Source organism: Ixodes scapularis, unplaced genomic scaffold, assembly GCF_016920785.2.
Source record: "Ixodes scapularis isolate PalLabHiFi unplaced genomic scaffold, ASM1692078v2 PGA_scaffold9__187_contigs__length_104089568, whole genome shotgun sequence".
Lineage (NCBI taxonomy): Eukaryota > Metazoa > Arthropoda > Arachnida > Ixodida > Ixodidae > Ixodes > Ixodes scapularis.
This window is the reverse complement of record NW_024609884.1, coordinates 10736881-10853244: the sequence shown is the minus strand read 5'-3', so window position 1 is coordinate 10853244 and position 116364 is coordinate 10736881. Positions and strand designations below refer to the sequence as shown.

General features: G+C 46.4%; 2 protein-coding genes across 5 annotated transcripts; one reads left to right on the top strand and one right to left on the bottom strand.

Moving 5' to 3' along the window:
* Nucleotides 1-411: 411 nt before the first annotated feature.
* On the bottom strand, nt 412-59295 carry LOC8036832 (oxidative stress-induced growth inhibitor 1). 4 transcript variants are annotated; one of them, XM_029977708.3, is made up of 5 exons: nt 58972-59295; nt 5173-5227; nt 4404-4540; nt 3552-3743; nt 412-2379 (listed from the first exon to the last, which is right to left on the bottom strand). In XM_029977708.3, exons 1-5 carry the CDS (start codon nt 59002-59004, stop codon nt 1345-1347), a joined length of 1452 nt encoding a protein of 483 aa, XP_029833568.1. In that variant the 5' UTR covers nt 59005-59295; the 3' UTR covers nt 412-1344. The 4 variants fall into 4 exon arrangements, with proteins under 4 accessions (XP_029833568.1, XP_029833572.1, XP_029833579.1 ...); XM_029977712.4 differs by lacking the exon at nt 58972-59295 and adding an exon at nt 21658-21762; XM_029977719.4 differs by lacking the exon at nt 58972-59295 and adding an exon at nt 21567-21651.
* A 17358-nt stretch (nt 59296-76653) lies between these two features.
* On the top strand, nt 76654-98321 carry LOC115317996 (aquaporin AQPAe.a). The gene is made up of 4 exons (XM_029977726.4): nt 76654-77646; nt 90375-90455; nt 94468-94660; nt 97313-98321. The coding sequence occupies exons 1-3, from the start codon at nt 77068-77070 to the stop codon at nt 94633-94635; spliced, it is 828 nt and encodes a 275-aa protein (XP_029833586.1). The 5' UTR covers nt 76654-77067; the 3' UTR covers nt 94636-94660; nt 97313-98321.
* The last annotated feature ends 18043 nt before the right edge of the window (nt 98322-116364 follow it).

The window sequence follows — 116364 nt, the reverse complement described above, 5'->3', positions numbered from 1 at the left end:
TTTTTTTACGTTGTGACGACTTTGGGAGACGGATAGAAAAGCGTTGTACGAAATGTTGTTCGCAGAGTTTGAGACACTGTCCGTCGCCTTTCTTCTGTTTCTTCTCATTTATTCTTCAAGTTCTTTCCCAGGCTCAGGATTCAAACATCATGATTAATATGCATCAGCTCGCCTGGACTTCGAACATTTTTTCGCTAACGTTCTAGCTCTGATCGAAATCATTTCCTTCATTCGTTTCGTTTTATGGAAGACAGTTATCGGCTTGAACGTGCCCACAGACCCGCAAAAAGCTATTAAAGATTACCCCCCCCCCCAAAAAAAAAAAAAAAAAAAAAAAAAGAAAAAGGAAAGTACTTCACCTTGCTAGTGGACAGTAAACTGCGTGGAACATAAGAAAAAAAGACCACACAGCAGTGGGTGTAAGAATTTATTAAAACATCAAAATAAATAATGACTAAAACATATAAAATATACAAGACATTGTGTAAAGATGACTATCAATACCGTATGTACAAAGTGAGCACAATAAATACGAGACATGTGTTTGTTCCAGATGTCCTAAATAATGCCCCTCGTGGCCTCGTAAGTGCACCTGGATTAACAGCTTCTGGCTAAACAGCGTCATCCTGCCGCGGGCATCCACCAGGGCCCTCGACGTTTTGTGAACCAGAGAGCTCAAAAGAAACCAAAGGCAACCCCATCAAAGCGAGGCCGCGACGCCGACTACTGAGCTTCTCGGTGGCCTTTGTCTGTGCACGCGATCCAATGCTTCCTGCGCACAGCGCCGGCGGGCGCCAGGCCTCTTCGACGCGGCTCTTAGGGAACGAGCGAGAGCACCGGAGATCAACGGCGGACAATATGCGCTCGTTGTCGTGCGGCGTACAACGTTGCACCCAGACGGTGAGATGGAGTACTGTCAGTTGAATAGAGAGTCCTAAACTGTTTTATTACCAATTCAACCGTGAGTTTTGGTGCGCCACGTAAGTAACTGGGCCTAAATCACTTCGGTCAGCAGAGTGCTGATCGCTTTCCCAGGGCTGCTTTAAAAGTCGACGGTCATGAAACAAAAAAAAAAAAAAAAAAGGAACCGCAGCTTGCGAGAGCGTGACGCTTACAATAAAGGCCGAATCGTGAACTCTCAAAAGAGGGTCCGATTTTTGTAGATTTTTTTTTTTTTTTTTCATTGTCGAGCTGGCAGGACGTGCTCTCATTGGGAATGGTGATTCTCCGCCCGAACTAACCGAAGCGTCCTCCGTTAGTCACGGACACGCTACGGGCTGTCACGGTAGTCGCCGCTTAGCAGCAAAACAACGCACCGATCACTGGATACATTTTCGAGGACGTCTAAGCGGAGCCGGCCACGCTCCTCCAAATGTGCGCCGTGACGGCTAGGGCACCACCCTGTAGAAACCGCACGAAGTTGTCTCCGACTAGGGGCCCCAAGGCGTAGAGTCCTTTGAGCGCGAGCGTCTCGTGCGAGTAAGGGTCAATCTGCACGGGGTTCGCCCGGCAGTCGATGGGCAGTCCGGGAGCCAGGCCCAGGCGGCGACCGCCACAGGGCAGGAAATTCAGGTTCGGGTGGGCGCCGATGAGCACCAGGACGTGCGACACGTCTGTAATCTCGACGCCAGAGTCCAGCTCGATCGTTCCATCCGGGCGGATGCAGCGCACCTGGCAGTTGCCGTATACCTTGTAGCCGGGGTAGTGCTCGGCAGCCGACATCATGCGATGCACCTTGTGGTACTCGGGGTACATGGACCGCGGGAGCTGGTTGAACACCAGCTCCGGGTCGTCCACCTTCTTGCGGAACACGTGGCAGACGTCCACGCCGTGAAACCGGGCTGCGATCACTGCGTCCGCCGCCGACAGTCCGCTGCCGACCACGGCCAGCTTGGAGATGGACGTCCGCGTGTCGCGCAGCAGCACCTCCAGCTGGCCCAGGTCGTGGGACACGAAGGGCAGGTCTTCGCCCGGCACGCCCAGCAGCCTCGGCGCGTCGTAGTGGCCCGCCGCGATCACCACGTGCGGCGTCACGTACGAGAAGGACATGCCGGTCTCCACGTCCACCCCGCACACCTCCCACAGCCGCTCGTGGTCGTTGTTGCCGCTCGGGGCACTCTCGTGACCGGCCATGCCAGGGTCCAGGCCGAAGGGCCTGACGGACTGGACCTGGGCGTAGTTCCGAAAGTAGGGCCGCAGCCCCTTGAGGTCCACGTAGTCGCGGTAATACTGGGCCACCCGCTGCACGGAGACCCGGTTCTGGCAGTTGGGGCTTCCGTGTGGCGAGCGAGGCTTGGACGCGTCCCACTCTTTGAAGGTCAGGTCAGGCAGCTCCATCCACGAGCCCAAGCTGATGGTCAGGATGCCGCCGTCCATCCGCTGTCGGTGACAAGCGCTGTTCAAACACCACACTGAGCACGCGTCTTTTGACGCGGAGTCGCTTCTGGTGGCCGACATAAATGCCCTTTAAAGCAAATGGAAACGGCTCGAAGGCCTTAAGGTCCGTTCACACTTTTGCAACCGAGTACGACAGAGAGAGAGTACCAGACCGGTTTTTAAGCCTCTTGCGACGTCTTAGGACCAGCTCCGCTGCAGCGCATCCGGTCCTAACACGTCGCAAGAGGCTTAAAAACCGGTCTGGTCTCTCTCGGTCGTACTCGGTTGTAAGAGTGTGAACGGACCTTTATATACGAGATCGTAAAAATATGTGCACGCACAATGTCTGCTTTGTGAGGACAGGCAGTCAAAGGGACCATGAAATGCTTTTTCGCACTTTCTCATTCGAGAAGCGAGGAACACAAAGAATTTTTTTACACGGGAGGTCTTTTCGAATATGTATTAATTAGGCTGACGTTCCGGTTCTGCAGACTGCCCTGCCCTTAACGAAATAAAGAGGAAGGAGACAGATAATCCGTGTTGTCGGGTTTGCCGAAGGACACACAATATAAAGAAAAAAAAGCGCTGCTGTCATTAGCCGAACATTGGGACGCCAGACGAGGAACTCGGTGTGTCATGACGTCATGTTCGCACGCAGAGGGTAACTTTAATGGCACTAAAATCCCGGACAACCGGTCTGGCAGGCAACTCGTCCTTTCCCCTCCCACGCACGATATCGCGCACACGACGACCCTGAGACAAGGACACGAGCGGGACTTGAAACGCAAGGAGCGCACTCCACAAGGTCTTCTCACTGAAGACACCACATGAGCACTCCTCCTCACGTCAAAGGGCATTTATTACGCACTACCCGCTATGGCGAAGTTATCGTTAAAAGATATGTCGAAATGGCTGCCGGCAGCTTCATGTCCTCGACACTGGAGCAGCCTTTCTATTCGAGGAAGAGAATCTATACGTAAAGACAGGAAGGACGAGAATACGTTGCCGGAAAGCCACTGTACGAGCCTCAAGGCCGTAACGAATTCACGGAGTAGTTTTAATACAAACTGCTAACTGATATCATAAGAAGCAGTCGGCTTGCGATATATATGTACGGCTCCCGTTTCATAACCCCTTCTTTCGGACGTAGTACGGCAGGTTCGGAGAACACGAACCTGCCAACTTCCTCCCGGAGCCCCACTGCCGATGACGACGTGATCCAGGGCCCTGCTAGAGTCATGGGCCCAGGTGAGGGCCGACGGCTCGTCCGACCCCAGGTCTGCGTCCGGGTGGATCAGCGAGTCCAGAAGCAACGACACTGGGTTACAGGACCGCCCTTCCAAGCCAGAGCTCAGCAGCTCCAGGTCCTAGAAATCGACATGTGCATACCATCGTATCGTTTGTTAATGGGCAACATGTAGGGTGACAACAGCTACCAGTCACGGAACGGAAAAAAAAAAAAATCAGATGCGGACGCTGAGCCAGTAATGACCAGCACCATGCATTTATTCTATCCTATCGGTGGGTATTACGAGTGACCAGTCCAAAGTTGAACCTCGGAGGCGTCAAGCACGAACGTGACGTCTGGTGTCGCTTCTGGCGTACGTGCTGGGAATAAATAATCACGTACGTGCTCGAAATAAATAACCACACGTCTCCTCCGCGCCCTGAGGGGTTATGGCAGTCAGGGGCAATGTGCAGCCAACCTACCTAGTCCACTGTGTTTCCATACAGCGTCAACAACAGAAACAAATATTCGCCCCGTACTCCGCCTCCCTTTCATCCCCTGACTCCGCTCTGGGCGCGTGAGCAAGGGCGGGAGCGTCATCACGTGGTAAAAGACAGGCGTGTGACTGGTCCAGCCAGCACGTAGCTTTCACCGCGCTGTCCGCTCAGGGGCGAATGGAGTCGCACCATCCACCGGACTACACTGTCTGGGCGACGCGCAACGTACCGCCGCATACACGGCTCGCAACTCAACGGATCTATGTAATATCTCGCGTCGAATCAGGCGCGTCCGATCTCACCTGCTCGACCAGCGAGAGATCCCGGCTGTCTTGAAGCCTGGCATGCAAATAGGGGTTAGGGTGGTGACTGGAGGCTCCGTAGTAAGGCCAGTTTCCAGCCAGGAGATAGGACATGGTGATCCCCGAGGGGCCGTTGCCTGGACATTGAAAAGAGACGGCCAGAACGCGGGTGAGTCGCTCGATCACCAAAGGCAAGAATAGCCACGAGCGACATATGGCACGGCGAACCGGCATCGCGTCAAACTGACCACTACGATTCCATCCCCGACCCGGAACATGTCAACTGCTAAAGATGGAATCTCGATGGTGCATGCAAACATCGAGAAAAGGGCAATCTAAGTGGCGATCCCAAGGCTATCTCACGTGTGAGGTATATATGAGGGGCACCTGTAGAAATAGCATTCTGCAGGAAAGACGGCCACGGACGCTGCAAGACTCGCGTTACTATATAGCCCGAGATTCGTATAGTATGCGATCCTTTGAGTCTCCGAAAAATTAAGGGGTCGGGGCTAGGGTGCTGAAAACGACTTTCAATTGACATTAACGTCTACCATTGTAACAAGCTTTCTCTCGAGTCAATGCAGAATATGCACATTTGATCTAATCAAAATCAATTTCTTTTTCCGTGCGTGCGCAAGTTAGCGCGTTTCGCCGCCTTCAAATAAGCTCGTTACACAACACTGCACCACCGATACGCAAGTCGAATCCAAGCGGCGGACGATGAAGTGCGTGAGAGGGTCGAAGCCCGGTAAGTGTAGGGCATACTCACCCACAACGACGACTTCCCTGTATTCGGCCATGCTGGCAGAAGCCGGTCTGGCTTTCTGCAACGAGAACGGGACGCTCGTCACAAAGGGAGCGCGGACAAAACAGGGCCTCCGCCCTTTCGCGATTCATGAATAACTCCGATAGCGAAGGACGCGCATGGTTCTCCTTATCTCGCGGTTCACGCCAGACTTCCTTTGGACCGTCAAAGCCCCAAACCAGCTTCCAGTACCGATGGAGACAGGAGACAAGAACGGCTATAATGTATAGCGAAGCCGCTCCCCGACACACCTGTACCCAGTCTGCACTATATAAACGTATTAGTCACCAAAACAAGACCGCCGCCAGATAAACAAACCGTATACTTAGGGTTCGGAGTTTTCGGTTTAAACCGATAAAAACCGATAAAAGTACGCCGAATCCATTTTTGGAAATTCGGTTTTAACCAAAAAAGGACAGTTTTTAGGTTCAGCATTTTCGATTTAAACCGATAAAAGATCGTCGAATCCATTTTCTAAAATTCAGTTTTAACCGGAAAAGGTCAGACGCACCGCAGAGCCGTGGCGAAAAAGTGGAACTACAGTGTCTATCGAAACGTGTCCGGATGTATGGGATACAGGAATGGTATCACAACGTTTTGGTTTAATGTGCGCATCATCGATCGGAACGTGAATTCCGAAATGTCCCATGACTTCGCCACGCACGAACGTGTTTTCAAACTCGTTGTAAGGAAGACTGACTTGATGCTAGCTCTGCATGCTGTGTTGTGCCTCAAAACGTCGCACCGTGTCTCTTTTGGCGGTCACAATTGGTTGATTGTCCGATTTCGGCTCAGGCAGCGGTTCATCTCCTCAGCCTGCCAGTGTCCAGTGTTAGCGTTGAGAGGGCATTCTCGAAGCTCAGGGTCATATTAACGGGAAAGAAAGAGTGCGGATCAAGGAGGAGAACCTGGGAAAGTACATGTGCGTGTACGATAATAAGATCACATAATCCTGATGTACAGAAGGTGAAGTTTCATGTTTGTTTTTTTTTGGGCATAGGCTTCATATCTGACTTGTTTGTACTTCTTTTTTTTTTTCTTGTTTCTTTTATAATTGCACACATTTGCCAAATAAAGTGTCCATTTCTCTTTCAATGTATCTGTGCCGTTATTCTTTGAGTGATCACAAATATCAGAGCTACGTACAAGGATCATCTGATCCAGTGTCCGTTGGTGTTTATTTTATATTCGCCGAAAAAAAAAAAAGGATAATCTTTTTGGACATAGGTATACGCCGAAAAAAAAAAACGAAAATTCATTTTTAAAATAAACACCGAAAAAAGTACGCCGAATTTTGAAAAAATAGAAACCGAAAACGCGGAACCCTACGTATACTATATACATCAAATGAGTTTATTTCCACCTTGTAAAAATACAGATGGAGGGGCTGTGGAAAAAAAGCTGCGCTTAGCAGCTCGACGAGCCCACCGTCCCTGTATTAATGGCAACTAAGCAGCACTATACGGTGGGAAGAATGAACATGCATAAAAGGATAATGACCACGAAAACGCAGAGGTATACAGGCATACAAAACAAAAATCATACTCCCATGGTTACAGACAATGCACGGAGTTCACTGTATTTACAGGCGAATAAATCAGAATGCATAAGCTGATAAGCGTTTAATAATGACGGAAGTGTATAACTGTTAGCTGTGTTTGAGACGTCGTGCTATTTCTTCCACTCAGTCTCAGGTGGTCTAAAAAAAATGGTAAACCTACACGAGCTCGACTGCGCTCTAACTGTGTTTTTGTATCACGCAGGCATTCTTTTCTGTAGTTTAAACGAGGTGTGGGTACTTGTCTTGTAGTATACTTCAATTCTCTTATTTGTAGCTGTGCCAGATTGCGTATATTATTTATATTCCTCTGTGTTTCCAATTTATACCGTACACTTTACACATGTTCGCGTATGCGTGTGTATACATTTACGCGCACGCGTGGGCGAGGAGAGAGAGAGGTGCGCCAGTAACAATAATGGCCCGTAATAACTCTCCTCCGTTTGATATGCCGTATACAACGCTGTCAAAGCTACTGGCGCGAGCGCGCAGCTTGATTTAGCGCCTCATTTACACGAGAGCGCGTGCAAACGAACCGCAAAATCAAACCGCATGCTCGCGCCAACAGCTTTTTGACGGCGCTGCAAACTGAGTATCAAAACGGAGCACAGGGTTTCTGGATTTCGGTGTTTCTTTCCGATACGATTCGGCGCAATACATCGGCATTTATTTCGCTCGCATAAAATCCACTTTAATCGGTGTTTATTATAAGTTTTCGCGAATCTAGCACGTAAAATCGGTGAAAACTGACGTCAATAAGAAAACGGCGGTGCGCGAAAGCGAGGCGAAGTGCAGCATTTCTTTGGTTGTCTGAGAGCCTTTCTGATCACGCGCCTAGGAAAAGGAAGCGTTATCATGCCCCAGCGTCTGCTACATTCCAATCAAATCCGGCGTAGCAGTTAGCAAGCTATCGGAAACAATATTATTACATACGCCGATCGAACGATCAAATTGTCCGTCTCGACAGATGTTCCGCCGATCAGTCAAAAAGATTCGAGATTCATTTGCCGGTGCAATATTTTTAGGCGAACGTCTTTTCGACTCCGACCCACGAGGAAACAAAATTCCCGTTCGTGCTATCGCTAAGGCCCCTACGTATACTCTTTAGTCATCGCTGTCTAGGCACGCAACTTCCGGTGGGCAACGACACCGATTAGGGCGCTCGACGCGGCAGCTTACGCATGCCAGCTGGCTCGAACAACCTACACAGGAAAAGGCAGTGCCCCCTTTGAGAGAAAACGGATCCCAAGTTGTCTCCGGCCTGCCTGATTTCCCTCAGTGACGAAACCGCTGGGAGAGACCACCGGTTCCCTGACCTCCTCTCGTTCGCGATATCGCCCGCGCGCGCGCCCTTCTTTTCCGATCTTCGTCCGAGTCCGATCTCGCCTCAAGAACACATTGCGTCCCAGTTTTTTTTTATTTTTTATTTGTTTTTGTACGAAATAACACCAATAGGAAGTATACAATGAAGACCGTGTTCATGGTAAGTTACGAGGAAGGGAGAGAAAAAAAAAAAAGCTAGAAATATATCTGGCAGTTTTTGGCGTTTGACGCGCGCTTTTCTCGCTTGGAAGCACGCGCCGTTGAATTGTTTTTGTCACAAGCTACAGCGTTTTTTTTTTTTTTTTTTTTTCTTTTTGAGTCGGTGGAATGGTTCAGCCCCAAAGAGATGTCTAGCAGCAGCCCCTCAACAGTTGGTTTCCTTGGCGCACACTCTTTCAGCCGCTTGCCAAAGAGCCCAGCTCGCGCGCGGCCGCTAGCTGGACTCCTTTCATCCAACAAGAGAATTTTACTTTTTTTTTTCTTCCTTCTGGAAGCCAAATTTTCGCGATCGTTCGCCAAGTTCGCAAAGATAAGCGCCCACGGCGTTACTGAATCGCCTACTAATCTACTTGAATTCACAAGCTTTCCAATAACATCTACCCGACAAAATATATATATATATATATACATACATACTATGGGGGGGGGGCAGGCACGTAGCCAGGGGGGGCCCATGTAACCCGCCATTCCCCCCCCCCCCCCCCCGAAATCTTCCATTTTGCTGGGACCTTCTCACCCCCCTCCCCCTCATACAACATTTTGTCAAGGGCGCCCCCCCCCCCCCCCCCCCCCCCGAAACAAAATCCTGGCTATGTGCCTGCTAGGGGGGGGAGTGCGTATCAAATCAAGAGTACAGCCGAGGACATATATGAACAAGAGCGATGAAGCTGCAGTCAAGCAAGCCCGTATCAGGCTTTTTCTTTTTTGGTTTGCGAGAAGCAAGATGTTTTCTTTTTTCCTTCAACAATATCCCAAGTGTAATGTATTGGACTTGGACGAGAGAGACTTCAAGGAAACATCGCCGCCGCCTGACGACCTGATCAACAGCGTGAACACGGCTCTCCGGTGTCAGCATTTACCTTGCTCTCGCACGCACACCACAAACTCCATTCACGAGGCTGAAGGTCAGGTAACAAGCCGACCTCGTGAATACAGACTATGAAACCTCGTGCGGCGCAAGAATTGCGATACAGCGTCACGTGAGGTGTCAGCTAGAGTGACTGTGTAGGCTCTGTTTGCAGTTACTCTAGTTTCAGCTATCCTAAAAAAAAAAAAAAAAAAAAAAAAAAAAAAAAAACAATCGTGTCACACGAAAAAAAAAAAATTCCTCACAGCCGACACTTTTTTTTGCTATTAAAACTATAAAAAGAACGTTTGCACGTGGCAGGAAGTATACCAGACGAATGAAACAAAAAGTGTAAAAACATGTCGAGAGTGGAGCGACGATCACCTGTGTGTGTGTGTGCGTGTGTTTGTGCTATAAACGGTTATGCTCTGCTCGTAACGATTAAAAAGAAACGCTACCGCAAAAGCAAGCTCTAACCTAAGCCCCAACTGACAGCACAAGCTGCGAAGTAGAAAAAAATGTAGCAGAAAAGCTGCGTCAAAGCTCGGAGGATGAGGGAATCCGTATGCAAGCGAGCGAGTGCCCTTAGCTTCGACTATGCTGTCGCAGATGGGTGTCCACAAGTAGAGCATTCGAATGCCAATATTGATGAAAATTAAAGCGCACGCCAATTAAGTAAGATGCGCAAAGTAACGGTCGCGAGAACTGAGACGATGCCGCTCGCTCCGTCAGGTGCGGCAGTAACAAAATTACCGTTACGTGTGCATTTTCGCGCAGTTACAGAACAACTGAACTTCAGCTCTGATATAGTCACGAAGGTATACGAAACTTTAGAAACTTGCTCAAAGTTAAACAAAGCCACTTCCAATTTTTTTTTTTTTTTTTGGTGAAGGAAATATTGCGTGAAAACATGTGCTGACATAAATAGAGTTCACAAAAATTGCGCAATTCCGTTTAAAAAAATAGCTCAAAGTTTTCGCGTATTTTCTTTAAAAAACAACGATTTTAAATAAAAGTAAAAAAGGAAGGACAATATTTTTTCTTTATTATTTGATTCTGAAAACAGCGCGAATGTAGCAGAGGCTGGTAGGGTAAACTATACAGTAAAAAAAAAAAAAAAAAAAAATCCGTTCTTGAAAGGTTCTGCGACGCCCCGGAAACTTTTTTAGCTTGTGAAAAAACGGTTTCGCCTCAAGCACTACCGCCCCCCAGGCGCACTATAGAAGGCAACTGAGCGGCGAAGAACTCTTCCGCATCTCAAAAAAAAAAAAAAAAAAAAAAAAAAAAAAAAAAAAAAAGGTGACAAGAACTTCTTATAGGTTTTTTCACGAAGAGCCCTTTTAGGGGCTGCTCAAGAGAACTTTTTAGGGTGCAAAATATGGACAAGCCGAAGAACCCCTAAAAAATCCTTTACAATTTTTTTTTTTTTTTATGAGCGTAGAAAGAAAGTTTGGGCGCGACAAAAAGAGCGGACATATCCACGTCTAAGATTTAGAGACGAGTATCTAAATGGTAGGATCGAGTAGATCGCGTCGGGTATAGACGGAGAAGCGGCCCTGAAAACCGTTATTCTGCCCTCAGACGCCCAGCAGACCTTGACACACAAGTCTACATTTTAAAAGGAACGAACGCCACGCCTCTCCCGTTCGCTTTCCTTTCCAAACCCTCACAAAAATTATCAACAAGTTTCAATTGAGGTTCTAATGTATTCTTATAGAATACATTAGAAACTCAATTGAAACTTGATATTTTTTTTTTGTAAAGGAAGAAAGCGAATATGCATTTAAATAATATAATCCTAACAGCCACGTGGAAGCTTCTAGAGAGTGATCAGCCCGATGTAGATAAGCTGATAGATCACTTCACTGCTATGAAATGTCCCTGGCTTCATCTCACCCTTGGCAAATAAAATGTTATCGCTTCAATTATAACATTTCGTGTCCCTATGTCTGTCTGTCTGTCTGTCTGTCTCACTCACTCTCTCTATCATACACACACACACGCACACTATATTGCCTATGATACTATGACAAAATTGTGTAATATAATTCTGCCATTTTGTTGTGCATCATTACCAAGGCGTCAAGCTGTTCATGAGCACAAAAAATAAACAAATGAATGAATGAATGAAGGAATGAACAGTTTAAAAACAAAAAGTCGAAACAAACATGTATGTCGGAGGTGTACGAAGGCGGTGTTTAAACATAAGTTAAAGCACGATGAGCCGTAATACTCATCTAAAATACCCCCCCACCCCCACCCTCCCCCCCCCCCCAAAAAAAAAAAAAAAAATTTATATATATATATATATTACAAATTTACGCACTACGCTTATAATATATTCACTAATCAAGTTTCTAAACATATTTTTTTTTTTGTAAATATGCCGTGCGTTGAAACAAAAACATACAATATTATAAACCCAAAATTACAATGACACAACTCACTTTACCGTGAGAAAACTGGAAAACATCGTAAGATATAGGCAATCGACAAACCGCAGAGTTTCAACAAAGCACACACGAAATACCGAGGAAGCCAGAAGAAAATAGTAAAGTATATCTGTTATGTCCGGCATAACATGGAAAAAGAAGAACACGCCCCTCGTCTTCTTCAGCGACATCAGACAGTGTACGTGCCTGCGCATGCAGGCACATTCGGTCACGCCGCCATCACGATCGCAGAGTAAAGCTACTCGTTGTGCTTACCGTAAGCGACTCCTGATTACTCAGCACTTAACATTGGCGACGAAGGCGGACCAGAACCGCAAAAGGGAAGACTTGCATCGTTTGAACGATGTCAGCGCTGCAAGGCAAGGTCGAAGAGTTCGACGGTACTGCGTGGTCGGCCTGGGCGGAGCGCTTGGACTTCTACTTCCAGGCGAACGATGTGCAAGACGCCGGAAAGAAGAGGGCGCTACTGCTGACTTTATGCGGCGCAGAGACCTACAACACAGTTCGAGCGCTAGTTGCACCCCACAAGCCAGGAGAAGTTTCTTTCAACGAAATTATGTCCTTGCTAGGGGACCATTACGATCCAAGACCATCCGAACTCTTCTGTCGAAGCAAATTTCAGAGGCGTGATCAACATCCAGGGGAGTCAATTGCTTGCTACGTGGCAGCACTTAAGAAATTGGCAACTGACTGTAACTTTGGCTTGTTGACGACAGCTACATCGCCAACGACGACAGCGGGTTCGTCGAGTGCCGGCGGCACAGCGTCAGCGGGGTCGTCGAGCTCCGGAGGTATATTGGCTTCCAATCCAACGATGCTGCCGCTGGACGTGATGCTTCGGGACCGCTTCGTCTGCGGAGTTCAAGATGAGCGTATTCAACAACGTCTTTTTGCAGAACAAAAACTCACATTCAAGCAAGCTTACGATATTGCCATCAGACTTGAGAGTGCAGTGCAACAACAACAGGAGCTGAAACTCCCCAAACCAGACCTCAACAAAATGTGTAGAACTACGAACCGGGCAGCCACCACTTCCAGTGGTCAGCCGGAGACGCCGTGTTACCGCTGCAATGAGCAACACAGCGCACAAACCTGTCGATTTCGCAAAACATCGTGCCGATTTTGCAGAAAGACGGGTCACATTGAGAAGGCTTGCCGAATGAAGGCTCGATCCGGAGCTGCACAACGCTCGACCAACCTGGTGAGCGATGACCAAAACGAGACTGATCAGTCAGTAAGTGATTTTGACATGCAGGAACTTAACGCTGTTCGTGCCAGCGTCGTGGTTCCCAAGTACCTCATAACGCTTAAAGTAGAAGGAAGAGCACTAGAATTTGAAGTTGACTCTGGTGCAGCAGTCACGGTCATCAGTCAAGAGACCTACAGGCGAACATGGCCAAACAAGCCACCTCCGTTACAGAAAGAGGATATGACGCTGCAGACGTGGACCGGTGAAGGACTCCGAGTTCTCGGTTCAGCGCAGGTACACGTAAAGCATAAGTCTAAGGACTATATCCTGCCACTCCTAGTCACAACCGGAACAGGATGCAACCTGATGGGACGCAACTGGTTTTCAGCACTGCAGATTCGACTCAGTGGTATTCACCACATTGAGCAAGACCGTACTATCACAACGGTGCTCAGCGCGCACAGTGAGGTCTTCAAGCCTGAGATCACAGGGTACATCGGACCAACGGTACACTTGGAGATGAAAGAAACAGCAACACCCAAGTTCCTTAAAGCCCGACAAGTACCATTTGCACTACGGCCAGTAGTTGAATGCGAATTGCTAGCATTGCAGAAGCAAGGCATTATAGAGCCGGTTCAACACTCCGCGTGGGCAACGCCTGTCGTGGTTGTCAGGAAGAAAGATGGATCCGTGAGGCTCTGCGGGGATTACCGCAGTACCGTGAACGACGCAGCAAAGCCGGCATCCTACCCGCTCCCGACACCGACGGAGGCTCTATCAAACCTTCAAGGAGGAACTGTCTTTTCGACCCTTGATCTCGCGCAAGCGTATCAGCAGCTGCGAGTAACGGATACGACCGCCGAAATACTGACGATCAACACGATCAAGGGGCTCTACAGAGTGAAGCGACTACCTTTCGGAATCGCGGCCGCTCCGGCGATATTTCAACGAGTCATGGAAACCACACTCGCGGCCATTCCGGGAGTTAGCGTTTACCTTGACGATATAATCATCAGCGGAACAACTCCAAGTGAGCACGCGCGTCGGCTGGATGAGGTACTCTCACGACTGGAAAAGGCAGGGCTGAAGCTCAAGCAAAGCAAGTGCTTCTTCGGCGTGAAGGAGGTCAAATTCTTAGGTCACCGCATAAACGCCGAAGGAATTCATCCAACCCAGGACAAGATCCAAGCAGTAGTCGAAGCCCCGGAACCAGAGAACAAGACGCAGTTACAGTCCTTTTTAGGCCTCCTGGCGTTTTACGACAGGTTTTTAAAGGATCGCGCGACAATCGCGAAGGAACTGTACGAACTACTTGAACAGAACAAAGAGTGGAGGTGGGAAGAAACACACCGAAAGGCTTTCAAAAAGCTGAAAGATCTAGTGGCCAACTACACTGTGCTCGCACACTATGATGGAAAACGACCTCTAGTGTTGTCTTGCGACGCCTCACCATATGGAGTGGGAGCCGTACTTGCACAGCAAGATGCTGATGGGCGGGAGGCTCCGATCGCTTTTGCATCCAGAACGCTAGGCAGTGCCGAGCGGAACTATTCGCAACTGGATCGTGAAGGCCTCGCTATCGTGTACGGAGTTCACCACTTCCATCAATACATAGCTGGGAGGTCCGTGACCATATTCACAGACCATCAGCCTTTGCTAGGTATCATCGGCTCCAACAAGCCTGTTCCACAAGTATTATCACCAAGGATGACTAGATGGTGCGTGAAACTGGCAGCCTACCACTACGACCTGAAATACAGGCCAGGAAATCGTCACCAGAACGCAGACGCTCTCAGTCGGCTTCCGTTACCACACACAGAAGACGAATTGAATCCACCTGGCGACATCTTGATGTTTGAAGGATTGTCACGGCCTCCTCTGTCAGCGCAACAGGTAGCAGAAGCGACAGCAAAGGACACTGTGCTGGTTGAAGTGTTAGAAGCAATTCAAAAGGGCACTCTTCATCGACTCAAATCACCAGAGTTCGCACCTTACACAAAAAAGGCGGCAGAACTGTCGACACACCGAAATTGTGTGACATGGGGGGCACGCATTGTGATCCCCACGCGGCTGAGGACGGACGCGTTGACGTTGATTCACGCGGGGCACCGTGGAATTATAGCAATGAAGACATGCGCACGGAGCTACCTCTGGTGGCCCGGTATCGACGCAGACATAGAGTCATTCGTCGCCCCGGAAACTTTTTTAGCTTGTGAAAAAACGGTTTCGCCTCAAGCACTACCGCCCCCCAGGCGCACTATAGAAGGCAACTGAGCGGCGAAGAACTCTTCCGCATCTCAAAAAAAAAAAAAAAAAAAAAAAAAAAAAAAAAAGGTGACAAGAACTTCTTATAGGTTTTTTCACGAAGAGCCCTTTTAGGGGCTGCTCAAGAGAACTTTTTAGGGTGCAAAATATGGACAAGCCGAAGAACCCCTAAAAAAATCCTTTACAATTTTTTTTTTTTTTTATGAGCGTAGAAAGAAAGTTTGGGCGCGACAAAAAGAGCGGACATATCCACGTCTAAGATTTAGAGACGAGTATCTAAATGGTAGGATCGAGTAGATCGCGTCGGGTATAGACGGAGAAGCGGCCCTGAAAACCGTTATTCTGCCCTCAGACGCCCAGCAGACCTTGACACACAAGTCTACATTTTAAAAGGAACGAACGCCACGCCTCTCCCGTTCGCTTTCCTTTCCAAACCCTCACAAAAATTATCAACAAGTTTCAATTGAGGTTCTAATGTATTCTTATAGAATACATTAGAAACTCAATTGAAACTTGATATTTTTTTTTTGTAAAGGAAGAAAGCGAATATGCATTTAAATAATATAATCCTAACAGCCACGTGGAAGCTTCTAGAGAGTGATCAGCCCGATGTAGATAAGCTGATAGATCACTTCACTGCTATGAAATGTCCCTGGCTTCATCTCACCCTTGGCAAATAAAATGTTATCGCTTCAATTATAACATTTCGTGTCCCTATGTCTGTCTGTCTGTCTGTCTGTCTCACTCACTCTCTCTATCATACACACACACACGCACACTATATTGCCTATGATACTATGACAAAATTGTGTAATATAATTCTGCCATTTTGTTGTGCATCATTACCAAGGCGTCAAGCTGTTCATGAGCACAAAAAATAAACAAATGAATGAATGAATGAAGGAATGAACAGTTTAAAAACAAAAAGTCGAAACAAACATGTATGTCGGAGGTGTACGAAGGCGGTGTTTAAACATAAGTTAAAGCACGATGAGCCGTAATACTCATCTAAAATACCCCCCCACCCTCACCCTCCCCCCCCCCCCCCCAAAAAAAAAAAAAAATTTATATATATATATATATTACAAATTTACGCACTACGCTTATAATATATTCACTAATCAAGTTTCTAAACATATTTTTTTTTTTGTAAATATGCCGTGCGTTGAAACAAAAACATACAATATTATAAACCCAAAATTACAATGACACAACTCACTTTACCGTGAGAAAACTGGAAAACATCGTAAGATATAGGCAATCGACAAACCGCAGAGTTTCAACAAAGCACACACGAAATACCGAGGAAGCCAGAAGAAAATAGTAAAGTATATCTTAGAAAAAAAAGATAAAAAAAAAGGGGGGGGGGTGGAAACAGGAACACCACGTTATTTGAGGGAGCACGAACGTTCAAAACATACAGGAAAGAGGACTCAAAATAAGATCTTTTAGCTATAGGTTGGAACCCGAAAGAAAACTACACTTCATCGAACTCTACGTGACAAAATGGAACAATTAAAAAAAAAAGATATATATATATATATATATATATATATATATATATATATATATATATATATATATATATATATAACGGGTTTAAAGGCGACTGAAGGAGAGCAGCTGAAAATCGGGTTAAACGCGGGATGAGTCGCAGGTCCGCGGACGCACCTGACTTGAACAGCTGCAGGAAGGACGGCCGAGTCGGCGCCGTGCCGGCGTACAATGCACACCGCGTGGAGCGTGGCGCGTCTCGGAGTTCATCCGGCGTTGCGATCTCTCTCCTTTCCTCGACGCCGACGGAATGAGCCAATGAACGGGACCGAACATGTGCCGCCGAGGAAGCCCGCTGAATCGAAGTGTCGCGCCAGACCGTATCAAACTACACACGCACTCTCTCTATTTCACGAGAAACGCCGTTCTTTCGCCATCAATCGCCAGCCGTTCTCTCTCTCTCTCTCGCTCGCTCTCTTACAACCTCCCCCCATCGTTTTTATGTCTTTGTGGTTTAGGTTTCGTATAAATATGTGGTGGAGAGAGAGAGGCATTCAGGCGAGTATAGATGTAGGGAAAGAGCGACAGCAAACCGCAGTGATTACAGTCGTCGGAAGAAGAAAAAGTGACAAGTACAAAAAAGCACAGAGAGGCGAGAGAGCGAGGGAGGTACAGACTAGTGAGAAAGATAGGCGTGGAAATTGGCGAGTGAACAAAAAAGAAAAAAACGAAAGAAACAGGCCATAAACGATAAGAATTCTCAGCAAGAAGCCGTGATGAAACACCCCAACGACGACCTCGAGCCCCGTCTCCAACGTAAAGCTTCCGAGGATATATAACAAGTCCGAATTAAGAAGCAGAAAGAAAAAAAAAAATAATTCGAAACACTAAATGACACGAAAGACGTAGATGTCCACGTGCCAACGGCGTGCTCAAAAGTTGTGAGAGGTAAAAAAAAAAAAGAAAAAAAGAACAAGACATATCGCAACTTGAGAAGCTTCGCATTTCATTAAGCAACGTATTGTCTCTTCTCAACCTTGTACGCCGCTGGGTTTAGGATGGGGAAGGGGGAAGGCGGGAGCCTCGGGCCAGGTTGGCTGTAATTAAAATGCCGATAGCCAGATGCCCAGCCCCAGGCGAAAACTGCGAAAGTTTGTACTGCCCGGTGCCGCTCCTTCTATACATCATCCGTTGGCCCTACGCACACCGTGGCCTCTACGTCACAGCTGCGGCAACCTTGGCTCCCGGTGATGGGTGAACGTTCGCGGCAGGAATTGGGCTGCTCTTAGTTGTCCAGCGCGTGACGCTAATCCCGCGTGCATTGTCGAGGAAGAAGCGTCATGCCATGTGGTGTCGACGATAACGCGTTTTCCAACCCCGAGAGTCCCGCGGCAAATGAAAACTCACGGCCTCCGACAATTACACGCTAAAACAAGGAACTTTCTTTTTTTTTTTTCTTCACTTTTTTACGATTGCACACGATTACCAACGTACACTGCACCGAGACACGGAGCGATTCTCGGTGCTCTAGAGAACGCTCAGACGCCATCAACAACGCAGCATTTTATCCCAAAACGATGAGCTGTGCGCCCACCACGCACGCCCTAACGCAAAACTCTCACCACCTGTGCGAGCTCCTCAAACAGTCAGTGCCTTGATAAGTTGTGTGCATTATCCATGCGCTGCGTGAACTAGTTCTTACAATATTTAATTGTCAAAAAAAAGTTTTTTTTTTTTTTGTTTTTTGAAACATGCATCTCTTGATAAAATACGCGTAGCATAAAGCTAATCTAAAATCTAATGCTATATCCGGCCAGTCGATTTGCAGCCTTTTGGAGCGCCCTGAAAAGGTGATGCCCATTCGGCTGGTCGAAGTCAGGCGCTCTAAGTACATTCGGCGAGCTCTTTCAGAGCGCTCTCAGACTTTCGGATCGCGCCGTCCTCTGACTCGTAAGTAGCACTGTGAGGCGCTCCGACTTCGAAGTGGGAGCGCGTGCCAGAGGACCGGACGCCGCCGCGTTTAGGTACCGCATTGATCCCGCTGTGCTGAGCAGTGGGTGCAGGAGTTTCGAAGACGCTCCCGGATCTCGCAGATCCGATTAAGAGGATTGGAGCACTCGAAAACGACCAGCCGAATACACCAAAAGATGAAGCCACGCATACACATGTAATAATTTGACACTCGAAGGCGAAATCGGTAATGTTCCCCGATGAACCGGACTTTTTAGCGTGAGACGTTCTTTGGCTATATATAGGTGTTCGGCATTCCGTGAAGCCCAGATAAAAGCGTGGCCGCGAGGCTCGACACTGATTGGTTGACGGGTGGGGAGGAGTTGTGAGGTGCTCGACGCTGATGGGTTAGCGGGGAGATCATGTGACCTGAGGGGTAGGCGAAGAGGAGCTCAACCACCTGTGCACCTGTGCGCACTGACGAAGAGGGGCTCGAGAGTATTGAAGGCCCTGGAAGATCGCCAGGTTTATCAGCCCGATTAGCGGTAGTATCACTTCCTTCTATAGAACAACTATGAAATGTGCCCATAGTACGCGTTAAACTACCTGACGAAGAGAGTCGTAAACGTAGGCGTCTGAAAACTTTTCGCTAAACGTTTGTGATGAGAACGTTTCATGCACGCAACACAATTGCCTAACAATCCGCCTTCTTTTTTTAACAATAGTTTTTATACATTAGCTACGAATCCCGGACAAGCGATGTTCGAACCGAAGTCCTCATCCCCATCAAGGCCGCGTGTTCGGGCCATGCAGCACACTCCACCAAAAGGGTAACCAACGGCAGACATTGCGACTGCCTTTCGCTTTCGCGCGCGTCAGCAACGCGGCGAACGAATATCGCGCCATCTCCGCTTTGCGCGTAACCTCAATAACCCGCCGCAACGTCCAAGTGCAAAAAAAGAAAGCGTCTGCGCCGAACTCGCTTACACGCAGGCAATGCACAAATTAAATCTGGTGTTTTACTTTCTTCCTACTCTTATTATCAAACTTTTTTTTTTATTTTTTCCATGCTTCAACTGCTGCGTCTGTATACCCTCGTTCGTACCCACATATATATGTATATTTAACGAAAACTTTCACCGACAATTCATCCCGAGCTAGTCAAGCTCCAGGAGCGTCCCACGTGATCTTGCTCCCCGCGTATCGTTGTAGTCCATCTGAGATCGCGTGACTGAAAAAGTCCACGGATTGCTTTTCTTTCGAGAGATGGTACCTAAGCCCTGCACCCTGTACAGCATTAAAAAAAAAAAAAAAAAGCTTTTGGACGGTGTCCTTTGAGCGTTCCTGTGTATATCGCGCGCGCTTTGCTCGCTTTCCGTAACTCGAGCGTGCTGGGATGTGGACACCACACGCTAAGCTGTGGGCCGGTTAACATTGGAAAGGTGCATAGAAACTGGCAGGTCTTTCGAAGTCAGGCCGGGGCAAAGCCCGACCCGAAATAATTTCGCACCGGCGCCAATTGTACACCACAGCACCGTAGTCACTAACAGGATTAGAACCGGAGGGAGAACCTTCCGTTATCCTGCCCCCAGCGCGAAACTTCCATCCCTCGACAACACTTCGTCGTCTCGTGATCCCAGAGCGCACACGCGCATCCGAAGCACCGTGGAAGGCAGCGAACGCGTGCTGGAAGCACCCGAAAGAGATGCCCCGTCTTTGACATCCTCTTAGTCACTACTATACAAACGATCAGGAGAGTTAGAACATATTGCTATAGCTAGGCGAAGGACCCATCCTAAGACTGACCACACCCTACAATTTAAAAGTAGTCGGTGCCGGCCAATGTTCAGGCCAATACAGGACGAGGCAAGGCTGGACAAAGGCACGAAGCAACGTGAGCGCAAGCAAGAGCCTAGGAGAAATCGCACAAACAGAGAAGAGAAGCAAGCAGCCACGTCCCATTGCTCCAGCCCTGTCGCAGTCGTCGAGCATGGAGCGCAGGTAATAAAGAATTCCTGTATTTCGCACGCCATGCACAATGCTACACACAATAAAGGCACTCACATAGCATCAGGCTAGATATGCTCTCTCCTCGAACACTTCCTGGGCACGCTCCCAACGTTTGCACACTAACATATAGTACAATGATAATACAAAAAACGGAGAATACATAAGGCAGCTGTAATACAATTGGAACATCGGCCGGCACCGTTAATAAACGCTCACACTCGTACATCAGCATGCCTCGTCGTGGGAAACGCAGTACTAGCAGCAGCTGAATAAAACTCAAACCGTCGACAAGGAATTGAGCGCACTCGGATGCCGTCGGTGCACAGACGCGTTAGAAGCCTTGTCCTGACGATAAGGGGAACCGGTGAACCACTTGAGAGAGAGGCCGACTCGATCTGTTGCTCCGACGATAGTTTCGAAGCTCGCTATTCCAAGCAGTTTTCAATTAACTCGGTTCGTCTGTTACCACACACACACACACACACACGAGAAAAAAAAAAGGGGGGGGGTGTACCTGTACCCCTCTACAACGAGATGCTTGCGGTATGTGAAGAACCGCTGTTACAGAAATATTTCGGACTTTTGAAACGAGTTTCGTCGGTTCTGGCAATCAGAGCATCGCGTGCATAGTAAGAAATTACACCTTGAGGCGTACACAGTTGTCCCGGAGACAAAAGATACATCAAATTAAACTGTCTGAAAAAAAAAAAAAAAAAAAAAAAGTAATCGGATCAAGCAATTTCTCGCTAACATGCTGCGAAAGATTTACGACTCTAAACAGACCTTGAAGATAACTTTTTCTTTCGTATTTCATTTCCAACCGTGAATTTCTAGGAATCGCTCGCCAGAGACTTCGAGAGTATATAGAGGCTCCGTAATTTCCCCGGAGTTCAATTTTTTCCCTGCGCGTGCTGGGTGGGCAGTTGCAAGCTCAATCTCGTCCCGCTATCGGTCGAACGGTAAATAGGGGCAATACAACGGGGGCAATCCTCTAACCCCCCCAAACTCGCCGCGAGACACCTAACAGCGCGCGTGCAATAAGGCACCGACCTTTTTCTTTGCTTTCTCGTTTCTTTTTTCACATGTCCTTGATCGCCGCGCGCAATCGAGTCGGCCGAAGGTGACAAGCGCGTCCACTCACCCGGCGACACGAGTCCAAAGTGGAGACGTCGGGACAGAGGGAGCGCGCTAACCAAACTTAATCTAATCGAAGCCGGGAGCCAAACTATCAGCCCTTCCGGCCTATACGGCCTACAGGTCTCTCGATCACGCCACCGGAGACCGCGATTTCCCGCCAATGTCATCATAGTTCGCCGACGCGGGGCGGTGCCCGTTATCCCATAGTGAGATTAGACTGGGTTCCCGTGTGCCGAGCGGTCATCGAGGCTTTCCGCTCGGCGACCAACCGCGGCGAGCGCAGGCAGACAAATGACCGGAAACGAGCGGAGCGCCACCGCTGCCACGCGCCCAGCACGCGCCTTCTCCAGTTCCACGCGTGCAACAGAGCCGTGGAGGTCGCGGGCAACCGGCCAATCGAAAGCACGGACAGAACAGAGTCCAACGAACGGGACTCCATAATCGCGCAAATACTTGATTCGTCTCCAAAAATTTGCTTATCTTGTCTCGTCTCGACAGCTTCGAGCATTCATGAGGTCGAGACAGCGCCAAAAAAGGTATTTCGGTCATGGAAGACATCGTATCGGACGAACAGCGATAAACCCGAGTTAAAAGTGTCCTCCAATACGGACGTCGGACATGGGTTGGAAGTGGCCACCACCCAAGATTTTCACAAGCGTGGTTTCCAATTAAGCGCTCGTGCCAATACCCAACTCCCTTATCACCAGCTCTATAGTTTGAAGCAGGACCAACTTGGTTTGAAGAGCCCGGATATCTCGCGGTTATCCCAAGCCGATCCGGGCCGGCTTTGGGGGCACGTCGCGGGTAATGCCAGACCACTTTAAAGTTGAAACGACGTGCGGTCTCCAGCCCTAACTATGGTATCGACGACTCAAGAAACATTATGCAAACCGTTTGGTGTATAATGCTTTGCTTACTGAACCGTATTGTTTAAATTGGTTGCAGTGCGGATAATTGTGACTTGTCAATTGTCTTTTTTATTGTGCTTTATTTTTGCTTCATTTTACTTTTTGCGAAGTTATGAGCGATTATATATGTGTCGCGCTGCTGCTGCGGAATGTATGAGGCTCGAGACCTCGTGAAGCCGACTTACGGCATTTTTCTCGGTCCCCACCTGCCCCACCACCCACCTGTTTTACTCTTGATGTTTCGTTTTTGCTGTACAACCAGTACTCGAGTGTTGCCTTGGCCTCTCTATAGGCGGCCGGCAAGTCCTTAATTAAAAAAAAAAAAGTTTGCATGTCAGGTGTTAGGCTATCTTATGAAGAGCGCCGTGAGCGTAGGCGGCGGGCTCGGTGACGTTCCGAAGCGATACCGAAACGTTTCACGTATCACACAATTTTTTCTTAGTCCGGACCTGGATGGATGGATAGATGTACGAGGCGGAACTCTTTGAATCGGGCGGCGGCTTGCGCCACCTAGGCACTTTTTTTTCCCTAACATTTATTTAACATTTCCTAACATTTATTTATGAATGGATGGATGCGGCTGAACCCTTTGAATTGGAAGGTGACTTGCGCCACCTAGCCAGTGTTTTTTTTTTTTTTCCCTCTTAACATTTATTGAAAATAGACTTGTATATGCAGAGACTTATTCTTAGAAAGACGCGGGTCCGCAGTGTTCCTCCCACAAACATCGGGAGTGCGCGCGCCTCCGGAGATAAGACCGCGCGAATCCTTGATCGGAGCCGAGGTCGTGTCGCACAGCGATTGTTATCGCGACCCGGGATTGGCCCACATTTGCAGCGCGTGCAGAAAGAGACGCGAGACGCAAAACAAAACCGGAGAGGAGAGAGAAAACAGAAGTTGCAAAGCGCTCGAGATCGCTTATATGAACGGCAGAAGCGGTTGCAACGATAACGAATCCTTTATCCGAAGGAATCAATAAAAACAATGGCAGAATTAAAAAAGAAAATTATCCGTATCACGTGTATGTCACGGGCCAGCCACAGATAAAGCACATGATACTGCATTACCGAATTACGTAAAAAAAAAAAAAAAAACGAAAAAAAAAATTTTTCTTTGTGTTTGTGGTATACACCTTTTCCACAAGAACGCACCCATCTTGAATGTAGTCACTTCTGGTATGCGGTTAAACACGGTTTTGATCTCTCCACGCAGCTGGAAGGTGTTTACGAAAAATGCGGGATTGTCATCACATTCTTCTTTCGCCTCACTTATATTTTCTCGCATATTCCAGGTTGAAATGTTATATTTATTTTTCGTCCCGCATACCAGATACGGAACCCACTAGACTGAGAATGACAGGAAGCAGAAAACGTCAACACAACATAACTGGGATGGGTGAATAGAGGTGTAGCCCGAAACAACCCATTCCCGTTTGAACCCGTCCCGTTTTAACCGATTCCCGAAACGACCTTCCCGTTTGAACCCGTCCCGTTTCGACCCATTCCCGAAACAACCTTCCCGTTTGAACCTGTCCCGTTTCAACCCGTTCCCGAAACGCCCTTCATATTTGAACCCGTAGCCAAGACATATTTTAGGTTTGAATTCGTCCCGTTTGAACCCGTCAATTGGTATAAAACCCCGCGCATCTCAACCTCTTCGCAAAAAGTGTCCATCGTTCTAATCCTGGTTTGTGCAGTTTTTCTGCTTAAGAATATGTCCCGAAATCATGTTAATGCAATTAATACAAAGGTGCAGGCGAGCAATTAAGTTATGTTGTAAAATATTTTTCCTTGTAAACGTATTCCTAAATTATGCAATACTTTCAGACAAGCTTTAAGGAAATATATTTCTACTTGAACCACTTAAAATGTTTCTTTCAAGATGGTCCCCAAAATGTGTAATTACGAAATGGACTATGTACATTGCGCGACAACGTTACCACGAACACGATCTTGGCGATTTCTTTTTTAATTTTACTTCGAAATGGTATTAGAAGGTATCACATTTTACCGCTTAGGTTAGTGGCCCAGATGAGCACTTTCAAACACACTAGTAATATTGATGACAGGCTTCGTATTTTTTTGTAGACAAACAGCTAAAACCAACAATCACTTGTTCGCGCCAACGGTTTCGCGCTCTGTACAAAAAGAGGGAGGGAGCTTTTGTAGACCGTTTTCGAAGTCACGTGACGCTCCTTCGCAACCCGCTACGATGCCCAGAACTCTACAGTCAAGACCATCGGCGCGCAGGCGCAGTAGCGGCTTCTTCGTTGCGGAGGGCTTAGCGAAAGGGGAAACGCGGTCTACGAAAGCACCTAATGAAGTCTTAGAGTAACGCAGGCAAGCACTTTGAGTAAGCAAAAATTAGCGTTGCCTAAGTTTTTATATCGCGACGCTACTTTTAGGTTACCCAAAGCGCTTACGTGCGTTATTCTAAAACTTCCTCATAGTGAACGGGATACTTTTTAAAAGTGATAAATCAGACAGGCTGACGGGCATATGATTGCGACTTCATTTTTTTACAAGTTCAAACACAGAACCGTCGCCGTACACAGCCAAAAATCATAAACCACAAAATGCTGTCGCCTTGGTTGAGGAAGTCGAGAAGGAAAATCGCGCCGTCAGAAAGGCGGCACTCAAACTGTGATAGTTCGCGGCGGTCACCTGGCCCGCACGGCACCACCATTTGCAAGCTGCTGCAGCGATATCCCTCTCAAAGATCATCCCGTTTGCAGGTCGATGAAGTTGTAAATGTTCGGGTGAGCCCTCCCTGACACAGCGTTTATCTTACGGTGCCATGTCCCTGAGGTTGTTTCGGGAGATTGTGAAGTGATGTGAGCAAGGAAAACAGACACTGGACACTTCAACCTAATCAACTGTTAACGAACAATACAAACTAACCGAACGATAGCCGAAGCGGGAAGGTTGTTTCGGGAAAGGGCGAAATGGGAAAGGATGAAACGGGAAGCTCGTTTTGAGACGGGTCGAAACGGGAAAGGATGAAACGGGAAGGTCGTTTTGGGACGGGTCGAAATGGGAAGGTACAAACGGGAAGGTTGTTTTGGGAATGGGTCGAAACGAGAACCACACGTGAATAGCGGCCGGAATCCAAAAGCACTGCGTCACTCATAACCTACACAGTGAACGCCGCGCGTTTTCTTTTGAAAGGATGGTACGCGCGGTACCTGTCCATCTCCATTTCATATTCAGGCGTTTGGAAGGTCGGTCGCCTTCGCACGATCACTAAAGAGCATACGCGATTGCAAGCAGCCGCGGAGCATCAATTGCCTGTGCGAAAGTGTGCCTGGTTTGTGCAAGCACGCCCGGCTAACAAGAGCAGGCAGCCAGAGTCAAGTATTTGAACGCGCGTACAGAGGCAAAACGCAATGATTGCGTGCTCGATCTTAAACTTTCACAGGAATCACAGCCTTCCGCTCGCGGGAGTACCACAGTCTAGCTGCAGATGCAAGTTCCCCACTTCGCCGAGACAACGAAACGCGCCCCAAACGCACAGAGACCCGAAACCGCGGTGATCAGAGGTCCTTTCTTCGAACGGCGCAAAATAAGAAAACAGCCCGCGGTCGTGCAAAAACCCAGAGTCGGCGGCGCAGCACCAGAGCTCGAGATCACCCAAACGAGCCAGTGCTGCACGCGCGCTACATGGGACGTCGGCGGTCACAGGACCCCTCTTTGTCTGCCAGCTAGAACAAAGTTCGTCGGCAACATCCGCGGGATGTTTCTCATTTCAGAATCCCCCACTCGCTTCCGCCACGCACATATATACACGCGCGTTTCGCGTGCCGACGTTTCATTTTACGCATTAACGTGAATGACGGCCTCGCACGCAACCACCCCCGCACGTGGCCACATATCGTAGCGGTACTCGGCTCATGAATATTAATATAACGAGAAAAAAAAAATCCGATTTCGGGTGGTAGCCAATCCTCCTGAAGTGCCCGTTTAAACCGTTAAAACAGTTATATCCACCGGGTGTTTTTATTTTTAGACTTTACAGATTTGTTTAAAAAATAGCCGTGAAAGCTACACAAATCTAGTCTGTGCATGTGAGTTATACAGTAGAAGAACTTGTAGTTGGGCTAGTTGGTAAACGTTGGTATTCATGTTACAACTTACAAGGCGCAAAAACACGGACACAAGAGAGAAAGAGACAAACAGGCGCCACTCACAACTATATTTGAAAAGTGCAGAAAGAAAGGAATACAATCCTCGTCATCTTCATCTCGTCCACGCACGCGCTTAGCCATGTGACATACGCTTATCGCGTTATACAGCCAGGGGGACATATTAGGCGCCACAAGAAATCGAATAATTAACTAAAATTTGTTAATTAACTTCTTTTTTTTTTTATTCGTCGTATGGTTCCAATTTTGAAACTTGCAGATCGTCGTCAGAAACCCCTGGGGGCAGGCATCCGCTGTCCACTCCCCAGTGGCATCGAGGAACCAGCAGACAAAAAACGGCTGGCACTGCCATTATTCGGCACAACGACAAATTGTGCTAACTAACGCAGAGAGGAGCAAGACGGCCACGTTCAGCGCCGGAAGAGCACTTCCGCCGGATGCACCTGTGAAGGCGGACGAGAGCTGCTTTTGGCGAAGGTCGTCCATCGCAGCAGGGCCGCGCTGGATTAATGGCTCGTCGCCGCAGGACGCGGCACTGCTCGAGGTGTACACAGACGCTCTTCCTCCTTGTTTATTTGTCGAGGGCCGAATTAACCTCCGCCCGAAAGACCCAGTCGGCTGAGCGCAGACGCTTTCTTTCGTATTTCGCGCCGGAGACTTGTTGTAGAAGGAAGTTCCGCGTCGGTTTCGTTTTCATTAATTAACCAAGATTCTCTTTCAGTCTTCTTTTCCCCTCCTTTTCACCTTTTTTAGATATATTGCGGTAGGACAGCAGTCTTGGGCAGTAACACGCTACCAGTAACTAGTCACTTTCTTCGGTAACTTGTAACTATATGACGCGTTACTGTTTAATGGAAATAACTTGTAACTGAACCTGGGTGAGTATTTTTTTAAGTAACTGTAAAGAGTAACGTCGTTGAGTTACTTTTCGGATTTTGGCGTAAAACTGATCCAAACACGAAGACCAAATCGCCTCACAACTCGTGACGTGAGGGCACCGCAATGAAATCAAAAATGAAAGGGAGAGAGAGATAAACTTTTTGTAACACCGCTTGGCCAAGCTGGTCCGGCCAACTGGAGATAAGAGCGTCCCTTTACGCCGCTGCCGTGCGGTGTCCAGCGTGTTTCAGGGAGCGGTATTGACGCGACAATAATTTAAGTTTTCAAACAAAGGAACTTCCGTATTTCACGAAAAATAGTGCACACGCAGTAGAAAACGATTCGACTAGCGAGCGACTGCAAGGTAAGGCTTACATTATATTTTTACCTCACATTTGCGAGAGTTTTAATGTTTCCGTTTCACCCCGAAGAAATCCGACGTTCTGATTGACTCGCACCATGAGTTTGAGCATACCCGAGCATACAGGTCACAAGTGCACGCCTAAACGTTATGGTGGTCGTACTTATTTTCAAGTTTTGGATGAGTGAGTGATAGATAGAGAAGGACGGAGAGGTCTGCCGGCATCACCTGGCTCACCATTGGGAATAATCTAAGTCGTTTGTAAATCTGCCAAAGAAGAAAATATATAAATGCTTTATCGACGTCTAGTCAAGCAGTGAGCTTGCCCGAATACTGCTCTAAATTATGATATGATTCCGGATTCTATTTGCGGAAAATGTTTTAAATAGGAAGGACCAAACATGCAAATATTTACTATTGTGAAAACCTGTTTCTCCAAAAGCAAGATTCATTACCGTAAAGAACGCAATGTTTTGCCAAAACCTACACTATATATATATTAAAGGCATATTAAGGGAGGTACCTTCTGAATGTGCTTAATCGTTTTTGTAAAGTAACGACGTTACTTTTTTGCAGTAACTGTAACAAGTTACCCTATCATTCTAGTAACTGTAACAGGGTTACTTCTTTCTTCCCTTGTAAGTAAAAAAAGTAAAGGCCCGTTCACACTCTTGCGACTTCTTAAAACTGGTATTCCCTAATACCTCTTACAACGAGAAGACAGACTGGCGCCATCTATTGGGTAGCAGTGTAAACTTGGCGGTCCGGCATATTTAGTATTTCTCTCGCGCATTATCCTTTCTTTCTTGGCTCGAAAAACTTTTGTCAACGCCATAAACGAGCCTTTCTTATAGGTATTACGCACATTTGACCTCGGAAATCCCGTAAAACCTTCGCATCTTGTGAATTGCAGTTCCAGGGTCACCGCATACTTGGCGCCAGCGTGCCAGTGTGTTCTTTCGTCCAAAGAAATTTTAAGAGGCTTTAACAAGTCTCGGCCTCTCTCGGTCGCACTCGGTTGCAAGAGTGTGAACGGGCCTTAACTGTACTACAGTAACTTTTGAGCAGTAGCGTACCCAAAACCGTAGAAAAGCCGCCTTTTGTTTTTCGTCGCGCGCACGTTGAGCGGTAATGCAATATTAACGACGCTGTTTACAAGAAAGCGTCCAACGTAGCACGAGTCCTAATGTTGTGACGCGCAGCGCAACTTTAGGCGCCGGGTTTGGGATAAACTTCCCCGTCTGCACAAAGGAGGCAAAACCGTGAGGGACTGAGGAAGCAGTCCGACCGATGGAGCAAACTCATAATTTCCCCCGTTTTTTTTTTTTTTTTTTTTTTTTTACAATATGCAATATGAATTACATAGTTTCGTTGGAAAACGCCAAGAAAGTGCACAGCTGGCACGGACCTTGCGGGACTTGAGCGACGGCGAAACACGCCCATCACAAAACGTCATAACATCTACGAAATCTAGCTTATATGACCATATACACACACCTGTGTTCTTCGGTCAGCACAAAACGGCGAAAGTGGCACTGTCAATATTCACGCGATTAACTTAAATACCGCGAGAAACTAAAAAAACACACACACACACACACGAATCTTGAGCAACAAAATGAAATCTTCGCATTGTGTCCGATCTAAAAATGGGCGAAGCACAGATACGCGCGTGCTCTCACATACTCGGACGATAAAACGATTTGCAGCGAACTACAGGGGGGAGTTCAAAATAAGCACCGAAAACGGGCGCCCAAGCTGCTAACTCTGGACCCAAATCACCGACGCAAAAAGCAAGAGATAGTGGCGTCCACCAAATATGGACAAATATAGGTGCGCGGTGCGTGATGGAAGCTTTCCGTAAGGCCTCAAACGTAACGCCGAATTCCTTATCCATTCTCCGGGATAACGAAGCAGGGATACGAAAGAAAGAAAAGAAGCGTAGATTAACAAAAGCGCGCAAGAAAAAACTCATTGCGTCTGACACACGCAATCCCCGAACTTAACCCTGTCCACAAAGTTGCATCAGAAAGATAAGGTCTTATGATTCCTGATAACGAACCCTTTGGATCGACGACTGCTACGTCGAATTGGGTGTTTCCACTCTGTTGTGGTCAAACAAGGGGACTTGAGCTGATAACGAAACAAGTGTTTGGGAAACAATATACGCCTATCGTATACCGAACTAGAGCGATGGAAAACTTTGGTTGTAAACAAAACTAGAAAGCCTCCAACGCCCACAGGAGTCAAGATGTCATTGCGCGTTCTGCAGGACATCGGCTCACTTTAGACAGCAATATCATCCAGTTAACGGCGCCCATTAAGGTATATATATATATATATATAAACGAACATATGCAGATGAATGAACCGTACTTAATCAAATGGATCAACGTTTTTACGAACCCGCCGAAAGCCACAAAAACAATAAAAATAAGATACGAAATCGGGTTCAACCGAATACCATTCAAAATATTGTATAAATGAGTCTGAAATTCTGAAACTGCGGTGCTGTGGCAGTACGTACATTAAACGATATATATATATATATATATATATATATATATATATATATATATATATATATATATATATATTGAATGGTATTCGTGTGAACCTGATTTCCTATCCATACAACGAACTGCGTTCCCGTGTAGCAACAAAAGAGATGTCAATCGTCCCCCAGCCCCCTATTTTCCCGTGAATAAAATCTCCATATAAGATGATTCAAGACGCGATGTCCTTCATGAGCAGACTCCACAGGAATTCTAAAGTATTTAAAGTCTCGCACGTCTTACAGTTACTAAGGCCGTCCCTCAGAGATAGAGCACAGACTTTAATAAAGTGTCCGGAGCGGACTAGCGTTAGTCCACAAGACTTCCATGCCTGCAACGATGTCGGTCATTGTCCTAAAAACCCTTGTCTCAGACCGCCGCCAATGCTAAACTACCTCCACACGCCCCTTTTGCTAGGGACCACGCGATTCTTGACTAATAAAACGCCTATTTTTTTTTAGACAGTCGGATCCCATATGGCATACCCCTGTCTAGATCGGCTGCGACTAGAAAAAAACCGCAGTGTCATGTCAGTCTAATTCTTCATGCTGCCGAAGCTAGACTCTATTATTAACATCTTCCTGACTCAAAGACGTTATTTCTAGTCATCCACAAAGGCTAGTAGCATACCGTTCAAGCGACACATCCATACGTCTGTTCTTTTTTGTTTTCTTCGTGTGTATTGTTTTCTCTTTTGTTTTTCTAGAACAAAAAAGAAACGCATATTCCGGCTACTCTAGGGACATATGAAAGCTAGCGAACACATGTAATTTCGGTCTCACACCCGCGAAGGGGAGTGAGATCATTGACATTTCTTCTTGCAGCCACGCATTCTGTTCAGTTATGATCACTTTCACTGGGAACAAAAATGGCGCGACTGACAAGTAAAAGTGAAAAAAGATGGACAGGACAAGCGCTGATTGTCCCATTCACGTTTTCTACTTATTTTTGTCCGTGACGCTTTTTGAGTTCGTGATATGTTTACCCAGCTAGCCCGACAGTTTATACTGGTATACACTTCCACCGCCTTGAAGGATTTCGATACACACCGCACGGTAATGTCGAGAAGAAGGCTCATGGGATCCAGGCTGCACACGATAAGATAGTCGAAACAGGCTCGAAGAAGCATTACGCTAACCGCACGAACGTGCACGACTGCGCAAATTGCACACGATAAGATATTCGAAACAGGCTCGAAGAAGCATTACGCTAAGCGCACGAACGTGCACGACTGCGCAAGAATTCGCAACGCGCTGTCAGACTTTTTTTTTTTTTTTTTTGGTTTTCTAAGAATGCTTTTCTTGACAGCCCAGACACATTCTGTTTATGTCGAGCGAAGCACTTTCTCGCGCAAACTGACGTCAAAGAACGAGGATTGATCAACCAGGAACACCTACAAGAAAGCCCACCTGCTGACTCAGTGTCGACACTTGATGCGTCCACAAGCGAAGGCTGTGCAGCAAGTACACTTTAAGCGATGCTCCCTGGAATATGTACGGCTCCCGGGGACAGTCGTATGCAGATGAGGCAGTAGCGCGAAACCTTGGAAAACAATTACCTTACGCTTACTCTCGCGCAAACGAGGCAATTTGCAAAGCTTCGCTCGCGTGTCCGTGAGCAGCTGCACACAACGTGTGCGCGGTTCGTGTAAACACGCACGTGAATCTCTACGTTTGCGGGAAATGAAAGCATCCAGGAGGTATTCGCGCGAATGCATCGGCACGAACTGTGGCCAAAGCAACTTATCATATGCAGTGAAACGCAGTTTAGACGGTGTAAAAAAAAAAAAAAAGCTGGCGAGCTCTCTTGTTCGGCACGCGCTAAACGTCACAGCACACAGCTGTGACGTTTAGCCGCCAAGGAATACTTGGCCGCCAAGGAATACTCATTCGTATCATGATTGAGGTCATTGCTATTCGTTCTTTCCGAGAAAAAGAAAAGAAAGAAAACACGGCGGTACAAAATGTATACACTGCAGGAGGTACGCGCTCAACAGCGAGGTCACCCAACACCACCTAGACTGCTCTTCTTTTGACGTCACGCTATGGGTCTTGCCGCCCGACATATTTTTCAGTCGTTCGGCCATTGCGGCGGAGACTATGTGCGTTTCGTCGATTTCGCTTTTCAGTTTGAAGTGATTTCTGACCGAACCAGGGATGATCCGTACGTGACAGTGTGTGCTGTAATGTGTACTGTGACGTGGAAGAAACGTGCAAGAAACGTGGGCCCCTGGATCCCTGCACGGAAAGGAATCCGAGATGAGGATAAGTACGAAACGGTTTCGATTAGGCCTCGTTTTGTTGGACTTGCGAACGGCCATTTCTCTTGACAACTACGCTACTGTTCAGTTCAATGTAATCCATGTAATCCCAACTCGTAGAGAATTACTCAAAGGCACACACTTGTGCAGCGATTTGGTGGTTTTATTTGAATTCGACCAACCCTGTCGGGGTGAGTCATCAAAATTATCTGTAAAAAATGTATGTGACATCCCAAACTCCGTGATGAACGAAACTTGCTTTCAATGAAATTAGAGTTACATCTAGTTCGAGAAAAAAAAATATATATATATAAAACGCTGCCAGGTGAAATCTGTGAAATTCGCGATTCTGTTTATGCTCAAGTTTTGACGGTCTTTGCAAAATATTGACTCCTCTCTTAAACATAATACTTTTCACACTATAAGTATGCAATGGGTGCTTTTTTGAGAGGTAAATTGTTGTCTTTTACCATTTTAATTCATGTTTACATAAAATCGCAAACACGCCACCCAGAGACATTTTGACTAACATTGGGATAGCTATATCAAATGAAGGGTAGCTATGGAGGAGCTATGCCATGAGACATATATCAATACGTAGCTATTTATATAAGCTATCGATTGGTACGTGTTTCTTGTTCATCAAATTTATTGGACAAATTCGATTTCGCCCCAAATGTGTACAAAAATTAAAAATATGCAAATTTTGAGGGCAATTTTCTCAAGAAAGCATTTTTTTTACTTTCTTCTAACCTTTTCTACTTCATAGACAATAAGGTGTAGAAATAGCGTATATAAGTCTTGGGTGTAATATTTTGTTGTATTTTGGTGACAACTAGTTAAATAAGCCTATTTAAAGCCTGCCACGCAATCCTTGGTTCAAATATTCTGGCTTCACCACAATGCGACTGGCGGCCTCATTAATAACGGATGGTTTTAGAAGCCCGTTCATCGTGATCAGTTTGCCGTTATATATGTCCATGACAGCTCCTGGAACATCTGAGGCACGTGACGGGGGGCAAAAGGAACCATTCATGTCAACAGTGATGCCACCTGCAGCCTGAGAGCGGGGCGAGCTAGACATTGTATTACAAGATCTGGCGGGCGAGTGTTCTTACCGAATAAACCGCCGAAGCAGAGTGCGATTAGGTGAACTTGCACATGTATGGGCAACCTATGTTATGTACGATAGCAAGGTTCCTGAGAGAAATGAAACCCCTTACTATTATTGCAAAAGCCGTTATAGCTAGAAAGAGCAAAACTTAAAATGTTCTTATTGCTTTGTCATTTTGCCTTAAAACGTCATGATTAGAGGAAGTTTCTCGTCATCCCCTTCACTATGAAACACGAACAGGAGCGAAGCTGGTAGGAATGGACGTATACAACTTCCGAAAGCGGCAGCCGACGTTTCACCAAGAAAGTTGGATATCTGGTTGTAATTTGTTTACTTTGTTAAACAAATTACAAACAAAATATTTCTGACAGCCACGTAGAGCTTTCTTCAAAGGGAGTCGTTTTAAAAACAAAATATCAAATAGACAGGTTTTTTTCTTAGCATCAAACGTGGTATGAACGTAAGTAGCACTCTGTTGTTCATCGAACTGACTCAAACGCCGGTCCCTTTCGATCAGCGCGAGGGAGAGCAATGATGGTCTCAGACGATACGTCTAAGACAATCATCATTAATAAGCTTTGTTGACCTCGTTGACCTACGATAAGCTTTGCTGACTTCGTGCCTCCGACGGAGGCTGTATACCGGGCAGGTTCGCTGTCTCCAACTGTCCTTCTTTCACCAAAGGACCTCACTGCGAAAACTTGTCTGACTCCTTTCAGTCAAGGTTATCGAGAGGAGGAGAGGGACAGAGCCGACTTTTGACGTTATCACGCCGATCTCGTGAACGCGCAGAACCTGATTTACGCAGGGGTCGCAATGCATCTGTAGTTATAACCGGTGTGATTATCGACAGTTGCCGGCAAGACCACACCAAAGAGGAACTCTTTGCCGGCGGCTATCCCTTTCAAGTTTGTCTATTTTATTTTGTACGTCCCCTAAAGTTTGCTATCCTCGTTTATTCCGATTTTTTTATCGTCCCTTTTTTTCTATTTACTACTTCCGTTCCCTTTCAATGAAAAGACATACAGCGCGCACTTTCTCGGTGATGCTTTTCAGCGATTATCTCCACAAATCGTCGATGCTAAAACAATAAGAAGTCAAAAATAGAAGGAGAGGGATAATAAATAAGTAAAAGAACGCGGCAAAGAAGAACACTGGGGTTTAAACTTGGATCAGTCATGGCTCCAGTTTTCAGCGTTAAAAGGAAGTACTGGGCCGACTGTTTTGAGAGACATAGGCGAGTTATATATCGCAACCGATATTTTGGCCCGTAACCGACCTCAACGTAGATGCATTGAAAAGAATCCTGCCTCCAACCAAAGCTTCTATTGTTCTGTCGACGGATACGCTCTGCCAGCACTGTTTTCGACGCACAGGTGAGGAACTTTTAGCCTGTACGTTGAGTGACCCATCTTCAAGTTCTCCGGCAAGCTTCATTGAAAAACATGAAGTAGAGATGACGTTAACGAAGAAATATCTGTTAAAGGGCTTGAGACAACTCCCTTGCGGATGCCGTCTGTCGAAAACCCAAAGCTTATGGGCCAGGAAATAAAATTTAAAAAAATTAGAAGAATATATTTTTTTTAATTGCTTTTAAAATCTGCATTTTTTCAATTTTTGAGCACATATGGGGCGAAATCAAATTTGTCCAATAAGCTCGATGAATACGAAACACATACCAATCGATAGCTTGTATAAATAGCTACGTATCGATATATGTCTCATGACATAGCTCCATACCGTTCGTTTGGTATAGCTATCCCAAAGTTAGTCTAAATCGCTCTGGGTGGCATGTTTGCGAATTTATGTAAAAATAAACCAAAACAGTAAAAAACAACACTTCACCTCTAAACAATGCCCGCATTGCATACTTCGAGTGTAAAAAAGTATTATGGCTAAGGGACAAGTTAATATTTTGCAAAGCCCGTCTAAAACAAAAACAGAACCGCGAATTTCACGCATTCCGCCCGGCAGCGTTTTACTTTTTTTTTTTTTTCTCGAACTACATATTTCTAATTTTATTGCAATGCATTTTTGTTCATCACAAGGATTGGGATTTCACATACATTTTTTTTACAGATACTTTTGAGGAACCACCCCAACAAGGTTGGTCGAATTCAAATGAAACCACCCAATAAAACACTTCAACCTGGAATACGCGAGAAAGTATAGGTTCGGCAAAACAAGAATGTGTGACAATCACGCATTTTTTGTAAACACATTCCAGCGGCGTGGAGAAATCAAAACAATGTTTTACAGCATACCTGAAGTGACGACATTCAAGATTGCTGCGCCCTTGTGAAAAAGGTGTATAGGTTTGGAACAATACTTGAGAAAAAAGTAGTAAGGCCGGTAGGTGGATTCACTGCGATGCGTACATTAAAGATCATGCGCCTATACCGAAACATTCCTGTCTCAAATGTCGCGTGCCAGGCTATCTTTTTGAGCTCGTAGCAACGCTTAGTATGTGGCACAGATGTTCCTATGACTTGTACGGAAGCTTTCGTAACGCAACGTAACGTCAAAAAAACAACAAAAAAACGGGTATGTTTATGAACATGTTTTTAATCTCCACAACTCGCGGCCAGAACAACTTGCAAGGCGCTCCTTCGCCGGCTCGAGCCGCCAATGTTGCTCACAGCTGCAACCCGGGTTGGTTGTTGCGAGGAACATTGGCCACCTCTAGTCAGGAGTCATGGTTGTGATAGTCTCCCGCGCAGCAAGCTCCGAGCATTGAAGAGAGGGTCGAGACACCACCAGACATGCCGAAGAGCTACGAAACTCACGCAGCAACGAAAAAACAAAAGAAAAACAGTGGTCGTTGTGTAAGATGTTCCGATTGCCAAGTTCAATTGGATGAGGAGACAAGAATACCACGAGGCGCTAAATCAAAGAAGAAGGGAAGAAGCACACGTGTTTGCAGTTATGTAGTTAGCTCAGCCGGGTTTCCTCTCGCACTGATTGGCATCTTGCAAGATCCAAGGCCAAATCAAGGCTAAGTAATGATACCTCTAACCATGACGTTTAATTCTGGTACTATTCACCCATTATCCAACCATTATCCCACTCACGAAAAGGAGCCTGCGGGAGATGTGCCACGCGGATTGATGCAAAAAAAAAAAAAAAAAAAAAAAAGAGCGGGTGAGAGAACGAGAAATGGCTCGATTGCAGGTGACCTCAAGGCCAGTCCCATATAGTTGGCAGGCGCCGCGGCACTCCCACACTGTTGCAAGACACCTTTTAGGCTATCCTTTCGATTTTGACATACGAAAACCGATGGGGATGAATTGACCTTCCGATAAATTACCCATTCATCAAGGAGAATGTTGGGAGCGTAGGTATACACGCGCTGCACACGAAAGACGTAATAGCCTATCGCACACCTGAAAATCCTGCACTCGTGGCCTGCCGTCAGATTTCGGACATTCCGATGCTCAGCGAGAGTACGAATACGTCACGTTAAAATTTATACTAGGTTCAAAGTAAATAAAAAATAAATAAAAAAGCGTCCGTGGAACGCGCGTGCGAAGTGCCATTTGTTTTAGATTTTTGCTTTCGAACAGTTAAGTTGTAGACGCCAGCATTCTATTTAATCCTTGGGTAATTCGGCAAGAGGTCTACTGGCACCGACGAGGTAGAAGGGCCTTAGAGCGATAAACTGGCAGCTGAAAGTGACCCCCAATTGGCCGCCGCCATGTTGCACATGTTTGAACACTAGACACGTGACCTTATAGATTTACGTCTAGATTTTAGCGAAGTACCGGGTACAAATAGTTGCTTACTGATCTTTAATAACAGTATACCGACGAGATAAGTTGAATGTCTCGTTTGTTTTCAAGTCCAAAATGTGCTTTTACGACAAAAACTCGGGCAGCTTCGCAATGCCTCCCCTAGATGCAGTCAGCCGCGATGCTGTATTTTGGGTTTTTATCGGAGCTAGAGACTGATATCTGGGGCCAACAGTATGGAAAAAAAAATAGTTTATCATGTTTTTTTTTTTTTTTTTTTTTTTTTACAAGGATCGCAATACCAATCTCGGCTCAGTTTTGCGTGAAAGCCTCGGGATTTGGTACTGTCACGTGTCTAGTCAAAATTGTACAACATGGCGGCAGCCACGTGGTGGTCACTTTTACCTGGTGAACTGGGTACCAGTTTATCGCTCTAAGCCCCTCTACCTCGTTGACTAGCACCGACTTCACAGTGCCGGCTACTCGCACCCCAACTGTTACATAACGCAGAAAACGTGCATGTAAGACTTAGCGTTCGCAGTAGCTCCAATCCACATGCGTGGATATAGCTGAAACCTGTCCATCCATTCGAGTACCACACATCTCCCTCCCCAACCGCCAATTCAACTGTCCATGAAACGTCGTTCGATTAGGCACAGTTCACGTAACGAGCGTTAACGAGTTGCTCACGCGATCGTCAATATAAATTCCGTATGACAAAAACTAAGGGAAAAGGTTGCGCGACGATCGATGCCTGACATTGATAGACACGCATTCGACGTCCTCGTCGCCTGAAGCTCGTCCGAGAACCGCGCAAGGACACACGCGACTCCCGTTGGCGTCACAGTGATTCAAAGCGATGGACGTCATTTCCCAGGGTGCGCATCGTCGCAGCTGCGCGATCGTTAAAATGCCACGAACGGGCGAAAAAAAAAAAAACAACAAGAACAAGAGTATTGGCCCTCACATTTGCGCCGGCAGCAAAATGACTCACTGTATATATACGCACACCGTCACAGACCGCCGCGTACGTGTCATGTAACGGTGCCCAAACGTCAGGGTTGCGACGAATACGTCCTGGGGTCGTGCACCTCGGGACGAGTCGCATTTCGACGACCGTTCCCGGAACCGTGCCATGGCGCAACCGTTTCGGCCATCGCGAGGAGACCGAAGAACAACTGCATCGTGTAAACGGGCGTGGCCTTCTAATGTGAAAATGACGTCATACGGCCACGCGCGTGCTCCGCGAAAGCACTGCGCAAAAATAATGCCGCGTCGATAGATCGATACGCGGTCGTCTTCATCGCATGTTTCAGCGTTCTACCTCTGTGGGCGCAAACAACGTTCGTAATATTGTTAGAAAACAAAAGGCGAATCAATGCAGCAGGCTTATTATGCGCCATTGAAAACAGCGGTGCGTATTTCGGTGGCCTAGGTCCCATGTACAGGACGGTTGCTTTTAATCAATACAGAGTGGAAAAAAAAGGGTGATCGTTACGTGGGTACGGGAAATGACGTGGAGGGATAGCAGTCATAATCAATTCGATAATTAACTGAAATGTGCTAATTAACTTCCTAATTAATAATCTTAGCGACCATATTCCGATTGAGGTTTTATTTTCATTATTGGATGTTACACCAATTCAGGGAATTTGACAAAGAGGCAACGGGCTTTGAGATATTCACCGATAATCTTTTTGCAGTTTTCTCGCCCGATTCCTAAAGTGGGCGCAAAAAGAGCTCCGGAAGCTTTACTGACAATGATACGTACGTAGAAGAGTGACGTGTTCCATTATACAAATAAAGGTGGCGCAAAAGGCGAGAAGAGGTAGAACACAAGGACACGGACAAGCGCTCACTCGCAACTGACGCTTAGTGAAGAAACAAAGGGAGATAAAACAGAAGTGCCAGGAAATATTTAAATCAGAAGAAAAGGAAAACTTAAAAAAAAAAAAAAAAACTAAACGAAAATTGCGTTTTAAAATAAAAAAAAAAAAAAAAAAAAAAAGAAAAGAAGCGGGATTGAAAACGAAGAAATACACTAATATGAACTCATGAAAAAGAAACAGAAAAGAAAAAAAAAAAAAGGAAAGAAAACGCAGCAAACACCAAACTGGAATGAAAACCTATTCCAAAATTAAAGGAATATCCATTGGTGGATCCTTAGGGATCGCGTTAGCACGACCCTTAAGAAAAGCCACACACGTATTCCTTAGGGAAACGCTAACGCTGACCCCTTCACTTTTCTGTTTGGGCTTTCTCTCTTGCTTCCTCTATTTTTCGCTGCCTCTTTTTTGGCTTCGTTACGGGGTCAGTGTTAGCGTTTCCCAAAGGGGGACGTGTGTGGCGTTTCTCAGGGGTCATGCTACCACATTCCCTAACGATCCACCGATGGATCTCCCTTTAATTTTTTTGCCGCCTACTTGGACCAGCGCTAGTCCTTCGCTTACACTCCATTCTGTAGCACAAACCAAGGCACACGCGCTCCGCACACCTGCAAGTTTAAACTCGCCCAATGCATCCGCGCGCGCATTGGCTTCCGCCCCATGACGTCATCTCCCTCTCGCCTGTGTCCTTCGCTACTCTCTTCCTCCCTAGGCGGCGCGCTTTCTTTCCTCCCTTTCCACTGTTTTGTCCACAGACTGATGCCGTGAGTTTTTCCCTGTCATGCGGGTACTAATGCTAAGGCATTAATAAAACGAAAGAAAGGAAAAGAAAGAAGAGGCCTCTGGAAATTACGCTAGGGAAACAAAGTTCTCAGACAAAACATTGCACGTAGTGCAGTTCCTTCGCCGATAAGGCTACCGATGGGGCACTGATGCCTGTATTCCCTTTAGCTGCTATGACTTGAGCCTCATGATTTTTTTTTTTTATCGCTGAATTGTCTTAGGATTTTTGTTCGATGAAATAAAGCCGTGACGTCATCTCCCTCTCGCCTGCGTCCTTCGCTACTCTCCTCTTCCCTAGGCGGCGCGCTTCCCTTCCCTCCCTTTCCACTGAGGGAGATGACGTCACTTGCAACCTCGTACATGTAGAGAGAGATGCCCCGCCGGTAATGACTTCAGAGACGGTGCATGTTTCTCTCAATCTCATATTCACACACCGGCCAGTCTGGCCCACGTACAGCCTCCAGATTTTTTAACAATATCGCGCGAACCCCGACCGGCTGGTAAATCAGCGCCTTATTGCGAAGTAAAAGAGCAGGTCAGCGAGACTGTATATGCGCGTGTGGCAGAAGGCACACGCCTAGCCTCGCTGACTTGCTGTTTCACGCCGCGATAGGGCACTGATCTAACGACCGATCCGCGTACGCGCGAAACTGTTAAAAAGATCTGGAGGCTGTACACCTTCCCACACGAAAAAAGAATCTCGCCTTTGAGGCAGTTCACCAACTTGTTGACATGCCTAACACCGCATTCTTCCCGTTCGTCGTGTTGAAAGTTGATTTTAGGACACAGCCGTTTAGACTTGTCAGGTGCAGAAAGCACCACCTTGACATCAAACCTGTTAGCTACCCTATTCAAGTTATGTGAAACGTAATGAATGTACGGCACTATGGCTGGCCGACTCCTCTTCAAATCAAATCAAATCAAATCAGTTTATTTACTGCCACAAAAATGCATTCGTGACAAGGGCGCTGGAAAAAAAGCTGCACGTTAGCAGCTTGACGAGTCCCAGCGCCCCAATACAAGGCAGCAGCGGAACTGACATGAATACAAAAAAAAAAAAAAGAACACAGTATATAACAATCACAAAAAAACAACAACAACAACAACAACAAAAAAACCATCTACTATATAAGTACACATATTTAGAGCTATCTGAAACGTAAATAGTGACCTTATATTACAAAATGTCTTGTATTGTACGACTGTTTACAGAGTATATATCAATTCCATGAGAAAAAAGAAAGTTCTTTTGATTCGCTCTTGTATCCGTCAAGGTGGACACGGGGTATTCCGAACTCTGCAGTAGCTCTCTCGGGCCGCGTGCGGTGACACGACTTATTTAACGCCGCTCTTAAACAATTGGTCTCGATTCCTCTTTTGGTGAGATTAAAATGTGCCGAGACGAATCGGAGTAGCTTTTGCTTGGATCCGGGTGAATACACCTGCAGCACAAATGGTTCCCCTAAAGCTCATTCGCGAGTCTAAAAATTGGAGGACGCTGCTTGTGGTAAGTTCATGTGTGAAGTTGAGAATGTTCCACGAAGGTGGCGTGAATGTCGTGAACTACTTTGGTGATGCGCTCTTCCGGGCGATCTGTGATTCGTCGACAACGTATCTAAAAATACGAGTGACCTGGCCGCTTGGAAGCTCCTCAGCAATAACCCGGTTGCACTTGGATAGGCAAATGTCACACAACACAGGGGCAACTCATAACACGTCCCACAAGGGCAACCTTTATTTGTGTAATGAGTGATGTTTTTGTAGCGCGCACGTGGTTGTTATCTCGGCAGCATCTCCTTCGCGGTCCCACCAGCAACGGACTACCGAGATAACGGCAAGGTGCCGTCCCCATACCCGGGGACAACTTTTCTTGGCATTTCCAGGGAGAGGAGGAGAGCCCGCGCACAGTTTTAGTCAGCGCTCAAACTGGGAGAGAGAACGCGTGCTTGTATCTTCGAATGCATTGCCAAGAAAAGTTGTCCCCGAGTAGAGTACGCCACTCTTCAACGCATCCCTTTGGGGCACTCCTTCTGCGCCCAGTTTCAGAATCGGGACAGGAAAACGTGAAAAATAATGCATCAATATCTCAAAGCCAGGTTTCTTTTTGCTAATCTTATCAATTGGTATATCCTGTAATAACGACTGCATTCGAAACTTCAATTGTAGCGAGCCGATAAAGAAACGTTAATTCAAATGCTAATAAATGGGTTATAGTTCATTCGCAAACTAATTGTGGTCGGCCACCATCTACCAGTAATATCAATTAAAACAGATCATCCTTCATATAGCCACAGGCCTTGCGCGGATACCATCGCACTACACCTTCACTTTTACGATGCCATCTGCTGCAGAACATTAAAAAAAAAAATGTACGCCAACACAAGCCAGAACCCAAAAAAGGATTCAGATGCCGGCGATCGATTCACGCAATACCAAGGGAGCAAGATTTTTATCAAGTCCTGATAGCTCGTTTCTAAGAACGCCATAAAGCTGGTCCGACCCAACGTACTGCATCTCCGGTCGTACCGCGAGCACGTCGAATTTTGCGAACCAGTGCGTCCATGGCCGAACGAACTCAAAAGAGACGGCGTAACGGTCACGGACGTTTCTGGGCCAATCAACTTCCAGGCAAAACGCCCCTGTAACACGGCGAATTTCCAAGCCGTTTAGACGAAAGACACTTGGGAGGATCAACGAAGCAGCTCATGCTTTTGGCGCACACGTTTCACGTGGCACGCAGTGGTGACTTCCGGTTCAGAACTAGACCGCGGGTTTCGCAGTAACTACAGAATTCTCAATTCAGTTCAAAAACAAAGTTTTTGCTATTTAAGTATACACGCTGACTTGTATGATGATCAAAAAATATGTGTGTGGGCGATAAACATGTCTTAGAAACCCCGTCTGAGCTCGTTAAGGCTATTCTCAAGCTTCCACATGTACGTGTTAACGTTCATTTAGTTTTAATTTAAACTGCAATGCCTATGCCCTCATAAGATTGGTTCCTCAGTAGAAAGGAACTAAACGAATAATCTGATACAAAATTAAGCTATAATGCAGCCCCCAGCTACACCTTATTACGTTTCTTTAGAAATCATCTCGCTATGCCCAATTATCCTTCCCTAAATCTCGAATAAAAAAAAAAATTAGGCGAATCATGCCCATCATTTTTCCCAAGCCATCGCAGTCTATCCTGTATACTAGCCATGATTCTATTTCGAGCATTTTACTGCAAGGTACAATTATCACATGGCCAGGGGGACATAGTATAGGGGGCTAATCGTATCCGATCAGTCGGATAATTAAGTAAACTCCGTTAATTTTCGATCAGTGAACACAGGCATATGGTTCCAATTAAAAACTTGCTGAGCGTCATCCAAAAACCACTAAATCTGTATCTTTTTTTCAGAAAGACTGAGCGTATGAGAAGCGCAGTAGTGCGCTAAATCTACCACTCGTGCAGCAGAAGCGAGGCTACCGGTGCGATAAAGCTCCCGCGCGATATTTCCGTCTCTTATCAAAGACCCAGTGTCTTGTACCTGTTCCACAAGCCTTTCTGAAAGACTTTCTGAAATAAAAAATTAATGATGTTGTGATTTTTGATGACGCTCAACAAGTTTCTAATTGGAACCATATGTAAATTTTCACGAATTAAGAAGTTACTAGTCCGTTTTAATTACTCAGCGAAGTAATTAGTACGTATCGCGCATTTTCTGATGTCCGCCACCACGAGTAGTGCGGTCCCGAGAAAGTCACCTTTTTACCTGGAATACACTAACAGTAGGAATTTTTGTCAGTCTTACGTGAAAGATAATATATATATATATATATATATATATATATATATATATATATATATATATATATATATATGCGTGTGCGTCCGTGCGTGCGTGCGAGTGCGTGCGTGCGTGCGTGCGTGCGTGCGTGCGTGCGTGCGTGCGTGCGTGCGTGCGTGCGTGCGTGCGTGCGTGCGTGCGAATTGTGCGCGTGCACCATCTCGCTCCGCTTTCAGCTCACACGCGATGGCACTGTGGCGAAACGCGGTCCGCAGAACCGCGATGCTCACCCCGCAGATGTCGCTTCTCCGCAGTGGACCAGTGCGCGGTGGGGAGGCACACTTAACGAAGCTTGCTAACTCGTGCGAACAGACCACGAATGATTCATATTGCGGAACTTTCAAGGCGCGTCAGCTTTGGATACGATGATCGTGTCGAATATTACTTTACTCGAAGCGATAATCGCATATTTTTAGTATCAGCATAAGCCAATCGGAGTCTGAGCTATTACTTTCGGAAGTGCGAAAGATAAATTAACTTTTGGCGCAAGCTCGGAGAAAATGTCTAGTGAAATGTAGCAGGATGTGGGAAGGTAAGTACTTTGGAGCAGTTAGGGGCAAACGGTGCAGTAATCGTATCACGAGGTTTATTTTTGTTTTCACCAGGAACCAGTTTGCTTTAACAGAGATACCATACACGGGGAAAAATTTCAAGGTGAGGGTGAAACCATCAGAACACTCGAAAATAAATGTGAACAATGGCACGTGAACAGAGAGAAGCGTATCGTACAACACAGAACGTTACACGTTTGTTGGGTATCTGGATGTTTACCTGTCAAAGAGCAACAGCTCGAAAGGTCGCTCTCCTAACTTTATTTGCCCATCTTTTCTTTTCTCTTTTTTACAATATCTGATAACGCTGGTGTATATATAGTATGGTAGCAGCGCGTATCAACCTTCGACCGCACAAGGGAACGCTATAGAAGACGAGCTGTACGCCAAATTAATGCGCCGAACTCAACCGGCTAATGGAATATCAATAGAACTCGGACTTCGCGGTCGTCGATCGTTAATTATACTCGCTGCGGGCGTCATGGGGGAAAGTTCTATTCACTCTTACAGGTGCGTGAGTCGGCACTGTTCACCCGGCAGTGCATTGTGCGTCTGTGCGTGCCCGATCGATCAATCTTGCCGGAGTCTCGTCGTAGATGACGCGCAGCGGCAGGGTGACAAAGATATTCGCTTCTCCGTCGCTACAGCAAATAAGCCACGACAGGAAGAAAAGCCGCGGGCGCGCGCGTTTGATTAATCTGTCTCCGCACCGTAATTATAACAGGTAATTAGGCGGCCACTTTACGGAAGTCTGCCCGTCATTGAGGTCAAAATGCCCAACATTAAAAGATCTTCGACGGGAGCTAGAACAGCTACGACAGCCTCTCGTAAACTTTCGCCTATACGGCTTCAGCTACAGTCGCTTCTCGGAAGATATCGAGAGAGAGGCAAAAATAATCAAACAATGCTACAGTGTTTTTTTGTTGTTGTTTTTTTTTTGTTTTTTTTTTTCGCTGTTGACGCGACGCTAAGATAATCCTGTAAACGACTTTGCTTCGACTTCGCGAGTTTGAGTCCGGCTGGAGGTACCGGGACACCTCGAAACAGTGTTGCCAGGTCTACTGATTTATCAGTAGATCTACTGATTCCGTTCCGGGTCTACTGATTCACTGAAAAACAAGAAAATCTACTGACTTTTTTTTTAGTAAACATATTAAAAATTTATTATATGGCCCCTTCAGTTCCCAGTGCCGCCCACCAAAGGAAACTCATAATGTCCCAGAATTAAAAACGAAGCACTGGCTAGATGGCCCAGAAGCTTGTCCTATTCGAGTGACGTAGTCGTATATTCATCTATCTATTCACCCAGAGCAGGTTCGGCAGGTTCGACGGTGACATCCGGGCCAGAGCCATATATGAAGAGAGTTTGGCTAGTCTATGATCTCGCCGTAACGTCCCTCTCCCGAGTGAGCCAATCAGCCCGCGGCGCAGAGCGAGAGGTGTTTGCGCATGCGCCTGAACTCTCGGCTGCTCCTATACAATCTACTAGAATAGCTTCGAGTTGAGCGGAGAGAGCCGCAATTTTCATTCATTCGTTCGGCGGAATGCATGGGATCGACATCCAAATTTCAGTTATTTTCTTTTATTTGGCAGGCCGTGGCAAGAAAATGATATAATCCTATTCCTCGGTGGCTTAAAAAGCTAACGAATGAAGTTTCGCCACGTTTGAACGCAAACTTTGGGTCAGGCGAAAAAGAAATAAGCCCGTAGCAGACAACGCGTAGCCTCAACAGTGCTCCGGACCAACAGCGTTGCTACAAAAACCTTCCACAGCCCAGTGAGGAAAGTTGGCAGCATGCAGAGGACTTCCATTGGACATGTTCGCGCGCACTTGCCGGAGCGTCTTGTTTCGGTTTTGTTTCAATCATAGCGACAGGTGGACGTCGCACTGTCGCCTTCATCTGTAATCCCAAAAGTGCCTCAGTCTCGATTCTAAAGAATAATCCTCGAAACAGTCAATAATGACTAAAACAAAAACATTTATGGTGTCATTTTAATTTGTCCTTCATATAAAGTTACTTGAGAACTGGTCTCGTTTTTTTCTTTCATTTTTATTTGTGTTTATTACCATGTTATTTGTCACTCTATACTATTTCTTTGAAGTGTGTATTAATGGAGATAGCAAAACATGGCAAAACACATATTTCGTGGAATCTACTGATTTTTGTGCAAATCTACTGACTTTTTGGGGATCAATCTGCTGACTTTTTTTTTCTCCATCTGGCAACACTGCCTCGAAAGCACTACGTGCAGGCTTGCAGATATATTACCCCGAAAAAGTCACCTATTACAATGACAATTACACCCAATCAAAAAGCCTTCGATTGCATTGAGTATAACCTAAAGAAAAATTCAGACAAATTTTGCCACTTTACTAAACAGCGCGTGCGTGAAAGTAAGCCGGATATTTGCCTTCGTGATGAAACCGAGTACCAATGTCCTCCGGCGGATACAGCAGCTCGTTTTGCCGCGAATTCTAGTCCGTGTTATTCATCTCTACATTTAGGTAGCTATTTAAGTGCAATTAATGTTGAATGTTTCCATTATCTCTCTTCTTTTACTGTTAGCATTGAAGATATTTTAGAAGCTATAAAAGAACTGAAACCCAAACTATCGATCGGCATTGATGGAATGCCTAGTTTTATTATAAAAGGTTGCCGCTATATCTTTGCTCCTGTTCTAATGCACATTTTTTTTTTTAATTTGTCTCTTGCACAGGGTTATTTCCCAGAACTTTGGAAATTCCCTGCGGTGGTGCCCATTTTTAAATCTGGTAATTCCACATTGGTAAAAACAATTACCACCCTGTGTCCTTATGTGGCTTCGCTAAAGTATTTGAAAAAGTAGTACATAAGCATATATAACTCATATTTAAGCACAATTATAACTGAAGATCAGCATGGATTTGTGAAGGGAACGTCCACTGGATCTAACTTATGCTCGCTTTTCAATATCTCAGCGCCAGCTGTATCCAGTAGGGAACAGGTGGACGGGATTTACTTCGACATGTCGGAAGCGTCCGACCGTGTTAATCATGATATGCTGCCACAAAAGCTCGCTTTACATGGTTTCAGCCCACAACTGAGTGCATGGTTTTCTAGTTATCTAGGTGGTCGTCGCAACTCTGTTCGGGTTGATAATATAGCTACTCCGATGAGTTGGTTTCGAAATCTGGAGTGCCTCAGGGCTCCATCCTGGGACCGCTTTTGTTTCTTTTATTTCAAAATAATATTGTTTCCCGTGTTAGTGTTGCAAAAATTCTTCTCTTTGATGATGATTTTAAGCTGTTTCTAAGTGTGAAGTCACTGTTGGATTGCACTCGCCTTCAAGCTGATATAGAACATGTTTCGAATTGGTGCGTCAAAAACTGCTTGGCGCTTAATCCCAAGAAATCTGAACATATTGTGCTATCTAGAAAGCGTGAGTTCATTTGTTTTTCCCACAACATTGAAGGCGCTTCGATCCCCCGCGTATCTGCTATCAGGGATCTGGGTGTTCATATTGATAGTGCACTGGTTTTCAATGAACACGTGTCCATAACCGTTCATGCTGCGTTTACAGTGTTAGGCGTAATTTCTCGATTATGTCGCCAATTTTCATCGCCCTTTTGTGTGTTGCATTTTGTTTAAGTCACTAGTTAGATCACGGTTAGAATTCGGCTAGGTCATCAGGAATTCTTTATCCATATCACCAGGCAACTGCAATCGAAAACGTACAGAAACGAATGATAAGAATAGTAGTACACAACCGCTATATTGGAAGAGGGTGTTTTTATCCTTATGAAACGTTACTTAGACGATTCGCGCTACACCAGCTTGCGTGAGGAGGCAGTTTAGAGATTTTATATTTATTCACAAAGTTGTCCATGGCCATGTCAGATCAATGGATCTATTACCATCCATAGACTTCAGTGTTTCGTCAAGAGTCAGTCGAAATTCATCAACGTTTCTTGCGTGTCTTCTGTATACCCTTTGCCACGGATTCAGTTGGACTTCAATAAGAAAGAGCATCTGGATATTTCCATGTGCCTTAGGGAGTTTACCTCGCTTGTTCGCGAATGGATGTCTATCGCCTAAATATGGTAAGACGATTTGTGATGTGTTGTGTCTCAGCAATCTTTGGCTGTTCTTACTATATTACGTGCACCACTCTGAAGACTGAAAAGTTTTTTGTGGGCACAAAAAACATTATTATTATTATTATTATTATTATTATTATTATTATTATTATATTACTAAATTACTCGGTCCCAACTGGTCAATAGTTTAAGAAATAACCGCTACGTCTGTATTATTTTTCTAGTTCGCGTGATTATTGCGGCATTGTTTAATAGATATAATCAGTGACTTTAAAAAAAAAAAAAAAAAACTGCTCTAGTTTTAACCTTGGAGGCAAGTTTTCTATTTGCGACTCCAGCGGCCTATAGGGGACGCCACTATCGGGCAAATATGGCGGTCAAATCAAGGTCCTCCCGTGCCATGTGCCAGCTCAACGCATAACGCTGGGACACCAGCAAGCATTGGACTCAACATTGGCTCCCCCGCGTTTTATCCTTCACGTTTCGAACCTACGGCGATGTTTTGGGGTAAGCGAACTTCCAGAGGCTTGACTTTCTTCGAGGAAACGAGGAAAGGACTGCCCACTGTCCTTCCACGCTGCTGATGAACGTTGATAAACGCAGAATGTCTCGCTCACGCGGTCATATAGGTCGCGTGCAGAGCAACTTGGGTCACAAGGTGATACTACGGTTACGACACAGTCACCGGTAGAACTGTTCTGTCGCGCAAACCAGCGACAACATGTGAACACGAAGCCAGAAGAGACGAGCAGGAGTCGCGAAGGGACCTGTTCCGGCCAGTTTAGTGTTTTCCCGCTAGGTGCCGTTCATTTTGGTGGAGTCGCGAATAGACAATTGCAAGCACGGCGCCTCACATGGTGCCCCATGCGTGCAAGCAAGTGCAGCATGCGCGTGAACGTGGCTTTGGCAAGCTTGTAATTGCAAGCACTTGCCCGCCCGAGCAGAGTCATGGCGGCGGCCAGATGCCCTGCTTGAAACTGTCTTGTTCACGTTCCACACAGACTTCTGACAGCTACTGCAGCCAATGCTACAAGCGCGAGAAAACGAGGTCGAGGCTTTGAAACGCCCTTCCGCAGAACGAGCGCTCGCGCTAGACAGGCACATCTCAAAGCCAGGAGCACAGGCTACCTCGAGTTTGTAGCATTGGCTGTAGTCTCAGCTTTAAGCGGCGATGCAACAATTTTTGTACTTGACGCAAATACCCCTTAAAACGGATCCTTGACGTTAATGACCTATGAAACACGCGTTCGTTATTCACCCCACGCAATAGAAGTCACAAAAAAAAAATTAAAAAAAACGAACAGCGTTCACCCTTTCAACTCGCAGCCAAAACAAGCGGCCACGTGATCTGGAGCCGATTATATGCCGCCAATGTTGATCATAGCCACGCCCTGGGGTTGGCAAAGCACACGGACACGCGCTGAGTTCCAGACATTGTTATGGCTCGGCTCACTGTCGTCGTTGCAGCGATTGGACACGGGCCACTACCCGAATGCTTCTCGAGCTAGTAATTATTACGAGCCCAAATCAAGTGCCCACGCAATGCTCGGGTCCAATCTATGAACCGCATTCAAATATCGTCACTTGGGAATACTTCAATCCCCACGTTACGTCATCAAATTTTGCAAAGGAGAGATTGAATGAAAATTATCGATTTTGTCCTTGAAATTACACCGCAACAAAGGAGTTTCTTGGCCAGTGGCGTTGCGTGCGAGCATCCTTGAGTCCCACTAGTGCCAGTAAGCTCGTGTAAAGTGAATAACATTCTAATTGAATGTCGTTGCTCCGTTCCTTTAATAAAAATGAAGTTTTATTATATATATATATATATATATATATATATATATAGAGAGAGAGAGAGAGAGAGAGAGAGAGAGAGAGAGAGATGTTTTGGGCACACCCTTCCCTGGCTTGGCGAAGTGGGAAACAAGGCAAACACGCGCCGATGTCCCATAACGGGCTTCTGGCCGGAGGGAGCCGTTTCCAGGGCTCGTGCGTATGGCCTGCTTTGTTCGCTTTCCAAAGTCACGAAGATACGCGTGCGGAGCTGGGAATTCGTAAACATTGCGACAGTGTCCTCCGCCGCGGGGGATGCTCCAGCTGCATATGCCATCGATCGTGCAGAGGAGGCACGCAATATTCCGAATGCCGATCCAATATATATATATATATATATATATATATATATATATATATATATATATAAATGTTTGGTGTGTCATAAAAAAGAAAGAAAAGAAAAACGTCCAGGCTACAAGAAAACAGAAGAAAAAAAGAGAAAAAACATGTACGAGACAAAGCACCCTAGCTAAAGGATGCTACAATTAAAGCGGCATATTCGCGAATTTTGAAATCGGTTCCTAGAGAAAGCTTTTGTCAGGAAAATAGAATGACCTAATTGAATTTGATTAGCCCTCGTTTCCCCGGGCACGCGGAAGCTTGGGTCTCCTTTAGCGTAAACGAATGAGGGAGCCTATCGGTGAACACAGTGTGAACAGGAAGACGAAACGCGTAGGAATCGAAGGACAGGCACGTAAACGGCGGGACACGGTTAGTGCGAACACGATATCGACAGCTTTTCGCATTTGTTTTCTTGGACAGGGTATTCACGAACGTCTAATCTTAGCGCTCACGTTTGTGCTCCGAATGAGCACGTTCCAGCGTACTAGTAGTTTGAACTGCATCTTTTCAGTTGTAAAAAAAAAAAAAAAAAAAAAAAAAAAGGTCATCTCTCATTTGCGTTGTGCCGCGCTCGGTACGATTCTTTCATTAAACATTGCAACGTTTAAAGGGGAGGCTGACACACTTTTCAGAAAAAATTGAGTTCAGCTGCCACCTGTGACTGGTTACAGGCATCATGACGTCATCATTGGTCTCTTTCGAGCCAGCTGTTCATGGCTCCACAGAGAACACAAGAACGAATAACAGAATTAATTGTTTTATTCTAATCTTGCTGCCTTGAGCCAGCAAAGAAAAAAAAATCCAAACTATTTAGAAAACCTACTGGTGTCTCGACGCTAGGTGACGACTTTAGAAGGAAAGCAGCAGCTGGGATGCAGGTCAGTTCACGGGTGAATTTAGCTGGAAGGCTCGCTTGCGGTCATCTCTAGTCACAAATCTTTCGGCGACAAAAAAAAAATACAAATGCAAATAACTAACGATCTTCGTGTTGACAGAGAAAACGTCACGCAACACCTCGATACCTCTTGTTTTGCTTTTATAGTAAGCCATTTGACACAAACCACAAAGTGCCATTTTTTACACTTTACGTTGCAGGGTATGGCTGCTGCACCCTACAATACAGCCAGTGGACCTGGCGAAATGAAGGCCCGAAACGCGTGGAGCGTGTAGCGGCGCTGACAGTGCTGTACGCGTAATATCAACTCGAAGAAATGAACAAATACATTCATTGCGGAAATAAATCGTCAAACAACCTCACCAAAGTCTTGTAGCCCTGAAGGGAAATTAATTGGGAAGTAATGGAATCACTTTCTAAAATTATTCCGTAATTGTAATTAATTAGTTTATGCAGCGCTGTATCAGAGCTATCACTTTCATAGCGCGAAGTCGACACCGCATCGGCAAGGTCAGCGTTAACTAATAGCACCGAGGTAGAGTACTGCGGTGTGCGTGTGTGAACATGCCTTAATTGTAATTCACTGCTTTCGGTGCAAAGTAATTGTCAGTGTAATTAAATTACGCTTTAGAAGTAATTTGCCCCAATCTGCCCGAAGGCCACAGGATGGCCATGAACCGCGCATGAAGCCTGTAGCTTCGATCGAAAACGGCCGAGTGGACACCAACGGAGCGTAACCAGCGTGCTGCCAAAAATGAACCGGGTAGGAGTAATGCTCACGCATAAAGAGCACGTGCCTTTGAAACACACGCGTATATATACATGTATACACGCACAACCACGCACATCTACAAAAATTAAAAATTAAAATAGTCATTTTCTGCTACGTATGATGGAGCTTGATGTCGCCAAGGGCCGCAGTACTCCTAATACGACCGATCAGTTTTGTTTCAGTAGACCATCGAAACCTCGTTGTTACCCGTGAACGCAGTTCGCGCTTGATAATGACTCAATAAACACTGTACGCTCGAAGTAATAATACGAATAATTCAAAGCCGTTTACAATTCTTCGAGTCGTTCGTCCTTGATAAACATACGGCATGTGTGTGTGTGTGCTGTGCAGTGGATTCCGTACCTTCACTTCACAATATTCTTACAGCTAAACCGCAAAAGAAAGTGTTCTCCGCACCCTCAGTCTGTTGTACCTTCCAGCAAACTAACACACTGAGTCGGGGACAAATTCAGCGGTCCTATCGCGGCTAACAGTTGTAAAGCTCAAATTTGGGCCAGGCTCAAATTTGGGCCAGGCCCAAATTGGGCCTGGCCCAATTTTTCGCCAGCCCTCTTTAAAAAAAAAATAATTATATAATAATTATATATTTGGGAACATTTTTTGTTCCTTCAAAAGCGCCCTTGCTGTCAAGTCGTCAGTTATTTTCTCACGTGCTCAAAAGTTGGTGTAATTAAAGTCTAACATGGCGACCGCTCGAGATCCGTCAACCAATGCTGAAATAAGTAATACTACTAACAATAAATAAAAAGAACGAGACAACAAAAGTAACGAGAATAACGACACTCGCAGTTCCAAGGGACGCGACGCCACGCAGCGGAAAAGAAGCGAAGAAGAGAAGCGGGGAGCTACCGCCTGTCCAAGAGTGCAGCGAAAACTGCCGCGGCCTGGCGGCCGAAAGTAGAAGCGGAGGGACGGAGGAAATGAGGAAATGAGAAACGGAGGATGATCATGTTGGCTGCGCCAAATGCAGTCCGCAGAGGGGAGGTGGAAAGTAGCGTTTTAGTCTGTGCCAACGTCGAGCGTCTTGTTTCTTCAAGAGCATTTCCCCGCAGATGTTCCGAACTAATAGCTCTGGAGCTGACATAAATGTCCTTTTTTGTTTGTAAGCTGTGTTACCTTTTCGTCAAGGCATGGGTATCATTACGCAAGTTGAGCGCCAACATCCCAAACTTGGAGAAGAAAAGCGAGACGCTGTACGAGTGCTCGGGCGAACGTCGGCCCATTTCAGCGCCAAAGTCGTCATGTTTATTGATGGCACAAATACAGGGATGCTTTTCGGCCTCATCTCTTTTGCAAACCTCGGTGTATTTCGGAGACCTACCACGTGTGGGCGCCATTACCGGCGATTATCCGTAACAATGAGATGCGCGCCGAACGACACCGGAGCAAACCAGACGCAAAAGGGAAATAAGTGCAGAATAAGCGGTGTTCCTCGGTCGAGACTCGATGCAGATGTCGTATTCGCGGTGATTGCGAAGGTCTATTTCGGTTTACAGTCACCGAGCTGACGACTCATTCGGAGCTTCGAAATGTCACGGCATGTCGTAAGAGTTTTTTACACGAGATGAATCGAGTACGCGGCGGAACAACGGAGTCTTCCCCGTCCAAAGATTAACTTGCGTCAAGCCCAAAGCACTAGGCGCCTGGGAGCGTTCTTCAGAGCGCGTGGGGTCACCCTAGTATAACGACTTTTGGAGATTGCGCCCGCAGAAATGTCTACACCGAACTTGAAACCCGGAGAAACCCGAGTGCCAGAAACTGGCAACATATCACTCTAGTCACGACGCTCTATTTATAGCACTCCAACGGATGTCAACGAGCGAAGCGAGTTAGCAAGTGCTCCGAATACTCTGGTTCAATACTTATTAATACATCAGCTCTTTCAGAGCTCGGTGGCAGCCTGAGCTCCAAAAGCGACCCAAACGAATGACGATCGTAACACTTGACAAACTCATATCTAATGCACCGTGCAACAGTGTACCCCATATTAACGTTTCAGCTGTGAAAAGGGTCCTTCCGTCTCAAACGTCCAAAACGCTGCGCTCGACCATTTCCGATTTTTAAAAGAAAATTCGTGGCTTTTCACCCCAAGGTCCTTAAACGTTTCCAAAAATATTTTCGCCGAAAAAAAAAGAAAGAATTATGGCGTGAGCGTGGTTTGAATTTCTAAAATGGGCGTAAAACTAGGCATCAGTCAATAATTAAAGAAAATTCAGATTTTCTTCGAAACGCTTCAGAACTTGCGTTATGAAACTCGAACGGCTTTTAGCTTGCGATGTTTAAATGACTATGCAATTTTTATCGTTAAAATCTTTTTCTTAATTCAACAAAATGCACAAAATAAAAAACTTTCCTCGGTTTTTTTTGTTTTTTTTTTTAATTTTTGTTATCGCTTTGCGTCTGGCAATTAAAACTATTTTTATTTGAAGCCCTGTAAATGTATTACAAACAAAATGTTTGAAGCTGTACAACAACATACTTCACAGACAAAAAAAAAAAAGAAGAAAAGCCTAAAGTTGTAAAAAAAAAATCAGTTTTGTGCCTAAACAGTCGTCTATTCTACCCTGAGGTAGCTCAAGTCAAAACACGAAACATAACGGCCTATAAGAAGAGTTCATTGTCTTTCATTTCTGAAAGTTTAATCAAAATGATTTTTGAGTAAATCGAGAATACAAATATTGAAGTTGAGCTCAACTGCAATATTTGTTTTATATACGATTAGTAGATCCAAAAATATGGTCCAGACGAAATTAACCGCTGGATGCGTTTTGAAAAGGTTTAATTAATAGAAGTAACCATATCTTTTTTTCGTCCATTCAGCAGCAACAAACGCTTGACATTTAGACTTTAGTTGAGTTCATTAAACACGGTTTTCAATTATACAGCCTACATCTATTAGCACCGTAGAATAATAACACACTCCTCCCTCCCTCCTCCCCCCCCCCCCCCCCCCCAGCAACAAAAAATTGTGACACCCCTCAAAAATTTCCGACATTCCGCAAAAGTTGGAATCCTGGATAAACCCCTGGTTCACTGCAGCCCGTGGTAAGGCGAAACGGAGTACAGTAGGGATCTCGCTCCATCGTCCACACGTTTTCTGAAGAGATGTCCCTGTCCGGAGATGCCGACGCCGATCAGGCATCAAGTTTCGGAGTGAGAAGAGCTGACATCGGGTACAAAGGGTGCAAAACGAGCCTGCTATGCAGTGGCGGCACGTACAATTATCACGCGATAACCGCCGTTCTTTGCATTGCAGCAGAAAAGAAGGACGAGTGGAAGTGGCCGTGGCAGCCCGCGGCGCATCTTTAGCTGTAAACAGTGACTGTGTACGCCAGGCAGTTACGAGTCAAGAATGCGCATGCGCAGAACCCTCTACGGAAATCACATTCCCGAACAGAAATTGCTTCGCGTGCGCGCAAAGGAGTCTATACCATATGAGCGAATGACGTTTTAGAGAAGCGTCATTCGCTAAAACGTCATTAGCGAACCATTTCAGCGAATTGACGCTTTGGCGAATTACTGGGGGCGCGTGTTAAACCCCCCTTCCCGCTGCGTTCACGCCGCTTCGCGGCGACAGTCAGCGGCGGCTCATTATAAAAAAAGGTTAACCCACCTGGTTCACCCGTAAATGCCGCTTCGAGGCGGCCGAGCATGCGCTCAAGTGTCTTTCGATCAAAACTCGGCGTTCGCTAAAACGTCGTTCGACCAACTGAGTGCCACCCCGCGTCAGGTGGCGTGTTGTGCAGTGAAGAGGCGGCGTTCGCTAAAACGTCGTTCGACAACTGAGTGCCACCCCGCATCAGCGAAAGTGTACAAGTATCTATATATGAAAAGTCTTAACACTAGGTGGACAAACCGAACCCGCAAGCTGAGATTTAAATACATTCAACGAGATGGAGCCGATCAGAACATAACAGTGGAAAAGGGAGTAAAGGAAACAGAGAGGAAATTGTGGGAAGAGAGAATGCAGGGGAAATCAGCTTTAGCAATATACAGGGCACAAAAACAAGAAATAAAGAAGGAACAGCTGTATGATAATTCAGTGGGGAGCTCTTTGTTGTTTGAGGCTAGAACGGGGGTGCTGCGAACGAAAACGTATAGGGCTAAATTTCAGGAAGTAGACACTCTGTGTGACGTATGCAACCGCGAAAGGGAAACTATAGAACATCTAATTTTAAGGTGCACGGGGCTTCGTCCCACCCTCTTGGGGGGGATGACTGCGGATTTGGAGGGGGCGCTGGGTTTTCCGGACATGAATGGACGAATTGATAAAGAAAGAATTGCGATTACTAAGAGGAGATTGGAAGATTGGTGGAAGAGATCTAGGGAAGGATAAAAAAAAAACATATAAAAATAGGCAATAAATTCAATTTAAAAGAGAGGGGGAACTGTTATAACAAAATACATACAAAAAAAAATAGTAGAAGGGATGACGAAATGTTAGGCTAGGTGGCGCAAGCTGCCGCCCGATACAAAGGGTATGGCCATTACCATCCATCCATCCAGATGGCGTGTTGTACAGTGAAGCGGCGCTAAGAAACAATGCCAGGTTGCGACGCGGAAGCTCAACTTCAATAATTGCTAACTCCATTTACACAGAATACATTTTGATTAAACTTTCAGATATGGAAGACAATAAACTATTCTTATAAAGCCGTTGTGTTTCGTATTTTTACTTGGACCACCTCAGTGTGGAATAGACGGCTGTTTAGGCAGCAAAACGGAAGTTTTTTACAACTTCAGAATGTTCTTTTTTTGTCTGGGAAGTATTTTGTCGTACAACGTTAAATTTTTTTTATTTGTAATACATCTGCAAGGCTTCCAACAAAACAAAAGTTTTAATTGACAGGCACAAAGCAATAATGAAATAAAAACTCGAAAAAAGTGACGATTTTTGTGTATTTTGTTGAATTAAAAAAAAACTATTAACAATAAAATGGCATAATCATCACAACATAGCAAGCCAAAAGCCCTTACGATTTCATAAAACAAATTTTGAAGTGTGTTAAAGAGAATCTGCATTTTACTCAATCATTGATTGATGTCTAGTTTACGCCCATATTAAAAATACAAACCGCCATTTAAAAAAAAAAAAAAAGAAAACGTTAATTTTATTTATTTTTTTAAAAGTCGGATATGGTTAAGCGCACCGTCTGGGACGGTGCGCTCAACCCCAAAACGAAAAGGCATTCCACCAGCTTTGTGGTGGTTTAAACGTGATACGCTACAAGCTGTCAAATTAAAAACTGGATGACACACAGATAGCACAAACACACTCTTTGAACGTCGTAATCAATTAGAAAATATCATTGGCGTAGAGCGTACAGGTAAGGTTCATTCATCATTCACACTTTCCAGAAAGCACACCGTCACGGTCACCTCTTGGCTCGGAACTTCGATTGATCAAAAGCCATGAGAAAATAGTCCACCAAAGTCCACGGTTATATTACAACTAAGTTCCAGTTCACCTGCCCGTGTCACTGAGTAAGCATCGGTACCGTGCCGGGAATGCACTATAGCCCGTGCGCGGTAGCCGAGAATCTAATCTACAAACTGTCCACCCCCCCCCCCCCCCCCAAAAAAAAAAAAAATATTATTATTATGTATTATTTTTTTATTATTATATATATATATATATATATATTTTTTTTTTTTTACTGCTTAACTTATAACTTTTGAATAATATAACGTTTAGTTCTGAAACGTTGGCATCTGGTTCGGACCAATAGCGCTAACTATAGCGTAATTTATTTATTTATTTATTTATTTGGTGGTGGTCAGTTCCCTCAAACAATAAAACACGAGAGCACTGAACTAACGTGCGGGCGCAGTAGAAAGAGGAAGAAGCATCTGGCATTACGCGAGGGCACGTTGCATAAATAAGGCTTGCTTCTGCATTTGACATCTACAACGTCTAGACTCTCGATCCTTCCGAAACATGAAATGAAAAAAAAAAGAGCTACACGTTGGCACATACTAACGAACTATTCATATCCTCATCTTAGTCCAGACGGTGGAGCGCAATGTTATGAGGCAAACGGGTAGGTTACTCAAACAAAGTTGCAATAGAAAACAAAAGGGGGCTGGCACATTTTGAAAGAACGCGGTTTTGGCCGCGAGCAGCGAACACTCAGGTTCGACAACGACGGCGTGTAAAGCTGTAGATTACTGAACATGAGCACGGAGGCACACCCTGACAAACACATTCAGCAAGACATCGGTTTCCTGTCATCCGTGGCGTGTACGATGACACATTTCCCACAATCAGATCTGAATTCGAGCAGGCGCTTAGCGGGCACTTTGAATTCAACCTCCAGGTGAGACGGCCCTGTTTTTTAAAACAGGCGATGGCCTAAAAAAGGTACCCACCTTGCTCTCGGAGGTGTATTGATAGACCTTCATGCTGAGCGCGGTCTCACGTTGCTCCAATGAATGGGAGTCGCCGAAGCCCTCCCGTAGTCGGCCGCCACATCGCAAATACGGGTCGGATTTTTACGTTAATATTCCTGAAATTTGAGATCAATACTGTACATGGTTTGTTCTCAGTCGGTGATCAAATAACGGCCCCGTAAACTAATACTGCAGCCGAGCAGAGCCGCACCGGCGAGGGATGCACTACCAGACCGGCGCTTCGCGTACTTCGTCTGCCTGTGGCAGCAGTAGGCTTGGCGTCGTTCCAGTCATTCATTCTGCTCTGGCCAGATGGCGCCACCACCACACCGGCTCATAAACTTGCTCAATAAATTGCGCTATGTCGTGTTATCTAGCACACAATCTTGCGAATGTGGGCAAATTTTCTTTAGCAACAAAAGTGCAAGTATAAATCAAGTTTATGCGAGATTATTTTGACTTGTTAAAACCAAATGAGTTTCTTTACATAAATATGAACGTATTCGAGATCACAAAACAGAGACGGCTAAAAGCGGCGAAGTTTCGGATTTTATGGTCTCTAGTTGGAACACCCGAATAGAGATGGCAGCACTTGAGGATGAACAAAAACGAAACTAGCAGTCTTATTTTGCGTGAAAAATGAAACTACCACCTCAGGTGCTCGAAACCACGCTTACAATAGAACGAACTTCACATAATACGCCGTTGTTTTTTTACACTTCTATCAACTCACTAAAGAAGACTAGAACTCTGAAGGAAACTTCTCAAACTGGATCCGTAACCCGGTCCTAAAACCAACAATAAACGAAATTTGGGGGACAACTAGAACCGGCACGGAACTGATATTATGGTTGCTGCGGATGAACGTAAACTAGAATAAGTTAACCGGTTGCCGATATATTATGACGGACTGTATGGAGGCTGGGGAAGTACTGTTTCCATCAAGTGAGTAGCAGTGTGCGATCGATAGAGATATAATGGTAGGAAGCGGACGGCATTCTTGGGTGCCGGAGATGCAGTTCGTTCTCAGCGCGCTGTGGCCCTTCTTTGAGTCCCTTAGTCCAGTTAGAAATGCCTATTTATATCCTACAGAATTTCTTCGCCATACTGTGTGTTCACTCTGATGCATAATTTCCGAGGGATAACTCCTTTTTCCATAAGAAATTTATTATTAACGCGTGGTTCCACGTTTGAACTACTACTTCTCCAACTTCTGTTACTTTTACCGCGCTTCACGCTAGTGCGTCGACGACTGTTCCAAGAGCGTACAGAGTCCGAGCATTACGCGAGCAATGCCACTCCCGCCCACGCGTCGTCATTTCGGTGCACCGTCTTAATTATAATTTAAATTTCACCGGTACCTCCGGAGCGAATGAAAGACAAGGTCCTAAAAAAAAAAAAAAAAACGATTGAGAGTACGACGTTTATATTTATTTTATTCGTGGCTCCTTGTATGTCAGCGCTACAAATCTGTTATACTTAGTTTTATCAGAAGTCAGAGTGCAGTTGAAGGCTCGAACATATACAAACATGGGGACATATACTAAAATCGCAAGTTAGGGGTCTGCGCTTTATTGGTTTAGCCGTTGATAGAACCAGTCATGAACACGTGACTGTTACAGTTGCAGTTACCTAGGCTAAAAAGGTAACTCTGTTACAGTTACAGTTACAGATCTCAGTGATTAACTTGTTACAGTTGCCGTAAAAGATTAACTCCATTACTCTCCCCTAACAGTTTAAAAAAAGTGTAAGCAATAACGCAAAAAAGAAACGATATTTTATGATTGACGAAAAATAAAAGAAAAATTTTTTGATGTTACACATTTCATGGTTATTTAACAGTACTGCAGACCCCGAGGTTGTTCTAGCAGATGTAAGACGTCGGAATACAAAAACAACATACCTGCGTCCATCTCTTTAATGAAAATCACTTTTTATACAGCTGTACAAGCAAATTAAATATATATAAAAAATCATATAGTGTATGACGCGGTGTTGGCTTGAAAAAATAGCAAAACAAGGCACCTTGGTGAATACCAAAAAACGGTAGAGGCATAAACAGATGCGCAAATTATGAAAAAGCAGAAAAAAAAAAAAAAAAACAGCACAGGAAGGCAGACGAACACGTGTCAAGACGTACTGTGTGTGTCCCCTTATTGGTGTTATCATTTTTCTTGAGCTTTAGCTTCGGACAGCTTCCCTTTCTCGATGGAGAGCCGCAGATGGCTGAGAATGAGCTCTCGCACGCCCAACATGTAGCAAGTGCTCGTGTCATTGTTGAGCGCGCGATTGGCAGAATCAAACAATTTCACATCAGACCTTTCCCCATGACAATGATCGACTTAGCTCAGCAAATCTTACACGTTTGCTGCTACGTGAGCAACCTTCGTGGTCCTCTAATTAAATAAAAACACTGTCCTGCTGTTTCAATAGACCTTTCTCTCAATTACCCAAACATAAACTCTGCCTTCTTGCACAGGAAATGGTGTCTCTTCGTCTTGGTCAGCATCAGGCCGGATGTGATCGCGGTGACGATGCCAGATGGCAGTGCCATAGTTCTGTTGTACCTGCAGCTTGTAAGTTCACTCCTAGACAAGATAGTAGCCTTTAGTCACTTGTTCCCTGGTCGGCTGTTCAACACACAATCTTCGTCTTTGACCCGAAACTCTCGTGTTCGAACGCTTCTTCGTGTCACCTGAAGGAACTGATGTCTGGTCACGTCAGCGACGTCACGTAGTCGCTGGAAGTGCAAGGCTCCTGCCTGGAGGGTACGTGCAATATTCGTGGCCTCCGCCACAAATTGTCCGACGGTCGCGGGTGGACTGCGCACAAGACCCACAAAAATGTTTTCTTTGACCCCCTGCATGAGGATCCTCAGTTTCTTTACTTCAGGAGCTGTGGGATCCATTCGGCCGCTTAGTCGAAGCACGTCCTCAACGAAGCTGACAATGTTCTCGTTGGGCCTTGAACCCTTGCCCGAAGCAGCTCCTCCGTGCGTTTTTGTCGCTGCTGGGTTGCGAGCGCTCGGCGGTGCTCATCCATGCACGCTTTCCAGGTAGTGATCATTGCGTCATGGTTTTCATACCACGTACGTTCCGTTCCCTCGGGAGAGAAGTTGACGTTCTGCAGGCACTGCTCCGGCGTTAACGATTGCGACGGGCAACTTGCTTGTACAGCTGCGTCCAGTCGTTGACGTCTTCCTAAGTTTCGCCGTGGAAGGGCGTCGGCGTACGACGAGCAGGACGTCGCAGGATGGGATGGCCGGACGTTTAGACAAGCCGCAGATCACCTCAGCTTTCTAAAACATTTCTTCAATCCCTCACCGTCATGGGCAACGTAGAATCCAACGAGCCACTGCCTGTAGGACACATACCTCTCGGTTAGTGTGCCTAGCCGCTTAAGGCGCCGTGTCAATATCTCTGGGAACAGGGCGTGTTTAGAGAAGTGCAGAAGGCCTGGTAGTACGTACCTCTTCATCAAAGAACTTTTAATCGAAGTCTATCGTCTTGATATACGTCATCCCTTTAGACTCTGTGTCCTCCACGTCCTCTGTCCAGATGACAAAGTGGCACCACTTATGGCCGGTCACCGCCATTTGACCTTGCACTTGGAGGTAGTATGGATGCTTCCTCTTCAGTCGCACCTCAAGTCCAACAACTTCGCAGCAGAAGTTCTTCTGCTTGGCGGCTTCTATAGTATGGTCTTTCCCTTCTGTGATAGGGGACACATCACCTCAAGAAGGCCCTCGTCACCATTGACTGTGACGATTCTGTCGGGTGAGGCACCAGTGATATTGTATTGTGGGTGCAGATGCAGTCCCACCTCTTGTACTTCAACTTAAATGTCAGCCACCATTAAGAGCTGCACATAGGAGGCCACAGCGTCTGGTTCGTGCTCCCTCCCATACGCTATTGCCTTACTCACAGCCCCCGGATTCGGGTAAAGCATCCGCTTGAGCAAGTAATCTGGCTTTTCACAGCGCACTGCAGCTGTGAACTGCTATGCGGTTACGCGGCCCACTCTTTCCCAGTGCCACCTTGGGTTTCCAGCCTGCTCTAGAGTGTTTGCAGTGATCTGTGCACACTCTTGATACGAAAACACCGAGCGATGCCACGTGCGCCTGCACGGTGTCTAAAGCAGAAGTTGCCCAGAGGTCCTCCCGTCACAGATGGGCAACAGTGACTTGGGCGGCACTGGCTGGCAGGCACCACCACCATACCTCAGCCAGTCAGCCAGTGCGTGTCGGGAGCTGCCGCAGGCAACCTCGCTTTCAGCTTCTCAAAGTTTCTGGGTGAAGATGAGGCGGAAGAAACTGACTCGCAGGAGTCAAACGAGCGCTTGCGCTTGACGGATCCGGGCTTGTTTATGACAAACTTGCGGAACGTGAGGTCGCTTAGGGGCATCAAAGCGGCAGGCTTGTTTTCTGAAAAGACAGTTATTGTTCTTGTTAATACAGACTGCATTGAAATATGAATTAATTCAGCTTTTATTTTAGTATTTAAACTGCATGACTAACATTTTCGATGAGCTATCAGCAGGGCTTGGGTGCAGCTCTTTGCATTTGCTTCAACGCCGCAGCTCTTTGCATCTGCTTCAGAATCAACCAAATGATACGACTAAAAGCCAACCTTTATTTTACACTTACGCCTGTCTTAGTTCGAACAAGCTGTATGATGACAGTCAATTCTATAAAATGTCAAACACGAGTCTTGTGTAACTGCTTGATTGACCCCATGTCACTGTTCTGAGGCTTCACCACACATTATGATTCAACACAGGTGCATACTCCAGTGGGCTAGTGGTAGTGAATACAAACCTTCTGATGGCACGATCCAAGCACAGGGGACGTCAGTGCAGGAAGTCTAGTTCTTGCTGCAGCTTTCTTCGGCAGAGAGAAGCACAGCCGCAATATGCTGGCATCTCTGGCTCTTGCTAAAAGTAAAGAGAAATATATATTGGCATAAGCATATATCTGCCACTTAATTTCGCACAGATGAGTCAACAGACCTATACCTGACTCATCTTGTAAGTTGTACACAGCACTCTTAGAACAAGCAACGTACACATGGAGTAATCAGCTGATCCAAGACCTACTGGAAGCTCTTTTCAAGGGCACAAATCTCGCTGGTCGGGCAAATGATTTATGGGAGGCGGGCTTTGCAGCCTCGCCTCGCTTGGTTGGTTCGGGGGACTGACTCGCGAGGTTTTCGGGTGCGTGGTTCGCAGGGAAGGAGGGAGGAGAGGGGGTGAAGGTGGCGTACTACAGTGCTACGCGCTTCGTGTAGGCGCGACATGGGGACAACTGAACCTGAGCCTAACCCAAACCCCACCCCACTCCTCCTCACTTCCCCTGTGAACCACTCACCCGAAAACTAAACAAAATATTGATATGTGAAATACGGCTCCAACAGCTGCCACCGCCCGCCCCCTCCCTCCCTCCCTCCCTCCCTCCCCCCCCCCCCCCCCCCCCCCCCACCCCCCCTTCCAAGAAACCCTTGAGACAAACAACGCGAGGCGGCAAGCCCGCTCCACAGTAGGGATCACCACCCGACAAGTACTGCAGACTTCGCGCGAAGCTTTTGCTGGTATTCTTTTAGATGTTCACCTTTGTAGCCAAAATGCCGAAATAAAGGAAGACTCAGCGTCTTCATCGATAACTTTCTTCGCATTGAAAATCGAAGGCGTTTCTAGACAAAATCTGGCTTCCATAAATCGGCAGCTCGACGCAGTCGATTTTAGTCGCGAGGGAGAGGGGGCCCCATTGGGCCCCCTCCCCCTCGCTTTACCCTTTAAAATTAAATGCAAAGGTGCAAGCGAGCTGGACAAGAATGGCGAAACCCTTGTTAGCTCAATTGGTTGAGTGTTCCACTGGAAATGGAGAGGTCCCGTGTTTGATACCCAGACTAGGCGGGTGTTTTCGGTCAGTCACTTAGTTCTGTTTGGAGATTTGTGCTTGTCCTTTGTTCCCCTAGTTCCTCTTCTCCAGGGATTATTTTCGTCGTGCTCAATGTATTTGGTATGTTATTTTTATTTTTATCATCTGATTTCGGTTTTCAATAGAGTTCATTAATCAGATAATGCTTTCATTCTAATCCTTGAAAACTGCAATCAATTTAGTAGCATTTTATGCGGCTGTCCAAGATGAGCTTAATCGTCAGCACCGTCATTGACGCACTCGCCAACAATACACTGGTGTGTTATTGTCAGTGGAAGCTTACACAAATCTCCTTAAAAAAGGAACCATAAAATTATTTTCCATCTTGTCCTTAACTGTCCTCTCAAAAAACCCTGAATGTCCACAGAACCCAGAACAGCATTGTCCTGTCGTGTTTGTTCCTCTTCGTAGTCCGCGTTTTCTGAGCTGTTTTCCCCATCATGTATGGCGTCAACCAACTGGCCCAGTTCACCACCTTATAACAGGAACTCGTTTTATTTTAAAAACGCCAGTCTTTAAAAAAATAAAAAAACAAAAATCCAGAATTCTTTTTTTTCTTTTTTTTTTTTATGAGCTGCCTGTCACATGGGCACCAGGAGCGCCTGGATACCGGCTCATCTGGCTCGTAGCCAAAACGAGCTGGGAGTTCCAACTTTAGGGGCAGTTATCTGATGTGTGGGGGCGACGTCTGGGGGCTCATGCCACATCATATAATTCACCCATCTCTCCCTGTGTGTGTGTGTGTGTGTGTGTGTGTGTGTGTGTGTGTGTGTGTGTGTGTGTGTGTGTGTGTGTGTGTGTGTGTGTGTGTGTGTGTGTGTGTGTGTGTGTGTGTGTGTGTGTGTGTGTGTGTGTGTGTGTGTGTGTGTGTGTGTGTGTGTGTGGAGAGATAAGGCTGTTGCATGTTGAATATATATATATATATATGGTGTTTTTTTATTCTTCCATATTTCTTTAAAAAAAACGTAAAAGCTACACTAATGCGGTTTGTGTAGGTGGGTTATACGGCCAGGCGGACATTATGTGGGTGGCTAATCTTTGCGATAATTCGGCTAATTAATTAAAATTCGTTAATTAACTTTTTAATTAGTGAAAAAACACATATAGTTCTAATTAGAAACTTGCTGAGCATCATCGAAAACCACTAAATCAACTATTTTTAGCAGGATATAACGCCGGGGCAGCATTTTACGGCGTACTGTAAAAACGCTTTATTTGGACGCGTTTCTAGATTTCGGTTTCTTATCGGAGCGCATCTTTGCGCCCGCGGTCCTGCTCCCCGGTGGTCGCGGCGCGAAGCCATCTCCTCGCCTCCCTCGTAGAATGGAGGGAAGTACGGCGCACGTGTGTTGCGCGTCTCAGCCACTGGGCAGCAGGACCGCGGGCGCGGTGATGCGCTCCGATAAGAAACCGAAATCTAAAAACGCGTCCAAATGGAGCGTTTTTACAGAACGCCGTAAAATGCTGCCCCGGCGTTATATCTTGCTAAAAATAGTTGATTTAGGGGTTTTCGATGATGCTCTACAAGTTTCTAATTGAAACCATATGTCGATTTTCAGTAATTAAAAAGTTAATTAACGAATTTTAATTAATTAGCCGACTTATCGCAAAGATTAGCCACCCACATAATGCCCGCCTGGCCGTATAACCCACCTGCTCAAACCGCATTAATGGAGCTTTCACGAATTTTTATAAACAAATGTGTAAGAATAAAAAAAAAAACACCCTGTATATATTTATATATGCATATATATATATATATATATATATATTCAAGATGCAACAGCCTCATGGGTGGTGGGAGGGGGCGGTCAAACAGCTTTGAGTGTGGGGGCATGCCCCCACTGGTTTATAACCTGTGGGAGCGACTGCCCCCAATGCCCCCCGGTTCCGGAGCCCCTGATTAGGGGCCCCCTAAGCCTTAGGGGAACACTGCCGCAGCGATACGCGCACTCCTGCTTATAGAGTAGGCTTTTCAATACGTAGAGTGACATGCTTGCGTCGCCAATACGGCTAACAACCGAAATGAATAAACTGAAAAAAAAAAAAATAAAGAAAAACCGTACCGACCTTTTCTTCGTGGTTCTTGATTTGTCTGAAAATTTCCTAAACACACCATCAGGCATCGCTGAAATAGTATCCCTAATATTAGGCCAATATTATATATATATATATTTATTTATTTATTTTTGCGAAGTTATCGCATTTACAATGTTGGTCCTCATCGTGCTTTTCACACTGAAAGTTTCTACTGGCAACAACAAAAAAGTTCATTCCTTGGATTGTAGGATTTGTTCGCGTGAAACCGTGACACCGTGAAACAAGCAGTTTCACGGTGTCAAATGAATGCCTTGGAAGCTCGCTCCAGCCCACCAGCGCTGCAGCACGAAAGAAATGCTCGGCATAGTTTATTTTTTGTCAGCATGCTCGAATGGCGAGCCTGCCTGCCACCAACGTCACGGCGCTGAAAAGCGTGGGTGTATTCGAATGGTGGTTTTGGCATCATTTTAATTTGCCGATTTCACAATAACTATTGTGAATTTCGCGATACTACGTAAATAGCATACTCGAGCGGGTAAAGGCTGGAGATTCAAAAAAATATAGTTAGTTGGGGTAGCTCAAAGAATCGCCAGCGTACACTCTAAAAAAACTCCCGTGCGTTTACTTTCCCGCTCAACACCTCGGAGAGCCAGTCACCGCAACTTACGGGGGCAGCTCAGCAAATGACGATGCCGAAACATATGTTTGGACCAAAAAACGCAGTCTGAGTTGTGACATTAAGCAATGCAAAATGTCACGCTTGCGTTGCTTAATGTAACGACTGAGACAGCGTTTTTAGGTCTAAACATATGTTTCGGCATCGTCATTCGCTGAGCTGCCTCCGTAAGTTGCGGTGATTGGCGCTCCGAGTATTGTGCGGGAAAGTAGACGCACGGGGTTTTTGTAGAGTGTACCCCTTCAACAAACGCTTTGTATTACTTGTGTCATGAATACTGGATAAGGTAAAAACTGTTTTTTTTTTTTTTTTTTACAAATCATTGAATGTTTTTTTTTTTTTTCAACCATTTATATACGCTTTCATAGCTTTCCTTTTCACGAAAGTCTTCCTCTTCCTTGTCGCTCCTTGTTCGACTTTTCGCAGTTTGGTTCAACTTTGCCTTGATTAAGGCTTGTGCAGTGCCCCGAAAGATGTGACTCCCCCCCCCCCCCCCCCCCTTTGTTTTGTGGGGATGTTTTCAAAGGCGATCATTAGCACATCGTCCAGTCTGTCCGACGTAGCTTCTGCCACAAGGATCCAGTACATCACACCCGCTGTACAAGGCACGACCGGCAGCGCGTGCTGTTTTTGGCACGTGGCTAGTCACGATTTTTGCTATAGAGCTTTTGTGCCAGTTCCGAGACAGCGCTTATGTGGGCCCTATGTGTTCCTCTTCTGTGTCCTCGCTCTTGTGCGATGCGATATCAAGGCAGGACAAGGAACTATAGAATTCGCGACGCACTGCAGTGATGTGATTGCTGCGTATATGAGCCGAACTGCGCCAAAATGCTTGCATCCTGCTACATTTAGACAAAATTTGATGAATTTACACCGACGTGGCGCTAGAGCGTAATTTATTTTTATCAATGTTGCCCAGTAGATAAAGATGGCAGTGCGAAGAAGGCGATTGTTGGAATGGTCACTTCCATCCATGTTTCTTTGGAAGCTGTCACCGCCACTTCCAAACAAACGTGGCGGCTGGGAACAGGTTGCGTCGGGCAGGCTGGGCTGGCTGAACGGGAGCTGCAATCAAATTAGATGTTCTTGATTTAGGGCACTATTTTCTAGATGTCTGAACTGCGATGGATAGTCGGCGCACCTGTGCTCCAGATAGTAGTTTTCTTTACCCAGTGCTGTATATTATTTTTGTATCAAACCATTGATTTAGGGGATTTAAGTCAAACCGCAATTACGGGCTCCAGAGCGGCGGCATTCGACTTTAGTCAGTTCTGATCAGCTATCGACGGTGACACTATTGCGTAACCAGGCGTAATGTCTCTAAATTGCCTGAACCTCAACCGCGCGATTTAGACTGCCCATAAAATTGACTGCGACGTACGCGTCCGCATTCAAAGAAACAGTTCAAGACGTCACCTCGGGAAACAACACAGGCGGCACGAAAATGACGAAAATGGAGCAAGTACATCTTCAGCAGCAGGTGACTCGCTGGTGCTCAACTAATCAGCTGAAAATCGCATTTCAATTCAAGCTTAGTAGAGGTTCCGGAGTTACTTTGACAAATACTGGTTGTGGTCATATTATGTCCCACTAAAGCGATAATATTATTTTGTTTTGGCTGCAACTTTGAGAGTATTTGCCGAGTGCACTGCAGAATGAAGTATTTTACCGAAAGTGAAGTGCTCGTTCAACTTGGCCAAGTGGTTCTCGCCGGCAGTACGGAGACGAACGCCGACGAACTGTAGAGGCGCGTTCACACCGGCGATGCGATCTAGTCGCGCGGTAACTTTCATCGCAAAAGCGACCATCGCGGGCAAAAAGCGACGCGATCTGAGCAGTCACTTGCTGACCTGACTTTTTGCGATGCCATCTAGTCGCGGAGCGGCTGAGCCAATCAACGGCGTTCAGAGTGAGAGTTTTCGAGAAACGACTCGCCAACGAAGGTGTTGGTCTCGCTCATCGCGCACGCCCGTGTGACCATCTAATTTTTTTGCGATGCGATCTAGTCGCATCGCTCGACTGCTTACATCGCCGGTGTGAATGCGCCTTAGCTGATGGGAGTCTCGTTCAATACAATCGGGGATTTACGCAGATTTTCACTGCTTCAAACTTATCTTCGAAACCTGAAGTGGAACACCAACCGAATCACCAGCAGAGAACTTGATAAAATGTAGACCCATTGCTGCTGTGCCGGGGATATCATCATGTAAACTTTGAGGCACGACTAATTGTGACTAGTGACGGCTTAAAATATTGCGTGGCACCTTTTTTGCAAGCAAATAATTGTCCTTACCTATCGTATGTAGTTTTTAAGTCGGTTGGTCAGTGACCACCTCGTCCGTAAACGATGTTACAAATATGGTGCTGCTTTCGCACCGATATTGCTCTCCAGTATTCTTGCTTAACATTCCAAGGAATGTATCTCTTATTAAGAGGTAACGATACACACCGTAATTATTTGCGACAGTCCTTAAAACAGCGTCCCCATAGCTTCCCAGCAGCCATGTTCTCGCTTCCCCGTATAGACTGCCTTACTTTGCGCATGCGCGTCTCCGTGACAACCGTATCGCCTCTACACCGTGTTTCTGCTTCCTGGTCGGTACTTAACGCTTTTACGGCCACTGCCGCGACCGAAGACAGCTCCATGAGAAACATCCAACCACCGAGCACACACAGACCATAAAGAAGACGTTCTCAGTGTCAAGTAGAAGCGAAGCAGCGAAGCTTCTTGGACGGCGAAGCCCATGCCACTGAACAGGCCGAACGATCGCCCTCGAGTGGTGGATCCGGTGACGAGCACCCGCTCGTCACCGGATCGTTAGGTCTGTACTCAGAGCAGTACACGTCCAAGCACACACCCGCCCTGTCGAGCGCACGAACGTTAACCATGCACACTAACACGAGAACAACACACGACATACGGCAAAATGGCAGGTTAAGATCGCAGAAATGAGCGTCTCGCAAACGCCGACTGGCCCCAATGCCCCAACCCGCTTCTCGCACAATGTTGCCAAGCGTTTCTTGCGAACGAGAAACATATATTTTGAAGGGATGCTGAACCAAACATTTCAGTGTCTATAATAAGTGGCGCACTATCTTTCCATGAGTCAGCAGCCGAGCACGAGCACGAGCACACGCAACGAAATTGACGTCATCATATATGATGTCCCCCATTCAAGCTTACGACATCATATCACCCATTCAAGCTTATTAAGCGTGAATGGGGGATATGATGACGTCAATTTCGTTGCGTGTGCTCGCGCACACCGGCGGCGGCCGACTCATGGAAAGATAGTGCGCCACTTATTATAGACATTAAAATGTTTGGTCCATCATCCCTTTAAAGAATACAAGAATGAAAAAAAAAGAACATTTCTGGTCTTTGGATATGTTTTTAGCACGTCTGCTTGGCTATTTTCATTCCAGTTAAAACCAAAACGAAAATATAAACGCTTCCAAAGAATGAAGACGGGAAGAAAGGTCAGGAACCGCATGGCCATTGCATCAACAATGGCTGCGCTCGCGGCAGCGCTGGCTTCCCACGTGCTTCCAACTGATCATTATTGTAGTAGGCAGGATCGCGGATCGGTTGCCCGTCGGTGGCACTACCGGCGGCCATTGCTTGACTCCAGGCAATGCACGCAAGTCTGAGGTAGAAACACACAAACGCAGGAATTTTGAAGTTTGTACGCGGTGCTCGAAGGCAAGTATAATATGATGTGCTGCGACCATTATATCGGGTGCTTGGAGATCGAATCTTTATTTTTCAAGCGTTTAAACGCCGATTAAAAAATCAGACGTGCCAGAGCACCCACGGCTGAGCTGGCAAGCTTCCTCTTGTAGTGGAGTAAACAAAGGAACTTGCTGTCAATACGACCGTCCTCGGGGAAGTACAGAAGTTGATGAATGTCAAAAAAGTTCCATTTTTAGAGCTGCTTTCCGGGTGTGAGCGAATTCCGCGTAGCAAAGCCTTCCAAGTTTGTCGTCTGCAATCCAACTCATTGACACCGCCACCAACTCCGCGGTAACTCTAGGTAACTCCTGTCTCATTGAGCTGCACTACATTTTTCGCCCAGCGGAATAACTCTTGACCACAAAACGTTTATTTATAGAACTGAGAGGGCTGTCAGTTTTAATGTTTGTGCACAAGCTCTTTGGCAGGCTTCCCGAAAACCAGCAAAAAAGTTTCAGTGCCAATGAGACGCGGGAAATGGCACTTTTTCTCGTTTTTCCCATAGAGCCCCATGTATTAGCTGGTGTCAAGTGATGGCTGCCTGTGGTGCCACTCGACCCCAGCAAGATAAGCCTATATAGCGATCTACCCTACTACAATAGAGATCAATATGACTTCCACCGCTTCCACGACGTGCTGGAACAGAGGGTGCGATGGTTATAAAGTCAGCACCAACCCTTAAACATGCCCCCTCCTGCAATATTTGATGCTACGATTGTGTCTGGATACCTCCCCTTGCGTTCCGAAACAGTAAGTGCGTCGCTAACGCTGACCATCGGCGATGCAGCAGACGCCGCCATCTTGTCCTCGCCTTTGGGTAACCTTCGCTCGGTGTTCGCACACCACGCGAAGGTCATTGTACCATTTAATGCCTGAACCACGATCGTTGCACATTAAAGAAATTCGCCAGTTTCGTCCGCATTTGGTCAACACTTTCAGCCGCGCTAGCTGCAAAGTCGCGCCGATCCCCAATATGAGCGATTAGACTTTTTTCCCTGGGAAGCATTCCTTTTGCCTTAATTCGGGGACTAAAACATACAGATGCACCCTGTATTAGGAGGGTTAATGGCTGCTTTTGCTCGCGCACGCCTCTCGGTTAGTCCCGGTCGAGTGCAGTTAGGGCTCAGCATTTGTCGCGACTCCAGCGAACTATAGGGGGCGCACTGGTCAGGCAAAATGGCGGACGAAAGGAGATCGTTTTCGTCGTTCAGCACGCGGGCCATAACTTTCTTGCACTGCAGCGTAAAATCGGTGTTATATATAAAAACAAAGCCATTATTCAACTTTACAAACCTTCTTCTAGTCAATGCGTAGGAATGACACGAGGGAATATTACTGTAAACGATATTTGTTTCTATGCCGCCTACGAAAACCAAACAGCGATAGCAAACGACAGAGTCGAAACGACCTCCTCTCTTGAGCTTCTCGACGTTGCCACTACGCGGCGCCGATTTCGCTGGAGTCGCTAATAGTTTGAACCAGATGGTCTCTTCGGGGACACAAATGGGAGTTCAGAGGACAAAATGCTGCCGTTAGTCCTTTGAGACCATCTTTTTTCTTAGAGGTAGCGTTGCACACACAAGCGTCAAGTATATTTAAAAAAAGAACTTGGTAAATGCTCATGTTACAATTCTATCTTGAAGTAAAACACTTGCAATAAAACTGCGGCTAGCATACATATGATAAACCACAATATTCTGATGACTTTTTATTCAAATTCAAGATTCAGCAAGGATACTTGTGTATTGTGGGAAAATTTATAAGGACTTCTCTTTAATATTTTGTTTATATCAACTCGATGGTTTTGTTATTACCTTTTCATACGTTCCATCTCTGCGATATCACAGTGAAGGGAGTAAATTAAAACTCAGCTGGATGAGTGGATGGATATTTGGCAATAATCTTAACGAGTTCGACTGGACTGTTTCTAAGGCTTATTTATTGTTCGCATGCCGATTTTTGTTTACAAAAGCACTCTAAGCCCAGCGGATAGAACAGGTACTCTCCTTCATTACGGGCGTTGATTCTTTCAGATCGCAGATAGAAATGGCATCAGCGGTGTATGAGTGATCAAGTCTTCGGAATTTTAACTTAGATGATGCTCTGTCACATATAGGGCTCGCACTCACTGCATCCGCCGAGCCCTCAACAGACGCTTCTACGTTGAGGGCTCGGTGGATGTTTGTGATGGTTCCCAGGCGATCATTCGACACTGGTTCACCACGTGGCACTTGCGCGATATGAATCGATTGACCTATTCTGGCCCCAAGAAACGCATGTGAACTCCTTCAAAAGCTATATAGACGCACCAGGAGATGACGTTTTGGTGTGGACTTGAGTTCCATTCCGTGTCAGTGCCATCAATCATCCCCTATTTGCCTTCTAGTGTTTTCTTTTTTCCTTCAACAACTGTCCGCGCTGTAGTCGCTTCCATACTAAATAGCTATAATTAAATGCAGATTTGGACTCAGTGGAGTCTAGGCAGCTTTAGTACGTCGGAGTGTAACAAAAATAAACGTTGACCACCAAAATTTCAACGCCAACGGCGTTCTCACTGTTCAACAGAGACATACTAAATGAACGCTTATGCTGAGATGAAGTGGTGCTGAAGAAAGAAAAGCTGTATTCCTTTTTACATGAACAACGACTATAACGACACCGGAATATTTCTGAAATTATCCCAGGTTTTAAAATACTTATCTAGCGCTGTACATGTACTAGCCAATGAGAAGCTTCCTTCGTGTTCACATCTTGTAAAGGAAGTAATGTACACACCATCGGCAACATGATGATGGCGTTTCTTGCGCTAGATCTTCATAAATGTAACCTACGAACGGAGCAAGACTTGTCTAAAAATGGAATGGATATACCTTTCTACATGTAAAGGTGAAGTTTGTAAACGAATCTAGAAGACTTGTATTTAATTTCTAAACAGTGCACAGCATGAGCAAAGTGGATCAAACCCATTTTTTTAACTAGTCTGCATAGATTGCTCTCATAAAAGGTGCTGTAATCTAATCAGAAGATGCGACTTGACTGCGCGTTTGGAACGAAAATATTACAAATTATTACAGAAAATGATTTTTTTTTTTTTTTTCAAGTCACTGGAGTGAAAAAGGTTGCCGCGGGTCGTTGGTTTATTTCATTTGGCAACACAGAGAACAAGATCAAAGTAAACAGGGCTGTCTTCACTCACTTTTCAGATGTTGCTATAAAGAAAGTCGAGTTGCCCAATAACTCGACGCTCTGGAATCTTTTCTTTTATTGAGGCTGGCTCTACCTTCGGTATTTTGACAAGGTAAAATCATTATACCCTTTTGCAGGTTAAGAAAACAAGCAGGAAAAAAGATTTTGTGCGAGTTTTGTACTGTTATCTTAACCTGCAAAAAGTAAAGCTAATTTTTTTTTTATGGGAAACCACTTTTTTATTTATTTTTTTATACTTATTTAAAGCAAGTTTAATTCATTCAGCCCACAATAGTGAGTGAGTGGAGTGTCTGGTGTACAATTCTAGACTCAGGACGAGTTAAGCCCTCCGCGAACCTTACTTGTTGTCTGAATAGAACGTATTGATGAAATACAGTTCAGTTTGACTATTTATTTGGACCGAACTTTCTAGCGGTTTATTTTTGGCGTTTGGTCCAAATCAAAGCCTGAATCCTTTTAAATTTCCCTCCATAATTTTTCTTTCTTTTCTACCGGAAATCGATATTTTGAAAACTGGAACCTCAAGAAACCAATTTCATACTAGGGAATTTGAGTATATCGTTTCGACAACTCCGAAAATCATACTCGATACGTTGACGGCATCTTAATTTCCACATGCATCGTAACATTACCGGAAATCTCAGTATTGGAGCTCAACAACAGTCTACTAGAAGTTTAGAACTCCCTACTTATTCCCGCAGCAATTACGGCGACCTTTACTCTTTTTCTTTTTTCTTTTTTTTTTTCGGTCTTAACTTTTGCTTTGAAATTGGAGTAGGTATTCCCCTGCTCTCGTGAGCGCAGGCGTCACAGAAAAACATACAGCCCATGCAACAAGTGTCTGTGATGTATACCTTAGAGGAACTTGCATTAAAAGATGCGTCAAGAGCGGCCGCTGATGCTGGATTATCATTCCTTACGTAAGCGCAGCTGGTGACGTTACTAAAAAGGTACAATGAAATAAAGGCGATTATGGGGTGATGACGGAGAGGATACATATTTCGATTCGTGAGCGAAACTGCCCATTAGATGAAAGAGACCCTTACTGTCCACGAAAAGTGAAATACTCTCTGAAAGTGTGGAACTAATACCGGGTATTAAAGCTTGACCCTCTTAGCAAGAAAAACGTGACGAGACCAGCGATGGAAGCGTAATTTAGATGTTCTACTGAACGAAATATGTTGCATATAAATTCTTCGACGTTAGAAGTGTTTCAAAAACACGCTCACTTTACGGAACAAAAATATATAAACAAATACGGAGGCGACTTCTGATTACATGCAGCACATTATGCTTAACAGAATGCATGCCAACTCGACGTAACATTTTATTTATTTATTTTTGCCTCGAGGTGTCTGGCATCGTTCGAGTTTTCTGGCGGGGCCCGCATAAAAATGGAAGATTCCCGGGACTCAAGTTTGTCCCAAAGTTGCATCTTGCGCGGCGACGGCTGAGTAAGATCTCTAACGATTCCGTGAATCGTGATGAAAGCTCGCGGCGCCGAAGCCGAAACACAGGAAGGAAGCCCGCACCCTAAGTGGACAAACCGTTAGGCCAGCAATTTTTATGTGTCGGTGCCCAGATATGAGCTGACCCACTCAGCTGTTTCCCAGAAGAAACCTGACCGAGACGCGAGCAATGTCATTCCCCTCCTCCTCTACCAACAGACGCGCGCGGTGTCGCGTCACGAAACAAAAACTTCCGAATGACGCCGAGTCGAGCGCGAGCAATTAATGCTTTATTTTGCCGGGATCCCGAGAAGCGGCACACCTTTCCATTGACTGCGCTACCGGAAAACCCATTAGCCGCCGGCCATCTTGGATCGATCCCCAGGCTCCTCCGTGCAGCCTCCGCCCCTCACGTACTATACCCATACTCTCCGCGCGACCATCCTCCTTGCCGGCTCCTCAGACAGACTCTCCGTGACGTCACGGAGGTCACATGACGGCGGAAAAGGAGAGACGATGCGGAGGACGGGGAGGAGGGATGGTAGTATTTTATGCGTTTGTGTTTCCACCCTGGTGAGGAGGACGGAGGAAGGCACGACCGAAACGGAAAAAGAGAAAGAAAAAAAGATACGAGTGCCGCGGCACTAAAAGTTGACTCGCGGGTCCGACTTTATCAAAGTTGTCGGAGGAATCGTCCGCCTGCTATCGGGTCCGCACCGGTGTCGTCTGCTTCCCTGGCAGTTACCGTCCTACGATTCTTGAGAAACGTTCGTCCCACTGCGGTCGCCAACCACTAAATCGTCTTCAATTTCGCTCTTTCTGAGTTCGAATTTTCTACGCTCAGCAAGCTCTGAGTGAAAAATTGAGGCAGCATATTCTATTCTTTCTTGCACGAAATCTTCGTCGAGTCCGTCCGTTGCCATCTGCCGTTGGCATTTTTTTCTGATTCTGTCTTCTGGACCTGTAGTCCAGGAAGGTTTTCTTCCTCCCGTCCACTCGGTGAGCCTCCACTCTGTCCGGCTACAGACCTCTTAAGATGGGCCGCGTTCGCCAATTCCGTAACTTATGCGGCATCGACGAGGTGTCCGCCTCCAGCACCCTATGGAAATCGATGGTCGCTGAATACATCGGCACCGCAGTCATCGTCTTGATCGGCTGCGGCTCGTGCATCAACTGGGGCTCACCCACGAAGCCGCTGGGGGAAGCCACCATGGTCCAGATAGCCATAGGCTTTGGCATCACCGTGGCCACCATGGCCCAAGCCGTGGGTCACGTCAGCGGAGCCCACTTGAACCCGGCCGTCACGATGGGCATGCTGTTCGTCGGCAAGGTGTCCATCTTGAGGTCCTTCTTCTACATCTGCAGCCAGCTGATCGGCGGTATCACGGGAGCCGCGATCTTGAGAGCGGTGACTCCCGATGCCCGTCACGGTGCGCTCGGAGGAACTGGCCTTGCCGAGGGAGTCACTCCGCTCATGGGCCTGGCGGTCGAGGTATGCATCACCTTCATCCTGGTGCTCACCGTGTTCTCCGTCTGCGACACCAACCGACTGGACGTCCAAGGGTCTGCACCGCTGGCCATCGGACTCTCGGTGACCACGTGCCACGTCTTTGCGGTGAGTCCTCTGAGGTCTTTTGGTTTGGCTCTCAACCTAACATCGCGCCCATCTCGGCAGCAGGGCCCCTGACCTCGCCCTGCTACTGAAGATGCATTTCGTAAAGATACTGGCGCTGTGTGTTGTTGTGCTTGCACTTAATGATGTATTGCGTCTCGTTTCATTTTTTTACACAATGTTTATCGTTGCTTTGTCGACGATGCGCGCGCGTGTTTTATATGAAATAAAAGGAGGGAAGAAAAAGGTTAAGCTAGTCGGAGAGGTTTACTAAAGCGCCCTTTTACCAAGATACGCGAGGAGGCTTCAGTTCACAGAATCGCCAGTGGATTCTTGAATCGACAAAATATTATCGCATGGCTAATCAACCGCGCCTATCAACTGCTGAAGTATACTTCAGCAGTGCTCCAGAGATAAGTATATAGAAATACGAAATTTATTCTAGGAAAGAATAAAACTACTTAGAACACATTAAAAATAGAAGTAAAATTTACTCCAGATGTTTCGTAAAGCAGCAAAAACGTAGGAAGTCGATTGGACTCATAAATGAAGAATATATCAAAAATTCTAGCTCGTCCGTTCATTAATTTTTCAATTTTCCGTGTGCTTATGGATTAAAATGGAGCGCACATAAGCTCATTGTGAAAGAGAAGGAAAATGCAATCAACGAATTAAATAAAGACTGGGAAAAACATTTGTAAAACGAAAACGGGACACTCCGATTTCGAGACTCCATAGTGAATCCATAGTGAATGAGGTCACGAAGATTATTCCTCCGACTTGACTTTTCTGTGTATTTAGTTGAGCTGATCAGTCTCATAAGCGTAAATGGCGCCCGTGTAGTTTAATCTTACTCATACACACTCGTGGAAGAACAAGTTCTTTCGCTTGTAGCTTCCGTGTTTAAAATTAAAATCCTCGCTAAGGAGAGAGAAAGGAAAGAAGAAAAAAAATGTAAATATATTATAAATGTCCAGCAGTGCTCGCAGCGAAGTTATATTGTAAAACGCGTTCGTTGCCGGTTCCTAGGGAATCCAAGGATTGGTTCCCGTATAATTTGTTCTTCCGTTTCAAAACTGATTTCTATTTTTTCTTGTTTATTTTTTTTAACGGCCGAAGAATACCCAAAAATTTCTCTTTTTTTTTGGCGATGTAGTACGCACAAACAAAAATCCCGCTCTAGGAGACCATCACAACCATTTTGAGCGCAGTATATATATATATATATATAATCGACCAGAATACAACGATAAAAAAAAAAGATTAAAAAACGAGTTTTTTTAATCTCCATTTTTCTGCGTTATGTGAGTATTACTGTCGAGGTTTCCGCACTTTTTTTAACGTCATTAAGCTAACACTTAAATTTAAAAAAAAAAAATACTAGATGGCATCTCGAAATGTTTTCCACCCCCGTCAGGAGCGTCCAAAGAGGCTATGCCCGACAGCCGCGCTAATAAAAACGCCACTCCTCGGTACCAGATAGCGCCTCTTCCGTGACCTGGATGGGAGAACAGCGTCGTAACGAGCCCATCTGCCTTAACGTGGTGGACCAATACTACCCCGAAGACAAGGCCTCCGCGGATGACATCATCGTTGGTGGACCCAGAGATCCTAGGTGGATCCCCCGATCGACCCGCCCCATACGGCAAACACGCCGAAGCTCGATGAGAGTCACCGCCTTGTGAGACGCTGACGCAATGCAGGCGGCGCTGTGTGGGTCCACTAGCAATGACGTTGAGGGTGGGAAGGAGGCGGGCCTTCTCTTCTATGAGGTATTGGGTGGACACTCGACCAGCCACAAACCCTGGCCTCCCTTTCCCCTCCCGCTGGTTACTTTGAAGAGGAAAAAAAAAAAAAAAAGCGTTAACAGGAGTTACGCGAACGTTTTTCAAAGAGCCGATTTTGGCTGGGCTGCCGTCCGTTTGCCAGAGGACGGAAGTAGCCCGCCGCGTTGACCGTGCGCCCGAAGGCGGACCCGCGCCTCACTACTCCGTTCGCCCATCAATTTGGCCCGAAAATTGCTTCTCTCGTCGTCCGAATGAAGAAGCCTCCTCCGGGGAGTGCAAAGCATCCTGTTCTCGGGCGCGCGCTGTGCACTGCACGCGGCCGCGCGACCGTGCACGGCTGCGTGCCCCGTGGCGCTACGGAGCGGCCAGTCGCCCGGCGGATGCTGGAGCGCAGCAGCGCCGGTCGGTCGAGCATCGATCAGTGACATGAAAGCGTAGCCGAGCCATACGTTGGCAACGCCTTTGTACGTTCAACTCGCTCGTCCGGCTCTTTTGGGGGAGGGGGGTGCTTGGTTTGGTGGTTGTGGTGGTGGGGGGGGGAGGGACAGAAGCGCCATGAATCCTGGCGCCCAATGCGAAACGAGTCCAGTTCGAGAGCAAAAAGAATGCGTGTGCGCATCGGTCGCGACTGCGTGATCGCCCGAACCGGTCCGGCGTGGCTTCTCTTCTTCTCCTCGACATCCCTTCGCCCCAGACGGAATGCTAGCCAGAGGGGGGTCCTGTGAAGAGGGGAGGAGAAGGCCCCGTGTCCGGCGTCCAATTGCCCGTTATAATGGTCTTAGCAGCGCGCGCCGCCACCCACCAGCGCAAAAAGAAAGAAAGAAGAAGAAGAAAAAAAAAGAAGGAATGCTCGACAATGTGGGAACAGAGCTGTTCCACCCGGAAAACGGCTCCGACTCGTCGCCTAATGTGCGAAACCGGGATCTGGGTTAAACATCGATGGACGTCTGGAGAGAAGTGGGGAGAGGATCGACGGAGTGGCCGGGAATAAAGAGGGACAGCGTCAGGTGACTCTACTATTTGACGCCGCGAAGTCGCGCTGTCACGTGACACGACGCGTACCGCCGAGGAAGGTGAGGAATCTTCTGATTCAAGTAGTTTTTCACTGGCGGACCGATGCTCAACTCGGACCTGCGAGAACGGAACTCGGTTCATAAAGTTATTTCTTTGTTTTCGGAAGCCTCATAAAAGCGTTTGCAGCATATTGAGGTAAAAAGTTCGAAAATAGGGCATTAAAATTGGCTCCGGCAGCGGTGTTTTTGCATCGGGCAGAATGGCAGGAATGAATGGAACAAAGCGCAGAGACTGGCAGAAAGAGACCGCCCCGCACACCGAGGAGGAGGCATCGAACGAAATCTGTCGCGCGCCTCGAGCCCGATGCGGTCCCAGACGTTTGAGAGCGGCGTCGCTGTCGGTGCCTTATCTTAGCACACTATCGGATTACGCTGGCGTGACCTCAGGATGAGGGGAGGACATCTTGCGTGAGTGTTGCTGCCCGACCACGTGGTTCGTTCGTCGTCAAGGGTGCACTGTGGCACGCGCCACACCTCTGCACCGGACCCGTATGCCTTTTCTTTTTTTCTTCTTTCTTTCTTTTAGGCGTGTACACGCACAAATGCGACAACAAAAAGAAAAAAGAGACATCATACGTGAGGAAGACAGGTGACACGACTTAGACCGGAATCGTAAGCGGTCCACGCCCATCCCTCGCGATCTACGGCCTTCTTTTACCGCGACAATACGGCCTATCAAGATAGTTTATTTAGCCACGGATCCAGGGATAACAAACTCATTTTTTGTTATCCGTGGTTGTAGTACCACCTCCTCCTCCCTCCCTCCCTCCCTCCCTCCCCCCCCCCCCCCCCCCCCCCCGGTTAGCGGAATCTGCGTTTAACGTCAGCTCCCCCCCCCCCCCCCATTTTTTTTTCACCCTCTTTTCACAAAAACAAAAACAACAAAGATACTGACACCCCACCTCGTCTCCCATTTTTCTTTGGTTTCTCTACCCGATCTCTCAGTATTGTTGCCGTTCTGGTTTCGTGTCGGCTTTACGCTTTGGGGTGGAAGGACCCGTACTCCAAGACCGTGCAAGCAAACGACCGTCAAGCGAAATCGGAGACGTTAGTTCCGCAGAATCCGACTCCATGAACGACACTTTAACCTCTCCGGCCGAGTGCCTGACGCCCTGAGCCTCCAATTTTGCCAACCAGGAATCCTCTTGCTCCTTCTAACAGTTCTGACCTGCTGTTCCTATGCGACTCGCAAATATCAGGTGGGACGTTCAGGTTAACGGCATATGGTGGTCACTATCGGCTCGTTTCAAACGCGCTGAGCATGCCGCTTCCGTCTCCCTGCCTGTCATGACGCGAACGCTCGGTCAACTCTGCTATCTCAAACGATCGCACTTGGCAGGAGTTGGGAGTTTCTGCGAGATAACTATAGCTTTAGGTTGTATTTTTCTCCAGTAAACTTCCCCGCCTGCACAATGTGCGAGGGTCATTAAAATCTTCCCTCTTTGCCGCGTACTTCGCTGCACTAAGAGAGTGCAATTCTCGTCGCAGGGCAAGTAAATTAACTCGTAGCCGAACGCAAGGCTTTGGTAGCCTCTCGTCGCGTTTGCACACCTGATATTGCCATGTGTCAGGCAAAATGCGATAGGTGACCGATAACTCCTGATATAACACCGATGCGCTCAGAAACGAGGTGATAATAGCGCGCAAAAATGCGACTTTTTTCTAGAGATCATCGCCGCGCCTCCTTTCTTTCGCCACCTTTCTTTGATTTATGTATTTTTGTCGTGTTTTTTTTTTTTTTTCATCGCTCAAATAATCTTGAATAGCCACGAAACTGGCCAATATGAGGCAAAGTTCGTGAAACCATTTGACAACGCAACGAACAAACAAAAATTAAAGAAAGAAGAGAAAGAAAGCCGAAAAGTGAGTACACTTTTTTTTCCCCCAAGGAGACAGGTTCGGCAACATCGAGAGATGTGTAGAGGATCGCAATCGCGAAACATGTGGGATGCCGCAGAAAAAACAAAATTATAAGAAAAAAAAAATCGCAGAAAAGGAGTCACTAATGCTTACCGCTATCAGCGAAATTAGCGTCGATTGCTCGAAGCGGGACCAACGCCTTTCAAAACTAAAGTCCGGGACGACGTCTTCCTGGACCCTCCTCGCTTTTGATGACTACAAAAGAAAAAGAAAGAGCCAGAGCGTTTAAAGAATGACGCAGCCATGACCGCATCCAGCCCCCATGGCGGTCACGGCCCCAACCTTGCCGGTCTCTTTTTTTATGTGTCTGACTTCAATTTTCAGCGAGGCCGCCCCGTCTCGCGTTCGACTCTCGTCCCGGTGATGTCCCTAAAGGGTTTCGCGTGGTCTCCGTGGCTTTGCCGTGTAATGATCGCTTCGAGCAAATTGGGGTGTAGCGGTCGACTCTCGCGCGCCACGGCCGGAAGCAAGATGCATCAAGAAAAAGGAGAGGATGGAAGGGACGCACGCGGTCATCTCCTAGCGGAAGACGACGGAACTTTTGAGGACCCATTAATACGTCGGCCTTAAGCCTAACCTAAGGTTATTCTCTGTTAATGGAAGGACAGGGCGAAACATCAGAGCAATCGAAGCTAACAAGCGACCGAAGAAGTCGGACAACTCGCGAAGAGTAGCGCAGAGCAGCAGTCAATCTGCTCTTGCTCGCGTTCGAGAAGAAAAAAAAAAAAGGAAAAAAAAAAAAAACAGAGTAATGTATGCCGGCGTGCATCTTGGTCAAGTAGTACGCGCTTGATCACGGGGTTCTTTATTTCGCTTCGTATAGTGACAGAAATGGCGTCACTAAATCACGGTTAGGTCCTCGCCGTGTTTACGTCCGTCCAATTTGAGGAAGGGCTGCGGGCTTGGACGCTAATAGCTCTCGCGAATTCTCGTTTGGTCGGGGAAGTTAGCTCCTTTGTTTCTCGCTAGCCCTGTCCCACATCGGCCCGCGCCGCGGAGCCGCCCTGGTGTCCATTAGGGACGTCCTTGATCGTCCGCCGATGATTTGACCAAGCAAACAAAGAGCATGAAAACTTGAGACCGCCGAGACGTCCGAGCCATCAACGAACGTCATTTGGGAAAGTTAAAATTAAAGTTTCATCGGAAGGCCGTCTCGGCCTGCGGCCTCACGCTTGCCGGCGCGGTGGATATATAGTGTCCGCCTGAATTTCGAATTCCACTTTCTTAACGCAAATTTGGTTATCTTGTTGTTGTTTCACTTACAAAAAGAACGTCTGCTGTCGGTCTGCTTCCAGGGGGCTCCGGTTAAAGCTGCGCTTGGTACAATGCTTATTTTTTTTTTTTAATCCACGCACGGTTGTTGCAATCGTGCGGCTGAGTGTTGTGGTACGACGACGTCAAGTGTGGATGCACCCGAAGTATACCTGGATGGCAAAAAAACGCTGATATGTTTTGGGATCATTCCCAAAATATTTTTGGCTTAACTGAAGCAATAATTAATCATGTTAAAAAAAAAAAAAAAAAAACAGAGACAGAAATAGAGAGGAGGGGTAGGGGGGTTTGGAGGAAACAGCAATACCAACAGTTCGCGCTACGATTCCTGATCATAATTGGTCCTATAAAAAAAAAAATAGTTTTAGTGTGAACCGAAAGGGTGACTATTTCCCCGCCTCGCTGAACACCGTAGATATCAACCGAGTGTCGAACGCCGCCATCTTCTTGACAATTTAACTTGCGACGATGGCGCGGTAGCGTATTCACAATTCCGCCAGTAGCGAAGGCCGCATTCCAAATCAAACAACGCAAAAAAACAAACAAAAAAAAAATAAAGACGTTGCCCTATACCAACATTGAAGCGAGCTCGCTGGCGTACATCTACCATTAATGGGTCACGGTACTCCTTCATTCGGAAGCAGCTCTCCGGGCTCCTTCCGAACGGATCCGCGATAGGACCTATTTAGCCCGACTGATTTACATGCGGCACGCTTTTCAAGGGTGCCGCGACACCAATGCATAGGGGCGTTCCGCGTCGCGAAGATCGAACTCAGTGTCTCTCGAGCCATGCACGCCTCACAAACAACACGGGATGTGGCACATACGCGGCCACAAACATCCGTCCATGGAGTCGCGGAGCGAGAGTCTTCAATGTCGGACGATGAGGCGCAATTTGGTACAAGGAGCCGTCCCGTCGGATGGTGCCTCCTGAATGAGCCACTTCCTGAGTCTTCTCAAGGGTGGCGCGATCTTGTGTCGCCGCCACCGCACCAAACCGACCTTATGTAGGGCACCCTCAACGATCTTGTCCGTGGTAGCTTAGTGCGCGCGCCCCACAATACGAGCGCCGCCTTTACGAAAGAAACGCGTGAAATCGGACGCGCGCTGTTGACCGTACACGTATCATCACATTGGCGTCTGTTGACCTGCACTCGAAGAGGACTGGGAAAAGAGACAATGCGTTTCAGGTCGACGATGCTTTGCTGTAATTGTGCCTTTTTTTATTTTATTTTATTCTTTTTAAGTGCACGTTTGGTGCGCCTGGGTGGGCGACAGTCCGTTTCTTGCATGTTATGTTGCGACCTACAATTCGTGTGTAGCTGTTGCGCACGCGAGAATCGCGTGACACGGTCACATCGCGGCGATCGGGCGAAGACGCCAAGCCGTATGTTGCTCACTGAGATATTCTTTGCGTCATTTGCGTCGAAGCAGGCATTTGGCCAGATTTTATTAGCGCAACTTTGAAAGGAAATATTCGACACCAGAAATGTGCAACCAGCTTCTAGCCCCTTAGCCAAATAAGTGCATAAATATATAAATACAATTTAATGGAAATAGGAGCCACGGGTTCTAGTGACAGCGTCCTTTGTACGTTGGCCTTGAAAGCTTCTAAGGTACATCAGCCGTCGCAAAGACACAATTATTGCCTTTTTTTTTTTATTTATTCTTATGTGACTGCATCACCTTCGTTTCATGCAGTCAGGTGCACGAAGCCGCCACTTAGTGTGACAATACAATTTAAAAAGGATGGAGCAACAGTTCTTTCGAACTTGTTGGGCCTTTTCTTTTCCTCTTTTTCGCAACATGGGCCGGAAACAGTGATAGATGGCACCTTCTAGCACGATTGTTGCGTCGCTTGTAGCCGTGATTGATCTATAGACCCTGTATGAGTTACAAGCAAGAAAACCTGCACGCTTACGGGAAAAAAGAAAGAAAAGAAAAAGCTTTCCTAAATGCAAATGGGCCGACAGTTCGGTCACGCGGGGCAGTTAAAGCTTTCCATATGAGTACTTGCCACGGATGACGATAATCGCCGCGTTACGTCGGGCCGCGGAAACTTTTTTTTTTTTCGTCCAAGTGTTAAACGTTTCGATGAACGGACGCCACTCGTCCTTGAATGACGTAGGACTCCGTTACCCGCCAGTGCATCGACAAGGGCCACGTTTCAGGAAATGCCCGCAACTGGCAGCCGGCCTTTGGCTGACCAGACATATCGGTTGTCGGAAAGCCCACCTCCCGTTCACTCGGCACCGACGCCTTCGACTCACTTCTTATCACCTTCGTGCATATAATTAAGTGGTGTAAGGTTACGTTGTGTCGGACGTGGGTCGCGATAAAGCGGCGTTACTCAGTTTTGGTAAATCCCTCGCCTTCGTTTTTCTTTTTCTTTTTTTTTTCCCCTCACCCCCCCCCCCCTTTTTTTTTTCTTCTCCGTTTTCCGTGTGGATGTGGAATTAAATTCGCATTCGCTCTGACCTTGAATCCCCAGACGCAATAAAAAAAAAAAAAAAAAGATGCGCTTTCGCTTCTCATACCGCTTACCCGGAAAGCATAACAATTTAGTTCTTCCCTTTACTTTTCTTTTTTTTTTTTACATTTATTTACTGATGAAACTAAACTCCGTCGTCCCAAATCGGAGTACGCAGCATACCTAGCCCTTTTTTTATATTTTTTTTTTACCTTCGCGTGATTTTATTCCGTCTCCTTCCGTCAACCAAGCCTGGACATTTGCGCTCGGCGACTCGGCACGCAGTTACAACCCCTTTCGAGTTAGCGCTAGGCGCAGCATATTTGTAGCATGTCTACCTCGGGGCAAATCGCTCATGAGTGACATGGAGAGTTGCCAAGTGAAACTTGTTCCTTCAAAGAGAGTTCTGGAAAAAAAAAAAACAGCATCGTTGACGCCGCCGTTGACAAATCCGAAAGATCGCCTTTTCAGTCGGGAAAGTTGCTCAATCCTATCCAGTGTCGTCCGCGGGTGACGTCGCCGAAGCGGGTACCAAAAGAATTCTCCGTAATTACGCCCTTCGAGAAGGAAGAGGTGCGACAGCAACCTAATTGCTTTCCTGATATTTAGCTCTCGATCACAAACACTCGAAGGACCTCATGGCGTGCTAGTCTATAGCTGGCGAGCACTGGCGCGAGCGGAGGAGATTGAGAGCCGCCATCTTTACAAGGCACGAGTGAGACGAAGAAGCATTCTTCCAAAGAAAAAACATTGAAAAAAAAAACAACAAAAAAAAAACAGCGATGATGTTTAATGACGCCTGTACAACATCACACACCACAGCGTGCGGAACCGCTTTCATGCAATGGAAGCAGCTTCCAACGGAGAGCACGTGTGTTCACGCATGGTTAATTCACGCTATAATAGTTCACGGTGGAACTCGAGATGCACGAGTCCACGGCACGGTCAGTACAGAAACTGGCAGGACCGTTTATTCATTGGTCCCCGTGCATTCTGTATCTCTTCACCCAGTGCCATGAAGCTTGGTAGAACGACAGTGGAGAGAGCAAAAAAACGGGGTTTCAAGGAAGACGTTTGCAACCAAAGTTGACAGTTTGAGGAGCATTAAAAACATTGGCATGCCTCGGGCTTTCTGGTCGCGGAACGCGGGCGTCCTGGGTTGTGGAGATTGAACGCTGGGTTGCGGTTTCGCAAACATTGGATTTTTTAAACGAGGCGCGTAGAAAGAGTCGTTCCTGGTACGCGCATTAAAGGCGAGCTTCCACGCCCTCCTTTCGCGTCGAGAACGTGTCGTTCGCCCGCGGGCAGTACGAGATAGACGCCGATAGTGTAGAAAATGGGGCGTTCAAATGACGACTGGCGTTATCTGAATACTCCGGGTAGATAGGTTCGCGCTACCAACGCAGGTTCACAGTGCCTCGCCCACATGGCGAGTGTCGATCGGTCCAAATGCATGAAACTATCATTCGCGTTCGAAGAGAACGAATAGTTTCGTAGAAATTCACTACGAAAGCTCTACCGAAACGGGTTAACAATGATTAGATCTAGACACGAAGCGCTTTAAATTAGCTTTAAAAAAAGAAAGTATCTAAAATGATTGAGTACACAGCCAGCATAACTGTCAACGGGGAGGCCGTTTCGTAAACTAGACGAAGTGCCGTGGGCGTGCGCAGGCCACACCGGCTTTAGACCGCGGATCAAGTTCCAGTGGTTGTGAGGGCTGGCTGCGGAGCTCCCGAGCGCGGCAGAGGTATGCGCACAAACGAAGACGCAGTATCGGGCGAACCACCCGGGGTGGTTCCCGTATTCTTGGAATCTGGTGTAATCTTTCGCTGCGCTCGTGTTCGTGAGACCCATGTGTGTTGTGCCTGGCAAGTTCTCCGCTTATCTATATTGATTTTAACGTATACCCAATGCTCACGCTCCGACGGACGGTTTTCCCCGTGAGGCACATTCTGGCGATTCTCGCTGGAATCATCAAAGTGAGTTTATTTTCTCCGACCATAAACGAACCAGGGGCTCGTGTGTCAATGTTCGGGCTCTAGCCGTGGGACCTGTCCTTGGGAGCTGACCTTTTGGCCTCCTGGCGAGGGTGGTTCTGCCCGTCCGATTGGTTCAAAGTGCGTCGGGGCCTGTACCCAATGGGATCGTAACTAGACCCTGATTGGATGAGACAGGTTTTGGCCCACTGTCATAACCCCCGACCGGACGGCATAGTCGTCCTCAGCGTGCGCGGGAGGACACTTGACGCCGAGGCGTCCGTTTTCATAACTGCTTAACTACGTAAGCAGTGCGCGGCAGTTAGTTACAGTTTTTAATATTTGTACTGTCTTCCTGTAATTCATTTTAGCAGCAGTAAAGTTTATTTTTGTTTGTTGTATTCAATACGACATGAGCCTCCACGTCGGTTAACTCTCCGCCGTCGGCCCTAAGAAGAAGTCCAACTCCAGCCAGCACCCGGACCCATCTTCCACGATCACCCCCGGTCCCCGACGGTAGATACCCTCCAAGGTGCCCATTGAGGTCCGGGACCAAAACAACCTAACATCCCTACTGCAACTAAGGCGCTGGGTACTTCCAATGACGGGAATCTGAAAAGCCCTAGCGAAAGACTGAAGATCAACCATAGACTACCCGAAAATCTAATTGAGAGGGAAAGGAGGAGATTAGAGCTCGCGGAGACGTCGGAACACCGTGCTCTGGTTGGAAGGATTAGTGGGGTAGACGCAAAGCTATGGCTTCGTCCTTCGTCTGTACTCGCTGTTCGAACGCTGTCGAATGCCGAACGCCAGACGCTGGCGCTGTGCCTCGAACCCATTCATGTGACTTTCTTGTAAGGAATTTGCTAGCGGAGGGCGAAGCGCGTTGATAACGTTCATGGACGCATTCGATTTATGGCGAGTACGTGACATAACTTGCTATGCGCGTGGAGTAAAATGTGCAACTTTCGGACAGTGGCCACGAAAAGAAGGGAAAGAAGAGACGACGCGGCGATTACGATCGACCTCGAAGTCCGACTAATTGTTGTTTACGTAGGTTGTAAGCGAATTGCGCAACGGAACGAACGATCGCTCCGCATTTGGATGGCAACCAATAGAATGCCGATAATATATGCGTCCGCGCCGTAACAAGGCCGATAACGAAGCTGACACAGCGGAAGCAGACAGGAAAAAGGGGGGACCTCGCGATTCTCGCGAATTAGATGATCGTTCTTGCGTCAGTCGCACCCCACTTCTTCTTGTTCGCTCGGCCAAGGCGATTCACGCGTGGGTGATTTTTCGGCGTAGACCTCTCCGTCGCGCGACCGTGGAAGGACGCGGAGTGTCGCCAAGGAATGTGGGGAAGCCCGTCTCTTCGGAGCTCACGTGCGAACAATTCCTGTCCACATACGCACAGCATTACGTTATCACTTGTCGATCGAATGTGCAACAGGCGTAGTGAAAAAAGCAGCGTCTAAGGACAAAAAAAAAATGTAGGATTGCCGGCAAATGATTATTTTTAGTTCGACGTATTTGAAATCAGGCACGGCGATTGAAAACTCCGTAACTTGAGTAACGCTTTTGATTTTCTTATGCAACGCAGATACGTGCGAGGCATGGATAGAACTTTCGTTAAATTACCCAAGCATTGAGGATAATGCTACGAGCGGAGTTTGACGCGCTGAAAGCGCTTACGTCTGCAATAGTACCTGTTCTAAAGAAGAAGAAGAAGGAAAGAAAAAAACCTAGAGCAAGCGGCATTTTGCAAGTTCGCTCGTCAATGCCTTATCTTGATTATAGACTTCTGATTTTTTACGCTGACAAGACGAGCGCGTGCAGCGCGCGTACTTACTTTTCCAGCCTTCTCCTTGGTGCTTGGTGACATTAAGCAATGCAAAACGTCACGCTTGCATTGCTTAATGTCACAACTCAGACTGCGTTTTTGGGTCTAAACATATGTTTCGGCATTGTCATTCGCTGAGCTGCCTCCGTAAGTTGCGGTGATTGGCTCTCCGAGTGTTGTGCGTGAAAGTAGACGCACAAACATTTCTTAGAGTAAACATTCGAAAACCACTATGTCAGTCAATTTTAGAACAACTTGAAGCTCGTGGGAAACTCGGTGTTGCACCAAAGTTCCCACTCGTGCAGCAGGCGCGAAGCTAGCAGTGGCCAAACGCGGATTATCATCGCGTTCTAAAATTTATTTAATTTTTATTCCAATTACTTCCAGGTGCGCTACACCGGAGCCGGTATGAACGTGGCAAGGTCGTTCGGGCCTGCCGTGATGTCTGGCATCTTTGATGACCACTGGGTAAGTAAGCCGCCGCTAAAATCGACACTACTGTTCTACACGTCAACAGACGCCGGCCAATCACCGGACCTCAACGCACGCAACGCCGTGATTGGCCGGCATCGAGTCGTGTTCGGTCACCCTTTCCGACGCGTCGCACAATCCCTCGGACGTTAGGTCGTGCATGTGTACGGCCCGACCTGGTCCCCAGTGATCGTCATCTGTTCGAGGTCATGAAAAAACATCATTACGAGGACGCCCTCGCCCGGTTAGTGATGAGCTGGAAGCCGGGTGTGAGTGTGACGCACTTCCAAACAGTGGTTCCGGTAGTGCATGGAAAGGCTGCCACGCCGGTGGCGCAAGAGCATTCTTCGCCACCGGCGTGTCTACCGACGTCTAAATGGCCGGTGCCTGCATCGGAATAAATAAAGTAAATAAAGTGCAAATCAATCTGGTACGCCCCTCGTAACTTTCCGCCGCCCGCCAGGATCAAAAATGGCACAGGTGCGCTACTCGGATCAGTTCCAGCGGTATAAATTCGCGTAGATAACGAGCGCAGCTGCTTGCGCAGGATACGAGGAAGCGGGTTTCTGTTTGAACACCGGGATGCTGAAAGAGTGAAGCGTTCCAGCTGATCTAATGCCCCACTCTGAACACTGCGGGGAGCGGGAGCGTGGTGCAAATAGAACTCACACTATGTCCCTAGTTTCTCGCACTACAACGTGCAAAGAACGAGAGAGAGAGAGAGAGAAAGAGAGAGAGAGAGAAAGAAAAAATATATATAAAGAAGTTTTATATTTATTTTACTCCAAAACAAATCGATCTCGCACAAAGAGTTTACTGGAGTCAGTCGCACTTTGACCCACAAAGAGCCGCATGCCCCAGTCTTGCCATCCCGGACCTATCGCATTTGATTGTGGTATTTATTATTAAAGCAATACCATTCCCCGCTTCTCTCTGAGACCGATGGGTTACTGTAGTGTCGAACTATTCAAATTGGCAGTATTTTGAGTGCGCTGTCGCAGGTGTGATGAATCCGAGTTAAGTGGTTTTAAGTCCGCTTTTTTATTGCCATTCCTTATGCTCCTTCAAGCGCGAGCTAGCATTTACTGCCCAAAACGACAACGGGAGCGCCGAAACCGGCACTGACGACTGAAAACGCTGACCCCTGCTCCAGTTGCACGTGTGTTCGTAAAGCTGAGGCGCGATAAAAGGCAAGACTATTTCATTGGAGGATTCGCGCTTAGTTCCTCAAAGCGCGGGCGACCGACCGACCACCGACCGTAAGCCAGGTTGCGCCATCTTGCGTCAATATTCCCAAACAAGGGTCGCTCCATGGCCTCCGAAGGTCGCTCCGTGCCAACGAGGTTGCTCCGTGCCCTCCGAGACTACCGTCGCTACAGGCACTAAGAGCTCTCCTCCGATCATTGGACTTTTAGTAGATTGTTCCGATACCTCCCCCCGATAACGAGTCAAAACTGTGACAGCCTGGGCACTCGGGAACCTCGAGCGCCGATCAAAGACTTCTAAAATGCCACAGTAAATTGTAAAATGCGAGAAAAAAAAAACGTTTTGTGTTGCGATGCCGGGATTGCGAACCAACGACCTCCTGCTAACGCGGCTGGTGCTCTGCCACGAGGCATTGTTCTTGGTCCGGAGTTTTAGTAGACCTTCCTGATACCTCCGATAACTGTATACCCAATAACGATAAGATGTGCGTGCAAAGGCGGCGGCGGGGTATCGTTTTCGGAGTCATCGGAACGACCGAGCTTTAGTAGATCGTTCGATAACGATACCCGATACTCCGGCGACACCTTTGCGCCATGCATCGTTTCGTAATCGCGTATCGTTAGGTTGTAGATCGTTCCGATACCTTTGATAACTATACCTAATACTCCGCCGACGCCTTTGCACGTGCGTCGTATCGTTTAATTTCATGGCATTTCACAAGTCCCTGTTCGGCGCTCGAAATTCGCGAGCGCCCAGCCGGACCAGCCTCTCACAGCTTTGACTTCATTGCTACATTCAGTTCGTGTATCTCGCCCTTGTCATAGACGATCCGTCAAATCTTATATGTTTATTTTTACTTCCTTTGAACTCACTGCCTGCCGTGAAGGACCGTCAAATAAGTATTCCAAATGCCGAGATTTTTTTTTTTAACAAAGAAAAAGTCATAACTTGGCAAAGTAAGCCTAATGGGAGGAAATACAAATTTTTAACGGGGTGGCGGCCCACTGCCCCGGGTACCGGTGGCCCTGGTGACGCCACTGCTGGCCACTGCTCTCTCTCTCTCCCCCCCTCCTCCCCCCCCCCCCTTTTTTTTTTTTTTCTCTCTTCTAATAAAAATAAATCATAAAAAGGAAACCCCAAGCAAGAAACCGTGAAGGTGGTTTTAGTTTCATCTTTTTCCGTCAGATGGCGCCACTAACACGGCGGGCAGAACGCCGCAGGCCGGTTTGGCGCGGGCGCCCCCGTCCGGCCTGAGCAACATACTCGTTCTTCCTTCTTCGTTGCCGGGCGCCCTGTTGGCTCTGCGAAGCTGCTTTGTCGCTGCGAAAGTTCTTTTGAAACTTCAGCTTGCACATCCTCCAGCACCCTCTTTCCAACTCGAATAAACAATAATCATAGTAATACATGCCAACGCTTTCTTTGCGATAACTCGGGCCACTACATAATATACGTAATTCGATTCCCCAAATGATGGAGGCGGGTTGTTGACAGAAACAGCCACTTGTACATTTTTTGTTCGCTTTTCTTACGGTTTTCGCAATGCCCCTCATTATGTATTTTCCCCTTCATTACCTCGTTGACCCTTTGAAGTCGCGCAAGATACTTAATTTTGCCACACCTCGTACCTTTATTTTTCCCTCGAGTATTAAGTATTTTCCTTCTTCCTACTGCTTAAACTAAAATCTACCACAAAAAGAGATACCGGCTAATTGGTCCATCACGTGCGTCATCTCTCGTAGCAATCCCTCACCAAGTGTCCAGACGAACGTACAAATATTCATTTCACACAGAAAAAAAAAAAAAAGTAACAAAACACGGACAAGGACGCGTCCTCGTCCTTGTCTGTGCTTCGCCATTTCTATTCGTTCTGTTTAAAACCAATCTTTTACAAACATATCCGAACAAACATCCCGATTCCGGAGACGACAACGAACCAACCTAAACCACTTGCCGGGGAAAAGTGAAAACGGAGGACACCAAGCACTGCTCGGGACCCGTCCCCGCACCCTTGAAAATTCACAAATTGAGCAAGGCGCCGTTCAAGGGCGACGCTGTCACGCCGCGCCTGACAAGTGTCACGAAAAATCACCAGAGCTGTAAGCGAGCCACAAAGACCCGCGCGCGCGGATTTCGGCGTCGCGGGCTACGCGATTCGCATCTCCGCCGCAGAAGGCCAACCAAAGCAGGAAGTCGCGTCCTCGTTTATCTTGGTTAGTGCCCCCCCCCCCCCCCCCCCTCCCCCCCCCTTCGAAGAAACTCCACCGCCCGCCGATTTGAGTCTTTTCTTCTTTCTAATCCTTCTCAAGCCAAGTCGGCGACACGCTGGCGCCGTACCCCAGGTGTCCGCTGGCAGCGCCGGGCATAGTTCGCCGGTGCACCTCCAAATATCTCGTTTAGTGATGGATCCATGCATGCCACCGTGAAACGAGTCTGCGGGAACGAGTACCGTCGCCAACGTCGCTGATTTGTCCGCGCGACAACTAAAGGCGCCTCGAGGTGCAACACAATCGGCGACCTTCGAGTGTGTACTGCACGCACGCGCGGACCACACGCACCTTCGACGCTCACGCAGGTGAAAAGGTTCTGAACAGGCCCCCGGGGCACAACGGACAGGTGCACTGTCCTCCGAAAGGATATTGTTCGTCTCGTTTTCCACGGTGCTTGTTTACCTAACGCGGCGCCTGTGCATTTAATTATCTACTTTATCCGCCTCAGTCAAGCGCCCGGTACAGATTGGACACGTTGCCACACGCTTCTTGCTCTGCCATTGACTCACGAGGCGCCGCTGTCCATGGCAATGCAGGTGTTCTGGGTGGGCCCGATCCTGGGCGGCATCATCGCGGCCGTCATCTACGAGAACGTGTTCCAGGCGCCGCCCATCACGACCGAAGAGCTGGACAAGGCCCAGATCACCGCCATGGCCAAGCTGGCCAACAAGGAGGTGGTGGCCGACCGGACCACTTCCATCTAAATGCCGACGCGTGCCAACTGCGCGGGTATTGGTCCATTTGCTTCCTCTCGGGTTCGCTGCAGACATTGATGACATCTGCGGACAGGCCTCAGGCATCTTAGAAGCGTTTTTACTTCGTACTCATGTAATACGAACGTCAAACCGCTTTTCTGTGACGTCATACAGAAAAAAAAAAAAGAAACACGCCTCGGCCCAGTTTTGTATCCGTTCCTCAAAAAAGCTAATAGACTACAATTACAATTGCTTTCGATCACAAAGTATTCAATTAAAAGATTAATTGAAAAAGGAACCTTTACTTTTCCGATTACTTCAGATTTTCAAAACGGCAGATATTTCTGAGGGTTTCGAAAAGGGCTTTTCGTACTGTCCATTGTGGGATAAGCATCGCCGCATTGTAAATTACTCACTTTCTCAACCCACCACTTCCGGTAGACCATCCGGTTGTAGGGTTAGTATTCTATGGTAGGAAACTTAGGTAAACAAAGACAGGTCGGATTAGGAAAAAGGGGGGGAGCTTCTTTCTGCGAGCTTGGGGCGAACGATGAGCTCAATCTAGGTCACAGTGGCTAAATGGAACAAACAGGACCTAAGCTGCGTTCACCTCCAGGCTGACAGTACGGTGGAAGCTACGTACGTGGGGTCCTTGAAACAGTCGTACGCCTTTCTTTCGCCACGTGATCACGTTTTCGCCCGTACCCACGCGCAGAGAGCCGGGTCATGTGATGGAAGGGACACGGCTGATTGGACCGGCGGGCACGTAGCTCCCTCCACACGCTCAACACTTGAATTCGGGAAGTGGTGCAATCTTGGGGAATGCCCACCACTTATCTTGCACGTGACAGAGAGATTACGTTTTTTTTTGTTTTTTTTTGTCGCACCTGACAGTGACGCTATCTGGCTTTAAAACGGAGATTTTTTTTTCTTTTTTTTTTAATACGGAAAAAAGGGGAGGGTGTATTGTTTGGTGGGTGAATAGAGACTCGGTTCCTTTTATCGAGCACTCAGACTTCACAGTCCCAGCTTGAAACCCAACAAACCGCTTTATAAACTGACCAGACAAAGAGCCTGGCCTCTTATCGTACAGTTCGGTAACAGTCGTTTCATTCCTTATTCGCAAGATTTGGAAGCTGACAAAGTGGCCCTATCACAGCAGTTCTAATCCAAACTCGGACGTTGAAGAAAAAAAAATTAATGGTTGCAAGCAATTACTGCTAAAAGTAACCAAATTACTCTCGTGATTACTACCTAATAAAAGTAATTACATGATTACAAAATTACTAAAAAAAGCAATTACAATTAATTTAGTTATTTGTAATGACTAGCGTACGAGTCGTATGCTTCATAGCATCCTCGATCACCCGCACCGGTGCGCACCGGGGCACTGAGGTGCGCCCCTTCATCTTCGATCAAGTGCACCAATGCGCACCGTACGTCCTCGATCAACGAAGCGCACCCTCCCGGTGCGGCTTTTCGTTGCCCCAACGCGCACCAAGAAAATCGGCGGTGCGCCGGGGTGCAGTCCCATCAGGCATTGCGGCCAGGAGTAGGAATCGAGAAGATGGCGGGAGTAGCAGACGCGCAGACTATCGAGATGGCGATCTTGCAAAAACGAACACGCCTCGCAGCTGCACTAGATGATTTCCTCGGGTCTTCTGACGGCGAGACGACGAGCTTCTCACCATCGCCGCGATTACTGGCCATTGCTGCGGTGGCAAGGAGCGCCCGAAGAGCACGAACTTCGTGGAAAGCGGCGCGAGGCGTTTCGATGACAGCGAGGTACGGCTATTATCTGGTGTTTCGTTTTCTTGAACTAATAATGATGGCCAACATATACATTTGGAATTGTCACCCGCTTCGTGACCCCATCGACAATCACGTCCACGATGTTTATTTCTGTGGGACCGTCAAATCCGCGAGTAAAAAAATAGAAGAAATTGACAGCAGACGGTCACCGTGTGCTGACCTACGCAAAATAAACGAACAAAACGCGAAGTGACGCAAGGTGGAGCTCGCCGCGGCAGCCGCGGTGCACCGGCGCGGCGCAGTTTGTCCTCGATGTTGCACCGACATCGCGCTGCACGACCGAGGAGCGCTGTGCACTGCGTGCACTGTGCTGGTTTCAGGGCGATTCCGGTGCGAGTTGATCGAAGATGCTATCAGACTCTCTCTTGTATGATGTAGTATTAGCAGTGTGGCCATTGGTGTAGCCGCGGCTTTAGCCTCGTTGCAACGTCTTTACGCAATGCAGTTTGAGTGACTAATCCCGTGCCTTTCACGCAGTGCCGTCGCCGTAGTTTTGCGGCAGGAGGGGTAAAAACGTACCTTCGCAACAGTTTTGGAGATATACAACAAAAGTAAAGTAAAACAGAAGAAAAAAAAAATTATATATATGGGGTTACCCACCAAACCACCTGGGTCAATCGAACACGTCGCTTCCACCGCCCTGTAAACAAGCCTGCGCTTGCCCACTGTGCGCAGAAACCAGATTTGCGTGAGATAAAGCGTCTGCGCACGCGCAGTGCCGACAGCAGCGCCACCGCAGCGCGTCGTGTCATGAAACTTGAAGTCAAACTTCTGTGTGTCCATCGGAAATAGCGGAAGACAAATAAACGAGTAATTAGACTAATTTCATCATTTATAAAAGAAAGAATTAACGAGTGTCTCCTGTACATTTCAGGACCACACACGTCTTCAATCAATGGGAGCGCGGAGCCAACTGCGCCCGGCTGCATTCGTCACTGCGAAGAAGGAACGCTCAACTTGCACGAAACCTTAGCGTAGAGACGCCGTAGACGTTTTTTGTGGGAACTTGTCGAGTAGCATCATTTACAGTTAGTACAGCGCCACCGGTATGGTTCCGGTGGCGCCATGACTTACCCAGCCTCAGGTCGCTTAATTATATAGATTAAGGCGGAGAACGTCGGCGGGGCGTCCTTTTTTTTTTTAACTTTACGGGACCTTGAACAAATACGTTACCCGAAAAGCCATGTCAGATTAATTGAGCCGATCTGGACGTAGGCAACACATTTTTCTTCGCTGCCATGTGCATCGATGGAGTCTCCTTCTCTCGTGCTTCGAAGTTCCCTCGGCACGTGACAGAGACCCCAAACTTGTAAGGTGTAAGCCCAAGAGGGGGAACCCGCCTGTTCGAGGAAAAAGAAAACAACTGGCCATTTTTCTACTTAGCAGTTCGAGAGGATAACGCGCGCTCTCTGACCCCAGGCAAGCGAGCTGGTGTACCCTCCTTGGCTCCGGTGAGCTAGCGACCATGACCTAGATGGAGCTCCCCCCAAAAACCGCTACTTCTGAGAAAGGTAGATTGCTACGCAACGCTCACTACATCACCAACCGTCGCCATCGTTTTGCTCAACCGTCTCGCCTCTACACAGTTCATTTGCGAGACATCATCGAACATCTTCATATCACCGTCGCATCTCAGAGTTAAGCTCTCCACCTAGCTCGCTTTTGTTGAAACTCGCGTCGTACATAGCCATAATATATATATCCGTATATATATACACATATATACAATATGTATATATGTATCTGTCAGATATCAACTGTACATATCCTAAAGTTCCTAACGCGGGCGCTTTGCGTTTGACGAATATATCACGCTTCATTAATGCATATCTTTACGGGTTCATGTGAATACTAACCATTTATACAATAAACTGTGACGAAGATATTGAGACTTCTTTTCTTTTCTTGGAACACGATGACTCTCCTCTCCAGCGTTCGCTAAACTAAAAAGAGCGGAGAGTTAAAAAATACCCTCTCATCTCTCACCCCGGCACGTCGTCTGCTCCATAGACTGGGCACTGCCCACGGTCTGGGCACTACCCAACATTTAGGGATAAAAGGGCATCATGCCGCCGGGGCCCCGAGGTCTTTCAGAGCAAAAGAGACGGTGAGCCTATGATTTGTGGGCTCGTCACCATTCGAAAGACTTTTCCCCTCCCGACCCAGTCACGAAGATTTGCCAGCGTGGTTGTGGCGGCAGAGCCGGGAGCGCAGCCGCGACATTCCCGTCTTTGCGTGTCTCTCGGGTGCTGTTGGCTGCGGCGTCCTCTACAGCTTTGTGGTGCTCCCGGAGCAGGTCATTTACGCAGCGACCCGTTTGGCCGAGGTATTCAGCGCCGAAGGATATGGGCATGGAAAGATCTGCTCAGTCTTGCACGTGGTGAGCCTGTTAGCATGTCTCTTGGGGCGGCGGGAGCACCCCTCTGTTACCGACTAGCACAGATCTTACAGTCTCGATGATTTGCATGCGAAAACTACATCAGCGTTGAATCTGAAGGTGTATCAACGTGTTTGCAAAAAGCAAGAAAAAAAAAAAAAAAAAGCCTTCCGCTTGACATTTGCGAAGTCGTCCCCACCCCCCCTTCCAACCAAAATTTCGGGGGGGGGGGGGGGGGGGGGCGACATGTTCTTACCCCCCCCCCCCCTCCCCCCTTGGCTACGTGCCTGCAATGAAACATGACAAAATACCCCGTGATAAGGCGCCCGCCCCATCATGGACTTACTTTCATTGTCACAGGCTTTCTTTAAAGGGCAAAAAAAAAAAAAAAAAGCACGTAAAACGCATGCACCACGCTTTATTTTTCGCAAGCACAAGTCCTTACTTTTTATACCGGGTGTTTCAAAGAAAGCTTTAAAAAATTGGTAACAATAGGGTCGTTGAAAAAACAAATAATGGAAACCAATTTCCATCTGTGGGGGACGCCAGGAATTGCAAAGGAGATAAAAGAATCGCTATCTAATTAACTCGAATTTGCTACTTAACTTTCTAATTCGTGACTTATATGTCCATGTTGCAATTAGATTTTGGAAGGCTACCACCATAATAGGCCAAAACAATTTACCGGAAGCAAAAAGAAGTAACCGGCTCGGAGATATTCACCGCCAAACTTTGCACTGTAATGGGTTTGTAAGACAGTTGCGTGCAGTGGATATCAGATTTCGGAAATCATATCCATATACAGCGCTAAGTTCGTTTGCGAATATCTCCAAGCCGGTTGCTTCGTTTACAGCTATATTACAGTGATAGCTGTTAGTGGGACCCTTCGCCTAGTTTCGCGCCGTCGACCGCGCTCCATATCGACGCGGGCCATTTTCGGCACTCCGCCAAAACATTCCACGGATCGCTGAAAACAAGATAACAAGCAAGTAAGAGAACATGCATGGTCATGCATGGTAGCAGTATAACATGCACGGTCATGACCCCCGGCAGACAATCGGGCAGTGCACTGGGATAGGTGCCCACGTGACCCAGAATTGGCACAAATAATTCTCGGGAGATACGCAGATAAAACTGCCTTAAAATTTTACCATGCATTTCTCCTGCCCGAGACTGGGCAGGAGAAGGAAATTCTTTTCACTACAAGAGAAAGTAACAGAGACAGACAGCGTCTCTGAAAATAATTTCCTACTTCTGCCCCAGTCTCGGGTTAATATCATCCCGGTATACTTCCTCCAACTCGCCTGCGCATTGACCGTAATTTAATAAACCTTCATTTGAGAGTGCACTTCGTCTTGTCTACTTCCCTGTCCCTGTTTATTTGGCACTTTTCGTTGACTATTGGTACCAAAGTGACGTACGAAAACAGGCTCCCCTCTTACGCAGGCCGCTGAAATGCACTCTACTTAATACACCCTCATTGGTTCCAAAACGTTATGTAATCTTCGTCCGGTGTGTTCCTCGGGTTAACACGAAAACGCCTATGCAGACTCTATGGTGCGCGCTCCGAAATGACACCTTAGCGGCTCCGACGTCACGCCTCAGCTGTCGCTGTGTTTCACCTTACGGGTGCCGTAAGTGCTTGCACTTTTTTACTTTCCCTAAATTTCTTTAGCCTTCCATGGTGGTAGCCTTCAAAATTATAATTGCAACATGAAACTAAAAGTCGCTCATTAGAAAGTTAATTAGCACATTTTATTTAATTACAGCGATCTTTTTTTTTTTTTTTTTCTCACTTTGGAGTCTCTTACGACTGAAAGTTAATTTTAAAACTTTTTTAACGACTTTATTGTTAGGAATTTTGGGAAACATTTGCTGAAAAACCGTATAAACATCGTTGTAGAGCAGTTTTTTTTTACGTTTGGCAACATTGTTATGATTGGGAAGGAGAAGTTGACCCCAGATCATGCACATCCACTGCTATTTTCGCACGAGAATTAGGAAACACTTGATCTTGTGCAAAATAAATTTAGAATTAAGCCTATTTTACTTGTTTCCTTGATTGGGGTCGATATTTGATTTGATTACAGTTATTCGGTACTCGCACACCCCTACATTATTATGTAATAACCTACAAATGATCGATTACTTTTTTTTTTTTTTCGTCGTGCGAGGATTTTTTACACAGCGGAAATAAATTCCAGACGAGGCTACGAGTTTGCGAAAATGACTTGCGTATTAAATTGTGGTCTGAGTTTATTTTCCTATATGTCACCTCCTAACCAGTCAGAGAGCTGACAAAGCATTACCTTCAGAAATGGGTATTGTTGTTTTTTTGTTTTCTTTTTGTGTGTGTGTTTCTTTTGCCGGATTAGCGGTTAGGAGGGTTTTATTTTCAAAGTGCTGAAAGAAACCGCAAAACAACGGCACTGACGTCAACCAACTACTCTTTGTATACAATGTAAAATTTGGGGGTTTTACGTGCCAAACCAACGACGGGCATCTGGCACGCCTCAGCGGAGGACTGAGGATTAAATTTCGACCACCTGAACATCTTTTGACGTGCAACCGAAAGCTCGGTTACACGGCGCCTTCTCCGCAATAAGCCTCCGTCAGATTGCGGGCCGAATCCCGGCCGAGGTGGGCCGGGATTCGAGCCCGCCACATGGGGATCCGTAGGCCGGCGCTCTCGCCTCGGAGCCACCGAGGCGGCTACTCTTTGTATACCATTTATTCTATGCGGACCAGTGGCATCACTAGGGTCAGCGTCACCCGGGGCAATGGCCCGCCGCGACACTCCCCCCCCCCCCCCCCCCCCCCCCCCTTTTTTTGTTTTAGTGACGCCACTGATGTGGACAGCGGACGTTCCCGACCTTAAACGACCATTTCGACGACAGCGTGCATAATAAACGCAACTTTTTTTCTTTTTTTTTAGTTTTTGACAGAGGATTTTAAGATCATTGTTGTGATTGTGAAGGGCCTCCTATAATGCCCTGGAAACGAAGTGGTTCGGAGTCCGGAACAACCACGCCGATCAAGGAAGAACAAATTTGTTATTCTGAAGATGGGGAGAGGGCCCTCGGGCTCAGCTCCTAAAAAAGGTCGACCTACTTTCGAGCAAATATGGCAAATATGGAAGATGGCTTTCGTGGGGACACAAATTTCGCGGTCAGTCTTCCGAGTCTCCTCGACACTTCTCGCCTTCTGGGGACAGGGCCATAAAAGTTGAGTCCCCCGCCATGGCTGGACTCGAAGCCCCCCGGCGTTTTCGGCCGCCCTTTTATTCCTCTTCTTCCCCGCGTCCCAGACCCAGCCGTGTTTTCGCCAAGGCGTTGCGCGCCCCCTGTTATTTGAGAAGCCCGCAGTACATACTCTCTGGGGTGGGGGGAATCTGTAACCGCAAAACTGCCGGAAAAACTTGCTTCCCTCGAAATGTCCGAAAACAAAACCGACCCCGGCCATAAACGGACAGCTGAGGACACCCGGGCAAAACGTCACGCAAAGCAAAAAAGCACACGCAAAAAAAAAAAAAAAAGAAGACGGAGCCGCAGTTTGGCCGCTTTAGCTTCGAGAATGTCACACGAACTATTCGCAACTCCAGCCCGCCGCTCGCCCTCTCGGGGACGAACGAAGAACCAGAGGAGCGAGGAACGTTGCTCCTCTCGTTCTTCTTCGGAAATGCCAGAAAAAAAGTTGGCCCCGGGTATAACCTCGTCTCAAAAAAAAAAAAAAGAAAAAAAAAGGCTAAATTGCGAAAGACAAGATTGAACTACTGCCAGGATAATATATGACCTTACACTGATACTCAAGAGTGCATACTGAGAACTGTGGGATGCTACCGCTACAAGTTCTGACAACTTTACAGTGCAGAGCGTACAAAATTACAGAGATACAATAGTAAGGGTGCAGGCGAGCTGGTGGATGTTAACCATGTTGAATATACCTGAGACTGGGGTAGATTACAATCGACTTGAACGGTATCGTGAAGTTGCTGCGCGGAATTGATGCTACCAAAGCCGTCGGACCTGATGGTATTTCTCCTGTTATCTTTCTTCAGTGTAGCGAATCTGTAGCACGATATCTTTGTGTTATATTCAGTGAATCTTTGAAGACCAGGATGGTTCCGATGGATTGGACGATGGGAAACGTCGCACCTGCTTTCACACCCGGATCTAAAGCCAATGTTGAAAAGTACCGTCCTATTTGAATAACATCAATGCAATGCAAACTTTTTGAATAAATTATTTATAGGAATCTTTACTCCTTCCTGGGTTCGAGACACTTCTTTTCCCCCTCATAGCACGGTTTTTGTAGCGGGTATTCTGGCAAAATACAGTTGGTAGAATTTTATCATCAGATATCCAGATCATTAGATAACAAGAAATATATTGGCTGCGTATTCTTAGACTTCCGCAAAGCTTTCGACACGGTTCCACATCAGCTTTTGGTGCACAAATTGGCTATGATAGACATAGATCGCAACGTTCTGAACTGGATGCGAAATTATTTAGAAGGTCGAAAACAGCGTGTTGTCCTAAATGGTGGTACATCCATACCAACTCGGGTTATTTCGGGAGTGCCGCAAGGAAGTGTCTTTCGGCTTTTATTTTTTTCTTTCGGGAGTGCCACAGGAAACTGTCTTATAGCCTCCATTTTTTCTTATATTCATGAATGATATCACCGAAAATATACAGTCTCATATTAATCTATTCGCCGATGACTGCGTAATATACAGGGAGATAAACTCGTCAGACGACCTGCCGTATTGAAACCGACATAAGCATTTTATCTACTTGGTGTAGAGTAGGAAATTAGCTTAAATGTGAATGAATGTAATCCTTAACGTTTCTGAGAAGTCATCCACACGTCTTCCAAGGCTACCTAACCAACGGTACCGTTCTAAGTACTGTATTTGAGTGTGTTTACTTAGGAGTGCTATTTACAGACTCCCTAAAATAGTACAGTCATATAGAACGAGCAATACAAAAAGCTAGTAAAAAGTTTCATCTCCTCCGTCCAAACTTGAGATCCGTGTTACGCAACGTTAAAGAAACGCTACTTTTCTTTAGTAAGAACAATCCTAGATTACCCGTGCGTCGTGTGGGACCCGTATCACGAACTAGAGAAAATTTAAGATCAGGCAGCGCGCTAATTGTACTTGACAACTATGATCTTTATGCTAGTGTTACAGAAATGAAAGCTGTGCTGGGATGGGAAACGCTCGAATGTATAGAAGAAACGAACTAAGATTAAATTTCTTTCATCGTGTATTTCATAACAAAACCGGGGTTGATAAAGCCGCCTGTGTTTTGAGGCCATCTACGTCTCCTCCCATCGCGATCACAATGTTGCCAATTCATTCTTTGTTAAAACCGCGATTCAGTGGAACGACCTTCCGGATTCTTTCCCACTTATAATAGTGTATTTGTATTAATCCCTACAATAATTCCCACAATGCGATGTACGTACTTTGTAAGTAGATAAATAAATAAATAATTAACTATATCCCTTCCGAGTGGTATAGTTAACGAAAATGGGTCGTGGCAAAAGTCGCTTGCGGTTTTCATTCAAGGATGTCTGGGACATGTCGATATGGAAGGAAATATTGCCCTTAGGAACTCGGAAGAGCTAATAGAGGGTATTTCTCCTCTGCATTCGAGCGCTTGCACGGTGATGTCCTTGGACATCAAAGATTTATATTATTCTTTGGATAGCGTGTTGTTGCTGGAAAGGGTGAGGGAGATTTTAGAAAAAAAAAATTAGTCTAATTTCAGGCTAAAGCAGGTACCACGGTAGATGCGACACTGGAACTTCTGACGTACTATTTGCAGGCGACTGTGCTTAACTTTATTAATGGAGACTGTTATATACAGCAGAAATGCGTGTGCATTGGTTCGGCGGTGGCTCCAGTGTTGACGGAGTTTTACCTCAACACTCTTGACCGGAAAATAACAGATTTTGTTAGCTCCTTTTTGGGGGTTGATGGGGTTTTGGTTCGGAGGTTTGTTGATGACATCTTGGTTTGTGCTCCGAATCAACATTCCGCTATTGAGTTCCGTAACTTTATTTTGACCGCTGCACCGGAATTGAAATTCATTTCTGAGCCAGCGAAAATTGGAAAGTTGCAGTTTTTAGACTTGCAACTATTGAATAAAAAAGGTGCTTTGCTGGTGTTATAGGAAGGAAACTGCGAGGAGTATTCTTTCTAAATATGGATGATCATCGTAGAACAGCGGTACGAGGCTATAGGTCTCCGACACGTAAGGAATTCTAGTTTTGTTATATACGAGCTGTACCAAAACCTTACTTTTTTTTTTTTTTTTTTTTTTTTTTTTTTTACGTCAGAAAGGTGTTGGCAAGCACCTCCATTCTGATGCCGATCATCGAGGAGCTAGGGAGCGCGGTTCTCACACCGCGGCACCACCATCGCTGAAAGTTGCGAATTAGAACGTGGCGGCAAGTTATAAGTATTCCAGAAATGGCGGTGGCTTTCGCCCCCGCTGTATAAGGCGGAATTGGGCCGGTGCAGTACAACCGTACACTCGGGGATCTTTAATGTGTGCCACGGGACGGCGTTGCAGCCGTTCTTATCACCCTTTTTGGCGACTCATGTTTCAGGCTCGTGGCCCCCCAGCAAGTCCCCCCAAAACACGCGCCTTCATGGTCAGCCACTCGCCGCCGCACTCGCTCGCGAAGCAGCGAAACGAGGCGCCCCCGTCCCTCGAAACGTTGAAGAAAAGACCAGCGAGAAGGCTTTCCTCGATAAAGTGCTCACATAGAAACGAGAAGGAAAAGAAGGAAAAGAACAGATTACCAGGAAGCGCACAAAAAATAACTAGATTAGTTTTTCTGTTAGTTTTCCCCCTGGCCACGTTTCTCTCTTTCTCTTGCGTCTTTTCGTGTAAATGTTTTTTTTTCGTCTTATTTTTTTATTTTTTTTTTGTGCCCGTATTTTTTGTGCGCTAACGAGTTCTGCAAATTTCTGCTTCGCTAATGTAACCTTTTGCTTTGCAGTTTTTATTTTTTTATTTATTTATTTTTTTTATTTTAGGATTGTTACTAAAATCCAGCGAGAAATACAAAAGGGAAACTCGACGAAACGACAGAAATTGAATTTACGCTTTTATATACTATATATATTTTTTTTTCTTCAAAAATAATATTTTTTTAATTTTTTTTATCTGCCTTTTTTTTTTTTGAAATATCCACGCTTCAAAAATTCAGCTCCGGAAAGGAGCGTTTTTGGGGCATTTTATGGATCTCTCTTTTATCCCAGAGAGGAACGAAAGAAAAAAAAAAAAAAAGTGGGGGTGGGGGAAGCTTTTTGGAGATCCAGGGTACAAAAAGTAACATAAAAAACTATTTAATATTAAAATACTCCCCCCCCCCCCCCCCCCACACACACACACGCACGCACACACACACACCGAACCCGGAATAAAGCTTCGTGACGCGACTTTCTGGTCCCCTTCCCTATTGCCCCTCTTCCCTGTTGGAATCGGCGGATGAGTCTCGTTAGTGCGCCGGTTTTGCGTCCTCATTCCTCTCTCTCTCTCCCACCCTCTCCCTATTATTTCCAGGCTCTGCGCCTCAAGCCTTGCAGTCGCACATTCCCCTCTCTCCCAATATTCCAGTCGGTCTTTTTTTTTTTTTTTTTCTTTAATCCCGTGTGTTGGGTAATACACCTGCGCTAAGTTTAAAACGATTCGGAAGGCCCTCGGCTCAGAAAAACGGGACCGGGAGAGGGCAAGAGCGAGGGAAACAAAATATATATACATTAAACAAAACAAAAAAAAAAAACTGCTAAATAAAGAGCAGAGAAAGAGGGACCGAATCTGCTTCCCACATTCGTTTCGTTCGTTCCTGCAAGTTTTGCTCCCCCCCCCCCCCCCCCCAAAAAAAAAAAAAGAAAAAAGAAAACGTGTTTTTTTTTTTTTTCCCTCGGGTTCGGCGGGTTTCCCGGTATTCTTCGTGCCACCATAACCACCCCCAACATTTCTGACCGTTTTCTTTCAACTTTTTCTTAATTTTTATGTCGTTTTGTTTTGGTGCTAGCAGTGGCGTGGACACCGGCTTTCGCATGAGCGTCAAAAAAACCTCTAAACAATTAAAAAAATAAATTTTTTTTTTTACTTTTTTAATATTTGTCACGGCCGCCAAGAGCGTTTTTCGCCCTCGAAGGCAAGCTACCCCGTCGAAGCTGCAAGTGCCGCGACTTGACTCCACTCAGCCCTAAGACGACAGCAAAGTAGAGGCCACGCGCTCGCTCGACCAATCAAATGCCTTCCTTTCGTCACACGATCCCAATCTGTACTCGTCGTGGGTACGGGCGGGAGAATGATCACGTGGCGAAAGATCGACGTACGTATGGTCCGGCGAACGCGTATCTTCCGCCGCCCTGTGAGCTTAGCGGTGAAACGAGTACAGTGGGCCCCGAGTTACGCGTCGTTTACGCACTTCGAAGACGCACAAACACACACACGCAACTATGCAACCCCAACCCGTGGCCCCCGACCAACTTGAAACAGAGCGTGCTCGAATCGTTGGGGGGTGGGGGGTTTCGGGGAAGCGCACGTCCACACCCTCCTTTTCTGGGAAACATACGCCCGTTGCAGAAATCTGCCGAATCCGGACATTTTTTCGGTGTAGGACTTTTCGGTGCGGTCGTCCCGGTGCACGGACGTTTTGTTTGCATGGACGTTTCGGTGTACGGACGCTTTTGGTGCGCGAACATATTTCGGTGTAAATACGATATGTGTTCGGAAATTGATAGGTGAACCTCCAAAAGACATTGCAGACCTTCGTAAACTTTAATTTTTTTGAGGCAGGAAAGGTGCCAAGGTATCGGTAGGAAATACAGATTTGCCTTAATTTAGCTGCCTGTTTTGTCCATTATGAAAAATATAAAAAAAAATATAAATATCGAGCAATAAGATTTTTTTTTTTTTTTTTGCGTCTCCGATTTAACAATAATATATTCGAGTCATTTTAATGCGTTGAAAGATTTCTGAATACAGTAGTGTGTCAAGGCGGTTATCATAAAACAATGAAACAATTGATACAATTTGCAAAAATGCAACTTGTTTTGTTAGCGACAGGCATCGATGCAATTAAAGGGATGCTGAAAACTTGAAATTTACAGAAAACATCAAGAAATAAGTCGAATTGGATTAGCTAAACCTGTGATCGGTAATCGCATGGTTGTATTTTAAGCGGATGACTATATTTTTCGTTCTAAATGACGGGAGTTTGGCGAGCGCTTCAAAACCAGCCATCGAAGAGAGCGATGCATCTCGGGAGATCCGGCGCGGCCTTGACGTCATTATGCCATGAAGGGCCGAGCTTTGCCACTTGGAGGCGTCAACGCGTTACAGTCTCTCTTAGTCGAAGTACCCGAGGGCTGTAGCATATCGCGGATCTGCCTCGAGTGTGCGGTGGCCGACCAACGCGACGAGCGCGGTGGGTATGATGACATTAATGAGGACCAAGACGCCGCTACATCACCAGTGGCCATGATGGCCCAGAAGCGATTCGGCCTAAAGTCGTATTTGTACGACCCGTCTGCCTTGTCTTCGTCGTGCGCAACAGGTAACAGAGCTTATTCACGACGGTCGCTCCCGCAATGCTTGGATAGAAAATGGCGTATCATTTCGGTTCACACGATTACCAGCGACCTCCGCGCTTCCCCGTGCCCCATTGTTTGGCAGCACCATGATTTGCGGAGTGAAGTTTACTACAGCGTGAAATGCGGGACATTTTGAAGATTTGGAAATTTCTCGCGGGACGCGGGACACGCGAGCCCTCAATGCAGGACAGTCCCGCGATTCGCGGGACGGGTGGTCACCCTATGGCTACCACGCGACGGCTGCTGCATTGAACGAAGGCCGGGAGGACGTCGAAATAATAAAACCACTATTGCCACTATTTTGAGGTTTTTGCAAAAGTGACGTTACAGACGTCGAAATAGGTTTTTAAATATTTTGACGGTGGACGTCGAAATAGTCACTGCCAAATGTTTTCGAAAATATTTTCACGACTTCAGGAAGTGGCATCACGGACGTCAAAATTATATTCAAAATTATTTTGGAAGTGGACGTCTTAATAGACGTCCACTTCCAAACTTATTACCTATAAGGCAATAAGTTGGTGAGATGTGCCATTACATGCTCAATCTAACGCTATATTTTATAATTATTGTCGTCTCAACATGAGTAAATGCGTCAAAACCCGAATAGCATCGACAAAGTTGTACTATATTCAGTTTTAGTGGCACCACCTGCCCGAGGTGAGAAAACCTATTCCTTCCTTGAGCCTCGCGCCGTTGTATTCTTGCGTAAAGGCAAGGAAGTTCAACTCCGGCCTTTTGGTTGTCTTAGCTTACGTACGTGGCAGCGAGCTCTTCTTGAAGCAGCAGACAAAACTATAGGCCTGTATTTATCCCGGCAAAACAGTTGACAGTTGATAATCACGTTGTCTGGTGTGTGTATTGAAAGGATGGCGTTCTACCGATGCGGAAGCTGTTTTCTCACCTTACATAGTTCGACGTGACACATCAGAAAGCGAAGCAAAACCGCTAAGCCTGAAGGCCCACACGACCACCCGTGAAACATATTTTAGAGTCACGAGGTTTGAAAGGCGTCCGTTGTAACCCTGTCTCCACGCGCACGCGGTTTGCAGTGGGACATGCTATTTGACTCGCTGGCGGCTCCGGTGCTAAGCAACACTTATGTTATGTGTAATGTCAATGTACTATCGTGCCCAGAAGCCAAAGCCAGCGTCAAAATCGAAATGCCACGAGCCCTAAAAGCGACGCGCGTAATACTAGCGGCACCGACCTAATCAGCCCTAAATCAGAAAGGCGGCCGATCAGACAGAGAGCGAGAGCAAACCCAACAAGCCGCCGGTGGCCCCCCTCGTGAACCTGAAGAACCAGAGACGGCCCCCCATGGACCGCAAAGCACACGCAGTTATCGCTTGTTTTGTCCTGGTGCACTTTTCTTATCGGAGGAACTGACTGTCACGTGCTTAGACTTACTCTCTACGTTGCTTCATAGAAAAGCTAATAAAGCATTATCTTTCCTTCTTGGTCTCTCCTGTCTAGCTTTTGGGGAGGTCGCGGAGTATTGTGATCGTGAGACAAGACAAGAGTCACAAGACGCGCGCTGCGGTCCTAAACAAACGAAGGGGTTGCCAGTCCCGTGTAGTTGCGTCTTGACAGAACGTCTTCAACCTCGGCAGCGACTTACAGCGCCCCTAGAATATTTTGTGCTATCTTAGCAAACACAAAAAAGAAGATAGCAAAAGTAGAGAAATTTTCGCAGTGTGTAGATCTGGATGTTAATTCTCCGAAGAGGATCGGGCAATATCCTCCAGTTCGTGCATTCCCTGTATGTATGTACAGTACATAGACACAATTGGAGTTGACCGATTTTCTAGCACTCGTTAGAATTATCGCAGCAAAGATGAATGCTTCGCGGAATTCGCCGGTCTGGTATGAAGAGGGACATAAGACGGACTTCTCAAAACGCCCTCCTGCCAACTTCATTTTTTTTTTGCTCTTTTAATTTTATGTTGTTGTTTGTTCGTTTGTTTTTGTAAAATAAATAATTACAGATATTTTTAATCTTAACAGTCGTCTTGCTGAAAGTGCCAGCGAAGTCGCAGGTTTACTTTGTTCAGCCGGGCGAACAACCGGATATAGCTTGGTGGCTCAAACATTCCCACTTCATCGCGAATATTCGCGACTCCAGCAAAACGGACGCCGCCAAGCGGGAAAACCGGGAACCAGCCGGTCCAGGTCGTTCCGCGCTTCTCCGCGTCTCTGGTGGCTTTCGCGGACACGTGTTGTCGGCGCGGTGGCGAACAATGTAAATTAACGAAAATCCGATTTTTTTTCTCTCTTTTTAAGGTTTTCTGAGTGTTTATTAGTGTGGTGAAGCCTCAGTAGTTTGCTTCCTTCCATCACGTGTTTGAAAGCCCGTTTACTCCACAACACACGGTCGCGTGCTTTCGATTTCTTGGGTGGGAAGAAATCACGGAAAAACGTTTTGATTTCTTGTCTGTCTTGAATCACATTCAAAGTGACGACTACTTGGTAATTGATAAGTGGTTTCTTTATAAGGATGTAGAACAGTGGACTAAGGACGACAGACGAGGTGTTTCATTGGAGGGGAACACCAATGTTGCAGTCAATTGAATGGGAAGGTTCAATAGCTGCTTTTCTAAAGTTTGGTTGTGCTCGATTAGCTTCAAGTTTAAGCCACCCACGCCGGCCGGTTCGTTGGCCATTCATCTTGCCAGCTTTTCGCCGAAAAAGCCTTTGGACCACACTGAAGGAGTTTGGCGAATGTCGCAATTACTTTATTTAGGAAAACCTGCTCGCTGCCTATGATTAATGAGGAAATTATCTGCTTTCAAAAGGTGGGGGACGCCGTTTCGCAAAGCTAGAAGCTGCCACGGCATTAGGATCTATCGCGCCTCCAATATTTATATTATACCCGCGTCGAAGCCACAGCAATATACGTCTACGTTGCTCAAGTTGACCGGCCACAAAAAAAAAAAAAAAAAAAAAAAAAACTAATTTTATCCGTTTACGATTCGAAGTCAAGTTCAATGCAGAGAGGTTCTGAGCGAATCTCTGATGAAGACTCTCCTCAGTTTGTCCGCATTCGTCTCCGTGCTACCGGCTAGAACCATTTGGCTAAGTTTAAGCATAGTATCTCTCTGTCTGTCAAATATACTTTTATTCAGCAGGTACCTGATAGCTAGTCAACTAAGTTCATATTTCAGCCCGAAGAATATACTAATATCGCTTTAGTGGGACCATAGTATGTAATAAAATACATAACCCGCTCGTCAAAATGACTTCTCGATTGCTACTAAAAACTGAATTGAAATACGAGTATCAGCTTCTTCCTGAAGCGCCAGCGGGTTAACATGCTCCTTGGCTCAAGAAGCGCGTGCTTAATTTTCGTAATTTTCCTGCAGCCTGTGTTGTTGACCGAGCAGACGACTGGAGCTGTTTCTTAAACGCGGATAAGCACAAAAGCTCGATTTCTCGGTCATATAAGTCGCACGGTCGAGGCTTGCGAGTTAGCTAAAAATTACTTTCGGTGCAACAATTCTGTAGCCATCGCCGCTTTCCTTAGATGATAAAAACTAATTAGAGTCTATTACTGTTTCTCCGGAGCCCATAGTTTCGGTTTTGAGCTAAGACTCCGAAACGAAAGTTTGACATGAAAAGAACAAAAAAACAAAAAAAAAAAACACCGGCAAAACAAAACTATGTTTGGCAAGTTTATGTGCACCGGCTACACTTAACCGTCTCAGTTCAAATGCCCATAAAATTGGGCATTAAACAAAATAATATTTGTTAAATTGAATGCGCCACCCGTTCAGGCGGCCCGGCCGAGCCGCCGCGACCTGGACCCAGCCGCCATGTTTGTTTGGTGGTGGCGCCCCCTATAGGTCGCTGGAGTCGCGAATAAGTATAACTATTCGCATATAATTTCCACCACAGTAGTTACTTTTCTACTACTACTATAAAAAAAAAAAAAAAAAACGTAGTAGCGATTACAAGTTTCCGTCCCTCTTTTGTGGAAAACGTTCAGCTGAAGCTCTAGAACTTGTCATTTTAAAGGGAAAAACAGGATTAGTGATTAAATTAATAAAATAGGACGAGAAACGAGGGTATTGTATTCATTAGTAAAATACTTGAACTTGAGCCTAATACTCCAATACAGCACAAAAAAAAATATAGTCGTAAAATACACAGAATCGGTTACCTTGTGTGAGGCATTGGGCAAAAATGCCAGCGTGGAAGGTACACTTAGCAGCGCTGTAACTTTGAAGGAAGCAAAATTATGGCAACATGGCTTTTATGAATAAACACAAGAGTATGATGGAGAACTATCACTATAAATTAAAAAAAAAAAATCGAAAATGTTTTTTTTTTTTTTTTTTAATTCCCCCTTGACATTTCTTAAATTTGTAATTAAGAACAAGTTAGGAGCGACATAAAAATTTTAATCTTCGAGATAAAGCAATGATTTATATATCATTCAAAAGTACTTTCAATAACAATATATGACAAATGTTGACGTTGTAGCTATTCAGTTTTGGCAGACAACGGCTCAGGCTCAGAAATCCAGTAACAAAACGTCCAAAGAGCCATGTTTGCGCATTTTGGACGCGAAATATATGTGAGCTCTACAATGCTGTACATATTTAAATCAATGGTTCACATTGTTCCGTTTTACGTTCTTTTGCGAAGAGAACACACAGACGACCTTTCGTGCCGGAGTCAGGCCGAAGACTGACGCCTCGTTTATTAAATATAAAACGAAATAAAAGAAAGACGCCTCTGGTACGGGGCGCTCAAGTTACGCGCGAAGCGCTTATATCATCGGGCTGCGCGCGAACGGTTTTTCTCGGTCGGAGCTCTCTAGCGTCGGCGCGTCGGCGACTCCATAACACACATAATCCATTATAAGTGAAAAATATTTTATAGTTCTTATATTTGTAGTTTGCGTAGTAGGTGTCACCAAACATGACATAAAGGAAAACTTCATAAATCTAATGTGCCCTTCTGGCTCACTCACAATTTTTTTGTTGTTGTTGAAATATTATGTTTTTGGCAAAATATTTTTTATTACGTTCCCTACACATGTTGAGGAGTAACATATAAAAAAATTAACAAAAGCAAAAAATACGTCTGGACTCGCGTGCATATAATCTTATCTGAACAGGGCCTGTAGAGTGTATCAGACTCGCTTGCAAATATCCGCGTCAAACGACCTCGCCACGTCCAACGGGCAGGCGCCACCCCGATCGTGACTGACTTTTAGTCTGGACATCATGGCCCCCAGAAAAAGAAAAATGCACTTCCCTCACTCATTCGGGAAACCAGACTACTGTCCATCTCACTTTACACTACAAAACGTAAACGTATTGCGATTAGCAGTGCAACATTGAAACGTGCGCAAACTGGCATGAGCGACGCGGTATCTTTCAAACTGGCGTTGGGCACTATTTGCCGTTCTGTGCGGCAGATCAAAGTAACAACGATTCAAGCAGCTATTATAACAGACTCCAAACAGTAGGGTCTCTGATCTCACCCGAGGTTTTTCATTTGGGAGCAATATGCTCGGCACTAGAAAAAAAGGCACGGAAAAACAAAGTTCTGTCAATAGATTGACGAACTGTCACTGCGACGAATTGCCCTATGACGAAATGCGCTATGTGACGAACTGCCCTTTACATTACCCAAGAATCAAGGAGCATGCAGGGATTGGTGTTCCACGCGTCCACACGCACACGCCTTCCCCGTATAAAAGATTCGAAGTAAATAATCAAAATAAAGCGTTGACGAACGCGCGTGCAAGATGCCATTTGTTTTAGGTATTTGCTTTAGAAAAGTTCCTACTGCTGAGGCCAGCACGTGCGGCGCGTGGAACGGCAGTCCCTGCGTTCTCCTCGATGCTTGGGTAATATAGCAATATGTCTATTGCCTTTCGACGAACAGTCCTACAGCCTTTTTTTCCTACACCCAACGCGGGGTATCGCGATCACCTCTATCTTTGGGAATGAAGTCCAAGTTAGAAGTGTGTTCTCGAGTTTTCACCACATTCCCCGAATACCGTTTCATCGAACGCCGTTTCATCGAACACCGCCTAGTTGAGCAGTCGGAGGATTTCATCTATAGGAAATAGTTTTCTTGTAACACCAGAAGGATAGCAGACCTTTCTTTTCCTACAGAGAGGGGAACTATTAATACGAAACTTTATTTTCTAATTTCTCTGCTACACCTTTTCTTTTTTTAGTAACTGATGACTTGTGCTGCTAATGTGGCCAATAATAAACGGGAACACTCCCGTGACATTTTATGAGCCCTGTGACCATCGGGTTCAGTGACAAAGGTCATTGGAGGGTTTATTTTCGTCCTTCAAGAAACGTACATTCTCTTTCAATCACAAAAAAAACATGCCGCATAAAAAGAAAAAAAGACGTGTTTCTTTTTTTTTTTTTTATTGGCAGAACCGTGAACGTGCCCGCTTTTCAACCTAGGTTCTAAGAAAGGAAGCTATTTTCCTGTGATTGAATGAAAACACTAGTAAATACATAGATACAAAATTTAAAAAAAGGCGCAGCGAAGAATAATTATATTCAATAAAACATTGGTTGGGGCCAGTTGGTTCATATCGTTAATTATATTCCTTTCCGGATGTACCTTTCAAACGTAAACAAATAGGGAACAAAGTATGTGGTGGAGTACAGCCGCTTACCTTACCTGAAAACAGTAAGTCGCAGGCCCACTCCGGTTTTGTTATATTTTATGATTCAGTAACCTATTTTTGGGGGGAAAAGTGACCAGCTTAGTAATTCTATTTCTTGTGATTTGACGGCAGGGTGAAAACAACTTAGAAGCGAGACAGCGAGAGTAATGCTCCGAAATTCGGTAAAGTGAAATTCGATGAAACGGAGTCAAGTGATTCGATGAAAGGGCATTGATAAATAGGCGTTCTATGAAATGTCCACTTATCCGATGAAATGGTATTCGATGAAACGACGTTCGATTAAATGTGCGGTACCCGCTCGGGACCGAACCCGAGGCCACAAAGCCCGCTTCAGTTTCTTCCCACTCGATCAACCATGCTAGCCTTGTAGAGGCCTTGCCGTATTGACCCAAATCGAAAAAAAACAAAATAAAAACGAATTATTGTGCGACGGATTGTCTCCGTGACGAATCATCCTATGACCAATGTTCCGCTGTGACCAAAGGGCCTTTCTATTTACCAGTCGTCCTGTCCCTCGAGATACACCCGAGCAAGGCCGACCTTGAAGACGGATTCCCGTCAAGCAGGACACGGGAGAACAAAGGGAACGGGGGGGAGGCCTCCTGTCCCCATCCCCCAAATTGTCCCTAGCCGTTTTTTTTTTTCCTTTTTTTTTGTTTTTAGAGTTTGATTCAACGGTCCATTCTTCGCACAAGAGCTGCAAACCCCATATGGCTCGCTGGAGGGAGCAGCATTGCGTGCAGCACAAAAACAAGATCCAGCAGCCAGAGACCCACGGAACAAGTGACACACTCTTCGTTCGGGAGGTGTCGGGAGGTGGGCGAGGGTGGTGAAGACTTTTTTTTTTCTTTTTCTTGGAAGGGGGGGGGGGGGGGGGGGGAGACCGAAGGAGGACGGCTTGAGGCAACAGCGGCAGGCTCGTCGTCCGCCCTGGTGGGTCCGACAAAGGCCTACGTCTGGCCGCGCCGGGTCTTGGAAAGCGACAGCCCTCGTTTCTACCAGAGCATCCCCTACGAGCCCTAGCTGCCCACTTTTCTCTCTATGCAGAAAGCAGCGTGTTGCCGGTGTCGAACGAGGGTGACTGACTAGCAGACGCTCACGCGTATAGGCCCCCGTCTATCTGCCTAGCCTCGCGAGCCACCCAGAGTACCTCAAGTTTCGCTAATAAAGATTATTATTATTATTATTATTATTATTAAAAAAAAAAGCTCAATAATGTTTTTTTTTTTTTCTTTTTTTTTTAATCTAGACGTG

What these genes read in the sequence shown, in the direction of transcription:
- LOC115317996 (XM_029977726.4), top strand. Translation starts at nt 77,068, where the DNA reads ATGGGCCGCGTTCGCCAATTCCGTAACTTATGCGGCATCGACGAGGTG. An exon ending in CCACGTGCCACGTCTTTGCG is followed by an intron (nt 77,647 to 90,374) that starts GTGAGTCCTCTG and finishes AATTACTTCCAG; the next exon opens with GTGCGCTACACCGGAGCCGG. An exon ending in GCATCTTTGATGACCACTGG is followed by an intron (nt 90,456 to 94,467) that starts GTAAGTAAGCCG and finishes ATGGCAATGCAG; the next exon opens with GTGTTCTGGGTGGGCCCGAT.
- LOC8036832 (XM_029977703.3), bottom strand. Translation starts at nt 16,892, where the DNA reads ATGTTCGGTCCCGTTCATTGGCTCATTCCGTCGGCGTCGAGGAAAGGA. An exon ending in CAGGGAAGTCGTCGTTGTGG is followed by an intron (nt 4,541 to 5,172) that starts GTGAGTATGCCC and finishes TTCAATGTCCAG; the next exon opens with GCAACGGCCCCTCGGGGATC. An exon ending in ATCTCTCGCTGGTCGAGCAG is followed by an intron (nt 3,744 to 4,403) that starts GTGAGATCGGAC and finishes GTCGATTTCTAG; the next exon opens with GACCTGGAGCTGCTGAGCTC.